The following is a 117,905-nucleotide window of genomic DNA, read 5'->3' on the forward strand; positions in this document are numbered from 1 at the left end:
CTTCGCTATGGTAAATTGTGCTGCAATGAACATAGGGATGTATATATCCTTTCTGATTGGTGTTTCTGGTTTCTTGGGATATATTCCTAGAAGTGGATCACAGGGTCAAATGGGAGTTCCATTTTTAACTTTTTGAGGAAACTCCATACTGTCTTCCATAGTGGCTGCACCAGTCTGCATTCCCACCAGCAGTGCATGAGTGTTCCCTTTTCTCCGCATCCTCTCCAGCACTTGTCGTTTGTTGAATTGTTGATGATAGCCATTCTGACAGGTGTGAGATGGTACTTCATTGTTGTTTTGATAGTGACTTTGAGCATGTTTTCATATGTCTCTTGGCTTTCTGAATGTCCTCTTTTGAAAAGTGTCTATTTAGGTCCCTTGCCCATATTTTGATTGGATTGTTTATCTTCCTTTTACTAAGTTGTATGTACACTTTATTTTTTAATTAAAAAATTTTAGTTACAGTTGACATTCATTCTTATTAGTTTCAAGTGTACAGTATAATGGTTAGACATTTATATAATTTACAAAGTGATCCCCCTAATAAGTCTAGTACCTACCTAGCAGCATACATATTTATTACAATATTAGTAACTATATTCCTTATGCTGTACTGTACTTTGCATCCTGGTGACTATTTTGTAACTGCCAGTTTATACTTCTTTTTTGTTCTTGTTGTTAATTCCCACCAGAGGATATTTTTCCCATTGCTTTTCAGAGAGAGTGGAAGAGAGGGAAGAGGAGGAGAGAGAGAAAAACATCAATATGAGAGAGACACATCAACTGGTTGCCTCCCACACGTGCTCTGAACAGGGGGTGGGGAGCAAACCCAAAACCCAGGGACATACTTGACCAGGAATCGAACCCACGACCCTTCAGCATGTGGGCTGATGCTCGAAACACTGGCAAGGGCCAGTTTGTACTTCTTAATCCTTTCATCTTTTTTGTTTAGCCCCCAAACCCTTCTCCCATCTGGCAGCCATGAGTTTGGTCTTTGTATCTATGAGTCTTGTTTCTGTTTTGTTCATTATTTTGTTCTTTAGATTCCACATATACGTGAAATTATATGGTGTTTGTCTTCCTATGTCTGACTTAAACTATATAGGTAGGTACATTGTTATTAACTTAATTAGGGTACTCCTAAGGCTTAGGAAGAGCCACACTCAAGGGGCCAAAGAGCCGCATCTGGCTCACAAGCCACAGTTTGCTGACCATGGCCCTAGGAGATGTATCTGTAAACATTTTGCTGCATAAGATGTCTGAGATTTTACTGAATATATTTTCTAAGGTTTTTATGGTTTATGCCTTACTTTTCAGTCTTTTATCCACCTTGAGTTTATTCCTGTGTATGATGTAAGTTGGTGGTCTAGTTTCATCTTTTTGCATGTGTCTGTCCAGTTTTCCCAGTACCATTTGTTGAAGAGATTGTCTTTACTCTGCTGTATGTTCTTGCCTCCTTTGTCAAATATTAATTGACCATAATGGTGTGGGTCAATTTCTGGGGTCTCTGTCCTGATCCATTGGTCTATATGCCTGCCTGTTCTTGTGCCAGTACCATGGCTTTTTTGGTTATAATGGCTTTGTAGTATAGTTTGATATTGGTATTGTGATCCCTCCTACTTCGTTCTTCTTTCTCAAGATTGCTGCAGCTATTCAGGATCTTTTATGGTTCCATATAAATTTTTGGAGTATTTATTCTAATTGTGAAGTATGCCATTGGTATTTTAATAGGGATTGTGTTGAATCTGTAGATTGCTTTGGATGGTATAGACATTTTAATGATGTGAAATCTTCCAATCCATGAACATGGTATATGCTTCCATCTCTTTGTATCGTCCTCTATTTCTTTTTCAATGTCCTATAGTTTTTGTTTGTTTGTTTGTTTTTACTTTCTTGGTTAAGTTTTACTTCCTTGGTTAAGTTTATTGCTAGGTATCTTATTTTGTTGTTATTGTTGCAATAGTAAATGGGATTGCTTTTTTTTTCATTTCTCTTTTTGAGAGTTTATTATTGGTATAAAAATGCCATAACAAAAACAGGAAAAAAAACACATAAATATGCCATAGATTTATGGATGTTTATTTTGTATCCTGCTACCTTGCCAAATTCATTTATTAAGTCTAGTATTTTCCTTGTGGAGTCTTTTGGGTTTTCTATGTACAATATCATGTCATCTCGAATAATGACAGTTTTACTTCCTCCTTTCCATTTTGGATGTCTTTTACCTCTTCTTATCTAATTGCTGTGGCTAGGACTTCCAGTACTATGTTGAATAACAGCGGTGAAAGCAGGCATCTTTGTCTTGTTCCTGTTCTTAAGGAAAACACTTTTAGTTTTTTCCCATTGAGTATTATGTTGGCTGTAGGTTTCTAATATATGGCCTTTATTATGTTGAGGTGTGATCCCTCTATTCCTGCTTTACTGAGAGTTTTTATCGAAAAAGGGTGCTGGAGTTTGTCGAATGCTTTTTCTGAATCTATTGATCTGATCATGTGATTTTTATCTTTCAATTTGCTTATGTGATGTATCATTTATTGATTTGTGAACATTGTACCAGCCTGGCATCCCTGGAATAAATCCCACTTGATCATGGTGTATGATCTTTTTAATATATTGCTGGATCCAATTTGCTAATATTGTGTTGAGAGTTTTAGCATTTATATTCATCAGGGATATTGGCCTGTAATTTTCTTTCTTTGTAGTGTATTTATCTGGTTTTGGAATTAGGATAATGCTGGCTTTGTAAAAAGAGCTTGGAAGTGTTCCTTCCTCTTCCATTTTTTTTTTGTAATAGAGTGAGGAGGATAAGTGTTAGTTCTTCTTTGAATGTTTGGTAAAATTCACCTATAAATCCATCTGATCTGATCCAGGGCTTTTGTTTGCTAGTTTTTAAATTACTGCTTCAATTTCATCAGTTGTTATTGATCTCTTTGGGTTTCCTGATTCTTCCTGTTTGAGTTTTGGAAGATTGTATGTTTCTAGGAATTTGTCCATTTCACCCAGGTTGTTCAGTTTGTTGGCATATAATTGCTTACAGTCCTTTGTATTTCTGTGGTGTCCATTGTTATATCACCTCTTTCATCTCTGATTTTATTTATTTGGGTCCTTTCTCTTTGTTTCTTGATGAGTCTGGGTAGGAGTTCATCTATCTTCATTTATCTTTTCAGAGAACCAGCTCTTGGATTTATTGATTTAAAAAAAATAGATATTTTATTGATTTTTTACAGAGAGGAAGGGAGAGGGATAGAGAGTTAGAAACATCGATGAGAGAGAAACATCGATCAGCTGCCTCCTGCACACTCCCTACTGGGGATGTGCCCACAACCAAAGTACATGCCCTTGACCGGAATCGAACCTGGGACCCTTGAGTCCGCAGGCTAATGCTTTATCCATTGAGCCAAACCGGTTAGGGCTATTGATCTTTTGTACTTTTTTTTTTTTTTTTTTTAGTCTCTGTCATTTATTTTCACTCTGATCTTTATTATTTCCTTCCTTCTACTTCCTCTGGGCTTTTCTTGCTGTTCTCTTTCTAATTTATTTAGTTTTAGGGTTAGATAGCTTATTAGTCCTTTTTCTTATTTCTTGAGGTAGGCTATGAATTGTAGTGCTATGAAATTACCTCTCAGGACTGCTTTTGCCGAGTTCCATAGGTTTTTGGTGGTTGTCTGTTCATTTTTATTTGTTTCCAGGAAGTTTTAAATTTCTTCCTTAATCTCATTGGTAAACCATTCATTGTTTAATAACATGCTATTTAGCCTCCATGTATTTGAGTATTTTTGAGGTTTTTAAAATTATTATTGTAGTTGATTTCTAACTTCATGCCATTGTGATCTGAGATGATGTTTGGTATTGTATCAATCTTATTGAATTTGTATAGACTTGTTTTGTGCCCTAACATGTGGTCTGTCTTTGAGAATGTTCCATGTGCACTTGAGAAGAATGTATATTCTGTTGCTTTAGGGTGAAATGTTCTGTAAATATTGGTTAGATCCATCTGATCTAGTGTGTCATTTAAGGCCTCTGTTTCCGTGTTAATTTCTTGTCTGGAAGATCTATCCAATGATGTTGGTGGGGTGTTAAAGTCCCCCACTATGAATATTTTGCTGTCAGTCTCTCCCTTAAGGTCCATCAAGTGTTTTTTAATGTACTTAGGTGCTCCTATATTGGGTGCATATGTGTTTACAAGGGTTATATTTTCTTGTTGAATCATTTCTTTAGTATTATGAAGTGGCCTTCTTTGTCTCTTCTTATGACCTTTGTTTTGAAGTCTATTTTGTCTGATATAAATATTGCTACTCCACCTTTTTTTCCCCTTTCCATTTGCACGGAATATATTTTCCATCCCTTCACTCTTAGTTTGTGTTTATCTTTTGTTTTGAGGTGGGTCTCTTATAGACAGCATATATATGGGCCTTGTTTTCTTATCCATTCAGTCACCCTATCTCTTTTGACTGGAGCATTTAAGTCAATTTACCTTTAAGGTTGTTATTGATAGGTATTTATTGCCATTTTTATTTTCTTTATGCCTATGATCCTCTCTCTCCTTTTCTTCTTCTTAAAGCATTTAACATTTCTTGCATTGCTGGTTTAACCTCATTTTGTTTGGAAAGCTTTTTATTTCACCTTCAGTTTTAAATGATAGCCTCGCTGGATACAGTAGTCTTGGATTTAGTCCCTTGCTTTTCATTACTTCAAGTACTTCATGCCACTCCCTTCTGGCCTGAAGTGTTTCTCTTGAGAAGTAGGTTGACATTCTAATGGGAACTTTTTTGTATGTAATTTTCTCTCTCCCTTGCTAACTTTAAGATTCTTTCTTTGTCTTTAACATTTGCCATTTTAATTTTGAGGTGTCTAGGTATGGTCTCTTTGAGTTAATCTTGATTGGGACTCTCTGTGCCTCCTGAACTTGTGTGGCGTTTTCCTTCACCACATTGGGGAAGTATTCTGTCATTATTTCTTTAAACAGGTTCTCTGTTCCTTGTTCATCTGCTGCACCTTCTGGTATTCCTGTAATGCAGATGTTACGTTTCATGTTGTCCCAGAGCTTTCTTAAGCTATTTTCCTACTTTTTAATTCTTTTTTCTATTTCCTGGTCTAATTGGGTATTTATTTCTACCATGTCTTCCAAATCCTCTGCCTCATCCAGTCTATTGTTAATCTCTTCCAGTATCTTCTTCACGTCAGATATATCATTCTTCATTTCTGTCTGGTTCCTGTTAATGGCCTTTATTTCACTTCTCATGCTGTTGTAATTTGCACAAAGTTCCATAAGCATCTTTTTTTAAAAAAATTAAATCTTTATTGTTCAGATTGTAACAGTTGTTCCTCGTTTTCCCCCCCATAGTACCCCTCCACTCGGTTCCCACCCCACCCTCTACCGTTACCCCCCCGACTGTCCTCATCCATAGGTGTATGATTTTTGTCCAGTCTCTTCCCGCACCCCCACACCCCTTTCCCCCCTGAGAATAATCAGTCTACTCCCTTTCTATGCCCCTGATTCTATTATATTCACCAGTTTATTCTGTTAATCAGATTATTTATTCACTTGATTTTTAGATTCACTTGTTGATAGATGTGTCTTTGTTGTTCATAATTTGTATCTTTATCTTTTTCTTCTTCTTTCTTCCTTCTCTTCCTCCTCCTCCTCCCCCTCCCCCCCCTCCTCCTCCTCCTCCTATTCCTCCCCCCCCCCCTTATTTCTTCTTCTTCTTCAAGGATACCTTTCAGCATTTCATATAATACTGGTTTGGTGGTGATGAACTTCTTTAGCTTTTTCTTATCTGTGAAGCTCTTTATCTGACCTTCAATTCTGAATGATAGCTTTCCTGGATAAAGTAATCTTGGTTGTAGGTTCTTGCTATTCATCACTTTCAATATTTCTTGCCACTCCCTTCTGGCCTGCATACTTTCTGTTGAGAAATTAGCTAACAGTCATATGGGTACTTCCTTGTAGGTAACTGTTTTTCTCTTGCTGCTTTTAAGATTTTCTCTTTGTCTTTTGCTCTGGCATTTTAATTATGATGTGTCTTGGTGTGGTCCTCTTTGGATTCCTTTTGTTTGGGGTCCTCTGCGCTTCCTGGACTTGTAAGTCTATTTCTTTCACCAGGTAGAGGAAGTTTTCTGTCATTATTTCTTCAAATAGGTTTTCAATATCTTACTCTCTTCTTCTGGCACCCCCATAATTCAGATGTTGGTATGCTTGAAGCTGTCCCAGAGGCTCCTTACACTATCTTCATATTTTTGGATTCTTTTTGCTTTTTGTTTTTCCGGTTGGGTGTTTTTTGCTTCTTCGTATTTTAAATCTTTGACTTGATTCTTGTGATCCTCTAGTCTGCTGTTGGAAGTCTGTATAATATTCTTTATTTCAGTCAGTGTATGCTTAATTTTTAGTTGGTCCTTTTTCATAACCTCGAGGGTCTCACTAGATTTCTTGAGGGTCTCACTAAATTTATCAACAGTTTCTAGAAAATTCTTGAAAAACCTTATAAGTGTGGTTTTGAACTCTATATTCAGCAGTTTGCTTTCCTCCATTTCTGTCATTTGTGACCTGTTTCTTTGTCTCCGCATTTTTTATGCTTCCCTGTGTTGATAGAGTGGCTTTGTGTGCTAGGTGTCCTATAGGGCCCAGTAGCTCAGCCTCCCCAATTACCGGAGGTGGACACTCTTGGTGCACCCCTTTGTGGGCTGTGTGCACAGTCTTGTTGTAGTTAAGCCTTGATTGTTGTAGGTATCACTGGGAGGAATTGACCTCCAGGCCAGTTGGCTGTGAGAATCAGCTGTGTCTGCAGTGGGAGATCTTCTGTGCTGAAGACACCCTTCTGGGGCAAGACTTGCTTCAGTGGGGCTTTGGTGCTCACTGAGTCTGCCCCCTGAGTGTGTCCCTTATGGATATGAGGAGTTGTAATCTGGATGGTCCCACTCTGACCACTGGGTACACTGGCTCTTGGATCTCTAAGGAGGTGCTAATTTAGCCTCTGCCTGAGGCTATCCAGCTGGAGCTATGGAGAGCTCTGCAGATTCCTCTTCTTTATTTGGGGTTTGGAGGTGCCCAGATGAGGCCCAGCTTTGAAGCAATGCAAGCTGCTGTGGGGCCTTGGGCATTCTTTTGGTAGTTCTGGGTCTCTCTGACCCAGCTGCAGTTTGTTAGGTAATTTTCAGATTGCAAAGGGCCAGGCCTTTCATATGCAAAAGCCTCTGCACACAGCTTTGGTGGGGTGGGGTCTCAGGGGATCAACAGGGCGGAGCAAGCAGCTATGGCTGCTCCTCAGCCCTACCCTAAGAGGCCCCATGTCTCAGTGTCCCGGTTATCGCTGCAAGCACCTCTGAGAGAAAGCCGCCCTCGAGTTCTGACATGCCAGACAGTCCAGTTTCTCCCCATATGAGTCTGGGTCCCCAGAGACTTGCCCTGAACTGGAGTTCAGAGCCATCAGGAGCTTGAGACTCCCTCCCGATTGAAAAAGACAACTGCGTCCTCAGTTGCCAGCCCTTTCCGAATGAGCCTCCATACCTCTGCACTTTACTTCTGCACCTCCTATGAGTCTCAGTGTGCTTTTCTCTTTCCTTCTAGTTGTAGAATTTCCACTCAGCCAGCCCTCCTGTGGTTCTGGATGATGTCCGTTTTGTCTTTCAGTTGTATTTTTGAAGTGGTTGTGCGGTGTTTACCTATGCCGCCATCTTGGTTTTCCCCCTCCATAAGCATCTTTATAACCATTGCTTTGAACTCTATTTCTGATAGGTGGCTTGCCTCCATCTCATTTAGTTATTTTTTTGGAGATCCCTTCTTTTCTCTCATGTGGGGGCTGTTTCATTTTCTCCCCATTTTAGCTGTCTCTTTATATTTGCTTCTATGTGTTAGAACTGCTATGCTTCCCAGTCTTTGTAGGATGGCCTTATGTAGAAGGTGTCTTGAGGGGTCCAGTGGTGTCGTCTCTTTGTTCACCTGAGCTGGATGCTCTAGGAATGCCCCCTGTGTGCATTGTTTGGGCTCTCATGTTGTAATTGGGACTTATTGTTGATGTCCCATTTATGGGAGGGGTCTCCCCTCTGACTTGCTGCCAGTTAGGTTCAACCCCAATGTCTTTTTGCCAGCTGTCCAGAGGTCGGGGACTCCTTAGCCCACAGGATGGGTCTGCCTTGGGTCTCACACCTTGATTGACCCTCTTCTGGCCTGTACTTCCTTCCTCCATGGAGCTGGTCCAGCAGGTGTCAGGTGCAGGTACTTGGGGTCTTGCTGGCTTTTGCCTCTCTGAGCAGTCTCCCAGATCTTCTTAATCCAGTCATCTATCAATGGATACTTAGGCTGCTTCCATATCTTGATTATTGTATATGAAATGTCCACCATTCTCTTTTATAGCCTTTGTTTTAAAGTCTATTTTGTTTGATGTAAGTATTGCTATTCCAGGTTTTTTAACTTATATTTGCAGGAAATATCTTCTTATATCCCTTTAGTTTCAGTCTTTTGATTGGAAGTGGGACTCTTGTAGGCAGTGTGTATATATATACAGTATATCTTCTTTTCTTCTCTATTCAGCCACCCCATGTTTTTTGATTGATGCATTTAATTCATTTACATTTAAAGTAATTGTTGATAGATACGTAGTTGCTGACATTTTATTATTCATACTTTTTATTGTTTTTGATTCTTCTTAAAGAAGGGCTGCCCTAGCTAGTTTGATTCAGTGGATAGAGCATCAGACTGAGGACTGAAGGGTCCTGGGTCCAGTTCTGGTCAAGGGCACATGCCCGGGTTGTGGGCTCAATCCCCAGTAGTGGGCATGCAGGAGGCAGCCAATCAGTGTTCTCTCTCATCATTAATGTTTCTATTTCTCCCTTTCCCTTACTCTCTGAATCAATAAAATATGTTGGAGAAGGAGAAGGGGAAGGGGATGGGGAAGGGGAAGGGGAAGGAGAAGGGGAAGGGGAAGGGGGAAAAGAAAAGAAGAAAGAAGAAGAAGAAGAAAAGAAGAAAAGAAGAAGAGCCTTTAACAGTTCTTTAATGCTGATTTGTTGGTGATGAATCCCTTTAGGTTCTTCTTGTCTGGCAAACTGTTTACCCTCCTTTGATTCTAAATGATAGCCCTGCTAGGTAGAGTAATCTTGGTTGTAGGTCCAGCTTTTCATCACTTGAATATTTCATGGCAGTCCCTTTTGGCCTGCAAAGTTCCTGTTGAGAAGTCAGCTGACAATTTTATGGGAGCTCTCTTATAGATAACTAATTGCTTTTCTCTTGCTGCTTTTAATTTTCTCTCTGTCTTTAACCTTTGGCATTTTAATTATGATGTGTCTTGATGCAGGCCTCTTTGGGGTTCATCTTGTTTGGGATGCTCTGTGATTCCTGGACTTGTATGTCTATTTCAAGTAGGTTTTCAATCTCTTGCTCTCTCTTCTTTTTGTGGTACCCCTATGATGCAATGTTGTTGTGGTATCCCAGAGGTCCCTTAAACTATCCTCATTTTTAAAAAATTTTTCTTTTTGCTGTTCTGATTGGGTGGTGTTTGTTTTTTTTAATCCTCACCTGATGATATGTTATACTGATTTTAGAGAGAGAGGAAGGAAGAAAGAGAAAGAGAGAAACATCAATGTGTGAGAGAGAAACATTGCCTCTCATACATGCCCTAACTGGGGATTGAATCCACAACCTATATATGTGTCCTGACCAAGAATTGAACCCACAAATTTTGGGATAATGTTCCAACCAACTGAGCCACCCAGCCAGAGCTGATTGGGTGTTTTTCATTAGCTTGCCTTCCAAATTGCTGATTTGATTTTCTTCTTCATCTAATCTATTGAGTTCATCTAATATAGTCTTCATTTCAGTTATTTTAGTATTCATTTCTGACTGGTTCTTTTTAATGGTTTCCCCTTCTTGTGTAAGTTCATTGAGCATCATTATAATCAGTGTTTGGAACTCTGTATTCAGTAGATTCCTTGCCTCCATTTTGTTTAGTTCTTTTTCTGGAGTTTTGTCCTGTTCTTTCATTTGGTACATATTTCTTTGTCTTTTCATTTTGGCTGCCTCCCTGTATCTATTTCTATGTATTAGGTAGATCTATGTTTCCCAGTGTTGGCAAGGTGACCTTATCTAATAGGTGTCCGGTGGGGCCCAGTGGTGAAGACTCCCTGCTCACCTGAGCTGTGTGCTTCAGGGGTGTTCCTGGTATCATTTTGTGTGCTCTCCTGTTCTAGTTGAGCTTTGATTGCCATTGACATGTCAGTGGTGGGCTTGACCCTAAGGTGGACTGGCTGTGAGGACTGGCTGTGACTATAGTGTATGAGCTAGAGTGCGGGGGTTGACTCTGTGGAGAGTTAGTCACTGTACTGAGGCTCTGGTGCATGTTGAGTCTACAGGTTGTTTGTGTCATTTATGGAGCTAATTTGGTGATGCTCTGGTATGATCTGAAGCCAGCCACCAGGTGTGTTGGTTCTGGGGCCTTTTGGGAGGGGCTCCAGTGCAGGCCCAGATCAGCCATTACCTGTGCCTGGTCTGGGGACAAGTGATGTGAGCTACAAAGTGATCCGTTTGATAGTGCCTGTGCTGGACTTGGAAACACTTGGGAGAGGCTCTGGTGCAGACCAAGGACTACCGCCACTAGTCCTGGGCCAGTTAGCCAGAGATAGAGGTCATGCCCAGGCCGACTGCTGTTTGTTTGGAGTTTGTGGACCTTTTAGAGATTTGATGAAAGTCCACAGTGTGGGTCCAGACTGGCAGTTTGTGAGGAACAGCCACTGAAAGAGGTTTGGGTTGGCGTGTGAGTTAAATAGGGTGGGTTTCTGGGAATCAACAGTGTGGGGTGAGTTTGATGGTAACTCAGATTTGGTATCAGCCTGTGTTTGCTGGCTGTGTGCAGGGAGGATTCAACAAAGGAACAATGGTGCTTGCAGCAGTTTAGTCCCAGGGAGAGCTGCTCCTCCAGCCTTCCAAAAGCCAAACAAGTCAGTTTCATCCAGTCTCTTCCTGCAATTTTTTGAGTGCTGTCCCTGAACTGGAGTCAGAGCCAGTGAGTATGTCAGCAAGTAAGTTTGTACACAGGCCCTTGAAAAGGAATACCTGGGACAACAGCAGCCCTCCATGTCACCCAGACAGAATCTCCACTGATTTTCACAGCCAGATGTTTTGGAGAATCCTTTTCCTGGCACCGGTGCTATGGTCTGTGCCCAGTGTAGCGCTGGGACCCCTGGCTCCACAGGGAGGACCTCCATAGCTGAGACCAGGCTGGGACCAGCCTGTTTCATGTCTTTGCCCTCCTACCAATATTGTGAGACTTCTTATTATATCCTCAGTTGTTTGAGTTTTGTTCAGCTAGTCTTCAGACGGTTCTCAAGGGTGGTTGTATAATTTAGTTGTAATTTGATGTGGTTGTGGAAGAAGGCAAGCATGTAGGAATAGGAAGTACTATATACTTTAAAAGAGTGAATTGTGTGATATGTGAATTCTATAACAATAAAAAACCACCAGACACAGGGAAAATTTCATCTTACATATACAAATGTTTAGTATCTAAAATATTTATAAAGAAATACTACAAATAAAAATAGTTAAGTATCTAGATTCTATAAGTAAATAGTCAAAGGAGCTATATAATTTCTATAGAAGGAAACAAAAAGTATAAATTCACTTGGAAAAATTCAGTGCCTCAATAAATAGTAATGATATGAAACACAGGTAAAACCCCATTACATCTCTGTTAAATCAGCAAAAAAAAAAAAAAAAGTCAAACATTGCTTTGGGCAGAAACATTTTTTAATCTTTCTGAAGGATTGTCTGGCCACTGTAGCAAGTGTTATCAAATAGTTTATATTTTAGAACCATTTTAGGAATAACAGGAGAAAAAAATAAGTGTTTGGGGAGGTGGGGGGAAATATATACAAAGCTGGTTGTGAAAAGGTTATTAGTAAGGGATAATTGGGAGTGATAAATGCCCAACCATAGGGATCAGCTAAACAAGTCGGGCACGTGAACTGTGTCGGCATCTAGATTATTCGCTAGAACCAAGCTCCATGAAGACAGCAAAGCATGTGTTTTGTGGTCTGGTCATAACCATGGAGAACTGGAGTCCAATTTGGCTCTAGTGTGCAGATGTGGAAAGAGGAGGTGCGGTAGGAAGAATTTGGAGTTTAATCTTGATTTGATCCCGCCACCCCTTATATCCTTTCTCTTTACATGTCTTTAAATGGGGGATGGTAGCGGGACATCTGTGAACTAAAGCACCTAATATTCCCACAGATTTTCAGACAGAGATTAGGACAGAAAATGTGATACTTAGAATATATGTCAAATGTTTTCCCACCACCATAGCTCCATCTCTTTCATGGTGTTCAGTGGGGAAATGGTATCTCACAGCAATCAATCAAGTGACAGCAAATGGAATTACGATTAAATCTTCTAATCAGTTTATCAGGCACAGCCAATACTCTTAAGAACCATAGTTCATTAATCCAGATACAAAAAAAATTTATAGCAAGCCACTTTGCTTATTTTTCCTCCCTAGACAAGTCCTCAAGACAGGGGAGAATAAAATGAGGGGACATCCTTGCCATGGGTACTGAGGGAACATGAGGGTGGAATCTCTGTCGCCGGAGCACCTTAGGGTGTTAATCCATACAAGGGTTTATTAAGCCATGCACTTTCTACTCTGAAAAAAACATGGCATGTCATCAGCATATGTGTTCTCTTCACCCTTGGTTTACCATTATTTGAGTACCTAGCTTATTTCTACTACTATTCCATAAGCTCCTAGGACACAAGGACTATTCTCTGATTTAGTATATTTCCCAAAGCACCCAGAACCCAATATACGTTCAATAATAACTGGCGAGAGTATAAGTTCAAAGTACAAGGCTGGGAGTTGGAAGAGAGATGCAAAGTGTAGGGCTTTCAGTGAGGCCCCTGGTCACCGACTGGACAGATGGTGAGAGGATCCATGTTCTTCCCTCCATCATGTGTCCCAGGGCTGAAGATCGCTTGAAGGGGCCCAGAGAAAGAGAAGCTGGTGAATGTGTAGATGTGCGATTTGGCTGTCACATTGTAAAAGGAAATGTCTCCAGCCTTGTAATCCAGGAAGATGCCCACACGCCTGGGGGGCTCCCTCATCCGCAGGCGGGTCGGGGGAAAGGTGGATGCCTGGTACTCATTTCGCTTCATCATCATCACCACCCAGTAGCCATTCTCTGGCGACAGAGTCATGTTCCCCTTTCTGCTTGTGGATGCCTTGCAAATACCCAGGACCCACCCTGTCTTGTCTCCCACCTCCACTTCCCAGTAATGACGGCCAGAGCGGAAGCTTGGAGAGCCCAGGGCAAAAATGCAGCTATCAAATCTTTCTGGACTGTCAGGCATATGGATCCACTTGTTTCCAAGTCTAGCACTCTTCAAGTCATCAGAGAGGATGAGGTTGGGGTGGGCAGTTTCTGCATCCAGAATCACATTCACTGCAGAGAGAATTAGAATACCTAGCTGGGAGTCAATGGGCAACATCCCCACAGGTTCACCCCACCTCCAGAAAACATGGACAGGGATCCATCAGGCCAAGACCACTCGCCTTGATCTGGCACTTACCGGCATGTGCCTGAGCATCAATCAGTTCTGGAACTACAGAGAAAAAAGAGATGAGGGGGGAAATCCTGAGCATTCCCACTCAGAGGGCTACATCTACCTGGATCCCCACAACAAGGAAAGACAAGAACCCATATGCTCAGGACCTGATTCCTCTGCTTGGATATAACCCCATTCCTCCCAGGCACCAGGGCCTCTCTGGTCTGGTGAGTTGACCCAGCTAAAGGAGTTTCGCACAGAACCTGTGAGGGCCTGTTACGACCTTCCTCTTGCCTTTGTTACAGGTATTTTTCTCACTCTCTTCTAAATAATGCCCAGAAATCAACAGTACAAGGACATATCATAACTCCTGCTCAGCACATACCACCACCACAGTACTTACCATTGAAGGTTTCCATTTCTGAATGCAGGGTTCCTAAAGGAGAAGGAGAACTAGAGTTAATTTCCCCAGCTAGGGACAGATCAGAAGGAGGCTGAAGGCAGAGTCAGAAGACTGAGAGATGGAGAAGGGATGCTCAGGGGCTCTGGGCTACATGGATCTCTGGGAGGAAGTGAGTGGGCACCTTCTATCTTCCCCCAAGCCCACCTACCTGAGAAATGCTTCATGCTCTTCTCCACAAACTCTGATTTCTGGAGGAGCAGGTGGATCTTCTCTTTCACCTCTAGAGGGGTGGCCCATGGCTCAGGGACAGTCACTGTCTTGACTCTAAAGATAAAAGACTATTGTCCAGAGAGGGCTGGAGCATGGAGTGGCCCAAGCTCCCATAAAATGGAGGGAGGTGCAGCCTCCACAGGGCACACCCAGCCCCGCCTGGGCTTTGCAAAAAATTCCTCCCTGGACTTCAAGTTCTAAACATTGGTCCTCAACTTTGACCATGAATTTGCATCACCTGGGGAGTTTTTATTTTTTTAAATCTATTTTTATGTATTTCAGAGAGGAAGGGAGAGGGAGAGAGAGATGAAAATATCAATGATGAGAGAGAATCATTGATCAGCTGCCCACAACCTGGGCATGTACCCTGACTGGGAATTGAACCATGACCTCCGGGTTCATAGGTCGACACTCAACCACTGAGCCAAGCCAGCCAGGCTCACCTGGGGAGTTTTTAAAAGCACTGATGTTAAAACCACAAGGAATTTTAATAATAGCTTTAAAATGCTTCTGATAGTGAAATGCTCAGCCCAGAATTATCTATGTCAAATTAATTATACTTCCTCATTTTCTTTCTATTGAAATAAAATGATAATAGATGAGGAAAAAACACAATGAAATATTACTTCACACCCATTAGTATGGCTGTTGTTAAGAACAAAAATAGACCTGGCCAGGTAGCTCAGTTGGTTAAAGTGTCATCTCAATATACTAAGGTTGTGGGTTTGATCCTTGGTCAGGGCATGTACAAAAATCAACCAAGGTATAACATAAATAAGTGGAACAACAAATCAGTGTTTCTCTCTCCCCTTTCCTGCCTCTCTAAAATCAATCAATAAAAATAATTTAAAAAGAAAAAGAACACGCTTTAGTAAGGATGTAGAGAAAGTTGAACCCTTGTACATTGCTGGTGGGAATGTAAAATTGTGCAGACACTGTGGGAAATATTATGGTGGTTCCTCAAAAAAACTAAATATAGAATTACTACATGATAGAGAAATTCCATATCTGGGGATATACCCAAAAGAATTGAAAGCAGAGACTCAAAAAATATGTCTATATCAATATTCATAGCATTATACACAATAGCCAAAAGGTGGAAACAATCTAGTGTCCATTGATGGAAGACTGGATAAACAAAATATGGTATAGACATACAATGGAATATTATTCAGCCTTAAAAAAGGAATGAAATTCTGACGCCTGCTATAGCATGTAGACATTATGCTAAAGGAAATAAGCCAAACACAAAAGTACAAATATTTTTTGATTCCACTTACATGAAGTATTTAAAGTAGTCAAATTCACAAAGACAGAAAGTAGAGTGTTGAGTGCCAGGGGCTGGGGTTGGGGGGAATGAGATGTTTAATGGTATGGAATTTCCATTTGGAAAGATGAAAAAGTTCTGGAGATGGATGGTGGTAATGGTTGCATAATAATGTGAATGTACTTAATGCCACTAAACATACATTTAAAAATGATTAAAATGGTAAATTTTATGTTATGTATATTTTACCACAAAAAAAAAAAAGACTTGAAATATTGATTCCTGAGTTAGACTCCTGAAGATTCAGCTTTAAGTCACCAGCTCTAGCCTGGATGTCAGGATTTTGTAAAGCTCAGGGGGTGATTGTAATTTCCGGCCTCCTCCCTTCCATTCCCTCCCCTGCCTGTGGGGCTTTGCAGCTCCACTCCAGGAAAGTGCTTCCCTCCCTGAGGCTACAGGCACTCTGCAGGAACAGTTTTCTTGAGGTGAATTGCATAGGACACAATCTATTAGGGAACTTTCTTAGGGCACCACTAACAGCATGGCAGGCTGTATTCATTCTTTCCGGTCTTCAACCCCATTTTCTTCCTCCCGATCACACTCCAGTTTTTGCTACACAAATCCAGAAAGGCCTTGGGTAGCAGCAGGAAATGGGAGGAGCCCAGGAAGGTGTCCCAGACCCGGGCCTGGGAACATCTCCCTTCTAGGACTGCCTTCCCAAATGCTGCCTGCAGGACACCCAAGGGATCACCAGGGGAGCTCTCGGTACCTGCGCAGGGTTACTCCGATGTCCTAGGAGAAAAAAGAGGGAAGCTCTCCGTTACCAATCTCCTAGGGGCTGCACTAACTACTGGCCTCTCTTCCTGAGTCCCAGTGCATCCGCAAACCTGGGGCACCTCTCCCAATTTTAATTGTAATTCCCCAAGGTGCAGCCCAGCTGTGGCCTGCAACAGAACTGCACCCAAGTCCTGCTGATCTCTTCTGGGAGATGCCAGGAGATCCCCTCATTCTGGGCTCCTAAGAGCTCACAAAAGGGATCTGGGCACAAGAGGCATTGTGGGTCACCAAGACCAAGTCCCACCCTTGGGCCCAAGGACCTCACCCCCTGGCTGGGGCAGAGCAGATGTCTGTGTTAGGAGCCCATGTCTTCCTACTGGGAACAATGGGCAGGGCAAGGGCAGGTCCAGCCATACTCACCTGCATAAGCTCCCATTCCGGCTGGCACTGCTTGGTCTCCAGCTCCTCAATCAGCTCGGTGAGAAGGGCAATGTCCCTGGACACTTTGGTGTCATATGTCTCCCTGACCTGGACAATGGTCTGTGCCAGCTTCTCCAGCCAGGCCACAAAGAGCCGCTCTTGCTGCTCCAGAAACCGGCAGAACTGCTCCATCTGGTACCTGACTCTCTGCTTCTGGATTTCAGTTTGTTTCTGGGAACAGGGGACAGGGAGGTAAAGGGGTCTGTGCAATAAGGTGGGTGTGTGTGCCCAGGGGATCCCCAGAAGCCCACCTCCTGGAGTGGATAAGAGGCAGGCTTTCTTAGAGGCCTGCATTCCAGAGAAGGCGGCCAAATGGACCAGAACCTTTCCACAGCAGACTGAGGGTGGAAGGGACTGGCTCTGGGAAAATGCCCTAAAACCTGCTGTTATGGGTTAAATTGGGTTCCCTCTAAAATTCATGTTAAATTTCTAACCCCCAGTACCTGAGAATATGATCTTCTTTGGAAATAGGGGTTTTGCAGATGCAATTCGTTAAGATGAGGTAATACTGGCGTGGGGTAGGCCACGGGAGTGGGGAAATTTGGACACAGACACGAACATGAGGAGAACATCATGTGAAGAGACAGGGAAAAGATAGACATCTACAACTTGAGAAGAGAAGCCTGGAACATGTCCTTCCCTCATGGCCCTCAAGGAACCAACCCTGCCAAGACCTTGATTTCTGACTTCTAGCTTCCAGAACTGCAAGATAGTAAGTTTCTGTGGTTTAAGCCACCCAGTTGGTGGTATTTTATTACAGCAGCCACAGGACACAGATATCTGATGTCACCTTCTTCCTTGAAACCTAGTGTGAGGATGGCATATACCTGGGGTCATAAATGGACAAGATTCTGACCACCAAGCTCTCCAGAAGGGAAACCTCTCCAATCCCTGCTCCCCTGCCCCAAGTGCGGGCCTGCAGAAGGTTCTCAGTATGGCTCTGAATGGGCTAGTTAGTCTATTTCTTTGAATGTAAGCGAATTTGACTTCCACTACCATTGCACACTGGTCACCCATTAGTTGTCTCACCCTGTTTCTCATCATCACTAGGAAGCTTCTCTGGAGAGGTGCAGTGGCTAGAGCACCTTTTCCTTCCTCCCAGGAGGGTGAGGGCCTCTTAGATCCACTAAGACTGGACTTAAGAAGTCTCATCATGCCGAAACCGGTTTGGCTCAGTGGATAGAGCGTTGGCCTGCGGACTGAAGGGTCCCAGGTTCGATTCCGGTCAAGGGCATGTACCTGGGTTGCGGGCACATCCCCAGTAGGAGGTGTGCAGGAGGCAGCTGATCGATGTTTCTCTCTCATCGATGTTTCTAACTCTCTATCCCTCTCCCTTCCTCTCTGTAAAAAAATCAATAACATTTATTTAAAAAAAAAAAAAAAGAAGTCTCATCATTTTGGGCTCAAAGGACAGGACTAAATTTCCTCACCCAAGGATATTTTTTCCATTGAGAGTGGAGGGGAGGGAGGAAGGCTGGGGGAGAGACAGAGAGAAACATCCATCTGTCACCTCCTGCACGTGCCCCAACTGGGCCTGGGAGTGAGCCTGTAAACAAGGTACGTGCCCTTGACCCTTCAGTGTGTGGGCCACTGTGAATTTCTTAAGTGAAGGCTAGACCCTCTTGTCTCCCTAGTTTCCCTGAGCAGCTCAGATTCCTGACATCCCTGACCTCTGTTCCATCCATAAGTTTGAAGCCTCCTGGGGTTATAGGAAAGGGTTTTTATTTTACTACAATTTAGGAGTTTCCCAAAAGTCAGGCACTGGGCCAATGCCACCTTCCTCCCATTCTTTTTTATCTTTGCCTGTTTCCCATTGCAATGTGATGGGTCCCAAAAGAAATCTGGAACCCAGCGAGGGAGACAGGATCCAACCAGCAAAAGTGCATGAGGTAAGTCGAAGCGCCTTGGGGTAGGTGCCTTCGCTTGCAGGTAAAGTGGAAGCAATGTACACATCCAGGAGGCTGGACACCAGCTCCACAGAGGAAGGCAGTAATCTGTGGCATTGCAAGACTGCGGTTCTAAAGAAAATGTGTACTTTAAGCGCTTGAATTTTAAAAATCAATATGGTTTTTGTAAAAAAAAAAAAATGGAGAACAATGCTGAGAGCAATAAAGAGAAGTATTCAGAGTTGTAAAGTCCTCCCTGTTCCTCAAGCCCATCCCTCAGCCACAGGCACTGGCATTAGTTCCTCTAAACCATTTTGTGGTGAGAATGCGCAAGTGTGACAAGGTCCTCAGAGATGCCCCTCCCTCCGAGCTCTAGGGACCAGCTCATCCTTGGACACCCGTACCCCTCCCCCCACTGCAGCCAAGAGCAGATCATTCTAAACATAGGATCAACTCTGCCTCCCCGTGAACCAGAATGGAACCTTGCAGACCCCTGTTTACTCTCTGTCCCTCCCTCCTGCAGGGGTGAACCTGAGTGAGGACTGGCCATAGAACACCCTTTGCCTTACCAGGAAGTTTGCAGTGTTCTTATCCCCTTCAGATCTCTGCTCTTCTCCAGATGATCTCAGCGCCTTCAGATGCTCCAGCTCCTTCTGAATTTGCTCCTGGACAAAGAGCATTTGTTGAAGCTTAAACTTGGCTCCAGCTATGTTCAGTTGGTGCCAACTCTAGAGGGGAGAATCTGCTTTAGGGCATAACGCTGAGGGTGCTGCAGCCAGAAGCAAAGGGAGGGTGCCCAGGAAAGAGAAAGAAGGGATCCATCACACTAAGGGAAGCAGAGCCAAGAGGAAGAGAAATTCTGACGACCTCCTGTGAGCACCTGCACTTCGCCATACCTGCAGCAAGGCCCCTGGACCTCTCAGCTACCTGCACTGGTAAAGTTTTTCTTTGCTGTCCAGGTTTATATTGTGTTTTTGCCATTTACAGCTCAAGAGTGGCAGCTAATGCACCAACCTCCTAGCGTCATTGGGCACAGGAAGCAGGCCCCCACATGTCCAAGTGCCCAGCAGAGAAGGGCCCCCAGGCAGGAAGCCCTACCTTGTATTCCAGGGCAGCTTCCTCGATGGGGCGCACCCGGTGGCCTCGGTGCTCCTGACTCAGGCTGCAGATGAGGCAAATAGGCTCCCTGTGGTCCTCGCAGAAGAGCAGCTGGACCTGCTTCCTGTGACGCGTACATTGCGGCTGGGGCGTGGGGCTCAGGCTGCCCATCGATGGGCCCTCCTGCGGCTCGATGCCTCCAGAACTCTTCCCTGGGAGCGAGACCTGACACCTGAGGCAGTTGGGCAAGCAACCATCTGAGGCCTTGGGATCCTTAGAAGCAATGGAGCAGCTCCAGGAATCATGCACACAAGTGCTACCAACCAGATCTCCTTCCTGGGCCCGGGAGAGGGGACACACAGCTTCATCCTGCAGCCTCCCTGTGAACACAGCAGTAGAAAAATCCCCTGAGTGACAACCCCCAGATGTGACGAAGGGGTGACGCAAAAGCACAGCGGAGAAAGAGCCCACACCCGGGACTCAGGAGTTCTCCATTGAACTGTGGCCACTTCCTAGCTTGCCCCCCTCCGATTCCTCTCCAGCAAGGCAGCAGACAAGTCCCTTTGACTGAGAGTTAAGGGCTAGATCTCATGACAGCCCTGAGACCTGGAATTCTTGGGGACTTATCCTAAAGAAAGGCCTTTTGCTGTAAATCCTATGCCTTCCTCCCATACACACACTGATCTAGCAGTTGATATAAAGACAGCAAGACATTTTGACTAGTGTTTGCTTTAGCACTTAAAACCACCCAGGCCACTCATGACTTGAGTAGGAAGCGCCCAGGAGACATTGACTGGCTCAGAGCCAGACGCCCCCGCCCCTAGCAAAGTCCCTGGAACCTGGTGAGCCTTTGGGAAAGTGCGTTAAATGAAGGAACAAATGGACCGCCTTTCACACCCAGGTTCATGGAGTATGAAATGAAAGTAAAGAAGGGGATTTTTCTAAGGCTAAAGGGTGTAATCTGCCATGTTATTATGACTAGCTCTGCCCCAAGACCATAGCACAACTTTACAAAGCAGAAATGACAGGTCCTGGCCGGGTAGCTTAGCTGGTACAGCATTGTCCTGATACGCCAAGGTTGCAGGTTTGATCCCAGGTCAGGGCACATACAAGAATCAACCAATGAATGCATAAGTGGAACAGTAGAACAATAAATAAATATATATCTCTTTCCCTCCCTTTCTTCTCCCTCCCCTTTTCTCTCTAAAATAAACTTTAAAAATTAAAAAAAGAAAGGCAGAAATAACAGGAGATCCAAGAAGAAATAGAAACACAATCCATTAGGGCCCTCCCACCTCTTCCTTTCAGAAATTTCTATGTCTGTGAGACTGTAAGAAGTCCCCCAATAATCATTCTCGCCTCCTTCCCTTGTGATAGAATTGTTCGTTGTCCATATGGCTGATTCCTCCGACTCAACACCCCCCAAATAAAACTACATTTCTCAGCCTCCTTTGCAGTTGGTTGTGGCCATTTGACTATATTCTGACTAGAGGGATGTAGATGGAGCTGTCACAACCAGCTTCTAGGAACTCCTGGAAACTTCTAGAAACTTTCCCTAAGTGATACTGTTCTTTGTCTCTCTATCCTGCTTCCTGGAATGAGGATGCCACTATCTGAGACCATGAGTTTAAAAGCAAACTTGATGAGAAGAAAAACAGCAGGAGCCTGGGTTTTGGCCCATAGGGTACCACATCTGCCCTGGACCAACTGTGTATGATTTATGTGAAAGAGGAACGAACTTCTATCTTGTTTAGTTACTGTTACTATAGTGTTTCTGTCATTCAAAACCCAACATAATCCTAATTTCTTCCTCCTCAGTAAGAGACCTAGGGTTTTGGCCAACAGCTCTTCTCTCTGCCCAGAGAGAGGCAAATGGTAGATTCTCAACCCCATGACACACTGCTCTGGGGGTATTGAGAGAAGCGGATATTTTTACCCCGTCTTTCCCAGATACTCAACCTGGGGTTCATAAAGCCCGGGACTCTAAAGCATTTCAGAGTGTGTAAGAACTAACACATTTGAAACAACGATTTGTGAAGATGTGCATTTTTTTTCCTCCAGGATTTACAGCCTCCAACAGATTCTCAAAGGGTTGGGGACCTTAGGGGGCAACCAAAGGTCCAGTAACTACAGAGGGGGATAAAAGGAGGTCTGTGGAGGTCTCCCTTCCTAAGGACACCAGGTCTTCTGGATTCTGGGGTCCTTTCTTACCTGAAGACGGGGGGACTTCTGGATTTGAAAGCTCACTGCCTACTGCCTCCCCCAAGGTCTTAGGGGTCTCTGGACCCTCAATTCTATTTTTCTCCAAAAGTGCTGTGTATTCTGGATGCTCCCAGGTCGTCTCCTTTCCATCCAACAGTACATTGGAAAGTGTGTTCCTGAGTGTTCCCCTATCCATGGTCACAGAATGTTCTGGATTTCTGGAGCCTTTCTCAACAGCCATAGTAGCCCCTACATCCAGAGTGGCCACTTTGCTGGGGGTAGCTGCTGAGTCCAGATTCTCACTTTTCACTTTCTCCTGAGGCAGAAGAGTTTCTAGATTGGAGAGAGCTCTCTCTCTGGAAGAAATGGTAAATTCAAGACTTCTGGGTCGATTCTTTTTTGAAGGTGAACGTGCTTCAGATGCCTTGCTTTCTTTCCTTCCCAGGGACCCAGCATATGACCCACTGGAGAGCCCCTGGAGCCTTCCTGCAGAGCTGGCATTCCTGCGGAGCCCGACACTGGACTCACTGCCCTTCTCCCCTGGCTGCTTGCTGGGGAGTGGGCTTCTCCTGGAACACAGAGTCACACCCCTGGCCCCCGGCTTGCCCTGCACATCCAGGCCCTCTGAGCCCTTCTGATCTCTCCGTTTGCCCTGAGGCTTCTTCTGGGGCCCCTTCCCAGCCTCGGGCTGGCTGGCTGCTCCATCACCACTTTGCTGCTGTCTGTCCCCTTCCAGGCCATTTGGCATCTTCAGGCTCTTGGGCTTATTCTCCCCTGAGGAACAAGACATTGCTGGACAGTCAGTGCCACTTTCTTGTATCGGGTATTCTGAAAAGACAAGGAGATGCAAAGGCATGAAAATGTCAGGTGCTTAGGGCCCAGGGCTGGGGGGAAAGAAGAGAGAATCCCCTCAGAAATTAGAGAAGTTCAGAATATTCTAGACCAGGGGTGGGCAAACTTTTTGACTCGAGGGCCACAATGGGCTCTTAAACTGGACCGGAGGGCCGGAACAAAAGCATGGATGGAGTGTTTGTGTGAACTAATATAAATTCAAAGTAAACATCATTACATAACAGGGTACGGTCTTTTATTTCAATAGTTTTATTCATTTCAAACGGGCAGGATCCGGCCCGGAGGCCATAGTTTGCCCACGGCTGTCTAGACAATAGCAGTAAATTACCATGAAATAAGAACATACTACTTGTTATATATTTTTCAAATAGTGCTTTCAAACTTTTTAGGCAGGAGGATTTGTTTCCAATATCAGAATTCCAAAAACAGAATTCTTCATACATAAATAAAATCCTAGTTTATTGGTATAAATTTGTGTGTGATTATAAAATCAATCAGTAAAGAATCCCCTTATAAGATCAATCAATAAAGAATTAACAGGTGGAAATTAGACTTTTGATGATGAGCACACTCTGTATCAGCGGTTCTCAACCTGTGGGTAGCGACCCCTTTGGGGGTCAAAAGACCCTTTCACAGGGGTTGCCTAAGACCATCGGAAAACATATAATTAGATTTTTGTTTTATTAATCACTATGCTTTCATTATGTTCAATTTGTAACAATGAAAATACATCCTGCATATCAGATATTTACATTACGATTCATAACAGTAGCAACATTACAGTTTTGAAGTAGCAACGAAAATAATTTTATGGTTGGGGGTCACCACAACATGAGGAACTGTATTAAAGGGTCGCAGCATTAGGAAGGTTGAGAACCCCTGCTCTATATAGTGTATACAGTTATCAAATTATAATTATACCAGAAATTTATATGATATTATCAACCAATGTTACTTTAATAAAAAACAAACAAACAAAACTCACCAGGAAAACAAAACTCAATTATCACAGTAAGCAAGGGAAGAATAGAAGTATTCAGAATGGCAAAGTAGTGGTAATCATTGAAGGGTGATGGGTACAAAGAGACTTCATCTTAGTATCCTCTACTCCTGAGTGTTTGAAAATCCATATTTAAAGGTTTTAAAGAAAACCTTCCATACAGAAGGGAACAGCTGGATGTGTACCTGTAGATGTTGACATCAGATAGAGCAGAAAAAGAAAATCTCTCCTGAAGATTTGTAAACACAAGTCCTCTTTCTTATGCTTCAGCCCGAATTCACATTATTCATGCCCGAAAACCCTCAAGAGAGTAATTTCATTTGAAGAGGGTACTAGGTGGCAGTACCCCCAGACAGTTAGGGGTGAGAGGAATTTCCGCATTGCTGCATTTTGTACTGGAAAGTTAAGAGCATAAATCCCGAGTTCTCATTTTACCAGATGAGAAGATGGGTGTTAACCTATTTGGCAATCATTTCACAATATATGTAAATGAAACATTATGCTGCATGCCTTAAACTTATACGTAATATATGTTGGTTATTTCTCAATAGAACTGGAAAACGATAATTAAGTTGTTTGGCCAAAATTTTGAAATTGGGTTATGATTTAGGAAGTAATTTATTTGTTTTTCATTTGGTTTCATGAGGTGAAGAAAATCACAACTCACACAGATAAGTAAGTGTAAATGGTAATGAAAGAAAACAACACACAGCTTGCCTGGAAATGTCAGGATACTGTTTAATAAAACAGAAATGACAGAAAAGGCTTAATTCCAAGATTTACATAAAAAGGAGTTCAGGTACAGCATGAACTATCACACTGGTGGCCTTCAGTATTTTAAAATTTGGTTACTGATACATTTTAACATTAATTTGTTAGTCTTGTTAGTAACAAATTTAATAAAATTTAAATCAAGTATTTGCTAAAATTCAAAGGAATCCCTGAAATATCACCCTCAGATATAATTTGAAAACCACTACTCTAATAAAGAGATGAAGATACCCTGTAATTAGCACCTTAATATTTGGTTTGAGGAAGCTCTTATTGAAATTACTTCAGAGTAGTTTAAAACACTTTGCTGTTGGCTTTGTAGGAAAACAGGAGTTTTCAAAACTGACTTAAGAACTGGTGAGAAATCCTAAAGATGCAGATTTTAGAGCATGAAAGACTAATTTAAAAATTCCATTCATCAAATTATTCTGGATTCAGATTACAGTTGGTTTAGTTCTGTCACTTTTTCAAAGAGCAGATAATTTTTGTTATTTAAACTGTTCTACCACATAGAAACACATGAAAATAATTTCTAATGTATTCTTTTATTTTAAAATATATTTTATTGATTTTTTACAGAGAGGAAGGGAGAGGGATAGAGAGCCAGAAACATCGATGAGAGAGAATCATCGATCAGCTGCCTCCTGCACACCCCCCACTGGGGATGTGCCCGCAACCAAGGTACATGCCCTTGACCAGAATCGAACCCGGGACCCCCCAGTCCGAGGGCTGATGCTCTATCCAGTGAGCCAAACCAGCCAGGGCTCTAATGTATTCTTAAAGTGTAGAAATAGAAGAAAAATTCAAACACCAAAGAATATTTTTTTTTAATGATCATGTGTGAGCCATCCTCCAAAATCTTTAAAAAGTCTTTAAAAGCAGAAATTGAATAGGCCACATTAGCTAATCACAATATAACAAAATTGGAAAGTACAGCAAAAGACAGAAGAAGAAGCAGGAGAAGGAAGGAAAAGAGGAAAGAAAAGATGAAAGGAAGGAAGAGGAGAGAAGAGAGAAAGGAAGAAAAAGAAAGGGAGAAGGAAGGTAGGGAAGGAAGAGAGGAAGGAAAAGAAATGAGGAGAAAGTCCTCGTGAACAATTTTTAAATGCCTTTGTAAAACGTGTTAGCAAAGAACTCAATTGCAGGGGGAAAAGGGTGGGTGGAGGTGAAAGAAGGTATAGTAGGGATAATTGGTGATGGAATTTGTTTGTTTGTTTGTTTAAAAAAAGAAAAACTCAAGTCTTGGCCAGGTAGTTCAGTTGATTAGAGTGTCGTCCCCATATGCCAAGGTTGTGGGCTCGATCCCCAGTCAGGGCACATGCAAGAAACAACCAATGAATGCATAAATAAGTAAGACAACAAATCTGTATTTCTCCCTCTCTCTCTCTAAAATCAATCAATAAAAAATTATTAAAAACTCAAAACTAAAATTATGTGGGTAACAATAAAAAGATTACCTATCAACCCTGTTAATACGATTGGTTAGCAAGCCACTTTTGCTCACCCAGGGACTCGTCTGTGCATACGTGTTAATTATCAATAACATGAGGAATTCTCTGGGAACAGTCATCTAGCTCCTGCCTCTCCTGATCCTTCCCTGAGTCAGAATCTCAGCTGCCTACTCCCGACACCACCCTTTTAAGCCATTGGGAACCTTAGTTCAGCTCCAAAGCAGGGAGTAAGACTTGCTTGGCCAAATCACTAACATCTTGATAGAGTGGGACTCCTAGTCCCCAAGTCAGAGTGCACTGGTCCAAACACATGCTCATTCTTGCACCTTCCACCCCACCTCACGAACAGCCAGCAGAGGAGGGGACATGGGGGTCTGCTCACCTGGGTCAATAGCCCTGTGGAGCTCCTCTGCCAGGAGGTGCTGGTTCATGGCCCTCAGGACCTGCAGGGTCAGCTGCACAGCATACTTCTCCCCGTAGTGGCTGAGCAGAAGACTGGCCAGCTTCACCGGCCTGGCTGACGGGAGCAGGCCTCGGGGTATCCGCTGTTGCTCCTTCTCCAGGCTGGTGTTTTGCAGCTTGAACTTGAATTTCTCAAAGTCATAGGGCACCAGCTCCTCCAGGGAGCGCAACAGATAGTCACTCGGGGTCTTGGCCATGGTGTTGACCAGGAGAGGCCAGAGCCAGCTGTCTGGCTTCTGGGAGGAGAAAAGGCCCTCTGTCCTTGAGCCCAGTGGGTAAGTGAGAAGAGGCAGCTTGTGAAATAACGGAAAAGGGACAGGAAATGCTTTGTGCTTTGGTGGGAATTGAGGTTATGAGAGTCATTGCTGGCTTTGTGTTCCCTTTGTCGCAGATTCAGAGGCTTTTCCAGCTGGGAGGGCTCAATGCCTTGCCACACGTGTGGTCCTCAGTGGCCCAGCTCTTATCTCCAAGGTTGGGTTGTAGAGAGGTGGGTAAGTCTGTGAGGGAGGGTCTGGAATTGGATTCCAGCCTCTTGATCCTTCGGCAGGCACTCAGATGCTTCCCTCTCTCCTACTTCCAAGATTCAGGGCTGGGGTGTGGGAACCAGAGTCCCTGGTCCCACGCTGGAGAGGACCATGATGAGGGTCAACCCCTCTGGCCAACTATTCTCCAGACTCTTGGGGTTTTACTGACCCTCCAAAGCCAGTGGTGAGGAGAATAGGGAGCAGCAAATACAGCCCTGCAAGGTTTATGGTTTCCTGCCCAAGAAGGCAGGCAAGGCAAGAAGGGCACTGCCAGGAGACAAGCCTGGTACCACCCGTTGATTCAGTTCCAGTTGCCTGGTACCACCAGCAACACGAGAGCCTCAGAGTGCCACGCTCAGCAGCACCATCCCGATTTGTTTGTTCCCAGGGCTGACTCTGCCCTGGCTTCCTGGGAGCAAACCCAAGCGAGAGGGCACTCATCCACGCTCGTTTGTGAAACACATATTCTGAACACCGTGTGAGGATGCTGGAGAAACAAGGGAAATAAGACATAGGTGTCCCATTGAGGGGTCCTCAAGGGCGCTCATGGATGTTGTACTTGAGGTGAACTGACTTGTTCCTCAGTTAACTGCTTCTGTCTTTCCGCATACCCTGATCTTTATCCCCAACGTTTTGTTTTAAAAAATTTCAAACCTACAGAAAAGTTGAGAGCATAGTACAATGAACACACACACACACACACACACACACACACATGTATGTGTGTGTGTGTGTGTGTGTGTGTGTGTGTGTGTGTGTGTATATATATATATATATATATATATATATATATATATATATATCTCCCCTTGGATTCACAAACTGTTTATATTTCATAGTATTTGGTGATGATCTCCTCTCTCTCTCTCTCTCTCATATTCATGCACCACTTTTTTTTAACTGTTTGGTAATGAATTTAAGACATTATCAGATATCACTCCAAATACTCTAGATACCCAAAATACTAAGAACAAAGATGCCAGTATGTTATTTCAAATAATCAGAATACAGTCATTACACTCAGGAAATTTAACGTTGTCAAATCAAACTTCCTCAGTTGTCCTGGTAATGTCCTGGGCAGCTTCGTTTTTTTCAGTCCAGGACCAATCAGAGATTATGTGTTGCTTTTAGTAGTTATGTCTCTATAGTCTCCTTCCAGCTAGACCACTTTCACACTTCCATGCTCTTTTTTTCTTTAATTCTTTCAAGATATTAATGTTCTGGAAAGTCTATTCTAAGCAGAAGTTCCTCAACTTAGATTTGTGTGGCTGTTTCCCCATTATTTGACTGGGGGTACATTCAGGAATCCTCGAGACCTTTCCATTGTAAAGGGACATTTTTCTTTGTAATTAATAAGTAACCTATTGTGCAGAAGTGTCTGGTCCTCCCGCAATCTTTCATCCGTGGTTTTAGCATTCATTGATGATCCTTTCCTAAATCAGTTGCTACAGTGGTGGTTGCAAAATGGCGATATTTCTATCACGTAGACTGTCACTTGTCATCCATATCCTGGTTAAAACTTTGTCTTTCTCATGACATTTTTTTGCTGATGTTTTGTTGGTAATGCAGTTACCCTCCAACAGTGCAGGCTCTGTGCCCGGCACAGCTTGCTTTATCCCCATCATCTCCAGCATTTCTGCAGCTCCCCTTCAGGGCAGGATTCATCACCCCATTTACAGACAGGATTCAAACCCACTCTATTAGCCACTTTGCAATATTGTCTCTCTGTATGATAATTTATTATTTGACTATGCATCACTTTATGGATATCACCTTTTCAGCTGACCAATGATGCTCAAAATGTCAGTGACAACATTCTGGTGCCTGGCTGAACAAACAGCTCTGTGTGTGACCAGCCTGAGACCAAGGCTTCAATGAGTTGCGGTTGATTGCATTTATCTTATTGTCCAATTGGCTCACGTGCTGTGTATTTTTCAGAGCATTCCGTGCTTTTGGTTTAACAGCTGATGACATCCAATTCTCTGGATCCTGCTGAGAAAATAACCCCCAACCCAACGTTTTTCCTAAAAAATGGATGAACCCACATGCACATTTCCAGTGTACATGTCAGAGTGTGAAATTCTCAGGTTGGGCCAGAAGGGTGTTGACTGGGGTGTTTCTGGGACCAGGACCAGTAGAAGAAACGCAGCTGCCTCCCACCGCTGACACAAACATGATGAAATTGTGCAATGACTGCAGCGCCCTTCGTGTTTCTTACGTCTCTGACCCCGTCCTGTCTGGCCAGGGAACTCCTCTAAGCTGAGACTAAAGCACCTATGACAGAATTGGATAGGAAGTGGGGCTTTCCAGGCGGCAGCAGGCTCTTTTGCAATTGCAGGGACACCTTCTGCAATGGGCAATTCTGAGGAAAGGACTTCTTGAAAAGTGATGTTTTGATGCCACTGAGAGTCTCACAAAGCTTCCATTTATTTCAGGTTCCAGTTAGTTTTTAAATGAAGAAGTGTGAAAATAGGATTACAGCTCTTGGGATGCATTTTTAACCTTTTTCTTGAGTACATACTCTAATAAATGTACTGTGCCTTGCCAAGTCTTTCTGACATGCTCTTGAATCCTTTCTTGTTCCGGGACAAGAATCTGGTTTGGGTTGAGGCCACCTTTGGCCTTCCCCTTCCTGTGCGCCACCAGGGATCACCATCAAGACTACTTCCTTTTTATAAATGTATTTTTATTGATTTCAGAGAGGAAGGGAGAGGGAGATAGAAACATCGATGATGAGAATCACTGACCGGCTGCCTCATGCATGCCCCACACTGGGGATCAAACCCACAACCCGGGTATGTGCCCTGATGGGGAATCAAACCATGACCTCCTGGTTCATAGGTCGACGTTCAACCACTGAGCCAACGTGGCTGGGCAAGACTACTTTCTAATATCAGGTAAACATAACTAGACTGTATTCACCTGCATGATAGTCTGAGGGCCACCTTTTTACTTAAATCCTTGTCATCCATCTGGAGCATTCTCCTGCCTGCCACACCTGCCAGTTAGCAATTGTAACAACTTAAATGACTGTCACCATGTACTGGCTTAGTAAATTGTGGTGAATCTATTCCATGAATTGTACAGCATCCATTGAAAACAGTGCAGTGTGCCCTAACTGGTTTGGCTCAGTGGGTAAAGCGGCCTGCGGACTGAAGGGTCCCGGGTTTGATTCCGGTCAAGGGCATGTGCCTTGGTTGCGGGCACATCCCCAGTGGGGGGTGTTCAGGAGGCAGCTGGTCGATGTTTCTCTCTCATCGATGTTTCTAACTCTCTACCCCTCTCCTTTCCTCTCTGTAAAAAATCAATAAAATATATTTTTAAAAAAAAACAAAAAAAACCAATGCAGTGGTTTTCCATGTGCTAGTGTGCAAAGATGGTCAATATATAGTAAAAGAGCATGTTTACAATACAATGTGACAGTATAATCCCATGTGTATAAATAATAAGAAAATATTATGAAAATGTAAATATCTCAAGGAAGACTCAAGAAATAACATGGCAACGTCTTGAGAGTAGAATTGGGGGTAGGAGTTGTGCTTTCCCCCCTTATGCCCTCTATATATTTTTGTGTTTTTTAATGAGTATTTAAACATTTTATGGCACATGACACATAATCTGTGAATACATTTTCACTGTAAAATAATAAGGCAAAACAGAAAATACAGCAAGAATGTTAGAGTAAGACTTTCATGTTTTGCTCACTATTATAACAAAAACTTAAATAATACCTAATTGCCTAGCCAGTGTTGCTCAGTGGTTGAGCATCGACCTGCGAACCAGGAGGTCAGGGTTTGATTCCTGGTCAGGGAACATGCTTGAGTTGTGGGCTCTTACGCTATCGCTCAAATTAATGTCTAGATCAGTGGTTCTCAACTTCGGTTGCACGTTAGAAATATCTGAGGATCTTTGGAAAATCCTGATGCCAAGACCAAATATATCAGAATCTCTAGCCCAGCCTGCAAGGCTCAGTGATTGAGCGTTGACCTCTGAACCAGGTCAGGGTTCAATTCCAGGTCAGGGCACATGCCCAGGTTGTGGGCTCGATCCCCAGTAGGGGGCGTGCAGGAGGCAGCCAATCAATAATTCTCATCATTGATGTTTCTATCTCTCCCTCTCCCTTCCTCTTGAAATCAATTTTTAAAAATATATATTTTTTAAAAAGAACCTTTAGGGGGTGGAACTTACATGCTATATTTGTGTCCCCTCAAAATTCATATGTTGAAATACTAATGCCTCATGTGATGCTATTAGGAGGTGGAGCCTTTGGGAATTGCTTTGTCATGAAGGTAGAGCCCTCATTAATGGTATTAATCCTCTTATAAGAGACCCCATAGAGCTCCCTGGCCCCTTCCACTATGTGAGGGAGAACATAGAGACTGGCAGTCTGCATTCTGTAAGAGGGCACTCACCTAACCATACTGGCACTCTGATCTTGGAATTCCAATAACCAATACTGTGAAAAACAAATATCTGCTGTTTATAAGGTACCCAGGCTGTGATATGCTGTTATAGCAACCCTAATAGACTAAGACACTAGTCATCAGAACTGTTTTTTTTTTTTTATTAATCCTCACCGGAGAATATTTTTCCATTGACTTGGGAGGGAGGGAAGGAGAAAAGGATGGAGGGAGAGGCAAAGAGAGAGAGAAATATCGATGTGAAAGAGACACACCATTGGTTGCCTCCTGAATGTGCCCTTATTGGGCCCGGTATTGAACCTGCAACCCTTTGGTGCATGAGCTGATGCTCTGACCACTGAGCAACACCAGCCAGGGCTAAGCATCCAAACTTTTCAAAGCTCCAAAGGTGATTCCAATATGCACAAAGCTGAGAATCAATGGTTCAGGGGTGGGGAATAATCTGGCTCTTGGGCTGTATGAGGTCCTCAAAATCATTTGGTCTGGCCCTGCCAATTAATGTTTGACCAAATATAGCAGGCTACTTTTTAAGTTGTAGAGTTTGTATGCTCCTTGAACGATGTTATAAATATACAAATGGCCGTTGGCAGAAAAAATTTCCCCACCCCTGGAGATTGTGAGTAAACTGTTCTCGCACCAGTTCTCATTTTAGGGAAAAAAATCCTCATCTCAGTAGTTAAAACGCTCAGATTTGGGGGCTGGTTAAACTGACTGTAAGTGCTAAGGAAAGGCCAAGAGGTGAGCTCTCCTCACCCCATTCCACAGCTTTACAGGGGGGACTTGAAGAGAGAGAAAGCAGAGTCAGGCGAGGAGGCTTGAGACTAACTAAGCGTTAGCTGATTCTGAGATTATTCAACCCAGATCACTAGGCTAGAAATAAAGATCCAAGTTTCCTGGAGGGCCCTTAGGATGGTTTTTCAGGAATGTGAAGGTGACTGCAAGTGCAGGAGGGAAAAGCATAAAGTCTCTCAACCCCCTCTATATTGTGAGCTCCTTGGGAGCCGATTCACCAGTCTATTCCCTGATCCCCTTGATTTCAGCCTAGACAACATCCTCATCACACTGTGAAAGAATTCATGGAGATTCTGGAAGGTCACAATTGCAAAAATTTTAATATGACCCCTGCAGGTTCTCTTTGCTTTCAAGAAGACAAACAACTATGGTATCTTAGGGAGGACTATCTTAGCTAGAGAAAGGGATGAGTTCTCTCCTAGATCCTTTAGCCTCCTATTTTTACTGCATTCAGTAGCTAAGCAGCTATTAACAACTGCTTTATAAAATACACAGAATAGTTGTTTTTAAAAACTTTTAACAGATAAGAGGAAGTAAAAACAAAACAAAACAAAAACCCAGGAGGCAGAATGGGAAGCAACGCAAACTTTTCTCACTTCCCCTTCACATAAGCATGAAGGATGCTTCCAAACATAGAAAAGTACTTGAGAGGCCAGGCTACTTTAGATTTGTTGTTTTATAAACAGAGCCCTTGTTTCCTAGAGCCTTTAGAATACTTAGCAAGTTTTATCAAATATAAGTCTACCAGAAAAATCCTAATAGACTTCCAAAGCAGAAATAGAATGAATTTCATTTTCTAACCAATGCAGTTAAAAAGTTTAATAAATTTTCTTGACCAGATTATCCAGTTGATCAACTCTTGGCTCAAAGGTGAAATAAGTTAAAAACAGCAATGACAAACTATTCTGAAATCATCAATAAGGAGAGTATTCTATATAAAAATTATGTGAAGTAACCAAAGCTGTACTTAGAGGGAAGCTCATAAATTTTTTTTATCATTAAACAACAAAGACTAGAAATAAAATACAATTTTATTTATTGAAAGTTTATTTTGTAAAGAGCCTGCATTTAAATATATTTCACTTAATCTTTATAATACTTATAAGGGCAGCAATGTTTTTCACCCCTTTCAAAATACTCAGTATAACTAGGCATATCCATTGCAATGTTGTGTGTTCCTAGTTTCCAAGAGATATTTTCTATTTCTTGACTCAATGCTACAAGCACTTATTAATGTTTAATATGTACAGGGCACTTTACAGGATGAAGATATGAATAGATGTTCTCTACCCTGTAAAATTCCAGTCCTGGGTGATGTTGATGTAGCATAAGGGCAGAGGAAGACACAGGTCATAGTATGACTGCAACTGACCTGCCTAGCTAAGGTAAACTGTGTTAAGTGCTGAAAATGAGGCCTAAACAAAGCACTGGGGACCCAGAAGAAAGTTATTCTGACTTGGGGTGGGGCAGGAATCACATGCAGTGCTTATTGCCACGTTCAGGGCCTGCATCATGAAGATTTTTTGTTGCTGTTTTGTTTTGCTTTGGTTTCTCCTGTCAGCATAGTTTCTCAGACATGGAACTGCTTGATCAAAGAGGAGTAACATTTCAAGATTCTTCAAACACACTGTCAAATTGATTTCCATAAAATGTAGTGAATTCCCAGGATCTCTCCCCTGTGTGGAGGCACTGGTGTCTATAAAGGTCTGAGAAGGAAGCTTTTCCCACAGTCAGGGCACTTATAAGTTTCCTCTTCTAAATTAATCCTCTGCTGCTCAATAAGTTTAACATTGACAGGTTCTTTTAGGTTGAAGTTCTCTGGGCTCTCTTTCTATAGAGTGGTTATGATGATCTATAAGCTTTGCTAAATCTGGGGATTTCCACATTGATTTTGTAAACATTTTTTGTTGTTGTTGTTAATCCTCACCTGAGGATATTTTTCCACTGATTTTTAGAGAGAGTAGAAGGGAGGAAGAGACACAGAGAGAGAAACATCGATGTGGGAGAGCCATATCAATTGGTTGCCTCCCGCATGCACCCTGACCAGGGCCAGGGATTGAGCCTGCAACCGAGGTGTGTGCCCTTGACCAGAATCAAACCAGGACCTTTCAGTCTGAAGGCTGATGCTCTATCCACTGAGCCAAACCTGCTAGGGCTTATAAACATTTTTAGTAAAACAAACTATGGAGATCATTCCCCTCTAAATGAACAATGAATGGATGCAGAGTTTCCAGTTTTTTCTGCTTCTATTTTCTCTCCTAATCTCAAAACTTGAGAAAAGAAATAGAAATGGAACATGTTACCTTGTTCCAAGGGAAAGAGTTAAACCAGTAATGGGATGATACAAACACCTATGTAGATGCAAAAGTTTTTGCTCCAATTAGGCTGATTTTTCTTTTCTTTCTTCCCTCATACCCAATGAACACTCATTTCAAAGTCAAATAATTGTTTCATTTACTCGGAATCCTGTAATCCCTTCACCCATGTGGTGATATCTCTATGCTTCACTGGGAAGCTCAGGCCAGGATGTGGTACTGGAAATCATGGTTGTAAGAAAGACTGGAAGCATAATATTTGGATCACCATCAGTTTTGCCTGAACTCAAGCTGATTTCTGGGGCAGACAGCCTCTATATCTACCTCCTTTTCAGGATTATTTTATCTCTGCCAGGCAGTTTTTCAATATTAAAACAAAACCAAAATGAGGGAAAAACTCCTTTTGTGCTTAATCCAAGGCTATTGTGCTCCCATAGGAGTGAATTAATTCTATGTTATAGTAATGCACTAAATTAGTCTTACATTATGTTTTTTTAAAATTTTTTAAATATTTTTTTATTGCTTTCAGAGAGGAAGGGAGAAGGAGAGAGAGAAACATCAATGATGAGAGAGAATCATTGACCAGCTGCCTCCTGCACATCCGCACCAGGGATTGAGCCTGCAACCAAGACATGTGCTTTGACCAGGAATCAAACCGTGACCTCCTGGTTCATAGGTCAATGCTCAATCACTGAGCCATGCTGGTGGGACAATGATTTTAATATTTTGACAAAAGAATTATCTAAATTAGGTTACTGAGTTCCAAGAGAAGATAAACGCAAAAGTGAGACTTTTGGAATTATGTTCTGGCTAATTTCAGTTAAGAGATTTTAAAATAAAAATTGATATCTGGCCCTAGTTGGTTTGGCCCAATAGATAGAGCATCGGCCTGCAGACTGAAGGGTCCTGGTTTCCATTTTGGTGAAGGGCACATGCCCAGGTTGTGGGCTCAATCCCCAGTGGGGGTCGTGCAGAAGGCAGCTGATCAATGCTTCTCTCTCATTGATGTTTCTCTCTCTCTTGCCCTCTCCCTTTCTCTCTGAAATCAATAAAATTATAAAAAAATAGCGGTAACCGGTTTGGCTCAGTGGATAGAGCGTCGGCCTGCGGACTCAAGGGTCCCAGGTTCAATTCCAGTCAAGGGCATGTACCTTGGTTGTGGGCACATCCCCAGTAGGGGTTGTGCAGGAGGCAGCTGATCCATGTTTCTCTTTCATCGATGTTTCTAATTCTCTGTCCCTCTCCCCTCCTCTTTGTAAAAAATCAATAAAATATATTCAAAAAATAAAATAAAATAAAAAAGACACAAAATAACGTGTTTAAAAAATATATTTTAAAAAATAAGCCGAAACCGGTTTGGCTCAGTGGATAGAGCGTCGGCCTGCCGACTGAAGGGTCCCAGGTTCGATTCTGGTCAAGGGCATGTACCTTGGTTGCGGGCACATCCCTAGTAGGAGATGTGCAGGAGGCAGCTGATCGATGTTTCTCTCTCATCAATGTTTCTAACTCTCTATCTCTCTCCCTTCCTCTCTGTAAAAAATCAATAAAATATATTTTAAAAAAATAAAAATAAAAGTAATTTTGAGTAACTCTGAAAGTCCAACTAGCTTTAAGTACCCATTAATAACCTGAAATCAAAAGGAACTTACATAGCAAATGATTCATCTTTCATCCCAAGCTATGTGTAGTTTTGCAAACATTCCCATACACATTCTACAATAATCATCCAGGAGGTATGATTGATTGATTTCAGAGAGGGAGAGGGAGAGAGAGATAGAAACATCAATGATGAGAATCATTGATCAGCTGCCTCCTGCCCGTTGAGCCTGCAACCCGGGCATGTGACCTTGACTAGAATCAAACCCGGGACACTTCAGTCCACAGGCAGATGCTCTATCCACTGAGCCAAACCGGCTAGGGCACAGCTAATTTTTTAAAATAACAGTTAATATTTATTTTCACACTAAGTGCTAGGTACCATTCTAAGCATCCTATACGTTAGCTTATTTAATCCTTATCCAATGTTATAAAATGGGTATAGAATTATCCCCTCAAAACTGATGAGAGGACTGAGGTTTGGGACTTAACAAGGTTTAATAACTTGTCTGAGATAACATAGTAAGTGCCAGAGAACTGGTTATAAGGTTAGTCTCTACAGTCTCCTGAAATATAAATCTCTAAAACATGAAAATGGTCTTAGAGGACTCTGAGGTCACATGGTTTTTTTGAAATGGACCTAAACCTGCCAGTGCACGGAGGCCTCTGGATCTGCATTTGCCACAACAGTTTGTGGACCTAACTTTTTCCCTGGAGTGAAATAAAAAAATATATATATATATATACTCCGTACTTTTTCTCTGCATCCTCGTATCATCCTTTACCATCATGTCGCTTTACCTTCAGCGACAGACTAGCTGTGCGACCCTGGGCAAGTACCTTATTGACCCGGGTGCCGGGATCTGTAACAGGCGCATAACGGTGTATATATACTTGCTACAGTTTCGCGTGTTGTGAGTCTCCGGCTGCGTGCACGCAGGCGCTCAATCAACGGTCCTGGTTGTCACGATTCACTCCTATTGTGCTTCTACCTCCTGAGCCCACGGGCCCGCACGGGTCTGCCCGCTGCCGGAGGGAATGGAGAAGCCGGGCCACCCTCCTCGCACTGGCACAAAGCACTCTGCTCGGCCAGAAAGACAATCCTACGGGTTTGCTTCCAGTCACCTCTCACCACGAAAGTTCACGGCGGAGCCGGGAGGGAGAGAGGATCCCGCCCCCGCAGGGCTGGACAACTGAACAACACGTTCCAGGCAAGTTTAAAATCCGGTTTAAAACAGGAAGCGGCGGCGCAGGGCCGAGTCCCTAGCGGCCTTTCGGGCCACCCAGCCGCCCCAAACTGGACGCCGGGCGGTCGGGTGGCCACCGCAGGCCACCAGCCCCGAACCCCCATACCGCGGGGGTGGCGCCGTCACCAGCAGCGCCACCGACCGCACCTCCCCGCAGGCCCCGCGGGGCGCCGACCTGGGCGGGGCAGCTCGCTTACGGGCCCCCCGAGAGGCCGAGCGGGCTCGTGGACACCGGCTCGGGAGCCTCCGGTGCCGCTGGGGTAGATGGCTCCCTCTCCGGCAACCCTGAACTGCCGGAGCGGGTGGAGACCGCCTTTAATCCGTCATGACTGGGACAGTGACTCTCAAATAGGCTTATGGGTGAAGAATTTTTCGGGGGAGTGGGGGGCGGTGTTAACAAGTCAGATTTCCGAGCCACCCCGACACTCTGACGCATTGAATCTCGCGTGGCTCGAGGGTTTGTATCTTAGTAAACTTTCCGGGGGATTCGGGCCCACGTGGCCCGCGGGTCACGCCCGCTTTAGGACCAATTTTTATAAATCTATTTAGCGAACCCATCCTCTCCCTTGGAACCTCCAGGGTGTCAGGGCTTGTCGGATGACTCCGCCTCTCGCCTTGAATTGGCCCCTCGCTCGTCCCTTCCCGGCAGATGAATCTCCCTTCCTGGTTGGTCGGCGGTGAATCCGTGGCCAGGTCTGGACCAATGGGCGCTCTAGTTCGCAGAACGTCACCTGGAGGTGGGTCCCCAGCTGGCGCCGTTGGCCGTGGACGCCTAACTCTCGCGCTGAGACTTCCGGCGGGGGAGCGAGCGCGGAGTTCTGCGAGAAGCGCGGCGCCCAGGTCCGTGCCTAGGGAGGCCCCGGGGAGGGCTGGGCCGAGGGCTGGCGCGGCGGCTCCTGGCACCGACTGAGAGGCCAAGGCGCCGCAGGCGGCTGCGGCCCGGCTAGAGCGGGCTCTTCGGCCGCGACCTGAAGCCCAGGGTCCTCGGGCTTCTGCTGACGCCGGCCATCCCTGTGCGAGGCTGGGGGCTCCTTTCCAGGCGGGCACCGCTGGTTTCCCGGGTAGGGCACTCCGGGGGCCTGACGATGGCGTCGGGCCCGGGCTCCCAGGATCGGGAAGGGCTCCTGATAGTGAAACTGGAGGAGGACTGCGCCTGGAGCCAGGAGCTGCTCCCGCCGGACCCGGGGCCCAGCCCGGAGGCCTCCCACCTGCTCTTCAGACGGTTCCGCTTCCAAGAGGCCGCTGGGCCCCGGGAAGCCCTCAGCCGGCTCCAGGAACTTTGCCATGGATGGCTGCGGCCTGAGATGCGCACCAAGGAGCAGATCCTGGAGCTGCTGGTGCTGGAGCAGTTTCTAATCATCCTGCCTCAGGAGATCCAGAGCAGGGTGCAGGAGCTGCACCCGGAGAGCGGCGAGGAAGCAGTGACCCTTGTAGAAGATATGCAGAGAGAGCTTGGGAAACTGAGGCAGCAGGTGAGAAAAAGAGCTGTTGTATCCGCGGTTTGTTTGACCCTAGGACTGGGACAGCGTGCCGGCCCACTTCCCTATTTACTTGGTTTCCCTGAATAGACCTTAAATGGATCAGAGGCCTTGTTGTAGTTCAGTCAGGAATAGTCATCTTCCAGATTTTACCCAATGAACAGTCAGTAGTAAAGTGTCCTGTTTCCATATGGAGGCAGTGTCTCTGCATTAGTGGGAGCCCCAAACTTAGTTTGCAGGGTTTAAATCGTCACTCTTGTTTCCTACTAGCGTTGTGACTTTGGGCAAGTTAGCCTTTATTAGTCTCAGATACGCCACTGGTCAAGTGTGAATGGTAGAATACCTTCCTGGTGTTGCTTTTAGGGTTAGAGGGAGAGCAGTATATAGCGTGTCCCCTCCCCTCCAAATTCTTGCAGCACACCGTTGAAAATCGCTGCTTTAAACAGTCACACTACTTTCTGAATCACACTTTTACCAGTATTTGTTATTTTGCTTGGTGAAAAGCACTCAAGCAAGTTGTTACATTCAGACATACGTTTTTTTCAAAATTGATTTTGGAGAGAGAGAAAGGAAAGAGAGAGAGACATCGATTTGTTGTTCCACTTATTTATGCCTTCATTGGTTGATTCTTGTATGTCCCCTGACTGGGGATGGAACCAGACACCTTGGCATATCGGGATGACACTCCAACCCAGCAGTCGTCAACCTTTCGGACCTCAGCGGACCACCGGTTGGCGACTGCTGCTCCAACCAACTGAGGCATCTGGTCAGGGCCATGTAGTTTTGATCACACTACTGGCTCGTAGTTAGTGCTTAATAGCTGTTAGCTCTTGTTATATTAGGGTCTGCAGTCTGGTCTCCTATACAGAGCTGGGTGGGAGTTAATTGTGGACTTAGAAAACCAGTTTGTGACTGAGACTCTGAGGGCACGTGTGCCCCCAGAGCCACCCAAGTTTAACTTATCCAGTAGTGAGGAAAGGGAGCATCTAGAAAAGGTAGGGGGAATCTAGAGGGAGTAAGGTGTGTCCAGAGGAGCTATGTGGGCAGGTGTGCTCAGGGAGTGGACTCTTCTCCCCACCCCAACCCTCCATCCCCATTTTCTCTCATGCACTTGGGATCAGAAAACCCTGTAGTGGAAACCATCCTTCTCTCTAGCTGGGTCCAAAGGTATGTACCAGTGGTTCCCTGTTGAAGGTTTGCCCTCAGAATTCTGTACTAATTTCCCTTCCTGTGGGGCCCTGTTGTGATGATGAGTAATGTGGGTTGGTTCCCAGGTCACAAACCATGGGCGGGGAACAGAAGTGCTTTTGGAGGAGCCTTTGTCTCTGGAAACAGCACGAAAGTCACCGAGCTTCAAGCTGGAGCCAATGGAGACTGAGCGAAGCCCTGGTCCCAGGCTGCAGGAGCTGCTAGGCCCCAGCCCTAAAAGGGACTCCCAGGCTGTAAAGGAGAGGGGTGAGGAACAGTTATCTGGGTAGGTGGGAGGGAGAAGGGGCTTCGGGTCTGCCTTTGACAGTAGGATGAAGCACCTATGCCAGGGAGAGGGAATTTCTGGTTCAGGGTTCCCAGAATGGACTGAAAGATCTAGAAGTGGTGGTTGGGTTCTTCTGGAAGTGGGAGGAGGAGGGAGATTTCTTTGCTCTTTTGTATGCAGAACAGAGACTTTTAGAGCTAGATGAATGATTGAGGGCTTGAATGCTGCAGACAGACTAGTGATATTCCTTATTCCCACCCCTGCATTTAGGATGTCATTTTGGATGTAGCTTAATTGTGCTTGTCTTGCCTTCTTTTGTTCAGTGTTCAGTCCTCAGAGCAGACTGGGTGATGGGGAATGGATACTGTGTTATAATCCTTGGGTTGCCAAGAATTAGGAATGCCATTCTCATCATGATTTCTGTCACCTTCAGCATTATCTGCTCCCTGGCTTTCTCTCTTTCCTCCCGAAGGAAACATGGAAGACAAGATGACTGGGCCCCAGGTGATGTGGAAGTTCCCAATGTCTTCCCTCAGCACACACACACACACATCCCCATACACACTGTGTTGCTCTTGTGGTGGTGGGGTCCTTTGGTCACTTGGAGAGGAGCCTCACTTCCTCACCAATGTGTCTCCCCGGCTTTCTTTATATGCCTCCATCTCACCTCACTCCTAGGCCTCACCTCACTCCCCATGAAATGTGTTCTGGGCACTCCTGGGTTTTGCCCCTTTAACCCTTGACTTTGCTTGAATTGTTCTTGGTGCCTCAGGGGCTAAAGGAGATCTTGTGCTGTTTCAGTTGCCTGAGAGCTTAGAGGACGTGGCTATGTACATCTCCCAGGAGGAGTGGGGGCATCAGGATCCTAGTAAGAGGGCCCTCTCCAGGGACACGGTGCAGGAGAGTTATGAGAATGTGGACTCACTGGGTAAGGACTTCTTTTCTAGGGATGAAGACTGAGTCATTTCTGACTAGGTTCCTATGTCTTAGTTACTTACCTCCCGGACATAAGTTCCTAATTTTTTCAAAAGGCCTCCCTTATTCTAAAACTAGAGGCCCGGTGCACGAATTCATGCACCAGTGGGTTCCCTCTGCCTGGCCTGCGGGATCAGGCCAAAACTGGCTCTCTGACATCCCCTGAGGGGTCCTGGATTGCAAGAGGGCGCAGGCCAGGCCAAGGGACCCCACCAATGCACGGTTGGGGAAGGGACACGGGAGGTTGACCAGCAGGGGAGGGACTGCGGGAGGGCTCCAGGGCGAGTCCGTCCAGTCTCGCTCTGTCCCAGTTGGGATCGGATGGACCCCAGCAGCGAGCTAGCCTACCAGTTGGAGCATCTGCCCCCTAGTGGTCAGTACATCATAGCAAGCAGTTGAGTGGCCTTAGCATATCATTAGCATATTACGCTTTGATTGGTTGAACGGACGTGGCACATTTGGCACACTTAAAGGCCCCAGCTGCCAGAGCTGAAGGCAAGGAGTCAGAGCTATAATGGTCTTCCCAAGGCAGAACAAATAGAACAAAATCAAATCCAGTGACTGACCCCCTTCCAAGCATGACACATTCTCACTGTCCTAGGATGCTGTGGAACTATAAAGTTCTTGATGACTTGCAATTTTGAAATGCTTACTCTTCTGATCTCGTGTTTTCTATACTTCATTAGTATTTATAGGCCCTTCCCCAAAGACACAAATTTCAGGGGCAGTGGCACCAGCATTCCAGCTTAGCAGCTCTCCCAGCCCTTAAAAATTCAGGAAGTAGGGAGGAACTTATGGAAATTTGGAAATGATATATATTCAAAACTGGAGCTAAATGAATCAAGTGTAAATTAAGGTGCACCTGTGTGTTGACCTATTATGCAAGATTTTAAATGATGCCTATGAAATATGCCCAAAAAAACCCAACAGTTTTTTAGGTGGAGAGTGTACAGAAACTCAGGATTTAGGTGAAGAGTGTACAGGTATTGTTTAATTCCTTCAACTTTTAAGTATGTATGAAAATTCTCATAATAAAAGTTGAGGGAAGTCTTTAGAAACAACCTAAGACAGCAATGTGTCCGTTACAATTATGGCTACATTGACACACACCATAGCAGAGTCACACTGGACTTTGTTTTCATAAGTTACGTTTTTATAAAGAGAAGCACAGCTGTCACTTCACTTGCACTAATTCTGCAAAGGGGTCACTGCTGGGTTTGTTTCCCTTCATTTGGACCTTCTCTAGCTTCCCTATTACTCTGCTGTGGTTTGGTGCCTAAGTTGAGCACAGCTCTTTCAGTGAGTGCTAAATAGGAAGAGATGTTCAGATCATAAGTTCTTAGAACTAAACTGTTTAAAGTCCAAGTTCGCTGGAGTTAGAGTGAGGTTTTTGTTTTTAGCATAGCATAGGAATGGCACGTTTTGATTTCGACCTCGGGGTCGTTTTAGAGCCTCCAGATCCTTTTCTGATTGTCCATCATATTATAGTTTCCTCTTCTGGAGTGGCCCAGTCAGACTAAATTCTATTCTCTATACGTAAGAGTCAAGACTCTTTTACAATATTAAATTGATTACTTAAGGAACTGACCACTCTGACCATTTTGGTTTGGTTGTTTTAATTACAAAAGTGGTACATTGCAGAAAAATCCCAGGTACTACAAAAGTGTAAAAAGAAAAAAGCTATAGTCTTCCCCTAATTTCTTTCTTTAGAGGTAACCACTGGGAACAGTTTAGGAGGTTAATGTATATTTCAGACTTATTTTACCCTCTGTATCTACTCACAGAGGACAGGGAACATGACTGTGCTTCCTCTGCTTGGTGGGGGAATGTGGTGACACAAAAATCGATATCTTTCATTGTGAACAGAATCTCAGGTTCCCAATCAGGAGGCCCTGAGCATCCAGGTGGAACAAGGAAGAAAACCATGGGAGCCCAGTGTCCAGATTTGCAAGGAGGGACTGAGCCCCAGAAACCCAGCTCCAGGTAAGGAACTTGAGGAGCCTGCCCATCTAGTTTCCCCTTGTTGGGAGTGAGGCCTTTGAGGGTTTGGGTGTGGGGCTAGTCCATCACTGCTACCAGGAAGGTCCTGTGTCCCCACTGCCCACTTTAATCCCATTGAGGCAGGCAAGGCACCCAGAGTTCAAAACGTAAGGAAGCATTCACGCCTTGGTTCATTTTCCCATCTTAGTCTCAGCCCTGCTCCATCCCACCCATTTCTGAAGGGCAGAGCTAGAGGCTCAGTTGAAGAGGGATATGGGGGCCCTTACAAGGGAATAAGACTGGTCTGAGCTCTGGTTCCTGACCAATGGCCCCACCTTTTATCCAGATACCTCTCTAGAGTGTTTTCCCTGTATGGGGAAGATAGAAAACAGATATAGCCCGTCTTTCTGGACTTCTTACCTACTGGCAGTAGTGGGCATATGGGATTTTCTTTAGGGTAAAAATAATGTAGGGTTTGGTTTCTCTCACTTTACCAGAAGAGAAATTTGAGAGCCGGGAAGAAAGTGCTCAGTCTATTTCTCCTGAGAACATCCATCTACAGGTGCTTCTGACTGGCCAGGCCAGAGGGGAGGTGCCCTGGAGTCCTGAGCAGGGACGGCCTGGGGACAGGGCAGAAGGGCATTGGGAGCTTCCCCCAGAGGATCAGATGGAGCAGTCCATAGTGGGAGCCACAAGTTGCAGAGAAGCAGGCCGGCCAAAGGAACTACAGCCAAAGAAGCTCCATTTATGTCCCTTGTGTGGCAAAAATTTCTCTAGTAACTCAAATCTAATTAGGCACCAGAGAATACATGCAGCAGAAAGACTGTGTATGGGTGTAGAGTGTGGTGAAATCTTTGGTGGGAGCCCACACTTTTTATCACTACACAGAGCACATTTTGGAGAGGAGGCCCATAAGTGCCTTGAATGTGGAAAAAGCTTCAGTCAGAATACCCACCTGACTCGCCATCAACGCACCCACACAGGCGAGAAGCCCTATCAGTGTAATGTATGTGGAAAAAGCTTCTCTTGCAACTCCAATCTCCACAGACACCAGAGAACACACACCGGTGAAAAGCCCTACAAGTGCCCTGAGTGTGGCGAGATTTTTGCTCACAGTTCCAATCTCCTTAGGCACCAGAGAATTCACACAGGAGAGAGACCCTATAAGTGTGCTGAGTGTGGAAAAAGTTTCTCTCGAAGTTCCCACCTTGTCATACATGAAAGAACTCATGAGAAAGAGAGGCTTTTCCCCTTCTCCGAGTGTGGGGAAGCAATGAGTGACAGCAGCTCCTTTCTTACAAATCATGGAACCCACAAAACAGAGAAGAAACTCTTTGAATGTCTGACCTGTGGGAAAAGCTTCCGGCAGGGCATGCACCTCACCAGACATCAGAGAACGCACACAGGAGAGAAACCATATAAATGTACCCTTTGCGGGGAAAACTTTTCTCATAGATCCAACTTAATCAGGCACCAGAGAATTCACACGGGAGAGAAACCCTATACCTGTCATGAGTGTGGAGACAGTTTTTCTCACAGCTCCAATCGGATTCGTCATCTGAGAACCCATACAGGAGAGAGACCCTATAAATGTTCTGAATGTGGAGAAAGCTTTTCTCGGAGTTCACGCCTTATGAGTCATCAGAAAACTCACACCAGATAGAAACAATGGAGTTTCATTTCACCAGAGATAAGGTGGCATATTCAGAGGGGTCTGCTGTTGAGAGCTGGTATTTCTTGCCCTGCTGACCGAAATCATCTGTGTTGTTTTATTTTTACATTTATTTTATTGATTTCAGAGAGGAAGGGAGAGGAGAGAGAAACATCAATGATTAGAATCATTGATGGGCTGCCTCCTGCATGTCTCCCCCCTCCCCCCACTGGGGATGGAGCCCACAACACGGCATGTGCACTGACCAGGAACCTAACTATAACCTCTGGTCCATAGGTCAACGCTCAACCAGTGAGCCGTAGGGGCTGGGTGAAATCATCTGTTTTTGAGGTAATTATTGTAAAGAGTAACAAGGATGGGTATGTGTGTGTGGGGGGGGGGGGGGAGTTATTGCAGGGGAGAAGCAGAGGCAGCAAAGGACTAGCATCAAACTAAAATGGAATTCTGTCTGAATTAGTAAGGACGAAAAGTCTTTGAGGTGACCTACTCAGGGCAGAATTCTCTATTCACCTTGTCTCATGGTGCCTACCCCCTTAGTATATTTGGCCACATTGTGATTTGGATGCCTTAATTAATCTTGTCTTTCCCAGCAACTTTGGGAATCTATATGACTTTTTGTTATTGCTTCCTTACTTGGGACATTCAGCAGAAGTATTTGAACTCCTGAGGCCCTTGAGACCAAAGAAAAGGGGCTAAATCTCCTGGGAAACCAGCTTGAGGGCAAAGAAAGACTGGTGGTTAGTTGTAGCTCTCCAAAAGGCCTTGACAGGGAAGCCACAGCACACCTCAGTGGCCTCATAGGAAGGCCCATTGGCAGGCCATGAATGTCATTGTCACCTCAGACAAAAAGGACCCAGAGACCTAAGGGAAATAGTAACAAGGAATTTGCAGGTCAGCCTAGGAATTGGCAGAGGGAACTGGAATCTGAATTACTCTAACCTGTACAGAGATCAAGACTTCCCCCACCTCTGCCAGAGAAGGATAAACAGAACTCTGGAGTCTTCAGAGGGTTATGTAAGAAGGGTTCCCTAGACGACTTTGAAAACACAGATTTTAGGGAAATTAGGGATCATGCCTTTCCCTCCTGGAAATATGTTTGGATGGTAATAAATACCTTCAAGAAACATGAAAGTGTGTGACTCTTCATTGAAAGTGTCCTGGCCTCCAGTGTTGATCTGTTTGGAGGACCTGCTTTCTCTTTGTGGTCTTGCTGTGTTGGTCAAGAAGTCCCACAAAGGTGGCAGCAGACAGGTTGAGGTAGGGTGTGGCATGGTAACAAAGGGTCAAACCCAGTGGGTTTGGGGTGATGATGTCATAATGGTCTCTGAGGTTTTCTTCTGTAGTGTACAGCAGTGAAAGTATCTGATTTTTTTGTTTATAATGTTTTATTTCTTGGAAAGTAGCTGAAGGAAGATCAGGCTCTTCAGAGACAGGATATTTTGGTCTTACAAATGATTCCCAGAAAAAGGTGGTCCTGCTATAACTGAATTATTGCCCATTAGTGGAGAAGGCAAAATTATTAGGAGAAAGCATATTTTAGAATGGGTAATCAGGAATAGGAATTTTAGGAGTGTATGCCTGTGGGAAAGAGATAGAAAACAAGGAGGTATTCTAGAAGGACATTCTGATGCCTTGAAAACATCTCAGGAAAATATCTAACTAGCTGCTTGTTTGGGAAACAAAACATTCCGTTGGAAACCAGCTATCAAATTAGCAATTTTAAGTGAGAAAAAGAACCCTATGTGCCCCGCCCATTTTTATTAGTCTGGCCTCAGCCCTGCCTCAGTTTAGAATTGAGTTCTTCCTTGGTTTTCTGAGCCAATTTTTAAAAATCTTTGTTTTGCCCTAACCGGTTTGGCTCAGTGGATAGAGCCTGGGCCTGCAGACTGAAGGGTCCCAGGTTCAATTCCAGTCAGGGGCATGTACCTTGGTTGCGGGCGCATCCCCAGTAGGGGGCGTGCAGGAGGCAGCTGATCGATCTTTCTCATCAGTGTTTCTAACTCTCCCTCTCCCTTCGATGGGATATATTAAAAAAAAAAAATCTTATTTATTTCTCTGCCTTTCTCTTATCCACAAGAGGGCAGTGGTGGTGGTGTGTGTGTGTGTGGGGGGGCGTTTAGGATTTGAGAGATTAGTGTAGGATCCACAGTGGTAGGAGTTGGACAGGGATGATGTGGTTGCTGATGCCATGAAATTGGTGGGTGATATCAAGTTGATGTTAATAAGAATCATCTGGTTAAGATCACAACCTGTATGCATTTAAATTTTATAAGAATAGAAAGTGCCCCTCCCCCTTCACTCTCGCTCCTCCTAATCTTATGATGTGTCCAACTGGTGTTGCTCCTACTTGGAGCATTGCAGCTTGAGGCTTATAGCAACAAGGACTCCCAGGTATTTGCTTTTGGGACTGAAAGGCTTTCCAATAGGAGCCTTTACTCAGTCCCAGTGTTAGCTCCCTTTCTAGCAAATTTCAGATGCATAGTGGTTCTTGGCCTTCTTTCATGAGATAATATCACAAATTATTGCATGTAAAAAACATTTAGCACGGTGCCTAGCACATAGAAAGTACGCACCTGTTTGTGCCATCTGTGGTCAGATAATATTTGCAGGACTGTCTTCTAAGCCCCCTGGTGCTGAGATCAATGTAAGACCACATTGGAAGAACTTCAGGGAGCAGTCTGATACTGCAGGCAGGGTTGATGAGGTCTTCCCTTAGAGGTCCTTCCTTACTGCAGACTCTAACCAGAACAGATTCCGACTGGCTTTTATGCCAAAGGAGAATGATGCAATAAACACCCCTGCCCCCTAAGTTCAAATGGGTACAAAGGAGATGTGGCCTGACCCTGAGCAATAGCTACACATCCATGTAGTAAATGTAGCACAGGAGACCAGCAGAAAGGCTCCTAAGTAGAGAATCAGTAATACATTTAAGCAATGTGAAAATGCCTGGCAGAGGCAGACTAAAAGCAGGCAGACAGCAGTGAGGACAAAGACTAGCGCCAGAGACTAGACATTAAACAAGCATTACATTTTGTTTGGGGGTTTCTTCCCAAGAAAACTCATTAGAAATTTTAAGAGTTTTTATTGTAAGAATGAAAGAATTTACTGGTGTCAACATCATACTCTGAAATGGCTATTGAATCATTACTATTGTTATTTGCTACTGATAATCATAGAATTATCAACTGATACATATTTGAAATAGGCAAAATCACCACTGTTTTAAGACTTGTAATTTTTGTAAATGTTTCACAAGCATTTGAAACAAAGCATGTAAAAAGTCTTGATGTATGTTATAGGAAACCAACTAGCAAATTTATTAGCATTAGGAGACTTCCTAACTAAGTGTTAGGAGCTCAAGAATAGCAAGATGAGTTAAACCAAAAGTACATTTATTAGTCCTAGCCAGTTTAGCTCAGTGGATAGAGCACCAGCCGGGTTTGATTCCGGTCAAGGGCACATAACTTTGGTTGCAGGCTCCCCCCTGGGCAGGGCTCGTGCAGGAGGCAAACAATTGACGTGTTTCTCTGACCAACATTTCTATCTTTCCCTCTCCACTCTATAAAAATCTATAAAAATGGAAAAAATATCCTTGGGTGAGGATTAAATTTTTTTTAAAAAAGTACATTTATTAGAAACATTTTCTTTTAGCCTTCAATCTAGCTTGCAGGCACTTCTGATTACAACTTTATTTCTATTTTAAAAAAATATATATTTTTATTGATTTTTCTGCAGAGAGGAAGGGAAAGCGATAGAGAGTTAGAAACATCAATGAGAGAGAAACATTGATCAGCTGTCTCCTCCACACCCCCCACTGGGGATGTGCCCACAACCAAGGTACATGCCCTTGACTGGAATCGAACCTGGGACCCTTCAGTCCAAGGGCCGATGCTCTATCCACTGAGCCAAACTGGTCAGGACTCATCATCACTTTCTTAAAAAAATTACAAGACTCTCTTCAAGTTGCTTCCACCTATAAGGTTGTTTGCAGCTTAAGATCATACCTTGATTCATCGGTTGAATCAAGGTTGAAGTGTTGTGGGGAAAGAACATGCATTTTATTCGACCATCCGCACTCGTTAGTGATTCAGCAGAAAGGTGAACTGGGAATTGTCCAGAAGTAACAAGCTCTAACATCCTCTTCATGGAATCTTAGAAAGTTAAGTTGAAAATGCTTGACCTCAGGAACAAAATTTTGAAAGAACCATTCTGAAAATAATTCTCTGGTGAACCAAACATTTTTACTAGGTTTATATATAACAGGTAATGTACTTTTGTCCTCTTTCACATTTTTGGGCAGCTTTGATTTTCCAATAATGAGACTTTAACTTATGAGTGCCATCTGCATTTGCACATGAGAGAGCAGATAACCGTTCTCTGTGTATTTTCCTTCCAGGCAGGCAGACATCTTTTCTACTTGTCTGACTGTTCTTTGGCACTGATTTCCAAAAGAGGTCAGTCTCACCCCCTGTATAGTTGAGCTAGACACAATTTCTCCTCTTTGATAAGTATGGACAATTTTTGTTGAAATGAATGGCTCAACAGTTTCTGAAACTGAACTTGGGACTTGCTCCACTCATATTTTTCGGTTCCCAATGGGGGTGGGGGAGTGGGTGGGTAGGGGGTGGGATGGAGGGGTCACTGGGGAGGGGGACAGGGGGGCAGGAAAGGGGGGCATACGTAATACTTTCAACAAAAAATAATAAAAAGCCAACCAGTACTAGCTTTGAAGTCTGTTTGCCCAAAACACTGTGCGAATCTCTGCAGCAGTCTGAAGCTCCACACCTCTAACAGCAACACTAGCTGAGTGTTTCTATTGATACCATATGTAGACAGCATTGTCCACATCACCATATTTGGTTCCTGTTGTCTTCTTTCTCTTCTCAGCCCCAACTAATGGCATGTCCTGCTTCAGTAAAAAGTCCAAAATAAATTTCTTATTCTTTTTAATGTCATAAAATGTTGATTTGCTGATTCCAAATTCATCCTTTTACACTTTTAAGAGATCATCCAGCTTCAATCCTACTTAGAATCTTCATTTTATCCTCCAAATTCAATGCTGTATATTTCCCTCTCTTTTTCATACTGAGTTTGGTTTTAAATAACCAACAGGAGAAAAGGGAAAAACCTTACTGAATTGGAAAAAAAACATTCAAACAAAACAAAAAACCCAAAACTAGCTTAATGCCCTAGAAGGCACAGGCATTTGAATTGAAGGATAATGAGCTAAAGGGATAAGGGCTTATTATTAAAGTGTTAGTCTAGAGGTAAAGGTATTATGAACTCAGAAAGCTGCCACTTATAAAGTCCCCTCTTGCTTTCACTCCTTCAAGACATGGATGATCAGTTTTCAGAACTTCCCTGCTCCTCTTCTCCCTCGACAGATATAGCAGAACCAGTCAGGAGTAACAGGAATACCTGCATACTCTGTAAGTCAACACAGAAAAAGACACAAGGAAGAGAGTAGGCAAATTGTGCTCACAAGTAAAGACCTAGGTGAGATAAGCCTCAATAAAAAGTGGTGCTCATCCTGACTAGTGTGCTCAGTGGTTAGAGCATCAGCTTGCGCACTGAAGGGTCATGGATTCGATTCCTGGCCAAGGGCGTGTACCTGGGTTGCAGCTTCAATCCCCAGTGGTCAGGGTGCATGAAACCAATTGATATGTCTCTCACATATGGATGTTTCTCCCTCTCTCTTTCTTCCCCTTCCTCCTATCCTTCCACTCTCTCTAAAAATCAATGGAAAAAATATCATCGAATCAGGATTAGCAACAACCAAAAAAGTGGTGCTGAGGCGCTGGCCAGGTAGTTCAGCTGGTTAGAGCATTGTCCGAATATGCCAAAGTTGTGGATTCTATATCGTCAGGGCACGTACAAAAATCAACCAATAGCCCTAGTTGGTTTGGCTCAATGGATAGAGTGCCTGCAGACTGAAGGGTTCTGGGTTCCATTCCAGTCAAGGGCACATGCCTGGGTTGCAGGCTCCATCCCCAGTAGGGGGCGTACAGGAGGCAGCCGATCAATGATTCTCTTTCATTGATGTTTCTCTCCCTCTCCCTTCCTCTCTGAAATTAACAAAAAATATATTTAAAAAAAGAGAATCAACCAATAAGTGCATAAGTAAGTGGACAACAAATCGATGTTTCCCTTCCTCTTTATTTAAAATCAATTAATATAAAAAAATAAAGAAATTAAAAAAAATATTAAAAAAAATCTATTAATAAATAAAACTTTTTTTTTTAATGGTGCTTGAGAACATGGGAATGTGGAAGCTTCAAAGGCAAGGACAGAGTAATCTTGTGTAGCAGAGATGCAGTGAGGCTCCTCCTCTCCCAAAATTACCTGATTTTACCTCACTGCCAGAAAAGAAAATGGTGTTCATATTGCTCTGTATGTAGTGTTCACTGGGCAGCAGCCCATCCACCTGAATAGACTCCAAGCTTACCCTGACATTGGGATGTCTAGAGCTAGAATTCAGTAACAGTTATAAATATCTTTAAGTGAAAAAGAAAGTTAGTAGTTTCTGCTGTCCATATGAATGAAATCCAACTTTGATTACATTCAATATAGCATTCTCAAAGACTGATCTTTAACAAAGTCATCTGTAAGAAGGCAAATAATTTGTTACTGGCACCTTTCCACTCTCAGATCTTCCTTGTGTACATCCGGTGTATTCTCAAGTATTATTTTCCAACGAAACTGTTTCATATGTGGGATATTAGCAAGTTTCAGAATCATGGCAATTCTTAGAGGTGAGTGTAATAGTTTTATAAATATTTCACCATAATTAAAAAGTTAAAAAAATTTTAAAGATCCATTTTTTTGTTTGTTTTCCTAAATTTACATTAGGGTTTTAAATAATACACATTTTATATTTGAGACTTTATTTGGTTTCTCTTCAGTGTAGATTTTGTTTAATTTGAACCAAGACTCAATTTTTCCACTGCTTGGAAAATTTAAAAAAGTTTCTCTACTGGTATTTCTGATCAATTGTTTCCCATAAATCCTTCTGCTGGCAAAGTCCTCTGTAGCTCAGCTCACTCAAGTAGTCCATTCAGGCCCTCTTTGTGCTGCTCAATTCCATTTATTCCTTAGAAATGTCTTACTCTATTAATGTCATGGTTCTCATTCCAGATATAGAACTTCCTGGGAAGTAACAAAAACTACCATTTTTTTTTTCCATTCCAGGTGCTATGGGAAAAAAAAGTGTCAGGGAAATGATAAAAATAAATTTCAGTTATTTTTCCACTCCTTTAGGGAAGAGCCTGACTGGCTTTCAGTCATTCCTCAACTAATAGAATTCTCACAAGCTGCTTATCTAGGAGTCCAGAAGAAACTAACCATTAGTTTTCCTCTAACATTGGTTGCAGGAAGTGCCACTGGTTAATGGAGCACTAAGATCATGAAAGAATATCATAGTAAATAGGGTGTGGAGGTAGTTACAGGCTAAGATCAAGCAACCTTGTAAAAGAGGAAGCTATAACTAAGGCAATTCTAAAAAAAAAGTTTTTCAGCCAACAGTAGCACTATTAAGTCCAGTCAATTACCCAGCAAAAATACTCAGCCTGCTATGGCAGTTGGGTGGTGTCTCAAAATAAACTCCATGTATTTGCTTTCATTGCTCCCCACCTGTGCATTCATCATTTTCTCAAACCATGATCAGGCAGGAGAAGGTGAGATCAAAGGAAAGACTCAGGGAACTTTTATGGGCTCCACAGCAAGAAGTAACTATGGCCTCAAACTTCAACCAGTGAAAATCATCAGGGGCCCTTATTCACTCTTCACCATATTGTGCCTTGTTTTCTCTTCTTTCTTTCACAGGGTCTTTTCTCCCACTTCCTTAACCAACTCCCTACCCATGCTATGAATCAGGTCTGCCAATGACATCAAAAGGCACTGCTAGCAGAACTTCATTTATTCAATTCAATAAGTTCCAATCATGTGTTCAGCTTTGGGACAGCTGATGAGAATCTCAATGCTAAAAGCATCACTGTCCACTGGTTCTGAGAGACTGGAAACAATAATGACTCTTGAAGAAACTAAGTCCCAACCTGGTAGATACTAAGGAAATGGAAATGCTTTGAAACATAAGCAAGTGACTTAGGCAGATGCCTATAGTTATCACGTTTAATCTTTTTCTCACTCAAAAAGGATCAAGATCTATACCTCAGAGGAGTGTAACACCATTCTATCTAAAAGCAAAATAGCATAATGGCCTGGTTAGTGGTCTCTCATTTTCATTTCCACCTTAAACTTACCTCCAGATGAACACCCTAGAAAGAAGCTCCCTCAAAAACCTTCAAATGATGCTCTGGTATACGCTCTATTAAACGCATTTCTCTTCACTTCCATTCAAAGTACATAGATCTACATGAACTTATTTTCTAACTTTCTTTCCCTAAATGTAGCACAGTTACATTTAGTAAAAATACTAAAAATTTCACACACTAATCTCTCTAGCTTTTCAAGGCTATGCTTTTATGTTACCCCCCCCCTTATTGTCAACCTTTTTAATCTCACAGCACACATAAGTAATCACTAAATTCCTACAACACACCAAAAAATGTATTACATTTTTTGCTAATCTGACAAAAATATTTCTGTCATGGAGAATGAATTATAATTCATTCACATTGGACAGCTACTGTGTTGGATGCTGTCATTTTTTTTTTTTGACAATGTAAGGGAAAACAGGTCAGTGCCCCTGACTAAACAGTCAGGTATTGAATGTTTTTAAAATTCTTGCAGCACATTGGCTGAAAATCAGTACCTTATAATTTTCCCCAACCAAAATTCAACGTCCATTTCCTTGGAATTTCTGCAACGTTCAGCTAAAGTCCTCCGTTTTCCTACCCTGTGATACTGATATTCATGAAATTGCCTGAGTACTTCTGCCAGATTCCTTGATTAAAATACATTGTTCTATGAAGTTTGTAACACTGACTACACCTGGTAGACTTAAATAATTCCGTGACTGGTAGAGGCTGGTACTGTGAAAACACTAGTACTTAGAACAAAACCAAAACGAAATACTCAGATTCCTTTGAATATGATTTAGTAAATATTTGTGGAATGCATATCTTAATCAGGTAATTCGACCAGGCACTGAAGGAAATACACGATAAAAAGGTTACCATTCTACAGGAAGCACGCTGTCCTGAAAAAGGACAACAGGGAAACTAAATTACAGTCTAGGAGTGGCCAATGGTAAGTTATGTAACCCTCGCCAGTCACCTCTTAGCTCTCAATTTCTCTGTCATGGAGAACTATAAATGTAACCTATTCCACATACCTCACAAGAAAAAACAATTGTGAGATGCACAGCCTCAAACGGGGTAACCTCAGGTCCGCTGATCCTGAACGGAACAAAAAGGCTCCTTCTCGAGGCGGTGCTGTGCTAGGGACGAAAGCTCGGGTGCGGCCAGCTGGGCCAGGAAGGCCGAGGACCCTGCGAGACTAGCGGGCGGCGACCTTTACCCGGCGGAGCTCCCGGTAACTCGGCCGCAGGCCTCCTGAGGGGACTTAGGAACCACCCCGACGCTCACCGCCTCAGAGCCAGGCCGCGAGACCGCGACTCCCACGGGCCGAGGTGCGCGCAGGGTCCTTCTAGGCTCCACAACCTGGAGACTCTGGAGCATTAACTCTTCCGGGCGCAAGGGCTGAACCCTACCGGACTAGGTAGGTTCCTTCCGCGAAGCCTGGAGCCCCTGCGCAGGCCGACTGACTCAGCTGGGCGGCAGAGCCAGTCGGGAAGTGCACCACTTCCGCTTCCGGTAGGAGCGCGGGTTTCAGACAGTTGCGTAGAGAAGGCCCCAGGCGGGTGAAGCGTCCGGTACGTCCGTCGGGCGTGTTAGGCCTGTGACCTTGCATCCGCACATCTCGGTTCTCTGGACCCCCTCTGGGTGTCGAGAAGCCGATAGCTGCGGTCCTGGAGAAGCCGCCGGAAGTGCGGCGACTTGCGGTAGAGTCGGAGGATGAGGGAGCGGCCCTCACGAAACGCAGCGGTCTGAGGTAACTAAGAATCGATTCCCCTTCGGCGTCGGCTGCGGAGCCCCAGAGACCTGCCGGCCTCTGCTCGAGGCCACTGCAAGGTGGTTGGAGGTGAGACGCTATTTCCGGGAGCCCAGCGACGAGAGCCTGTCTCGGGCGAGGCCGGCCGTCAGGCTCCGGAGGTCGCTCTTCCTGCCCTTTGCGCTGATAACTCCGGGGCCCGCGGCGGCGGCACGCTCGTACGCTGCCCGCTGGCGCAGGGCTCACGAATGCCGAATGCCCTCAGAAAGTCTACGTTCCCGCCTCTGCTGGCGTGTTTTGTTTTGTTTTGTTTTAGGCAGGGGTGGGGGGAGGCTTGGGAGGCATTGCTGCTGATGTTAACCGCAAGAGCCGCAGTTCAGCCTAAGAAGATCCTTTCTTCTGAGGCAGAAGTCCCCGGTCCTCCCGAGCCGGGCGCACAGCGAGAAGCCGGCCATTCATTTGTGAGCCGTGGCACCCTGCACAGAAGCTCGGGGCGGGTTTTGCTGCATCACCCAGGGAGACGGAGGCGTGTGAAGCTCCCCCTAGGCTCCTTAGAAGTCTAAAAGACCCTCGAAACGTAAAGTCAGAGGAAGGGTCAGCTTAAGCATTACCAACTGCCCTCCCCCTTTTTACGACTTGGTATTTGGACATACATTTTGTAAAGAAAGGTCGGCTGTGATTTTTCCTAGTGGAAGTAAACATTTTAAAATACAGGTATAAATCTTCTGCGTAGTGCCCTTAATAGGTCTTGCAAAGAAGGTCCAAAAAAGAACGTTGAGCATCTCAGTTACTTAATTGGGGGATGCTTTCTGAGAAGAAAAGGCTACTTTTTCCCTAATTACGTTCCTTCTACTCTGGTCTCACTGTCTGCTGCCAGTATTCATGCAAGTAAAGGAGAGTCTCAAATGTTCCACGAAGTGAAGGCTTCAATCATCACAAGAGGATGGAGGGTCATAGAAGTTGTACCTCTTATTAAAAGCAGAAGGCTAGGAGATATATTAAAATTTAAGAGAAACTCAGAATGTTTTCATAATTTATTTATTTTTTACATGATAGGAAGCACATCAATGAACTCTTTGGATAATCCCCAAATTCTTTGGAGTCATTGGGTGCCAATTTTCTCACCCACCAGTTTTCACTGATTTTTTATTTTCTTGTAAAGGCAAAGTCATCAATTGACATTTGTCTTTAATGAGCTGTCTTATAGATCAACTGAATAATATAAAGAAAAGGAGGGAAACCAAGGGCCTGCCTGGCAGTTGATTTTAAAGAGAAGGCAAACAGGATATTTTCATTTTTCTCTCACAATAAGTAGCAGGTAGTAAAGTTCATGTGATTTTCTTATTGACCTGCTTTTTTTCTGTCCTTGGTGCCTTAGGAAGAAGATCCTTTTATTGATTTTATTCCAGACCAGACTGGGTCTTAGTTGTCAGAGGTGGTACTGGTGGTGTGTGCCCACAGGAACAACTGTTCCAGCAGAATGATGATGGTAGATCTGAAAGTGGCTGAGTACTTGAACCCTCAGATCAGGGCTCTGTGGGAGACCAAGGGACCTGTGACAGAGAGCTCCTCTCAGAGTAAAAAATATACTGCACAAATGGACAGTCTCAGTCCTGAGAGCTTTCGCCAACACTTCCGGAATTTCCACTATCATGAAGCAGCTGGACCCCGTGTGGCTGTTGGCCAACTTCAGGAATTATGCCGTCAATGGCTAAGGCCAGACATACACTCAAAAGAAGAAATCTTGGATCTGCTGGTGCTAGAACAGTTCCTGAACATTCTGCCCAGGGATACTCAGACCCAGATAAAGAAGCACCACCTACAGAGCATTGAAGAGGCTGTGGCCTTGGTAGACCACTTGCAGAGTGAATCTGGTCAAATGAAGACTGGGGTGAGAAGATTCCTGGTTAACTTAACAGTGATATAGAATGAAAATAGATAAATGGGGTTAGGGGCAGTTAACTGAGAAGTAAGATGAATTAGATCAATGATCTGTTGTTGCTTTAGGCCATCTAAGGCAGGACCTGAAACCACTGATCTGCAGCAATAGTCATTCCACAGGTGTTGGAGATTCTGGCAGAGACTTCCTTGGCCATAAGAGAGAGTTGCATTTTCCCCTCTTTGGAGCCAGAATATATTGAGTCTGGCTTGGTGTAGGAGATGGGTCTTAAGTTCTAAGAAACAAAGGGCAACAAGAAATTGGAGAAGAAGGGGCAGATCCAAAAAAGGGAGAACATATAAAGATGAAAGGAAAGGATAGTAAAAAGAAAGAGAAACCAAAAAGTTAGTAGGGAAGACTGCAGAGGAAGAAAGGATAAATTTAAAAAAATGGAAACAAAGATTTGGAAATCCCAACAGAGTGACAGAGAAGAAAGAGGGATAGTGTCCTTCCTACAATAGACAAGAGCCTCCACTGCCCTTCCTTAGTGGTTGGTCCTTGGCTCTGTTGGTGAGTGGGAATCATATAAACTGGCTTCAGGCCTACTGTCAAGAATACAGGGCAGGGCATATGTTTGGTGTCAAGATCATCAGGAGAGAGGTTGCAGTCAGAATCATTCTTTCCCCTTCTCCATTTTATCCACATTCTCTGTAAAACCTTTCCTGACCATGGAGAAAATCTTGGACAGTTAAATTTTTTAATATTTTGAAGAAAGTATTAAGACAAGAAATCCAGCAGGGATCTAAGTGAAGAGAGAGATGCTGTCAAGACAGCATGGGAATAGGCGGCCTGCAAAGCCCTGCTAGTGGTCTGAGCTGGGCTATATAGAGAGGAGTAGGGAGTACTCTTTTGGAGGGCTGGCAGTAGCCACATCTTTTTCCTTTTATCCTGACTTTCCCACATTTGTGGATAGTTTTGTTTTTTTGTGTGTGTTTTTTTTAATCCTCACCCAAGGATATTTTTCCATTGATTTTTTTAAGAGTGGAAAAGAGAGGGAAAGATAGAAATATTGACATGAGAGAAACACATCTATTGGTTGCCTGCGGCACACTCTATGACCAGGGCCGGGGAGGAGCCTGCAACCAAGGTATGTGCTCTTGACTGTAATCAAACCCAAGACCCTTAGGTCTGCAGTCCGATGCTCTATCCACTGAGCAAGACCAGCTAGATAGCTCGTCGTGAAAAATTGGTGGCCCATTATGTCTTTTTTTTTAAAGTTTTTTAAAATACATATTTTTATTGATACCAGAGAGGAAGAGGGAGGGAGAGAGAGAGAAACATCAGTGATGTGAGAGAATCATTGATCAGCTGCCTCCTGCATGCCCCCTACTGGGGATCGAGCCCACAACCTGGGCATGTGCCCTGACAGGGAATCAACTGTGACCTCCTGGTTCATAGGCTGACGCTCAACCACTGAGCCATGCAGCCTAGCCCATTATTTCCTTAAGTCTTTTTGTCATTTCCTTTAGTGTCTCATACTTACCACAATCTGGACTCTGCTTTCTCCTCCCTCTTCCACAAGCCCCAAGCCTCAAGTAAGTTCTGGTAACATGGATGGGAATTATTTCTAGGTTGCAGTCCATGTGCTGGGAAAGGAGGCAGTGCTCTTGGGAGAAACAGCAGAGACCTCAGGCTTCAAACTGAAGCCAGCAGAGTCCCAGCCAGTGGGCAGGTCCCAGGATGAAGAATTTTGGAATGACTATCAGGATCTACAACAGCTGAGCAGGAATACTCATAAAGAAACTGAGCCTATGTGTGAGAGGGGTAAGGAGCTTCATGATAATTTCTTTCTGCTGGGAGCTGTCATAGTAATTTGTCCAGCCAGAACATTGTGAGCACTTTCTGGGTTCCCAGCTTTGTGGATGTGCAAATGTAGTCATGTTAGCAATTATGATTAACCTTACCCTCACCCCTCACAGATGGCCTTAAAATAGACCAGTTGTTGTGAAGGTGGGGATTGGCCAAACCAGAGGACCCTGGTAATAACACCATGAACACTGTTCCTTAGCAAAGTGGAGGACTGGGCCACCCCATCCTCAAATCACAGAAGGAATTGGGATCACAAATGGGCTGTCAGTGGCAGTATGTGAACTAAAATTGTGTACCATGAAAATAAATAAATGATAAATAATATATCTCCTACTGTACACTGGAGTCCATGAGTATTTCATTTTCAAATCTGTTAAAATTTTCTTAACTCGGAACTATTTATGTCATGAGAGGAAGTTAATGGTTTTTGTTGTATTCATTTCACTCATGAAAACTGGGCAGCCTGTTCTGGGGATTGATAGATACCTGGTTCTTACAATGATAAGGCCATTTCACACTTAAAACGGTTTCCCATCTACTGGAAGAATCAAGATTTTCTTTATTTTAGAAATGAGCGCAGGATGTGCATAGAAGTGAGAGAAACTTCTGATGGCTCTTTTCCACCCATAGCTGTGCCTGCTCACCAGATCCTAGACTTTCCTGAGCAGACATACACCAAAGACTGGACAGTGGCACCTGAGCTCATCTTGCCTGAGTCCCAGGTGAGCTGTGCTTTTGAGCTCTTCAGGGCTGCCTTTCCCTGCTCCCCATGACCCATACTGCCCAGCAGGTGCTTAGAGGCATTTAGCCTAGATATTCTCCCTGGGTAATTGGACACCTCCCAGACTGTTTGCTGATTCCTTGCCTCCTTTCTGCCTTTTCACTTTAAAAAAAAAATCATGTATTGTTTATTCCTTCAGTGCCTGGCCTACCATGCAGTTTGTGGGCTGGATGTTAGGGCTGCTTCTGGAGTGGCCAGTACTGAGCTAAAGCCCATTCTCTTCTTTAGAGCTTATTGACATTTGAAGAAGTGGCCGTGTATTTTTCCCAGGAAGAATGGGAATTACTGGATATCAGTCAGAAGACTCTCTACAATGATGTAATGCAGGAAAACTATGAGACTGTCATCTCTCTAGGTAAAGATTCTTTCTGCCCTTTGTGTAGAAGTTGAGTAATCTAATGTTCTTAGCTTACTGGGAATGCACCCTGGTTCCAGTAGCTAGTTGTTTCTCAACTTGATGGTGTGGGCAGGGAAAAGTGTATCCAGATCATCTCAAGCTTTTACAAAGCGCATATGCTCATTCCTTATCCTAAAATTCTCTACTCTCCCTACTCTTCACTCTTGCTTACGAATCTGCTCTTTTATCTTTCCATTTCCATAAATGCCACCACTATTTACCCAATATTTCAGGCCAGAATACTTGGGTCATCCTTTAGTCCAAACCTGTCAAACCGTGGCTGGTGGGCACGTGCCATAAATGAGGAATGCAGCCTATTGGCCGCGAGTTTGACATGCTTGCTTTAATATGAACTTGCCATTCATAATCCACTACTCATGCATCACTAGTCCTCTTGGCTCCACCTTTGCATCATAGCCTGAGTCCAACCATGTCTCATTCTCTTGCCCTGTTAGCATTCTGGTCTAAGCCAGTGGCTTCTCTAACCAGCTTTGTAACTGGTGCCCTGACACCACTCTTACCTTCCCATAGTCTGTTTACCACAAAGCAGTCAGAGTCTTGAAAAAAACTGATGAGCCGAAACCGGTTTGGCTCAGTGGATAGAGCGTCGGCCTGCGGACTGAAAAGTCCCAGGTTCGATTCCGGTCAAGGGCATGTACCTGGGTTGCGGGCACATCCCCAGTAGGAGATATGCAGGAGGCAGCTGCTTGATGTTTCTCTCTCATCGATGTTTCTAACTCTCTATCCCTCTCCCTTCCTCTCTGTAAAAAATCAATAAAATATATTAAAAAAACAAAAACTGATGAGATATGACAGTTCTCTGCTTCAAAACCTTACAATAACTTTTCACATTCAGAATAATATCTAAACTCCTTATAAGGTATGGAGGCCCCTCCAAGATCTAGCTCCTACTCACCTACCTGCCACTTGTATCCTGACTCTGTCCACTTTAGCCACACTAGTCTTCTTGTTGTTTCCTTAACTTGCTATGCTCATTTTTACCTTCCTACTTCCTTTACCTGACACACTGGACTCTCTCCTACTTTTTCAGACACCTCTAATTTTTGTCTAACTCAGAATAATTTAGGTAATGTAGGGAAAAAGTGAGACTTCCTTTTATTGACTTCAGTCATGAAAACTGAAGACAGTCAGTTTGGAAACTGGTTGTAGGGCTGATAGCCACTTCTAGGTACCACATAACACTTGTAAACAAGTCCCATTTCTACTGAAAGAATCAGATCTTGTATATTTTAGAAATGTGCCCAGGATGTTCATAGAAGCAAGAGAAATTTCCTATGGCTCTTTTCCATCCACAGCTGTGCCTACTCACCAGATCCTATACTTTCCTGAGCAGACAAACACCAAAGACTGGACAGTGGCACCTGAGCTCATCTTGCCTGAGTCCCAGGTGAGCTATGCTTTTGAGCTCTTCAGGGCTGCCTTTCCCTGCTGCCCATGACCCACACTGCCCAGCAGGTGCTCAGAGGCATGTTAGCCCAGATGTTCTCCCTAGGGAACTAGACACCTCCCAGACTGCTGATCCCTTGCCTCCTTCCTTTCTGCCTTCTCACTTAAAAAAATTAATTCCTTCAGTGCCTCGCTTACTATTAATTTCATGGGCCAGATATTAGAACTACTTCTCGAGTGGCAGGTACTGAGCTGAAGCCCATTCTCTTCTTTAGAGCTTATTGACATTTGAAGAGGTGGCCGTGTTTTTTTCCCAAGAAGAATGGGAATTACTGGATCCGGGTCAGAAGGCCCTATACAATGATGTAATGCAGGAAAATTATGAGACTGTCATCTCTCTAGGTAAATATTCTTCCCTTCCCTTTGTATAGAAGCTGAGTAATCTGTCATGTTCTCATCTTACTGTGAATACTCCCCTGAGGGACAGTCTGTTCCAGTACTTAGTTGATTCTCAACTTGATGTTTGCAGACGAAAAGTGTATATCCAGATCACCTGGGAACTTTTTCCAAGTACACATTCCTTATCCTACATAGAATTCTGGGTCTCTTTCCCTTAAACCTGCTCTTCTCATATCTTTTTCATCTCAGTAAAGATCAACTCAGTAGCTCAGAGCTACTGACACATAGTCATTCTTTCCCATTATCTTGTCATCACACTCCACTACTAATACATCACTATTCTCTTGGTTCCATCTTCACAGTATAACCTGAGTCCAACTATGTCTCATCCTCTTGCCTTATTAGCGTCCTGGTCTAAATCAGTATCATCTCAAAGCAGGCCCATCTTAGTAGCTTTTTAATTGGTTGATGGTACCAACACTCTTGCCCTCCAATAGTCCGTTTTCTGTCCAGCAGCCAGAGTCTTTAAAACCTAATCAGATTATGATATTTTCCTGTTTCAAAATCTTATGATGACTTCTCACCACATTCAGAATAAAATTAAAACTTTTCCTTATCAAAGTTCTCAGACCCTTCAAAATCTGGTGCCTCTTCTCCTTTCTGCCTTCATCTTCTACAGCTTGTGCCCCTTGTTCAGTTCTGTTTAGCCACACTGGTTTTCTTGGAAGCTGTTTTGTTTTGTTTAGTTTTTTAGTGTATTGATTTTAGAAAGAAAGGAGGGGAGAAAGGGAAAGACCAGTTTGTTGTTCCACTTATTTATGCATTCATTGGTTGATTCTTGTATATTCCCTAACTGGGGATCAAACCTGCAACCTTGGCGTATTGGGATGACTTTCTAACCAAACTGAGCTACCTGGCCAGGGCTTCTTGCTGTTTTTTGAAATAACCATGCTCATTTCTACTTTCCCTTTTCCTCTACTTGACATACTTTTCTGCTGTATGACAAAACTTGCACCTTTTGTTCTGTTCAAATATCACTTTCTCAAAGAAGTCTTCCACATAGCCATATCTCAAATAGCTTCACAGAAACAGGATCTTTTTTTTTGTTGTTTTGTTTTGTTAATCTTCGCCTGAGTATATTTTTCCATTGATTTTTAGGGAGAGTGGAAGAGAGAGGAAAAGACTGAGAGAAACATCGATGTGAGAGAAATATATCGATTGGTTGCCTCCGAATAGGGCCAGGGCCCGAGAAGATGGGAACCAAGGTATATACCCTTGACCGGATTGAACCCTTTGGTTCACAAGCCAACATTCTATCCACTGAGCCAAACCAGCTAGGGTAAAAGAATCTTAAATGCTCTCTTACCCTGCTTCAGTTTTTTAAAAAATATATATCATTTCCTGCCCTGGCTGGTGTTGCTAAGTGGTTAGATCGGGTGGACAAACTTTTTGACTCGAGGGCCACAATGGGTTCTTAAACTGGACCGGAGGGCCGGAACAAAAGCATGGATGGAGTGTTTGTGTGAACTAATATAAATTCAAAGTAAACATCATTACATAAAAGGGTACGGTCTTTTTTTTTTTTAGTTTTATTCATTTCAAACGGGCCGGATCCGGCCCGCGGGCCATAGTTTGCCCACGACTGGGTTAGATAGAGTGTCGGCTCATGCACTAAAAGGTCATGGGTTGTTCCTGGCCTAGTCAGGGCTCATGTGGGAGTCAATGTATCTCTCTCACATCAGTGTTTCTCTCCCTGTCACTCTCTCTTTTTTCCCTTCTATCTAAAAGTGATGGGAAAATATCCTCAGGTGAGGATTAAAAAAAACACACAGAAACCTTTATTACTTCTTGATATTTCCTTTTGTCCGTTTTTTGATGTTTGATTGCCTCAGTTTCCCACTAGAAGATAAGTTCTATGAGATCAGGGGATTTGGGCTTATTCACCACTATATTCCTATTTCATAGAAAGTGTTTGGCATGCCATAGCCAGTTAATACATATTTGTTGAAATATTGAATGATGAATACTTTCTATCCTTGGAAATTTATATGTAGAAAAAGTCCACTAAATGATGCTGATCTGTTTTGTCCAACTGGATATGACCAGTGAGCTGCAGGAGTGATAGAAATATTTCCTAGTTCAGTTTCTGGTGCTCAAGAGCAAAATAAAAGACTACTATAATTATGGCAGAAATCACTTGTGCATATGATTCCTAATCCACTGACCTTCACATTGGCTCTGCTAGACCAGGTCTTATTCAGGTGACTCTTAAAGAGTTAATAAGACTCTAAAATCTCTGGAGTTTTAGTCCAACTTGGTCAAGTGTGCAGTTATTGGTGGCAGAAGAGGGGAACGAACATGCACAAAATTCCCATGACTATGTCCTTTCTATCGACCAGGCTAATCTCCACTTTGCATGTCAACCTACAAATGCAGTGTAGTATAAAACTAATAGCTGATATGAGGGTCTAACCATTTAACCATTTGGGGATAACAAATTGTAAGTGTTCTTTACTCTTACTGAAATATCTTGAATAGTGAACCATTATTAAGTTAGCAATCCTTGACCTCAGTTTTTTCATTTCACAGCCATATTTGTGCTCCCCAAACCTAAAGTCATCTCCTGTCTAGAACAAGGGAAAGAGCCATGGGTTCAAGGATCCACAGAGATCATGGACAGTCCTGGAGAGCTGCCTATAGGTAAATACACTATGGGAAGAGGAGAAATGTGCCTTAATAGGAATCTTTGCAAGGAATTAACATTTTAAGATTCTACTTATCTTATACTACAAATCAGTGATCTTTGATGTTTTTTCCTCTCCATTCCTGTGGTTTTCTTGGCTCTGCCACTCAGTTGGCTGATTGTCATATTAATTCCAACAGGGTTAAAGCTCAAAAATGATACTGAAAATCATCAGCCTATATGTCCTTCTGACTTAGAAATACAAGCTCCTGGAGACATAATATCAAAAAAGGCCAGAGTGAAAGTTCCCCAGAAAACAACAGTCAAAGAAAATCATGGTGATATACATAGGGTGGGGAAATGGCACCAAGACTTTTCAGTGAAGAAAAGAAAGAAACTTTCAACCTGGAAACAAGAGCTGCTAAAACTTATGGATCGTCACAAGAAAGAACGTGCAGGAGAGAAGCCTTTTAAATGCCAGGAATGTGGGAAAAACTTCAGAGTTAGCTCTGACCTTATTAAGCACCAAAGAGTTCACACTGAAGAGAAACCGTATAAATGCCCACAGTGTGATAAGAGGTTTAGATGGAGTTCAGATCTTAATAAGCACTTAACAACACACCAAGGGATAAAACCATATAAATGCTCATGGTGTGGGAAAAGCTTCAGTCAAAATACAAATCTACACACACACCAAAGAATTCACACTGGAGAGAAGCCCTTTACATGTCATGAATGTGGGAAAAAATTCAGTCAGAACTCCCACCTTATTAAACATCGGAGAACCCACACAGGTGAGCAGCCTTATTCCTGTAACATATGCAGAAGAAACTTCAGCAGGCGGTCAAGCCTTCTTAGGCACCAGAAACTCCACCAGTGAAGGGAAAATCGTCCATTGTCCTCAGTCTGAACAAATTCACCAAGAGGAACTTGACACTAAAGTTTATGAAAAAATAGAAAATTATGAAGCATGATTTTTTCATCAGTGGAATATTACACATAAAGGAATCAAGTTCAACTCTGCATGGGATGAATTAAAGTTGTTCTACTTACTGTGTTTACTTATAACCTATAGGGAATTCCATAGCAATATTGGTGTTCTAGGAACATTCTAAAAATGGAAAAAACTGTTTTAGGATTGTACCTGCCAAAATATCAAATTCAGTTTCAGACAGCAGATGAAGCCATAAAATCAATCAGTCTTCTGTGGTCATAGAGGTAAATAGTGTTGGTTTTTCATTGATCTACCCAGCCACTCTTAAACGCATGTGATAGAAACATTTGTAGCATGGTCTTCCAAAACAAAAAGCAATAATAGGCTTGTTTAATTGTATACCATTGTCTTCAAGGAAGCAAGCTTAAAAATTTCATTAGTCTCATGGGATAGAAATGAATTCTAATGTAAAGTTTCCTAAGAACCTAATTGGATTTTCTTCCTCTCTCATCATTGGACTTTGTGTGAGTTTTTTCTTGAACTTTTTAGGAACTTTAGCTCTTGAATTGTATTAGCTCAAATTTTACTTTGATGAAATTATATTTACTTCACCACTAGGGAATCTGCCAGATAACTAATAATGCACTATCTTATGCATCTTATTGGTGGTATTTGAAAAAAGGAAAACATTTCTAATGAGATTATATATAAACTAGAGGCCTGGTGCACGAAATTCATGCACGGTGGGGGGAGGTGGGTGGTACCCTCAGCTTAGCCTGCACCCTCTCCAATCTGGGACCCCTTGGGGGATGTCCAACTGCCGGTTTAGGCCCAATCCAGCAGTCAGACATCCCTCTCACAATCCTGGACTGCTGGCTCCTAATCGCTCACCTGCCTGCCGACCTGATCGTCCCTCACTGCCTCTGTGTGCTGGCCTGATTGCCCCTAACTGCCCTCCTGCCGGCCTGGTCACACCTAACTGCCCCCCACTGCTGGCCAGGTTGCCTCCAACTACCCCCTCCCTGCCGGTATGGTTGCTCCTAACTGCACCCCCCTTCCGCTGGCCTGGTCACCCCTTACTGCCCCCCCAGCCGGCCTGGTCACCCCCAACTGCCCCCCTCTGCCAGACTAGTTGCCCCTAACTGCCCCCCCGCCAGCCTAATTGCCCCCAACTGCGCCCCCACCTGCCGACCTGGTCATGCCTAACTGCTCCCCCCACCCCCGATGGCCTGATCACCTCTTACTGCACCCCTTGCTGGCCTGGTCGCCCCTAACTGACCCCCCCCACCCCCCGCTGGCCTGGTCACCCCTCACAGCCCCCCTGCTGGCCTGGTTGCCCCACACAGCTTGCTTGTTCAGTTGTTTGAACGTCCCTCACTATCCCCCCTGCTGGCCTGGTCATAAGGCAGCCATCTTTGTGAGGATGTGAGGGTTAATTTGCATATCACCTCTTTATTATATAGGATGGGTTGGAATTTTTAGCAATGGAATAATATATTAGATGTAAAGAAATTTTTTCTGCAATAAAAGAAACTAGATTGTTTCCTTTCCTCATAATGTCAATAGGATAACATAGCCATAAAAATTAGTACATTCCCGAGGCCTAAAAGAAATGGGAGTCCTGGATTCACTTCTCAGGATTTTGTTTTCTTTTTCATTTGGCTTTTGTTATTAAGAATCAGGAGAGATTTGTGTGTCTGGGAACTGGAACATGTGCTGTAGGCAGGATCCTGTGTTTTACTGTACATGGTGACCCAGGAATCCATTCAGCAGGCTACCAGGTTTCCAAAAGGATAGTTTTGGGAACTGATGCAGAGTGGTTGGCAAAAGTGAGCTAATCCACATCCATATTGATTGTCTTACACTGTAAACTATTAGGCAGGGTCTATCTGTATCTGTTTTCTTAAGCATTTAATAGTAATCTTGGTTGATGCTTAATAGACTGCTGAAAACCTATAGGCAGTAGATATTATAACTCACGCTTTATCTATTTTTACCTTTAATACAGATGTGTTCTTGTTGGAGCTTTCAGGTTATATCAGGAAAGGGGTTAAATTATCTCTTCCAAATCTATCCTATATAATAAAACCCTAATATGCAAATCAACTGAACAGCAGAATGACCAGCCGCTGTGACACGCATTGACCACCGGGGGCAGATGCTCAATGCAGGAGCTGCTCCCTGGTGGTCAGTGCGCTCCTGCAGGGGAGCGCCGCTCAGCCAGAAGCCAGGCTGATGGCTGGCAAGCACAGTGGCGGTGGCAGAAGCTTCTCCTGCCTCCACTGCAGGCGGGCAGTAAGGAGTGAGGGGTCCCGGACTGTGAGAGGGATGTCTAACTGCGGCTTTGGCCCGATTCCTAAGCCCACAAGCAGACATCCCCCAGGTGTCCCAGAACTGTGAGAGGGTGCAGGCCAGTCTGAGGGACACCCCCCCCCCCAGTGCATGAATTTCATGCACTGGGCCTCTAGTTAATTTATAAATGAGGAAGTTATGGCACAAAGAGATACAGGGACTTGTTCAAGACCCCAAAGCTAGTGGGTCTGTTGGCTGTCACTTGGCTGCTTTAGTCAGACCTGAAGGCAGGATTGTCAGGACTTTGTATGTTATCCCTGTGGAGTCAGCCTAGATAACATTGTATTATATCTGTTTTCAGCTTATGAAACATTTTTGTTTCTTGATTGGTTATTGAAACATTCTTAAGTCTCCATTTTCTCTCTTCTTTTAAAAATTTTTTTTAATGTTGACATAATTGCAGGTGTCCCCCTCTTCCCCACCATTTGCCCACCTCCACCCACCCCTGCCTCCCCCATCCCTTGGCCTTCACTAAACTGTTGTCCGCATCCATGGGGTATGTATATATGTTCTTTAGCTAATCCTATCACCTTTATCCTGTCACCCCCTCCCCCTCCCCTCAGGCACCAGCCAATCTCCATTTTCTCTATGTATAGAAAAACACTCACCTCAGGGTTGATCTGGGGATTACAGGGATTGATGAAAGAAAAGCACCTACCAGCCTGGCCAATAGTAGATGCTTAATCAATGTGCATTTCTTTCCCTTTCTCCTGCTTCCCAGATATATTGGGTGAACTGACTATATTTAAGGAGTAGATGCATTTGTGGTTCTTGCAGCTTCTTTCAGGAGTTGAGCACTGGTTGTGGTGGTTATGCTGAATTGATTTGGTTTGTGGCTTCAGTGGTTTTTTTGTATATATCACCTGAGCTTTGGTCTGGCTTCTTCAGTGGGAATTATTTTCTTCCAGAAGTTGAACTACACCAAGTATTTTTTTTTAATGATCATTTTTTTAAAAAAATACTTTTTAAAATTGATTTCAGAGAGAGGAAGGGAGAGGGAGAGCGAGTTAGAAACATCAATGATGAAAATCATCAATTGGCTCCCTCCTACATGCCCCCTACTGGGGAGTGAGGCTACAACCCAGACCTAACTAGGAATCAAACCATGACCTCCTGGTTCATAGGTCCACACTTATCCACTGAGCTACACTGGCAGGCCACCAAAAATTATTTCTTAAGCATGGCCAGCTCTGAAGCTTTAGTGAGTAGCTCTTACCCAACACCCTCAGCTTTAGATCGCTGGGACTCACTCATCTCTTCTCCAAAGATACATGTGAATTTCTTTTTTTTTTTTAATATATTTTATTGATTTTTTACAGAGAGGAAGAGAGAGGGATAGAGAGTTAGAAACATCGATCAGCTGCCTCCTGCACACTCCCTACTGGGGATGTGCCCGCAACCAAGGTACGTGCCCTTGACCGAAATCGAACCTGGGACCCTTGAGTCCGCAGGCCGACGCTCTATCCGCTGAGCCAAACTGGCCAGGGCATGAATTTCTTATTGGTAGTACATTCATTCATTTACTTAATTTAATGATGGCCTATTATGCACCTAGGCACTGTTCTAGACTAAGGATATAATAGTGAACAAGAAAAAAAAATGGCCCTAACTGGTTTAGTTCAGTGGATAGAGCATCAGCCTGCGGACTGAAGGGTCACAGGTTTGATTCCGGTCAAAGGTATGTACCTTGGTTGCGGGCACATCCCCAGTAGGGGTTTGCAGGGGGTAGCTGATCGATGTTTCTCTCTCATCGATGTTTCTAACTCTCTATTCGTCTCCCTTCCTCTCTATAAAAAATCAATAAAATATATTTTAAAAAAGAAAAAAATGGATACCCACATGGAGCTTGTATTCTAGTGAACAGTAAAAAAAGAGAAAGGTTATGCTTTACTCCTTGTAGTTAGACAAGGTCATCAGGTCATTTTGTTCAGTGGGTTGCTAGCAGAAGCCTCACTTCTGGGCTGAAGCATTTATTTGTTGGTACAAGACTCTCTAGTGCTCTCCTTTCTTGCCTCAATCGTGGAAGCACATATAGAGAGAGGTGTCATGAGATCAAACCAGTCTAGACTGCTGAGTCCCTTACATAGTGGGTTAGCTGTTCTGTGAGTCTCCCAGGCCTGTAATGGGCTTTGTGGGAACAAGAAATAAACATTTGTGTTTAATCACTGAGATGTGTGCTGTGTGTTTCTGCAGTATTACCTGGCCTGTTTTTAATAGAGGTGGCTCTTATATTAGAGCTTTGAAACTTTTTGTTTTCCATTTCACTTGGCCTTTGGCCCTCAGGAAAGATCTAGTTCCCATGGATGCTCCACCAAGCTGATGTAACACTGATGGGAACACTAGGAACTTACAAGACTATAGGTAAAAGTCAAAATATTAAGTAAAACAACAATGGCCCTAGCCAGTTTGGCTCAATGGATAGAGCGTCGACCTGCGAACTGAAAGGTCCCAGGTTCGATTCTGGTCAAGGGCACGTACCCACGTTGTGGGCTCAACCCCCAGTGGGGGGCTTACAGGAGGCAGCCGATCAATGATTCTCATTATTGATGTTTCTATCTCTCCCTCTTCCTTCCTCTCTGAAATCAATAAGAATATATTTAAAAAACAAAACAAAAAACAACAAAAAGGACTATATAAGATATTAAAAAAAGACTCATTCCTTATCAGGGCACATATCCTAGGAGGTCAGTTTAAGTGGACAAGGCAGTCTTCTCCCTCTGGCCTCATTCCTCTTTCCTTGTTCTTTGTTCCCTTATACACCACTGCCCCATGTGCACAAAATGTGTTTCTATTGACCAGTGAGGTAGGGAGAGAGTAGGGGTTGCCTTTCATTCCTCATGTGAGTACAGATTTCAAGGAATGGTTGGTAACTACCCCTGTGGAACCTTCCGTGAGTTGTGCCTCAAAAAACAAAAAAACACACGGGATATATGGCAAATCCTACACCCATATTGGTGTATAAAGGAAGTGGTTGCTCTTCCTGGGCTAAGGGGTGACAGTTGGGAAGAAGCTTGAGTAGGAAAGCATGAGTAGGACACCATTTGGGGAGTGAGAAGTCTCCAGTGGGAATGTCCTAGCTTAGCCAATAGCCAGCAGCACGTCTCAAAACTCCTTATGCTTGGAATTTGGGGTGGACATGTGGAAATTGTTAAAGGAACTTCTATAGCCTTATCACTGGGATAAGAGCAGATAACTAAAAGAACAACCTAAATACAAAATCTATTGCTCTGGCTGGGTAGCTCAGTTGGTTAGAGCATCGTCTTGATATGCCAAAGTTAACGGGTTTGATCCTCAGTCAGGGCACATACAAGAAACAACTAATGGATGTATGAATAAGTAGAACAACAAGTCTCACTTGCTCTCGCTCTCTCCTCCCTCTAAAATCAATAAAATATTGAGGCTTATTTTAAAAATAAAATCTGAGACATGACCCTATATTCAGTTTCCAATATTAGTATTAAAGTTCTCACAATTCTCACAAATATATCCTCCATACCCAGATGATTTCTAAGACAAACCAAAGCTAGCCCCCAAATCCTCAACCCCTCCTCTGCCCTAGTCTAAGTGGCCAAAGTGCTGGGCACATCCCAGACCCAGAGTTCTCCCCACCATTAAGTAGATTCTGGAACTTCAAGCTGATCATAGGAACCTCAGCTATCTTAACGAGGGGAATGAGGACTTGGAATCAAACTAAAACTAAGACTGTTGGGGTTTCAATCGGTTTTTGGAAAAGTGAGAACAGTTTAATTCCCCAAGAGAGCTTGAGAAGAAGGATGCTAAACAGTCTTTCCCATCCAACTGGACAGTTGGGATAACAAAATATTTGAACTCCATAAAATATTTTTAAAACATTCACTGAGTCACTCCACTGACAAGTGCTTACTGAGCACCTGCAGTTTCTACGCTCATGTGTAATGGATCATGGCTACCTGTTAACTACCTTTTCTCTTAGGGCAGTGGTCGGCAAACTGCGGCTCACAAGCCACATGCGGCTCTTTGGCCCCTTGAGTGTGGCTCTTCCACAAAATACCACGTGCGGGCGCGCATGTACAGTGTGATTGAAACTTCATAGCCCATGTGCAGAAGTCTGTATTTTGTGGAAGAGCCACACTCAAGGGGCCAAAGAGCCGCATGTGGCTCACGAGCCACAGTTTGCCAACCACTGTCTTAGGAGCTTTCCCTCTAGTACTAGAGTGGATTATTTGCTGAAGTTCTCACATTCTTTCTGTGGGTTCTCTCTTGTATAGAGTCTCTGAAGTATCCTCAGGTAGGAAATGTTGAAGCTTTACCTATACTCTATAGTTGTGTCCTTTCCAAATGAGTACACAAGCATATTATTACTGAATCTTTTCCACACTTGTCACTTTTTTTTTTAAAATATATTTTATTGATTTCTTACAAAGAGGAAGGGAGAGGGATAGAGAGCCAGAAACATCCATGAGAGAGAAACATGGATCAGCTGCCTCCTGCACGCCCCCCACTGGGGATGTGCCCGCAACCAAGGTACATGCCCTTGACCGGAATCGAACCCGGGACCCCTTGGTCTGCAGGCCGACGCTCTATCCACTGAGCTAAACCGGTTCTGGCCACTTGTCACTTTTATAGTTTCTTTCTTGTGTGGGTTCATTGGGGAGCAAACCCTAAGCACTTTTTGAAGCATTTACTAACCTTGCTTTATTGTAGGGTTTTCTTCTTGTGTGAATTTTGTGAATGGTAACTGGGCCACAATGAACTGCTTTCCTCCAATATGATATACACATATCTGATCATTTCTGTACTTCACTTAAAGCAATTCCCCCATCTACCTGAGAAATTAAGTAAGCAAGCTCTTGCGTTGAGTTTTCAGATTTGGGAAAACTATCAGAATCACTTCTCATTTCTATCACAGAAAGATGATAGATATTGCACCACTCTTAGCACTAACTCAACAGATTAAGCTTTATAGTATTTGGATACACTGCACCTTTACGGAAAAATAATCTTACTGATGAATTTTTTTAAACCAATGGATATACAAGGCACAAAAATGTACATATACTTTAACAGCTGGTAGCTGTTAAATGAAATGTATTTTAATAAATACCACCTTTATCATTCAAAGTGTGCATACTAGTATACATTTTGGGGGACACCCTATATTTCCAACAACATAATTTTCACACTAAGTATTTGTCCATGATTTGTACAAACAACTGCACAGTTTCAAAGCATTGGAGGGGGAAAGTGAATGATCTTTAATGTTCATGAGGAGAAAAGTAAAATTAAGTATTTTTAATTAAAAAAATCTTAAATTAGAAAAGTTAGTAGCTTAAGGAATAAACATTTCTTGCACAGAAGAGTTAGAAAAATGGTTTTTTAAATGTTTCTTCAGCTCTACCCCAGTGGATAGAGTGTCTATCTGTGGTCTGAGAGGTCCCAGGTTCGATTCTGGTCAAGGGCAGGTGCGTGCGGGAAGCAACCAATTGATGTGTCTCTCTCACATCAATGTTTCTCTATATCTCCACCTCCCACTCTCTAAAAATCAATGAAAAAATATTCTCAGGTTAGGATTAACAAAACACACACACACACAAATAATAATTTTTAAAAAGTTTCGTCATCCTGTAACTATCATGAGTAAGCATTACCCAGCATTAAAGCTATTTATCCTCCTAAAAGGAGAAGCTCACATTTCCAAACTATTCTTCTTTGAGTTAAGAGGCACTCTTTTTTTTTAAAAAATATATTTTATTGACTTTTTACAGAGAGGAAGAAGGGGGAGAGATAGAGAGTTAGAAACATCGATGAGAGAGAAATATCGATCAGCTGCCTCCTGCACATCTCCTACTGGGGATATGCCCGCAACCCAGGTACATGCCCCTGACCGGAATTGAACCTGGGACCTTTTAGTCCGCAGGCCGACGCTCTATCCACTGAGCCAAACCGGTTTTGGCAAGAGGCACTCTTATAGCCCTGGCTGGTGTGGTTCAGTTGGTAAAGAGACAGACACATAGATCAATAGAATAAAAACTCCAGAATTAGATGCAAATAAATATGGCAAGTTGATTTTTTATGGGCAACTTTTTAATGAGGTAACATTCACATAAAAATAACCATTTAAAAGTGAACAATTGAGCTTGGTTGGTATGGCTCAGTGGTTGAGCCTTGACCCATGAACCAGGAGGTCACAGTTTGATTCCAATTAGGGCACATGCATGGATTGCAGGCTTGACCCTCAGGAGGGGGCATGCAGGAGGCTTCGGATCAATGATTATCTCTCATCATTGATATTTTTTTCTCTCTCCCTCTCCCTTTGTCTCTGAAATCAATCCTATATAATAAAAGCCTAATATGCTAAGTGTCTGGTCAACTGGTAGGCCATTCAACCAATCAAAGTATAATATGCTAATGATATGCTAAGGCCGCTCAAGCGCTCACTATGACATGCTCTGACCACCAGGGGGCAGACAGTCGGCTGGTCGACCAGTTGCTATGATGTGCACTGACCACCAGGGGACAGATGCTCTGATCAGTAGGTTAGTTTGCTGCTGGGGTACGGCCGACCTGGACTGAGCGAGATGGGCCAGACACACCCTGGAGCCCTCCTGCAGTCCCTCCCCAGCTGGTCAACCTCCCACGCCCGTCCCCAGCCCCGACCGTGCACCAGTGGGGTCCTTCAGCCTGGCCTATGCCCTCTCACAATCCGGGAACCCACGAGGGATGTCAGAGAGGCAGTTTTGGCCTCATCCTGCAGGCCAGGCCAATGGACCCCACTGATACATGAATTTGTGCACCAGACCTCTAGTAAAGATATAGTTTTAAATGAGCAATTGAGTGACATTTAGTACATTCACAATGTTGTGCAACCACCATCTCTAGTTTCAAAACATTTCCATCACTCTCAAAGAAAAGCACATATCCATTAGGTAGTTGTTCCCCATTCCTATCTCCCCAGAGTTTTGGCAACCAGAAATCTTTTTGTGTCAGTAGATTTGTCTATTCTGAATATTTAATATCAATAGAATCAAGCAGTTAAAAAAAAGGGGGGGCGTGTCTGGCCTTTTTTTCCAGTTAGCATGATGTTTTTGAGGTTCATCTACATTGTAGCATGTATCAACACTACATTCCATTTTTGGCTGAATAATATTCCATAATATTAATATACCACAATTTGTTTACCCATTCATCTGTTGATGGACAATTGAATTGTTTCTACATTTTGGCTATTATGAATAGTGCTGCTATAAATATTCATGTACAAGTTTTTGAATACCTGCTTTTAATTCTTTGGGGTATACATCAAGGAGTGGAACTGTGGGGTCATATGGTAATTCTATGATTAATTTTTGAGGGATAGTCAAACTTTTTTATAGTGGCTGAACTATTTTACATTCCCACCAGCCATGTGCAGGTGTTTCACTTGCTCTACATCCTTGCCAACACTAGCTATTTTCCTAGTTTATATTATTACTAGAGGACCGATGCACAAAATTCTGCAAGAGTAGGCCTTCCTTCCACTAGCTGCTGGCACCGGCTTCCCTCTGACACCCGGAGCCAGGCTTCCTTTGCAGCCCCGACCGCATCCAAAAGGAAGCCCGAAGGATATCTGGTCTAATTAGCATATTATGCTTTTATTATTATAGATTATAGACATTTAAATTACTATGATGTGGTCTTTCATTGTGGTTTTGATTTGCGTTTCCCCAGTGACTAATACTATTGAGCACATTTTTATGTGTTTGTTGATCATTTCTCTTCTTTGGAAAAATATCTGCTCAAATCCTTTGGTCATGTTAAAACCGGGTTGTTTGTCTTTTTACTTTTGAGTTATAGGAGTTCCTTATATATTCTGGATATTAACCCTTATCCTAATATGATTTGCACATATTTTATCTCCTTATGTAGGTTTTATTTTCACTTTCTTGATAATGTCTTTTAAACAAAATTTTAAAATTTGGATGAGGTCTAATTTATCTACTTTTTCTTTGTTGCTTTTGCTTTTAGTGTAATATTTAAAATCCCTTGTCAGCCCAGCTGGCGTGGTTCAGTGGTTGAGTATCAAGCTAGGAACCAGGAGGTCATGGTTCGATTCCAGGTCAGGGCATATGCCCAGGTTGCAGGCTCATTCCACAGTGCGGGGCCTGCAGGAGTCAGTGGATCAATGATTCTCTGTCATTGAAGTTTCTATCTCCCCCTCTTCCTCTTCTTTCCTCTCTGAAATCAATAAAAATATATTTTTAAAAAATAAAAATAAAATCCATTGTCAAATATAAGGTCATAAAGATTTACCTTGATGTTTTCTTCTATAGGTTTATAGTTTTATTTGTTATATTTATGTCATAGATCCATTTTTTTATATATATATATTTTATTGATTTTTTACAGAGAGGAAGGGATAGAGATAGAGAGTTAGAAACATCGATCAGCTGCCTCCTGCACATCCCCCACTGAGGATGTGCCTGCAACCCAGGTACATGCCCTCGACCGGAATCGAACCTGGGACCTTTCAGTCCGCAGGCCGACGCTCTATCCACTGAGCCAAACCGGTTTTGGCCATAGATCCATTTTTATTAATCTTTTTGGATAGTGTGAGATAGGGTCCAGCTTGATTCTTTTGCATGTGACTATCTAATTGTCCCAGCACCATTTGTTGAAGAGACTATTTTATCAGTCCATTGAATGATCTTATTGAAAATAAGTTGGCCATAGATGTCTGGGTTTATTTCTGGAGCCCTAATTCGATTTTAGTGGTCTGTATGTCTCTCTATATAATCTTAGTACCACATTATTTTGATTACTATAGATTTGTAGTAGGTTTTGAAATTGGGAAATGTGAATCTTTCAACTTTGTTCTTTTTCAAGACTGTTTCGGCTAATCAGGGTCCCTTGCAATCCTATTTGAATTTGAGGATTAACTTTTCCATTTCTGCAAAAAAAAAAAAAAGACCATTGGAATTTTGATAGAGATTGCATTGCATCTTCAGATTGCTTTGGGAGTACTGCCATATTAACAATGATAAGTCTTCTAATCCATGAACATGAAGTACTTTCCTTTTATATATGTCTTCTTAATTTATTTTAGCAATGTTTTGTAGTTTTTAGTGTACAAGTCTTTCATCTCCTTAGTTAAATTTGTACCTATGTATTTTATTCTTTTGGATACTATTATAAATGGAATTATTTTCTTTCTTTCTTTTAATATATTTGATTTTTTACAGAGAAGAAGGGAGAGCGATAGAGAGTTAGAAACATCGAAGAGCGAGAAACATCGATCAGCCGCCTCCTGCATACCCCCCACTGGGGATGTGCCCACAGCCAAGGTACATGCCATTGACCGGAATCGAACCTGGGACCCTTTAGTCCGCAGGCCGATGCTCTATCGGGGCCACTGAGCCAAACCAGTTAGGGCAATGGAATTATTTTCTTAATTTAGTTTTCACAGTGTTTATCACTGGTGTATAAAAATACAACTGACTTTTTGTTAATCTTGATCCTGCAATTTTGCTGAATTTGTTTATTAGCTTTAGTAGTTTTTATGTGGACTCTGGAATTTTCTATATATAGAATCATGTCATCTATGTTTAGAGAAAGATTTACTTCTTTTTCTCCCAATTTGAATGCCTTTTCTTTCTTTTTCTTGCCTATTTACTCTCTATAAAACGTCCAGTATAATGCTAAATATCAGTGGTGGTATTAGGCATCTTTATTTCATTTCTGATTTTAGGCAGAAAGATTTTAGTCTTTTCCCATTGAGTATGATGCTATCTGTACTTTTTTAAACAAAATCTTTATTGTTCAGATTATTACAGATGTTCCTTTTTTTTCCTCCATAGCTCCCCTCCACCTGGTTCCCACCCCACTCCAGGCTTTCCCCCCCACCCCATCCCACTGACCTCCTCCATAGGTGTAAGCTCTTTGTACAGTCTCTTCCCATATCCCCCTACAACCCCTCCCCCCAGAGAATTGTCAGTCTGCTCCCTTTCCGTGCTCCTGATTCTATTATATTCACCAGTCTGTTCTGTTCATCAGGTTTTTTATTCATTTGATTAGGTTCACATGTTGATAGATATGTATTTGTTGTCACTTAGTTCATTATTTTTTATCTTTACCTTTTTCTTCTTCTTCCTCTTCTTAGAGAATATCCTTCAGCATTTCATGTAATACTGGTTTGGTGGTGATGAACTCCTTTAGCTTTTTCTTGTCTGTGAAGCTCTTTATCTGACCTTCAATTCTAAATGATAGTTTTGCTGGGTAGAGTAATCTTGGTTGTAGGTTCTTGCTGTTCATCACTTTGTATATTTCTTGCCAATCCCTTCTGGCCTGCATAGTTTCTGTTGAAAAATCAGCTGACAGTTGTATGGGTACCCCCTTGTAGGTAACTGTTTTTCTCTTGCTGCTTTTAAGATTCACTCTTTGTTTTTTGCCCTTGACAAAAGTCCTCTTTGGATTCCTCTTGTTTGGGGTTCTCTGCACTTCCTGGACTTGTAAGTCTATTTCTTTCACCAGGTAGGGGAAGTTTTCTGTCATTATTTCTTCAAATAGATTTTCAATATCTTGCTCTCTCTTTTCTTCTGGCACCCCTATAATTCAGATGTTGGTACGCTTGAAGTTGTCCCAGAGGCTCCTTACACTATCTTCATATTTGTGGATTCTTTTTCTTTTTGTTTTTCTAGTTGGGTATTTTTTGCTTCTTTGTACTTCAAATATTTGACTTGATTCTTGGGATCCTCTAGCCTGCTGTTGGATCTCTGTATATTATTCTTTATTTCAGTCAGTGTATGCTTAATTTCTAATTGGTCCTTTTTCATATCCTTGAGGGTCTCTCTAAATTTCTCAGAGGTTTTTAGAAGATTCTTTAGTAACCTTATAACTGTGGTTTTGAACTCTATATCCATTAGTTTGCTTTCATCCATTTCTTTCATTTGTGACTTCTTTGTCTCCGCATTTTGGCTGCTTTCCTGTGTTTGTTTCTATGAATTGGGTGGAGCTGCTAAGTCTCCTTGAGTTGAGAGAGTGGCCTTGTATGGTAGGTATCCTATAGGGCCCAGTGGCTCAGCCTCCCCAGTCACCTGAGGTGGATGCTGTTAGTGCACCCCTTTGTGGGCTGTTTGCTCAGTCTTGTTGTAGTTAAACCTTGATTGTTGTTGGTATCACTGGGAGGAATTGACCTCCAGGCCAATTGGCTGTGATGACCAGCTGTGTCTACACTGGAAGATCTGTTGCACAGGAGACACCCTTATGGGGCAGGACTTGCTTCAGTGAGGCTTTGGTGCTCACTGAGTCTGCCCCTTGAGTCTGTCTCTTATGGATGTGAAGAGTTGTAATCTGGTATGGTCTCACTCTGACTACTGGGTACACTGGCTCTTGGATCTCCAAGGAGGTGCAAGGTCAGCCACTGTCTTAGGCTGCCCAGCAGGAGCTACAGAGACATCTGCAGATTCCTCCTCTTTGTATGGGGTTTGGAAGTGCCCAGACGAGGTCCAGTTGTGACGCAAGGCAGGCTGTTGCTGCCGGACCTTGGGCCTTCTTTTGGAAGCTCTGGGGCTCTCTAACCCAGCTGCAGTTTGACAGGTTTTAGGCAAAGAGAGGACAGGCCATTCATATGCAAAAGCCAATGTGCATAGCTTGGGTGGGGTTGTAAATTGGGTGGGGTGGGGTCTCTGGGAATCTCCAGGGCAGAGCAAACAGCAGTGGCTGCCAGTCAGCCCTGCACTGGAGTGGTCCTCGGATCTCCATGTCCCATGCCCCCATGCAGGAACAATGATCACTGCAAGCATCTCTGAGAGAAAGCCAAGCTCGCATTCCTATCCCGATGTTAGACAGTCCAGTTTCTCCCCGTATGTGTCTGGGTCCCCCAGAGTCTCGCCTGGAACTGGAGTTCAGAGCAGTTGGGAGCTTGTATCTCCCTCCCGATTAAAAGAACAGCACATCCAGGTGCCAGCACTTTCTGCGCTTCTGCACTTCTTACCAGTCTCAATGTGCTTTGGTCACCTCTCTAGTTGTGGAACTTCCACTCAGCCAGCTTTCCTGCGGTTCTGGGTGTAGTTGTTCTGCCTTTTAGTTGTAATTTTGATGTGGTTGTGAGAGGCAACAAGTATAGGTGTTTACCTATGCCACCATCTTGGTTCTCCCTCTGTTATCTGTACTTTTAAAACTAATTACCCTTTATCATCTTGAGAATATTCCATTCTATTCCTAGTGTGTTGAGTCCTTTTATCATGAAAAGGTGTTGAATTTTGTCAGGTGCTTTTACTGCATCATTCAATGGTCATTTGTTCTTTCCCTGCATTTTACAATGTATTGTATTAGTTGATTTTCTTACGTTGAAACCACCCTTGCATTCCTGGAATAAATCTCACTTAGTCATGCTGTAAAATCTTAATATGCCATTAAATTCAGTTTCTTAGTATTTTGTTGAGGATTTTTGTATCTGTATACATAAAGGATATCAGTCTGTAGTTTTTTCCCTTGTGGTATTTTTGACTGTGTCTTATTTATTTATTTTGGTTAATCCTCACCTGACTGGGGAGGCTGAGCCACTGGGCCCTATAGGATACCTACCATACAAGGCCATATTTTTTCCCCATTAATTTTAAATAGAGTGGAAGGGAAGGGGGAAAGGGGAGAGAGAGAAACATTGCTATGAGAGAGCCACATCAATTGGTTGCCTCCCAAGCATGCCCTGAATCTGGGCGGGGAACCTGAATCCTAGGTGTGCTCCCTTGACTTAGATTCAAATGTATGACCCTTCAGTGCATGAGCCAAAGCTCTAACCACTGAGAACACTGGCCAGGGCTGTGGCCAATTTATTTATTTTATTTATTTATTTATTTTAATTAAATCTTTATTGTTCAGATTATTACAGTTGTTCCTCTTTTTCCCCCCATAGCTCCCCTCCAACCAGTTCCCCCCCCACCCGCCGCCCTCACCGCCCCCCCACTGTCCTCATCCATAGGTGCACAATTTTTGTACAGTCTCTTCCCGCATCCCCCATACTGCTTCCCCCCGCCCAAGAATAGTCAGTCCACTCCCTTTCTATGCCCCTGATTCTATTATAATCACCAGTTTATTCTGTTCATCAGATTATTTATTCACTTGATTTTTAGATTCACTTATTGATAGATGTGTATTTGTTGTTCATAATTTGTATCTTTACCTTTTTCTTCTTCCTCCTCTTCTTAAAGGATACCTTTCAGCATTTCATATAATACTGGTTTGGTGGTGATGAACTCCTTTAGCTTTTCCTTATCTGTGAAGCTCTTTATCTGACCTTCAATTCTGAATGATAGCTTTGCTGGATAAAGTAATCTTGGTTCTAGGTTTTTGGCATTCATCACTTTGAATATTTCTTGCCACTCCCTTCTGGCCTGCAAAGTTTCTGTTGAGAAATCAGCTGACAGTCGTATGGGTACTCCCTTGTAGGTAACTGACTTACTTTCTCTTACTGCTTTTAAGATTCTCTCTTTGTCTTTTGCTCTTGGCATTTTAATTATGATGTTTTCTTGGTGTGGTCCTCTTTGGATTCCTTTTGTTTGGGGTTCTCTGCACTTCCTGGACTTCTAAGTCTATTTCTTTCACCAGGTAGGGGAAGTTTTCTGTCATTATTTCTTCAAATAGATTTTCAGTATCTTGCTCTCTCTCTTCTTTTGGCACCCCTATAATTCGGATGTTGGTACGCTTGAAGTTGTCCCAGAGGCTCCTTACACTATCTTCATGTTTTCGAATTCTTTTTTCTTTTTGCTTTTCCGGTTGGGTGTTTTTTGCTTCTTCATATTTCAAATCTTTGACTTGATTCTTGCGATCCTCTAGTCTGCTGTTGGAACTCTGCATAATATCCTTTATTTCAGTCAGTGTATGCTTAATTTCTAATTGGTCCTTTTTCATAACCTCGAAGGTCTCACTAGATTTCTTGAGGATCTCACTACATTTATTGGCGGTCTCACCAGACTTTTTGAGGGTCTTACTAAATTTATTGGTGGTTTCTAGAAAGTTCTTGAAACACCTTAAAAGTGTGGTTTTGAACTCTATATCCAGTTGTTTGCTTTCCTCCATTTCTGTCATTTGTGACCTGTATCTTTGTCTCCGCATTTTTATGCTTCCCTGTGTAGGTAGAGTGGCTTTCTGTGCTAGGTGTCCTATAGGGCCCAGTGGCTCAGCCTCACCAATTACCGGAGGTGGACACTCTTGGTGCACCCCTTTGTGAGCTTTGTGCACAGTCTTGTTGTTGTTCAGCCTTGATTGTTGTAGGTATCACTGGGAGAAATTGACCTCCAGAGGCCAGTTGGCTGTGAGAGTCAGCTGTGTCTACAGTGGGAGAACTTCTGTGCTGAAGACACCCTTATGAGGCAAGACTTGCTTCGTTGGGGCTTTGGTGCTTACTGAGTCTGCCCCCTGAGTGTGTCCCTTATGGATATGAGGAGTTGTAATCTGGATGGTCTCACTCTGACCACTGGGTACACTGGCTCTTGGATCTAAGGAGGTGCTAATTTAGCCTCTTCCTGAGGCTACCCAGCAGGAGCTACGAAGAGATCTGCAGATTTCCCTTCCTTGTTTGGGGTTTGGAGATGCCCAAATGAGGCCCAGCTGTGAAGCAGTGCAAGCTGCTGTGGGGCCTTGGGCCTTCTCTTGGAAGTTCTGGGTCTGTCTGGCCCAGCTGCAGTTTGTTAGGTAATTTTCAGATTGCAAAGGGCCAGGGCATTCATATGCAAATCCTCTGCTGCAGCTTGGGTGGGGCGGGATCTCAGGGTATCAACAGGGCGGAGCAAGCAGCTATGGCTGATCCTCAGTCCTGCCTTAAGGCGCCCCGAGTCTCAGTGTCCCGGTAATTGTTGCAATCACCTTTGAGAGAAAGCTGCCCTCGAGTTCCGAGTTCTGCCCGCTGCCAGACAGTCCAGTTTCTCCCCGTATGAGTCTGGGTCCCCAGAGACTCACCCAGAACTGGAGTTCAGAGCAGTCGGGGGCTTGTGACTCCCTCCCGATTCAAAAAGACAGCCACGTCCTCAGTTGCCAGCCCTTGCCGCGTGCGCCTCCGTACCTCTGCACATCCGCACCTCCTCTGAGTCTCAGTGTGCTTTTCTCTTTCCTTCTAGTTGTAGAGTTTCCACTCAGCCAGCTTTTCTGTGGTTCTGGATGATGTCCGTTTTGTCTTTTAGTTGTATTTTTGAATTTGTTGTGGGAGCCAGCAATTTCCAGTGTTTACCTATGTCACCATCTTGGTTTCTTATGATGGGTTTTTTAAAAACACATTTTTATTGGTTTCAGAGGAAGGGAAAGGGAGAAAGAAACATCAATGATGAGAGAGAACCATTGATCAGCTGCCTCCTATACGCCCCCTACTGGGGATCGAGCCCACAATCCAGGCATGTGCCATTGATTAGAATTGAACCCGGGACTCTTCAGTCCTCGGGCCAACGCTCTATCCATTGAGCCAAACCAGCCAGGGCAATTATGGCGGTTTTAAAAAAATCTATTTTTATTGATTTCAGAGAAAAAGTGAGAGGGAGAGAGACACAGAAACATCTGTTATGAGAGAGAATCATTGACCAGCTGTCTCCTGAATGCCCCACACTGGGGATCGAGCCTACAACCCAGGCAGTGCCCTGACCAGGAATCGAACCATAACCTCTTGGTTCATAGGTTGATGCTAACCCATTGAGCCACACCAGCCAGGCAGGAATTACGGATTTTAGAGCCTTCTCTCCTTCAAAGCAAAATTGAAATCCACAGTGAGACAGGATTGTGAAATTCTGGGCAGAAATAGAAAGAGGGCTGTGCAATCTTAGGCTGATTCCTATTCCTGGACATGGTTCTTGAGATCCAGTTGTCAAGTTTACTGCTAAGCCAGGGATTGGATAGTAAAACTATCCACAGAATAAGGAAGCTCTCAGAAACAAATGTTGACCTAAGGAGTTGATGTCAGGTGTTCTACATATTTGTCACATCTCTTGCTTCCTGAAATGTATCTCTTCTATGTATATCCCAATGGCAGATGAGGGAAGAATTCTTAGTGAAGCTTTTATCACACTGGAAGCACTTATGTGGCTTTTCCCCAGTGTGGGTTTCCTGGTGGGCACTGAAGCAGTAGCTGTTCTTGAAGCTTTTCCCACACTGGGCATGCTGGTACAGGCCCTCCACAATATGGACTTGGCAATGAGGGCTAAATGGGAATTTGTTGACTCTCCTCCCACAGACAGTGCACTGATAAGGCTTCTCCCCAGTGTGGGTTCTTTGGTCGACAATGAGGCTGGAGCTCTGTTTGAAGCTTTTCCCACATTCCACACAGTGGTATGGTCTCTCCCCTGTGTGAGTCCTCAGGTGGGCAGTTAGGTTGGAGTGCTCACTGAAGCCTTTCCCACATTCACTGCACTTTTGAGGCTTCTTTCCTGTGTGGATTCTCTGAAGTCATAAGATAAGAAACCTGGCTAAAGTGTTTGCCCATTTTGTGACATTTGAAGCCTTTTCCAGTTCAGGGGCTGGCTGGTGATGAGAGGAGGGAGAATTCTGAGAGCATTCTCTCCCACACACAAGATGTATCCAGGGCTTCTCCTAAGTCCAAAGTCTCTGGTGACATATAGTTTCCTGGGATGGAGCTGTCTCCTCATTCTCCCCTGGACACTGTCTATGTTGCTTTCCTGACATTGGTTCACCCATCTTGCTTGTGTTTAGCTCAGAGTGCCAAAACACTTTTCTACTAGAATTTCTCTATAAATCCTCGTTCATTTCTACTTCTTGTGAATCATCCCATTTTAGATTCTCTTTTATAATCCCATTCTTCATCTCAGAACCTGAAAGAATAAAATTTCACTGGACTCTGGAGAAGGAAACAATGGAATGAGGAAAGAGTTACAAATAAACTACTATAAAGAAGGAATACCTAATTGGAATTCTTCATGTGACTCAGTCACAGTCAGTCTTCTGCTAATGAAAGGCCTAACTTTTATTTTCCAATTGTAATACTTTTTAGCTCCAAACTTGTGGTCACTGATAAATATACTGTACACACACACACACACACACACACACACACACACACACACACACACACACACACACACCCATTTTTCTCCTATTCTGTATCTTTTGGGATATTCTGACATGATGACAAACTGAAGCAAAGAGGTAAGCTGTCATTCTGTCTGTAGGTGTATTCTCAATTCTTGAATGGCCTAGCTTCTGCGAGCAGAATCATAAAAGGCCACTCTGAGTTTGGGCAGCTGAAACAAGAATAAAGCAAGTTTCTTTGTGTGTGTGTGTTAAATATGTTTTCCTTGATTTTTAGAGAGAGAGGAAGAGAGAGGGATAGAGCGATAGAAACATGGATGAGATTGGCTGCTTCCTGCATGTTCCCTGACCAGGAATTGAACCACTGACTTCTTGGTCCATGGGTTGATGTTCAACCACTGAGCCACACCAACCGGGTTAAAGCAAGTTTTTGAATATCTGGCAAGCACAGACTTAAGTTATGAAAAGAGGGAAGAGGAGAGAGTCTGAGCTGGAGACTTAACTGGCAATCTAAGGAAGGAAAATAAGTGAAACTCCATGAAGAAAAAAAATATGGACTCTGTGAAAGAGACCAGCAAATGCAAAATTTGGGCTCTAAAGTGCAAGGAAATAATACTTAAACTCCATGAAAATTGAAACTCTCTGGCAAGTATATGGTCATTCATCAAGAAGATGACAAGGCCAAGAGCAGAAACAACCCTTTCTAAGTATACTTTCCAATCCTTTGACCATCAGAGCAAAGAGTCTTACCAAGTATGTTTGGGCACAGGACGGGCAGGTCAACTCCCCTAACTTCCTTCCCAGGAACCCTGTAGTCCTTTTCATCTCTGGCTGTATTATCTTTAGTGGTACCTTGTCCAACCTTTGTGGACTCCCTGTTCTGCTGACTCACCTCTCCAAACTTCATGTAATTTCCCTCTTGGCTAGAAACAGCATCATTTGCCACAGGAGGTTCAGAGAAGCTTGAAAGGGCATCCATTTCCTCATAAAAGATATAAGGCAAGGCAAACAATCTCTCCTCACTTTGCAGTAACCTGACTATAGGCTTTTGAATTTGGTGTGACACTGCTATGGGGTCCTCAGAAAACCCTGCTCCTGGAGTTGTTCCTGCACAGCCTGTAGGTCTGGGTGTTCTGCTGATGGGTCTGGAGTTATGAAACAGAATTGCTGGGAGTGGCCCGGAGTATTTTGGTCTCATTTCCCAAGTGTATACCTGCACCAATGGTCAAAGAACACAGGGATCATATCAAAGGACTGGATACCTAAATGCAGAGTTTTAGCAACCCAACATACGAATTTCTCAAACAATGCTACAACTGGCTACCATCATTCCTGGAAGGTATCTCACTCTGGGCATTTTTCCTAAAACAAAAACTTTCAATATCATAGACAAGATATCCTCTCCAACTGAGAAAGATTGTAGTGTATTTACTAAAGCTGCTCTTTGTATTTCTCTTTAATTACCCTGAATCCCACTCATTTTCCCTGAAAGAGCATTCAATAAGGATAGTGCTTGCCTATCTCCACACTGGTGGGAATCCCTGAGGGGATGTGGCTACTTAAGAGGATATGGTGAACAGGCAAGACTTGGAGGCAAGCAAAGATTCAGAGGAAAGAAGAGATGATCATAGGGGACTTCTGCCTAATCCCACTTCTGATGCCTGAGTACCACCTGATCTGCCCATCACCATCTGTTACATCTCCTGTCATCTTTGTAGAAGCAAGAAACTACATCAGTTATTATCCCAAGGTTAGAATAAGCAGTTACTCTAAGGAGAGCAGTCTGAGGAGAGCAGTTCAGGCTGGCTGGTGATGTGAGATCCCTCAGCACACACTCCTGCACCCAGCTGAGGCCCAGCATTCTTTTTAAGGGGTGCCCATCTGGGTCAGTTGATGAGGGCTCATTTGGCTAGAGCACATGCATTCTGATTATATCTGGTTGTGATTCTCTGAAGGGCACACAGCCTCTATCATCACCCCTTCTAGTCCACTCTGTTCTGAGCCACCATCTCGTATAAGAATTACACCATAGCTGCATCTTTGTGTTTTTTAACTTATTTTCAATTACAGTTGACAACCAATATTATATTCATTTCAGATATACAGCATAGTGGTTAGACATTTATATAACATATAAATTGATCCCCCCCCCCCCCCCAAGTATAGTACTCACCTGGCACCATACATGGTCACTATAATATTATTGACTATATTCCCTGTGTTGTACTTTATATCCCTGTTACTATTTTATAACAACCAATCTGTACTTCTTAACCCCTTCATCTTTACTCACCACCTCCCAAACCTCCTCCCATTTGGCAACCATCCATTTGTTCTCTGTGTTTATAAATGTGTTTATTTGTTCATTTATTGTTTTTTAGATTCCACATGTAAGTGAAATCATATGGTATTTGTATTTCTCTGTCTGACGTATTTCACTTAGCATAGGGCCCTCTAGGTCCATCCAAGTCATTGAAAATGGTAAGATTTTCTTTTTTTTTTTTTAATGGCCAAGTAATGTTCTACTTTATATACAGGAGTGGGCAAAAATAGGTTAACATAATACAAATAAATAATATAATAATTAAGAAATAATACAAGAATAAACTGTGTTTTGTGTACTCACAACTGTAAACCTACTGTTACCTCATCCTGTACATTTTGGATATTATCCTCTTATCAGATGTATTATTGATGAATATCTTTACCCATTCAGAAAGTTGTCTTTTCATTTTATTTATGGTTTCCTTTACTGTGAAAAAACTTTTTAGTTTGATGTAGTCCCATTTGTTTATTTACCTTTTTTATTTCTCTTGCCCAAGGAGACATATCCAAAAAAATATTACTTAGAGCAGCGGTCACCAACCTTTTGGACCTCATGGACCACCAGTGGTCCGCAGACCACCGGTTGGCGACCACTGACTTACAGCAATGTTAGAAAGTTTACTCCTTATGTTTTCCTCTAGGAGTTTTACGGTTTTGGGTCTTACATTTAAGCCTTTAATCCATTTTGAGTTTATTCTTGTATATAGTGTTAGAATGTGGTCTAGTTTCATTTTTTGTTGGTATCTGTCCAGTTTTCCGAGCACCATTTATTGAAGAGATGATCTTTACCCCTTTGTATATTCTTACCTCCTTTGTCATATATTAATTGGCCATATAAGTGGGTTTATTCCTAGGCTTTCTATTCTGTTCCATTGATCTATGTGTCTTTTTTATGCAGTACCATGCTGTTTTGATTATACTATAGTTTGTGGTATAGTTTGGTTTCAGGTAGCTTGGTACCTTCAACTTTGTCCTTTCTCAAGATTGCTCTGGATATTAAGGGTATTTTGTGGTTCTATATACATTTTAAGATTATTTGTCCTATTTCTGTGAAAATGTCATTGGTATTTTTATAGGGATTGCATTGAATCTATATATTGTTTTGGGTTTCCCTAGTCTTTTTTTAAAAAAATATATTTTTGTTGATTTCAGACAGAAAAGGAGAGGGAGAGAGAGAGAGAAACATCAATGATGAGAGAGAATCATTGACTGGCTGCCTTCTGCAGGCCCCCTACTGGGGATGTCCCCTCACTGGGGATCCAACCCAGGACCCCCCAGTCCACAGTACCATGCTTTATCCATTGAGCCAAACTAGCTAGGGCTTCCCTGGTCTTCTTGATTCCACTCTTGACCTCCTACCATCTTTTTTCAGCCCAGCAGTCAATATAGCCCCTCTCCTTTTTCATTCAATTCAACTAACATATTGAATGTCCATTATGCTAGTTTCTGAGAAATGCAAATATGAATATGACATGGAATCCGCCTTCAAGGAGGCCACAGTCTGGTAAAAGTTTCTGTAACATGAGACGTAAACAAATGTTTAAGTAGAGTTAAGTACCAAACAAATTGAAATATTCAAGTTATTTTAAAACTATTACTCCCCCTGCAAGGCTACCTCCTTATAACTCAGAAAGTCCAAGTCCTTACAAAATTATTTATGTAGTGACTCAAGGCCCTTTCTTTGTGATTCTCAAATGATCTGTGAAAAAACATTTTTAAAAAATACAACAAAAATTCAGTTGGGTAGTACAGCAATGTCAAACTGCTTTAAAATTTTCTAAATACTTACTCTCAATTTCAGTTCACGTCGCTTCCAAAGGCACTGCCCTACATGATCTGGCTCATGGATCTCATTTATTACCCTTTTTCTCTCTCAGTCCGCAGTAGGTCACAGTGGCCTCCTTGCTCAGGCTCCCCTCCAGCTTCAGAGCCTTTGCACTGGCTATTCTCGCTGTCAGTTACACTCCTTCCCCAGAGAACCACATGGCTCACTCCTTCTCCTCCTAGTCTTTGTTCAAATGTCATTTTTTTCAATGAGGAGTACCCTAACTACCCAAACTAAAAATGAAACCTACACTCTTGACCATTCTTATTCTGTTCCATTACCCTGCAGCTGCAATGGGACCTGATTCCTAGACTAATGACAGCCTTTTGAATTCACATGATGACACCTTCTAGGACATCACCCACCTTCCACAGAGAATGCAGTATTCATTCCCCAGGCCAATGTCACCTTCATTCTTTTTTTTTAAATATATTTTATTGATTTTTTACAGAGAGGAAGGGAGAGGATAGAGAATTAGAAACATTGATGAGAGAGAAAATTGATCAGCTGCCTCCTGCACACCCTCTACTGGGGATGTGCCCGCAACCAAGGTACATGCCCTTGACTGGAATCGAACCTGGGACCCTTCAGTCTGCAGGCCGACACTCTATCCACTGAGCCAAACCGGTTAGGGCTCACCTTCATTCTTTTATGTTCTACTGACAAACTCTAGATATAACATCTACTCAGATAATTCATTACTTTGGTGATAGTAACATACCTGACTTTGGCCTTCCAATTTCACAACTTGAAACAAAATCCGCTAGACTACCCAGCCAACATATGGGTTTAGGTACTACTTTCTCCTATATGTATAATCTGTACATGGCCAACTGAATGGCTTTATGTTGGGTTCCACTATACGTTTTATCTCAGTGTACCCCCAACAGTGAGGGAACAGGAAGCATTCAATTTATAGCTAGAAGACAAGACCTAGCTTGGGGGAGCTGTTTGCTAATAAGTGATCAGTACCAGGATACGTACAGAGAGGTCCTCAAACAAGTGGCTCTGGAGCAGGCTGTAAGTGCCAGACCTCCCAGTTTCCAGGACTGGCTGCTTGCCATCCAATTTTTAGCTGTGTCGGTCCTCCACTGTCCTCGCATCCCTCTTCATTCCACCTCCATGGGCGTTGACTTGTCCCTTTTGCCTCAACAGCTGTGTCTGCCAAGCTCCTAGATCAGTGATGGCGAACCTATGACACGTGTGTCAGAGGTGACACGTGAACTCACTTTTTTGGTTGATTTTTCTTTGTTAAATGGCATTTAAATATATAAAATAAATATCAAAAATATACATCTTTGTTTTACTATGGTTGCAAATATCAAAAAATTTCTATATGTGACACAGCACCAGAGTTAAGTTAGGGTTTTTCAAAATGCTGACATGCCGAGCTCAAAAGGTTCGCCATCACATCACTGCCCTAGAAGAACTGGAGAAGCCTTATGAGGTCAGCAGATCTTCCATCTTCTCTTGAAAGGCACAGGGCTCTTGACAGCCACTGTCCCAGGGACTTCTGAATTATGTTTGGCACTACTCCTGAGTGCAGTGGAAACTTCATTCACAGAACTAATTCCCTCTATAGCTGGCTGCTGTGTTTGTGTACCCGGGGTTTCTCATAAAACTGAGGCTCATTGACAACAGACAGGAAAGTCCTGGTTTCCTAAGATTCCCATGGTGAACCTGCCACTTTCCCAACTGCCCAATACAGCGCTTTTGTGTGACTCCTGATTGGTTCCCCCCTTTGCTAGTTAGTGTCCCATGGTATCTAAATGAAAGAGCCAGACATAACAGGTTACTTATTTTAGGATTCTAATTCTATGAAATGTCCAGACTAGGCAAATCCATACAGAACAAAGAGCAACTGCTTAATGGATACAGGATTTACTTTGGAAGGATTCCAGTGCTTTGGAACAGTGTTATTGTACTTAATGCCATGGAATTGTTCACTTGGAAATGGCTAATTTTATGTTACATGAATTTCACCCAAATTAAGAAAAATTTTAAAGATTTTTCCGAAAACATTGAAACAAGTAAAAACATAAACTAGAGCTTCATAAAAAGCAAAAATACTAGAAATGTATTCTGAAAAAGATTAAGCTGGATGGGCTAGACCAGTGATGGCGAACCTATGACAAGTGTGTCAGAGGTGACACGCGAACTCATTTTTTTGGTTGATTTTTCTTTGTTAAATGGCATTTAAATATATAAAATAAATATCAAAAATATAAGTCTTTGTTTTACTATGGTTGCAAATATCAAAAAATTTCTATATGTGACACGGCACCAGTGTTAAGTTAGGGTTTTTCAAAATGCCGACACACCGAGCTCAAAAGGTTTGCCATCACTGGGCTAGACCGTCTAAAATACCGGCTGTTCCACAAAATACCAACTTCTGCGCATGGGCCACGAAGTTTCAATCACACTGTAGTGCACGCCTGCACGTGGTATTTTGTGGAAGAGCCACACTCAAGGGGCCAAAGAGCCGCATGTGGCTCGCAAGCCACAGTTAGCCGACCATGGGAGGGGCTTAATGTCTTCAAGTACATGAAGAACTGCTATGCAGAAGCTCAGGGTAAACATGTTCACATTATTACAACTGATTCTGAAGTAATAGAACAAACAAAGGATCTTCACTCTATTGATGCGCTATTAACTAATTTGAAATCTTGCTCCACCCGCTGGACTCTCTCCATTCTCATCGACACAGAATCCGGTAGATCTTTTTTTTTTTTTTTGAGTATCAATTTTTTTTTAATTAAATCTTTATTGTTCAGATTATTACATTTGTTCCTCTTTTTTTCCCCCCCATAACTCCCCTCCTCCCAGTTCCCGCCCCACCCTCCGCCCTCACTCCCCACCCACTGTCCTCATCCATAGGTGCACGATTTTTGTCCAGTCTCTTCCCACATCTCCCACACCCCTTTCCCCCCCAAGAATAGTCAGTCCATTCCCTTTCTATGTCCCTGATTCTATTATAATCACCAGTTCATTCTGTTCATCAGATTATTTATTCACTTGATTCTTAGATTCACTTGTTGATAGATGCATATTTGTTGTTCATAATTTGTATCTTTACCTTTTTCTTCCTCTTCCTCTTCTTAAAGGATACCTTTCAGCATTTCATATAATCCTGGTTTGGTGGTGATGAACTCCTTTAGCTTTTCCTTATCTGTGAAGCTCTTTATCTGACCTTCAATTCTGAATGATAGCTTTGCTGGATAAAGTAATCTTGGTTGTAGGTTCTTGGTATTCATCACTTTGAATATTTCTTGCCACTCCCTTCTGGCCTGCAAAGTTTCTGTTGAGAAATCAGCTGACAGTCGTATGGGTATTCCCTTGTAGGTAACTGAGTTTCTTTCTCTTGCTGTTTTTAAGATTCTCTCTTTATCTTTTGCTCTTGGCATTTTAATTATGATGTGTCTTGGTGTGGTCCTCTTTGGATTCCTTTTGTTTGGGGTTCTCCGCGCTTCTTGGACCTGTAAGTCCATTTCTTTCACCAGGTGGGGGAAGTTTTCTGTCATTATTTCTTCAAATAGGTTTTCAATATCTTGGTCTCTCTCATCTTCTGGCACCCCTATAATTCTGATGTTGGTACGCTTGAAGCTGTCCCAGAGGCTCCTTACACTATCCTCGCATTTTTGGATTCTTTTTTCATTTTGCTTTTCCGGTTGGGTGTTTTTTGCTTCCTCGCATTTCAAATCATTGACTTGATTCTTGCGCTCCTCTGGTCTGCTGTCGGGCGTCTGTATAATATTCGTTATTTCAGTCCATGTATGCTTAATTTCTAGTTGGTTCCCCAATATAAGATCGAGGGTCTTATTAGTTTTCGTGTAGATCTCATTAAGTTTATCGGCAGCTTCTAAACAGTTCTTGAGAGACCTTAAAAGTGTGGTTCTGAACTCTATATCTTCCAATGACAATTTTGTCCTGTTTCTTTGTCTCCGCATTTTGTTATGCTTCCTTGGTGCACCCCCTAGTGGTCTTTGTTCGCAGTCTTATAGTTAAATCTTGATTGTTGTAGCTAATTCCAGGGAGGGTTTGACCTCCAGGCCAAGTGGCTATGAGAATCAGCTGTGTCAGCGGTGAGAGAACTTCTGTCCTCTAGGGAGGTGCTAATCTAGCCTTTGCCTGAGGCTATCCGGCAAATGCCTCTGTGCAGGGCTTGGGCAGGATCAACAGGGTGGGCCGGAGAGAGCAGTTATGGCGGCTCTCAGTCCTGTCCCCAGGGGCTCTGCCTCTCTGAGTCCCAGCACCCGCTGCACACCTCGGAGAGAAAGCTGCACTCGCTCTGACCGAAGCCAGACAGTCCTGCCTCTCCCGTTTGAGTCTGGGTCCCCAAAGACTCGCCCGGATCTGGAGCTCAGAGTCTGCGACTCCCTCCCAATTGAAAACAACAACCGCGCCCTCCGCCGCCAGCCCGCTCCGCGCCCTCCGCACCTCAGAATTTGACTTCAGCACTGCGCCTCCTCTGAGTGTCCGTATGCGTTTCTCTTTCCTCCTAGTTGTAGGACTTCCACTCAGCCAGCGTTCCTGTGGTTCTGGGTGATGTCCCTTCCGTTTTTTGGTTTCAGTTTTGAAGTAGTTGTTCAAAGCAGCAAACTCCGGTGTTAACCTATGCCGCCATCTTGGTTCTCCCGGTAGATCTTTTTAAAATGTAAGATCGCGTCCATCCCTGTTAACACTCCGAAGTGGCTTCCCACTGCGCACCGAATGAAATCCAAACTCCTCTTCCCAGCCTGAAAGGCCTCGCATAACGGGGCCCCGCCTTCCTCTCACCTCTCATCCCACCCTTCCCCTTGACCCTGAAGCTCTAGCCACAAACCCTCCGTTCTATTCCAAACATGCAAAGTCCTCTCCCAGCTGAGGCTGTTAGCGTGCGCTGTGCCCCGGGGCTGCAGGCACAGCTCTTGGCACAACCAGCTCTAACGTCTCCTGAGGTGTCCCGGCCCCACTACCGGTCTCCCGAGGTCGTTGTCTATCAGGACCCGTTCCTGACCTCGCAGCACGACGCCGCGGGAGGGCGACACGCGCTGCCAGGCCGCGCGGAGGCGGCTCTGGGCGCGGCGGCTCGGAGACTCGGGGGCATTAATTCGAGGCTGCCACGCTGACTGGGGGGAGCCCGATTCTTCAGCGGGTCCCGGTGTCGCGGGGCTGTCGACTGGGGAGAGCGGCACCGGGCCTGACCGGAAGCGCTCGGCTTTCGCTTCCGGTAGCAGCGCGGCCCGAGGCCAGAAGTCATGGCATCCTGTGGGCGGAGGGGCTTGTCGGCCTGCGTCCGACCCTGAGCGGACCCCCAGCTCGGCCCTCGCTGCTCCCCGAGCGTCGCGCGGCGGGTTTTGCGGTTGAGCCGTAGGAAGAGGGAGGGGCCTCTTAGAGACGGAGCTACCGGTATCCCAGGTAACCAGGAATCGCTTTCCCTTTGGAGTTGGCTGCGGAGCCCCGGAGACCTGCGGCCGCGGCAGGCGGTTGGAGGCGAGACGCCATTTCTCGTGGCCGAGCGGCCAGAGCCAGGCGCCGGCCGTCAGACCCCGGAGGTCCCGCTTTCTGCCTTTTGCGCAGCGACTCCGGGGCCCGCGGCGAGGGCGCGGTCGCACGGCGCTCACGGAGCCCGACTGCCCTCCAGAAAAGCCGCGATCCCGCCCTGCTGGTGTGTTTGGGTTGGTTTGGTTGGTGTGTGCGTGTGTGTGTGTGTGTGTGTGTGTGTGTGTGTGTGTGTGTGTGTGTGGTGTGGTGTGGGTGTGTGTGTGGTGTGTGTGTGTGGTGTGTGTGTGTGTGGTGTGTGTGTGTGTGTTTTCCGGGTGCACAGCGAGGAGCCGGCCATTCATTTGTGAGCCGTGGCACCCTGCACAGAAGCTCGGGGCGGGTTCTGCTGCATCACCCAGGGAGACGGAGGCGTGTGAAGCTCCCCCTAGGCTCCTTAGAAGTCTAAAAGACCCTCGAAACGTAAAGTCAGAGGAAGGGTCAGCTTAAGCATCACCAACTGCCCTTCTCCCCCTTTTTACGACTTGGTATTTGGACATACATTTTGTAAAGAAAGGTCGGCTGTGATTTTTCCTAGTGGAAGTAAACAGACATTTTAAAATACAGGTTTTAAATCTTATGCATAGTTCCCTTCATATGTTTTTCTTTTTTCAATCTTCACCCAAGGATATTTTTCCCCCATTGATTTTTTAGGGAGAGACAGAAAGAGCAACATCGATGTGTGTGTGGGTGGGGATGAGCCTAAAACCAAGGTACGTTGGAATCGAACCCACGACCCTGCTCTAACTACTGAGCCAAACCAGCTAGGACCCACCCCCTTCATATGAGGAATGTTGAGCATCTCATTACTTAATTGGGGGATGCTTTCTGAGAAGAAAAGCTACTTTTTGCCTAATTATTTTCCTTCGACTCTGGTCTCACTGTCTCAACTCTCCTGCCAGTGTTCATGAGAATCTCAGATGTTCCATGAAGTGGAGGCTTCCATTATCTCAAGAGGATATAGGGCAGTGATGGCAAACCTTTTGAGCTCGGCGTATCAGCATTTTGAAAAACCCTAACTTAACTCTGGTGCCGTGTCACATATAGAAATTTTTTGATATTTGCAACCATAGTAAAACAAAGATGTATATTTTTGATTTTTATTTTATATATTTAAATGCCATTTAACAAAGAAAAATAACCAAAAAAATGAGTTCAAGTGGCAGAACCTGTGTCATAGGTTCGCCATCACTGATATAGGGTCATAGAAGTTATACCCTTATACTAAAAGCAGACTAGGGTAATATTTAAAATGTAAGAAAAACTCAGTATGTTCAGATCTTTTGACATTGGGAAGATGAGATAGAAGCCATATCAATGAACTCTTCTGATAATCCCCAAACTCTTTGGAGCCAATGGGTGCCAAATTTAACACCCACCAAACTTAATAAAAAATCCATTGATTTGAGAGGGAAACATTTAATTGTTTGTTGTTCCACTTATTTATGCATTTTTTGATTGATGCTTGTTATGTGCCCTGACCAGGGATTGAACCCACAACCTTGGCTACCCGGCCAGGGCTCGCCCAACAACCTTTTTTGAAGTTTATTTAAAGTACTAGAGGCCCGATGGACGAAAGTTGTGCAAGGGCCTTGGCCCGGGCCCCCGCCTGCCGGCAGCTGGGGGCCTCTGCCGCCTCTGCCTCGCCCCCGCCTGCTGCGGCTTTGTCCAGAAGGAAGGACATCCGGAAGGACGTCTGGTCTAATTAGCATATTATGCTTTTATTATAGATATTTTTATTGATTTGAGAGAGAAAGGGAGAGAGAGATAGATGGAAACTTCAGTGATGAGAGATTGGCTGCCTCCTGCACACCCGCTACTGGGGATTGAGCCCAGAACCCAGGCATGTGCCTTGACTGGGAATCGAACCAGGATTTCCTGGTCCATACGTTGATGCTTAACCACTGAGCCATGCCAGCTGGGCATGAAAATTTTTTTATTTTTTAAAGCAGTCGCGTTTGTCTTCAGTGAGCTGTGCTGTAAATAAAAGGAGAGAAAGGGTCTGGCAGTTGATTGATAAAGACAAGGCAGGATGTTTTTTCTTCATTTTCTCATAATAAGTAGCAAGTAGTAAAGTTCACGTGACCTTCTTATTAACTGTACTTTTTTCTGACCTCAGAGACTTAGGAAGAAGATCCTTTTTTGTTCCAGACCAGACTGGGCCTCTGTTCTCAAAGTTAGTGCTCGTGGTGTGTCCAGCGCAGGAGCAGACTGTTCCGGAGCATAATGACGGTAAGTCTGAAGGGGGCTGAGCATTAGAATCAGGGCTCTGTAGAGACTAAGGGACCTGTGACAGGGAGTGAGAACTATACAGCACAAATGGACAGTCTCAGCTGGAGGGCACTTCCAGAGCTTCCACTATCATGAAGCAAGTGGCTGTTGGCCAACTTCAGGAATTATACTGAGGCCAGAGGTCTACTCAAAAGAGCAGATCTTGGAACTACTAGCTGTTCCTGCCCATCCTGCCCAGGGATACCGAATCCCAGATAAAGACACGCCATCTACAGAGCACTGAGGAAGCTGTGGCCTTGGTATACCACTTGCATAGAGTGAATCTGCTCAATGGGAAATGGATGAGAAGAAAAATTCCTGATAAATACAAAGAAATAGGATGAAGGTAGATATTTGGGGTGTAGAGGCACGTAATTGAGAAATAAAATGAGTTAGGTCAGTGATCTATTGTTCCTTTGGACCATTTTAGGCAGGACCAGAGACCACAGACATATAGCAATAGTTATTCCACAGATTTCAGAGACCCTGGCTGAGACTTCCATGGCCTTACAAAAAGAATTGGTGTTTTTCTCTCTTTAGAGCAGGGTGTATTGAGGGTAATAAACTTAGTTAGTCTGGCTTAACCTATGGGATGGATCTTAAGTTCTTAGAAACAAAGGGCAACAAGGAGTTGGAGAGTAACAGGGAGAACAAAAAATGGATTATACAGTGGGGCCTTGACTTACAAGTGTCCCAACTAAGGAGTTTTTTGAGATACCAGCTGTCTCTCGGCCGATTTTTTGCATTGAGTTGATAGAGTAATTTGAGTTAACGAGCTCCTTAACGAGCTCGGTCTCAGAACGAATTAAACTCGTAAGTCAAGGCCCCACTGTACTTAGAGAAGATAACAAAGAGGAAAAAGAAAAAAGGGAAATCAAGGTTTGAAATCCCAACAGAGTAGCTGAGATAAGAAAGATGTTGTGGGATAGTGTCCTCCATGCCATAGTTAAGACCCTGCACTGCCCTCCCTTAGGGGTTGGTCCTTGGTGCATCTGGGGAGTGGGAATCCAGGGTATGACCTTGGGCAGATGGCAGCATATCAACTGGCTTTGGGTGTACTGTCAGGAATACAGGACAGGCCGGACTGGCATGGCTCAGTGCTTGAGACTCAACCTAGAACCAGGAGGTCACGGTTTGATTCTCACTAAGACCACATGGTGGGTTGTGGGCTTGATTTCCAGTAGGGGTCGTGTAAGAGGAAGCTGATCAATGATTCTCATCATGGATGTTTCTATCCCTGTCTCCCTCTTCCTCTCTCTGAAACCAATTAAAAAAACAATAACACATATGTATATTAAGAAAAAATTTAAAGACTACAGGGCAGGACATATGTTTGGTGTCAAATCATTTGGAAGGATGTTGGAACCAAGCCCATTCCTCCCCCTTCTCCATTTTATCAACATTCTCTGATCATAGAGAAAATATGGTTGATAGGACAGTTAAAATTTTTAATCTTTTGAGAAAAGTATAAGATAAATCACTGCAGTAGGGATCAAAATGAAGAGAGAGAGGCTGTCAAGACAGCATGAACACAGGTGGCCCTCACAATCCTGCTAGTGGTCTGAGCTAGGCTATATGTAGTGGCTACTTTGTTGAAGGGCTGGCAGTAGCCACATCTTTTTCCTTTTATCCTAAATTTCCCAGACTGTGGAAAATTGGTGGGTGTTTTCACACTTCCCACAATCTGGACTATATGCTTTCTCCTCTTCCACAAGCCCCAAGCACCAAGTAATTCTGGTAACATGGATGGGAATTATTTCTAGGTTGCAGTCCAGGTGCTGGGAAAGGAGGCAGTGCTCTTGGGAGAAACAGCAGAGACCTCAGACTTCAAATTGAAGCCAGCAGAGTCCCAGCCAGTGGGCAGGTCCCAGGATGAAGAATTTTGGAATGAATATCAGGATCTACAACAGCTGAGCAGGAATACTCATAAAGAAACTGAGCCTATGTGTGAGAGGGGTAAGGAGCTTCATGATAATTTCTTTCTGCTGGGAGCTGTCATAGTAATTTGTCCAGCCAGAACATTGTGAACACTTTCTGGGTTCCCAGCTTTGTGGATGTGCAAATGTAGTCATGTTTGCAATTATGATTACCCTTACCCTCACCCCTCACAGATGGATGGCCTTAGAATAGACCAGTTGTTGTGAAGGTGGGGATTGGCCTAAGGTACAGAAATATCCAAACCAGAGGACCCTGGTAATAACACCATGAACACTGTTCCTTAGCAAAGTGGAGGACTGGGCCACCCCATCCTCAAATCACAGAAGGAATTGGGATCACAAATGGGCTGTCAGTGGCAGTATGTGAACTAAAATTGTGTACCATGAAAATAAATAAATGATAAATAATACATCTACTGTACACTGGAATCCCTCAGTATTTCATTTTCAAATTCATTAAATTTTTCTTAATTCAGAACTATCTATATATATAAAAGGCCAATATGCTAAGTGTCCCTCTGGTCATCCAACTGGTAGCTATGACACGCACTGACCACCATGGGGCAGATGCTCAACACAGGAGCTGCCATGGTGCGCACTGGCCATTTACAAAGAAACGGCACCACAGATCTGGTGCCGACAAACCAACACTCAGCTTCCCCCAAGTGGGGCACAGGCCTCGTCCCCACCCCAGAGCAACACCCCACCAAATCACAGCCAACGCTTCTGAGACCCCATGGCGCAAAATGCAGTCCACAGCCCAGCCCAGAAACGGTTGCTGTGGGTGCAGGGTAATGATGTCACATAGCAACACCCAGCTTCCTCTCCCTAGTGACTAGCCTCCTTGGAGTTTCTTCAGCCCAGGAACATGACTTGCTTTAGAGCCAGGTGCAAACATTTTACACTTTAACCAAATGTCTATGAAGCGTTTTCCTGTGCCTCATGTCATTTGATCCTCACAGAAATCCTGTAGTAGGTAGATAGGAAACTTGGTGGAATCCTATTTTCTTTTCATTAGCTGGAAAACAGATTTAGAAACTTGACCCGACTAAAAAGAAGTAAGAAATGGTGGACCTTGAAAATGACTTCAGGTTTTCTCACTGTGCAGAATAAAGTCAAACACTGCTGCAGTTAAATATTTTACCGTTCTCCTTGCGTGATCTACAATAATCTGCTTCGTGTTGATATTTGCTGTGTTGCTGACAGTTATCTGAAAGAGAAGTTGGGGTGCTTCACTGCGCTGGAAAAAGATTAGCTACATTTAGAAAGCAGGTCTAATTAAGCAAGTTTATTCTCTATATATAAAAGGCTAAGTTGACTCGCGCATGCGCAACACATATAAAGCTCTTTCTGGCACCAATTGCACACGTGTTTCAATCTGTCATTGTCGATCATGAATTTGATTGACACTTCTATTATAGAGAAAGGGCAAATAGCGATATTAAAATATTTCTTCTAATTAATTTCCTTTCAATGTGCACAAATCCGTGCACCAGGCCTCTAGTTTGTCATAAGAGGAAAATAAGAAGGATTTTTGTTTTAGCTTCATGAAAACTAGGCAACCTGTTCTGGGGTTGATAGATACTTGGTTCTTATTAACAGTGATAAGGCCACTTATGGTCACCACACACACTGTAAGAATCAAGATCTTTATTTTAGAAATGAGCTCAGGATGTGCATAGAAGTGAGAGAAATTTCTGATGGCTCTTTTCCACCCATAGCTATGCCTACTCACCAGATCCTAGAATTTCCTGAGCAGACAAATACCAAAGACTGGACAGTGGCACCTGAGTTCATCTTGCCTGAGTCCCAGGTGAGCCATGCTTTTGAGCTTTTCTCTGTTGCCCATGAGACCCACACTGCCCAGCAGGTGCTCAGAGGCATGTTAGCCCAGATGTTTTTCCTGGGGAACTGGACACCTCATGGACTGTTTGCTGATTCCTTGCCTCCTTCCTTTCTGCCTTATCACTTAAAAAACACACACACAACAAAACATGTACTGGGCCCTGGTGGGGTAGCTCAGTTGTTTAGAGTGTCATCCCAGTATGCCAAGGTTGTAGGTTCGATTCTCCGATTAGGGCACATACAAGAAGCAATCAATGAATGCATAAATAACTGGAACAGCAAATCAATGTTTCCCTCCTCTCACTTTCTTTTTTTTCTCTCCAATCAATCAATAAAAGAATTTAATAACAAAACAAAAAAATCATGTGCTGTTAATGCCTTCAGCCTATCATGCAGTTCATGGGCCAGATGTTAGAGCTACTTCTGGAGTGGCCAGTACTGAGCTGAAGCCCATTCTCTTCTTTAGAGCTTGTTGACATTTGAAGAAGTGGCTGTGTATTTTTCCCCGGAAGAATGGGAGTTACTGGATCCCAGTCAGAAGGCCCTCTACAATGACGTAATGCAGGAAAACTATGAGACTGTCATCTCTCTAGGTAAAGGCTCTCCCCTTTGTGTAGAAGTTGAGTGATATGTCATGTTTTCAACTTACGGGAAATGCACACTCTTGCGAGAGAGTCTGTTCCAGGAGCTGGTTGGTTCTCCACTTGATGGTATGGACAGGAAAAGGTGAGTGCAGGTCACTTTGGAGCTCCTTTCAAGTACACATTCCTTATCCTGCATAGAATTTTTTACCTCTTTTCACTCTTCCCTCACAAACCTGCTCTTCTCATATCTTTCTCTACTCAGTAAAGGGCACCTTCATTCACCCAGTTGCTCAGAGCAAGAAAAATATAGTCATCGTTTACTCTGATTTTGCCATCATATCCCACTACTAATGCATCACTAGTCCTCTTGAGTCCACATTCACAGTATTGTGAGAGTCCAACCATGTCTTATCTTCTTGTGCTGTTAACATCGGGTCTAAACCATCTCTGACCAGATTTACCTCATTCACTTTCTAACTAGCTCTTCCTGCCATCAGCCTTGCCCTCCCATCATCTGTTTTCCATGCAGCAGCCAGAGTCTTTTAAAACCTGATCAGATGATAACATTTTCTTGTTTCAAAATCTTATGATGACTTCTAAAGAGAGTAAAATAAAGCCTCCTTACCAAGGCTTCCGGTACTCTCTCAATCTGGCCTCTATAACCTCCTTGCCCTGAGCTCCTGCTACTAGTGCCCTTGTTCAGTTCTCTTTAGCCACACTATTCTTTTTTTTAATATATTTTATTGATTTTTTACAGAGAGGAAAGGAGAGAGATAGAGAGTCAGAAACATCGATGAGAGAGAAACATCGATCAGCCGCCTCCTGCACATCCCCCACTGGGAATATGCCCGCAACCCAGGCACATGCCCTTGACCAGAATCGAACCGGCGACCTTTCAGTCCGCAGGCTGCCGCTCTATCCACTGAGCCAAACCGGTTTTGGCAGCCACACTATTCTTAATGCTGTTTTTTTGAACTTGCCATGCTCATTTGTACTTTCGGCTTCCCTCTACCCAGCACACTTTTCTGCCACATGGCAAAACTCTCACTTTTAGGTCAATTCAAATATCACTTTCTCAAAGAGGCCTTCCACAGAGCCATATCTCAAATAGCTTAATAGAAGCAGAATCTTTTTTTTTTAATGTGTGTGTTTTTTTTAATAATGTTTTCATTGATTTTAGAGAGAGAGAGGAAGGGAGAGGGATAGAGAGAAACATCAGTGAGAGAGAAACATTGATCATTCCCCACCGGGGATCGATAGATAGGCAAAGATAGATTCCCACAACCTGATCTGGGAATTGAACCAGGGACCTCTTGGTTCATGGGCTGACGCTTAACCACTGAGCCACACTGGCGAGGCGGGAAGTAGAGTCTTAAATGCTCTCTTACTCTGCTTTTGTTTCTCTTAAAACATTTATCATTTCCTGCCATTTTATTTGATTATTCATGTTTGATTGTCTCACTCTCCCACCAGCAGATAAATTCTCTGAGATCAGGGAACTTTGGCTTATGCATCACTATATCTGTTATTCATAGAGAGTGTCTGGCACACCATGGCCATTTGATACACATGTTAAAAGACTGAATGATGACTACATCTCCTATTTGATAATACATAGTTACAAAAAGTCCACTAAGTGATTCTGGTTTGTTTCATTCAATGGGATGTGAACCAATGAGCTATGAGTGGTAGAAATACCAGTTTAGTGTCTGGTGTTCGGCTGCTAAATAAAAAGTATAATTATGACAGCAATCACTTATGCATATGATTCCCACCCCACTGGCCTTTACTTTGACTCCGCTAGACCAGATGTTATTCAGAGTGAGTCCTAAAGAGTTGATAGAACCAGCCTGCATTCCCTGCAGCCTCTGGAGTTTATTCCAACTCAGTCAAGTGTGGGATATTATTGGTGGCAGAAGAGGGGGAATATGCACAAGGTTCCCATGAACTGTGTCCTTTGATCAATCAAGCTAGCTAGGTTTATTTCTTAATCTCCACTTTGCATATCTATTCACAAATGCAGTGTAGTATCAACCTGATACCTGATATGAGAGTCTATTCATTTAACCATTTGGGGTAACAAACTGTAAAAGTGTTCTTTGTTGTTCCTGAAATATTCTATAATTAATGGACATTGTTAAGTTAGCGGTCCTTGACCTCCATTTTTCCATTTCATAGCCATATTTGTGTTCCCCAAACCTACAGTGACCTGTCTTTCTCTAGAGCAAGAGAAAGAGCCATGAGTTTAAGGATCCATGGAGTTCAAGGACAGTCCTGGAATGCTGCATATAGATAAATACACCATGAGAAGAAGGGAAATGTGCCCTCAAAAAAAGTCTTTGCAAAGACTTAACAATTTAAGATTCTACTTATCTATATTTTAAAATTGAGTAATCATTGAATTTTTGTCTCTATTCTTAAGGTTTCTTTCTGCTATTTAGTTGGTTGATTTTTATGTTTATTCCAACAGGGTTAAACCTCAAAAATGACATTGAAAATCATCAATCTATATGCCTTTCTGACTTAGAAATGCCAACACCAGGAGACATAGTTTCAAAAATGGACAGAGTGAAAGTTCCTCAGAAAACAACAATCCAAGAAAATCATGGTGATATACACAGGGTGGGGAAATGGCACCAAGACTTTTCAGTGAAGGAAAGAGAGAAACTTTCAACCTGGAGACAAGAGCTGCTGAAACTTATAGATCGTCACAAGAAAGAACGTGCAGGAGAGAAGTCTTTTAAATGTCAGGAATGTGGGAAAAGCTTTAGAGTTAGCTCTGGCCTTATTAAGCACCAAAGAATTCATACTGAAGAGAAACCGTATAAATGCCCACAGTGTGATAAGAGATTTAGGTGGAGTTCAGATCTTAATAAGCACTTCACATCGCACCAAGGGATAAAACCATATAAATGCTCATGGTGTGGGAAGAGCTTTGGTCAAACTTCAAATCTACACACACACCAAAGAACTCACACCGGAGAGAAGCCCTTCACATGCCATGAATGTGGGAAAAAATTCATTCAGAACTCCCACCTAATTAAACACCAGAGAACCCACCTATAGCATATACATGAAAAACTTCAGCAGGTGGTCAAGCCTTCTCAGGCACCAGAAACCACCAATGCAGGGAAGCTTGTTCAATGTCCTCAGGCTGAAGAATTTTACCAAGTGGAGCTTGACCATAAAGTTTATGAAAATGCAAATTTATGAAGCATGAAAAATTTTTCATCAGTGGAAAATTTGGGGATATAAACTTTCATAGAAAGGAATCAAGCTGGACTCTGCAGGGGACATAGTAGTAGTTGTATTATTACTGTTTTTACTTACCCTTCGAGGAGTTTCTTAGCAAAAGGTGTTTGAAAAACCTTCTGAATGAGGGAAAAATCTGTTTGGGACTGTACCTGGCAATATAGCAAATTCAGCTTCAAATAGTACACAAAACTATGAATCAATCATCAGTGGTCACAGACATAAATATTGTTGGTTTCCCACCTACCCTTAAACATGTGATAGAAACATTTGTAGCATAGTCTTTTGTAACAAAAGCAATAACATCCTTGTTTTATTGCATACTATTACTCCAGGGTAAGAGGATAATCAATTTCAATAGTCTCATATGGTAGAAATGAATTCTATCGTAAAGTTTTCCAAGAACCAAATTGTACTTTCTTCCTCTCATCATTGGACATCATGTGAATCCTTGAACTTTTTAGCTACTTTAGCTCTTGAATCCATTAGCACAATTTTTCTGTGATGGAATCATATTTACTTCATCACTAGGGTATCTGCCAAATAACTAATATCTTATGCCTCTCATTGATGGTATTTGAGAAAAGGAAACATTTCTAGTAGATCATATGGAAACAGTTGAGATTTTTAGCCATGGACTATGTGTTAGATGTAACCTAAGGTGGGGTGATCCTGGCAGTTCTTGATGGCTCAGGACATCTACTGGGCTGGCCACTTCATTCTCCTCTTCACCCCTATGGCTTTCTCTCTAAGAGCTTAACTTATTTTCCAAACAGGCAAGGAAGAGAATGAACATGTTTTGTTACCCCAAGTTCAGACTAACCCAGTCTTGCTCTCCTTAAGTACCTTGAATGATTTTTCTCATTAAATTTTTTTTTTAATCACTAACTTAAATAAATAAATAAATAAATAATTTTCTGCAAAACAAAGTAAATCGTTTCCTTCTCTCACAAGGTTAATAGAATAAAGCAATCATAAAAATTAGCACTTTCCTGAGGTCTAAAATAAAATTAATTGGAGCTTAGGGTCAACTTCTCAGGGTTTTGTTTGTTTACTCATTAATTTGACTTTTGTTTTTAAGAACAAGGAGAGAGTTATGTTTGGGAATAGGACTGTGTGCTGCAGACAGGATTCTGTGGCTCACTGGTCATGGTGGGAATTCAGTCAGCATAAGACCAGGTTTCCAAAAAAATGTTTGAGGACTCATGCTCAGTGGTGGGCAAATTGGACAAATCTACACCCATGTTGGTTGTCTTACACTGCAATCTATTTAACAGGCATGGTCCACCGGTGTCTATTTTCTCCAGCGCAGCAATTAGCAGTTGCTTTGGGAGAGTTTGATAGACTGCTGACCATCTCTCTAGACAGTTTTCTTTTTCTTTTTCTTTCTTTATTTGAAATATATTTTTATTGATTTTAGAGAGAAAGGGAGAGGGAAAGAGAAATATCAATGAGAGAAAATCATCAAGTGGCTGCCTCCTGCACGCTCCCCACTAGGGATGGAGCTCGCAACCCTGGCATGTGCCCTTGACTGGAATTGAACCTGGGACCCTTCATTCCACAGGCTGACACTCTATCCACTAAGCTAGACTGGCTAAGGCTCTTTAATTTGTTTTAGAGAGAAATATTGAGTTGTTGTTCTACTTAGTCATGCATTTATTGGTTTATTCTTGTGTATGCCCCTCCTGGGGATTGAACCCGAAACCTTGGCATATCAGGATAATGTTCTAACCAACTGAGCTACCAGCCATGGCTAGTCTGTAGGTTTTCTAATAGCACCCTTTATCTTTGACTCAGATTTGTTCCTTTAAGAGCTTTTAGGTAGTATTAGGAAAAAGGTTCCAAATGTGTTATTTCACAAATGAGGAAGTTAGGGCTCAAATATTCAGGGACTTGGTCTGTTCAAGACCCCATAGCTAGTGGGTTTGTTGGCTGTCACTTAGCTTTATCAGTCAGACCTGAAGGCAGGATTATCAGGACTTTGTATGTTATCTCCACGGAGCCAGCCTAAATGACATTGTATCTATTTCTATTTCTAGCTTATAAAACAGTCCTGTTTCTTGATTGATTACTGAAACCCTCTCAACTTTCTTTTCTCAATGAAACAGAAAACACCTCATGGTTGATGTGGGGATTTCAGGGGTTGATGAAAGAAGAGTGCCTATCAGCCTGGCTCAATCAATGTGTGTTTTCCCTGCTCCCTAGTAATATGTTGGGTGACTGACTACATTAAAGGAGCAGATGCATTTGTGGCTCTTTTTTTAATTGATTTGAGATAAAGACATCAGTTTGTTGTCCACTTACTCAGGAATTCATTGGTTGATTCTTGTATGTGACGCTCTACTGAACTACCAGGCCAGGGTTCATTGGTGGCTCTTGCAACTCCTTTCAGGAACTGAGCCCTGGTAGTAAGGGATATGCTGTCTTGGTTTGGTCTGTGACTTCAGTGCTTTTCTGTGTAAATCACCTGAACTATCTGGCACTCTCAGTGGGATTTTATTTTGTTCCCAAGGTAAACTACACCAAGTATTTCTAAATCAAGGCCGGCTCTGAATCTCTAGTCTGCATAGCTCTTACCCAGCAGCCTCAGCCTTAGACCCCTGGGACTCTGACTCTTCTCCCAAGATACATGTGGATTTCTTTCTAGCCATACTCATTCACTTAATTCGATGAGGGCCTGTTATGTGCCCAGGCATGGACTGTTGTAGACCAAGGATATAGTAGTGAGCAAAAGAGAAAAAATGCATATCCTCATGCAATTTGTATTTTAGTGAATAGTAAAAAGGAGAATGGTTATGCTTTTCTACTCCTTGCAGTTAGACTCATCAGGTTGTTCATTGGGTTGTGAGCAGAAGCCTCATTTCTAGACTGAAGCATTTATTTGATGGTGGGGAACTCTGCAGTGCTCTCCTTTTCTCGCCTCAATCATGGAAGCACATACAGAGAGAGGAGCCATGAGATCAAACCAGTTTGGAATGCTGTGTCTCCCACATGGCAGGACAGCAGTTCTGGAGAGTCCCCAGACCTATAATGGGCTTTGTGGGAATGAGAAATAAACTCTTGTGCTTAAGCACTGAGACATTAGTGCTGTATGTTTCTACTACATAACCTGGCCTGTTTCAAAAAGTTTAAGGTCTTAGTGACACAGTCATCATCTTCTTGATCTCCATGGGCTTGACCTTGTCACCTGTGGCAGTATTGGCAAAGCTAACCAAGTCTGATTCTTTTCACAATCAGACTCTGCTCTTTCCTGTCAATGCAACCAACGACAGAGAGAAGCAAAGGCTTTGGATCCCGAATTTTCCAGGTGGTGGTGGTGGACTACTCTTTAGCACAGTCACTTGACTAAACCTACCCCCAATAAGAGCTGCTTTCTTAATCAGATCAAGTTCCTTATCTTTATCCTGTTTGTTTTTGCACATGCCTGGGTTGCAGGCTTTTTTTTTTTTTTTTTTTTTACAATATTGTTTTTTTATTTATTTTTAAATTATTTTTTAATTAAATCTTTATTGTTCAGATTATTACATTTTTTCCTCTTTTTTCCCCCCACAACTCCCCTCCTCCCAGTTCCCACCCCACCCTCCGCCCTTACTCCCCACCCACTATCCTCACTCATAGGTGCACGATTTTTGTCCAGTCTCTTCCCGCATCCCCACATCCCTTTCCCCCCCAAGAATAGTCAGTCCATTCCCTTTCTATGCCCCTGATTCTATTATAATCACCAGTTCATTCTGTTCATCAGATTATGTATTCCCTTGATTTTTAGATTCACTTGTTGATAGATGTGTATTTGTTGTTCATAATTTGTATCTTTACCTTTTTCTTCTTCCTCTTCTTAAAGGATACCTTTCAGCATTTCATATAATACTGGTTTGGTGGTGATGAACTCCTTTAGCTTTTTCTTATCTGTGAAGCTCTTTATCTGACCTTCAATTCTGAATGATAGCTTTGCTGGATAATCTTGGTTGTAGGTTCTTGGCATTCATCACTTTGAATATTTCTTGCCACTCTCTTCTGGCCTGCAAAGTTTCTGTTAAGAAATCAGCTGACAGTCGTATGGGTATTCCCTTGTATGTAACTGACTTTCTCTTGCTGCTTTTAAGAGTCTCTCTTTGTCTTTTGCTCTTGGCATTTTAATTATGATGTGTCTTGGTGTGGTCCTCTTTGGATTCCTTTTGTTTGGGGTTCTCTGCGCTTCCTGGACTTGTAAGTCTATTCTTTCACCAGGTAGGGGAAGTTTTCTGTCATTATTTCTTCAAATAGGTTTTCAATATCTTGCCCTCTCTCTTCTTCTGGCACCCCTATAATTCGGATGTTGGTACGCTTGAAGCTGTCCCAGAGGCTACTTACGCTGTCTTCGTATGTTTGGATTCTTTTTTCATTTTGCTTTTCTGGTTGGGCGTTTTTTGCTTCTTCGTATTTCAAATCTTCGACTTGATTCTTGCGATCCTCTGGTCTGCTGTTGGGAGTCTGTATAATATTCTTTATTTCAGTCAGTGTATGCTTAATTTCTAGCTGGTCCTTTATCACAACATCGAGGGTCTCACTAGATTTCTTGAGGATCTCACTACATTTATCGGCGGTCTCACCAGTCTTTTCGAGGGCCTTATTAAATTTATCGGTGGCTTCTAGACAGTTCTTGAAACACCTTAAAAGTGTGGTTTTGAACTCTATATTCAGCAGTTTGCTTTCCTCCATTTCTGTCATTTGTGTCCTGTTTCTTTGTCTCCACATTTTTTATGCTTTCTTGGTGCACCCCCTTGTGGTCTTTGTGCACAGTCTTGTTGTAGTTAAGCCTTGATTGTTGTAGGTAACACTGGGGGGGATTTGACCTCCAGGCCAATTGGCTGTGAGAATCAGCTGTGTCTGCAGTGGGAGAACTTCTGTGCTGATCTCTAGGGAGGTGCTAATCTAGCCTCTGCCTGGGGCTATCCAGAAAATGCAAGGCTTGGGCGGGGCGGGTCCCAGGGGATCAACGGGGGGGGGGGGGGCGGAGCAAGTAGTAATGGCTGCTCTCAGTCCTGCCTTCAGAGGCTTTGCTTCTCAGTGTCCCAGCAATTGCTGCAAACCTCGGAGAGAAAGCTGCCCTCGAGTTCCGACCAATGCCAGACAGCCCCACTTCTCCTGTTTGAGTCTGGGTCCCCAGAGACTTGCCCAGAACTGGAGCTCAGAGCCTGAGACTCCCTCCCGATTGAAAAAGACAACCGCGCCCTCAGCCGCCAGCCCGCTCCGCATGCACCTCCACACCTGAGTATTTTACTTCTACACCGCACCTCCTCTGAGTCTCGGTATGCTTTTCTCTTTCCTTCTAGTTGTAGAATTTCCACTCAGCCAGCCTTCCTGTGGTTCTGGGTGATGTCCGTTCTGTCTTTTAGTTGTATTTTTGAAGTGGTTGTATGAGGCAGCAATCTCAGGTGTTTACCTATGCCGCCATCTTGGTTTCTCCCTATCCTGTTTGTTTTTAATCCTCACTGGGGGATATTTTTTAAATTGATCTTAGAGAAAGTAGAAAAAAAAACACCCATTGATGTGAGAAACATAGATCTGTTGCCTCCCGTACCTGCCCCTGCTGGGAATCAAACCACAACATAGGTATGTGCGCTGCCCAGAAATCGAACCCTCAACCTTTTTTTTTTTTTTGATTGGTGGATGTATGGGATGATGCTCCAATCAACAGCCACATGGCCAGGGCTCCTTATCCTGTTCTTTTAGTTAAACCCATACTCCACTCTCATTTGCAGCCTAAGAAACACACCTTCAAGCCCTAACCGGTTTTGGCTCAGTGGATAGAGCATCTGCCTGCGTATTCAAGGGTTGCAGGTTTGATTCCTGTCAAGGGCATGTACCTTGGTTGCGGGCACATCCCCAGTAGTGAGTGTGCAGGAAGCAGCTGATGGATGTTTCTCTCTCCTCGATGTTTCTAACTCTCTATCCCTATCCCTTTCTCTCTGTAAAAAAATCAATAAAATATATATATATCCTATCTAATAATAGAGAAACATGGTGATTAACCATAACTTCGCTACCCTTCCCATTGTCTAATCAGCGAGATATGCAAATTAACCGCCAACAAAGATGGCGGCCGGCAGCCACGCAGCTGAAGCAAACATGAGACTTGCTTGCTCCAGTAATGGAGGAAGCCAATGTTCCCGGCCTGCCTCGCCCTGCTCTAAGCTACACTCTAAGCAACGAAGTTGCAATTATAGAAGCTAAACAAGCTCCAGATACCTGCTTTCAGCCAGCTTCGGCCTCAGAGCTTAGAGCAGCAGTGATGGCAACAATGTTTCAATTATAGAAGGTAAACAAACCCAGATACCTGCTTTCAGCCAGCCGCAGCCTCAGAGCTGGAGCCACCTCTCAGCTCCAGTGACAGCTATAGAAGGTAAATAAATCCCAGAATAAAAAAAACAAACAAACAAAAAAAACAGAAAAAAAGGAGAGGCTGGGAGCTTCAGTTGCCCGCCAGCCTGAAAATGGCCCTCAGCCCCTCACCCAGACTGGCCAGGCACCACAGGGGGGACCCCCACCCTGAAGGGGGTGTGACCAGCTGCAAACATCCATCATCCCCTCATCCAGCCTGGCTAGGCACCCAAGTGGAACCCCCACCCTGATCCGGGAAACGATTCAGGGCAAACCAGCCGGCCCCCACCCATGCACCAGGCCTCTATCCTATATAGTAAAAGGATAATATGCAAACTGACCCTAACAGCAGAAAGACTGGAAATGACTGGCCACTATGACACACACTGACCACCAGGGGGTAGATGCTCAATGCAGGAGCTGCCCCCTGGTGGTCAGTGAGCTCTCACATGGAGGAGCTCTGCTCAGCCACAAGCCAGGCTGACAGCTGCCAGTACAGCAGTGGTGGGAGCCTCTCCTGCCTCCTCAGCAGTGCTAAGGATGTCTGACTGCAGCTAAGGTCTGCTCCCCGCTGGCACGTGGACATCCCCCGAGGGCTGCCAGGCTGCCAGAGGGATGTCTGATTGCCATCCTGGCCCAATCCCCTGGGGAGCAGGCCTAAGCCAGCAAGTGGTCACCCCTGAGGGGTCCCAAACTGTGAAAGGGCACAGGCCAGGCTGAGGGACCCCTACCCCTCATATATAAAGAGAAACACACCTTCAGGGTGCACTGCAGAAGTTTCTAGGTGGCTGAGGAGAAACATGACTAGGGCTGCGAAGCACTGTTCTCCCCCTGCTTCTCTTCACAGTCAGACTCTGCTCTTTCCTGTCAATGCAGCCATCTAGTTACATTGACCTCTGAATAGGGAGACAACAAGATACCCTAGAAAGTTCATGACACTGCAGCCAAAGGTACTTGAGCATTTTGTTATATTCTGCAATTATGGTAGTCAGTGGATCTAATATTGTTTCACCACCTGTGTAAATATAATAGTTTTCAGATATGTTGCAAGGATCAAAGTAGGTAAGTGTGCTTAGAATAAATTGCTCAGTGTTATGCAATTAATCAAAGATGGGAAATATAACCTAAGGAGGTGTATTTCACCTCTCTCCATTTATATCCTGATGGACTACTCACCTTCATTGTGCAACAAGAGTATTCAGAAATGATTGAGGGATGAAGGGAGACAGAATAAAGGCAGATCATGTAGAAACTGCCATTATTTTTCCCTTACACTAAGCACCCCAATTCATTATCTTCCTCTTGAATATATATCCAGAAAATTGCAATCTAGAATAACACATGAATATTAAGGAAAGTGTCATATCAAAAGGGAAATGATTGAAGATTGAATATGTTGCAGTATATACCTAAATGCAGCAGTTTTGTTTTCTTTTTTAAAGATGAGGTCAATATATTGAAATAAAAATTTGAAAAGATAGTAGATGGGCATAAATACTGATTAAGGTCCAGAAAGATCTATACAGTATTAATCATTTCCTTTGAGGAGTGTAACTTTTGAGGTAAGAAAATGACAAGACTTTATTTTGGGGTGAGAATATTTTGCAGTACCTACATAATATTAATAACAGGATAAAACATTGGGTTAAAAAAGTTTTAGTTCCACTTTTGGCATTAGGCACTAAAAGAATGCTCCGTCTTTCTCTTATCTCTACCCAGAAGTCAAGCCAGGATGAGCAACTGGACTGCAAGGAGCCTAGAGCGAATAACAATGAAAGCAAGGATTCATCTGTGAGCAATGAAATGGGCACTCTAGTTCAGGATACCAGAAGTCCTGGGCTGTTCTTAAACTGACTGGTAGAGAATCCTCTTACAGAAGAAGCATAGAAGACGTAGCAAGAGCAAAGGAAAGTGGGGTAAGGAGGTTTCAGGGGCCTAGCTCTGCTTTGGCTATGACCACCCGTCCACCACCTTAGGGTGAGGAAAAAGGGTGACAATCAATAGGGTTTGCCCTACATTTCTCTGGATTTTAGTGAGAATATCTGATCCAGTCTATGGGAAATGGTTAGAAATTCTTGGAAAAAAAGAAATAGTGTAGCCCTAGCTGGCTTGGCTCAGTGGATAGAGTGTCAGCCTGCGGACTGAAGGGTCCCAGGTTTGATTCTGGCCAAGGGCACATGCCTGGGTTTCGGGCTCAATCCCCAGTAGAGGATGTGCAGGAGGCAGCCGATCAATGATTCTCTCTCATCATTGATGTTTCTGTCTCTCCTCCCTTCCTCTCTGAAATCAATAAAGAAATATATTTTAAAAAAGAAAAAAGATGCCCTAATCAGTTTGGCTTAGTGGATAGAGCGTCGGCCTGTGGACTCAAGGGTCCCAGGACTCAAGGGTCCCAGGTTCGATTCCAGTCAAGGGCATGTATCTTGGTTGCGGGCACATCCCCAGTAGGGGGTGTGTAGGAGGCTACTGATCGATGCTTATCTCTCATCGATGTTTCTAACTCTCTATCCCTCTCCCTTCTTCTCTGTAAAAAGTCAATAAAATATATTTAAATAAATAAGTAAATAAGAAATAGTGTTGCCTTGTGGGGTGTGGCTCAGTGGTTGAACCAGGAGGTCACAGTTTGATTCTGGGTCAGGGCACATGCCCAGGTTGTGGGCTGTATCCCCAGTAGGGGACATGCAGGAGACAGCCAATCTATGTTTCTCTCTCATCAGTGTTTCTCTCTACCCCTCTCCTTTCCTTTAAAATAAATAAAAGTATTTTTTAAGTTAAAAAAAAGAAAAGTATCAATTGAAAAATTTAACCAATTAGTTAAAATGTTTCAGTGATGGAGATACTCAGAAACCATATGAAGAGCCCTAGTAATTAATTTTCAGGGGGAAAATCTGGCTTTTTAATGAACATCTGAAGGGCTGAATCGAAACAAGAGGATAGGTTAATGCAATTATTTTCCTGATTTCAAGATCATATACTGAGACAATTGGTTAAAAAATAAAAATATTTAGAGAAAACAACAACAACAAAAACACACAAGAGGATATTGTTACACATCTGAAGAACTTGGGAGCGTTGCCTTTTATACTCTATAGACTTGGGAGTGTTGCCTTTTGTACAACCTACTTCAAATTCATTCTCAAGCGGGTAGTACACTGAGGCAATGATACATAAACACTAAGGTAATAGAGATCATAACTATAGGAGGCACCATACAGGGGGTTGGGAGAATACAAGAAAAAGTCTGTTTATCAGAAATTGGAAGCTTGGAAGAGACGCCCTGCAGAGCTGTCATTCAGATCTTGGGGGGGTTGGTGTCTAGGTGGTGCTGCTAGACTGGCACTGATATTTCTTTTTAATATATTTTTATTGATTTTAGAAAGGAAGAGAGATTCTCAATAATGAGAATTATCTATAGGCATGCACCCTGACTGGAAATCAAACTGTGACCTCTTGGTTCACAGGTCATCGCTCAACCACTGATCCACACCAACCGGGCATGACATCGGTATTTCTGAGGTGTCCAATGAGGATAGTTCTAGAAGATAGTGTCTTTGTTCACTGCTTTGTATGTACCTCCTACTATAAAACCTGGTACACTATAGATAATAAAATATTTCCTAAATGAATGTATTCTCCAATTCTTACCTGTCTACTCCAGACCATCCAGAATAGCTCACAAGCAAGTGTTACGAGCTCTAGTACCATGTTCCTTTTTCTGCCCAGCACACTCGAGAATAAAGCACGTTGGAGGGTAGAGGCAAATTAAAACTGCAAGGAGGTCAACACTTGCTTCAGTTTTCTCTAGCCACTGCAAACCCATGAGTGGGAGAATCCTGATAGTGAGGCCTCATTAAATAACTCCAATTCCTTAGCTTTTTCATTGACTTTCACTGGCTCTGCTCAGTCATCAAATCTAACTTCTTCAAGCTCATATCCAAAGCCCTTCATTACTATATCCATTCCATGCCAGGCTGTCCCAAACAGGTCACATTCAAGCCTAACTCATTGTCTTTGCCCAGGATTTTGGAAGGTGTTAATTTTTGCCTCTGTGCAGAGTATGTAATTATGTGACTTTGGGAACTAACCTACATAACTTGTTATAAGGGCCATGCTTAAGGGACACTGTATGCAAGGAATCTTAGAGTAAGGTCCAGCTAGGCTCAAATTGAGGAAATACTGAAGTATGTTCTTCTGTCCTGCCTTTGCATCCTCTTCTTCCCCAAAATTTAGAAAAATGAAAATTTTGGGGGGCCTGCTTTGCTCATATTGAAATCCTCAAAAAAACTCAGAGACCATTTTGCTTGCTTTTCAACATACCTTAGCCAAGGTACTAACATCTTGCCTGTAAGGGTCAAGAATTGTATAACATACCCATCTTTTTTTGTTGTTGTTGTTTTTGTTTTTTAAAAAACGTTTATTTTTCAAAAGAAAAATGGCAACAGCCAATTGGAAACCTACTTATTCTTCAACTCCAATTTCGTTTTCTTTAAATTTAGAAATGACTTACTGATTTACTATTTTAAACAAACCCCCCCCCCTTTTCCCCTTTAAGTGTTTACCATCTACTCGTGCTGAATCCTTCCAAGGAGATTGCTCCAGCGTATATCTCCAGGTCCTCGCTTTGCTCCTTTTACCAAAAAATGCAAAACACAATTCCATCGTGCATCTTAAGGGCTCCAATCGTCAAAAATAGGAAGAAAAAAAATCTTTGGAATAGCCAATTAAGTTGAATAAAAAAAAAAAAAATCCACACGAATGCGGTTTGGTTGGGGCAGGAATCCACTCCTATGTTCCTGGTAATCTGATCCCGCTCCATGAATCCTTGTAATTCATCCTCCCTATCCTATCCACATTATGATTTGAATCCAATGATCCAGCTCCAAGGATTGGGATCCAGTGAGCCCTCTCCAATCCAAACCTTTATAACCAGCAAAACCAAAAAAGAGGAGGCAAAATGTTAGATACTGTAATCAAAAAAGGTTTCTGGGGAATGATGAGTTATGTCTGTCATCAGTTTAACAGATGTACATCAATAACTATCAAATTCCCCAAAACAAGTTTCTGAATGGTGTTCAGATAAACTTTAGAAACTTAATCATCATAGAGACTAATTGGAAGAAGCATTTAATATTTACAGTTCAACTGATAATGCCAACACTTGTTACTGTACAGCGTTATTACAGGTTTTGTGGTTGCAAAAAGTTATGTATTTGAAAAGTTTACTGGTATTGTTACCCACCTAAGTCTAAACTAAATCTAATGCTCCCATCTGCAATGTAATTTGTAAATTAAAGTGTTTTAAACATGAGTCAATTATGAATATTAGTTTAAAGGGGAAGATGATACTTAAAAGTATATTCCCAACTAAGATTATCTACACCAATATGTTGGAATTCTATAACTTGCTTTCATTTTGTCTTAAAAAAATGAAATAGCAACGCTATATCAGTCACACAGAGGACATGCAGATTTAGCAGTATTGATATTATACTCTATCTGGTTGGAATTAAAGACACCCTGTACCCACATGTACACCAACAGCAGGTCACACATTAACAGTTGTAACTAAGCACTGTGACAAATTAGCCAGTTCTTCCCACATTAGTCCCTATTAAAACAAAAAAGGGGGGAAGGGAGCAAAATAAACTGTTACAAATGGGCAATATAATTTTTCCACAATTGCCAAGGTTTAAAGAGCAGAGCAATTGTAGGTAAAGATAACTGCATAAGATGTTTGCAAGTGTTTTAAGGTAGATGCATATATATCATTTTTAACGCTTGCCTTTTAGTATAAGGTCAATACTGCCAATTTCATCTGTGACAATAGCACTTGGAGTCATACCATTGCCTCCATTATTGATCTGATCCTCCTCAATCCTCCTTTTGACAATCCTAAAATGATTGAAATGTGCTCCACAATCCTTAATCCAAAGCATTCTTAATCCATCTCTTCAGATATGTCTACAGAAAGACACATGAAAAGCAAGATAAACATAAGAACTTCCCCAGGTAAGATAACCACAAACATCCCCAATATCCCCGTTCACACAAACCAGAGAATAGACATTTGCACAATATCACAGTCTGAAGAGAATGGAGAATTAACTAAATTTAAACAATCCTGTCTACGACATCACTTAAAATACAATTTACCAGACATGAGGGGAATGTAGATGTTAGGAGCAAGGGGATATTACACAAGAATGCAACACTTTAGCCCATTCTGAACAAAACAGTTTGAATTAAAAAAATGAAAAGATTGTACTGAGTAAAGGAAAACTGTATACAACATGGGTTCTACAAAAAAGTGTCACCAATTATCTTATGTACGAGAGCGAGATCTGCTATGACGGGGAGAATAGCGTGGTGATCCTCTGCTTCTCCTTGGGGAGTAACTGCGACTCCTGCTGTTGCTTCTGCTACGGCTTCTGCTACGACTACGGCTTCGAGATCGAGATCTTCCATAACTTGGACTTCTGGGCCCATCAACTTTAACCCGGATGTAGGCAGTTTCTCCCTCATGAGATCTAAACTTAGTGTTATCCAGTTTTCGAACTGCATAGGTCATATCTTCTTTCCGTACAAACTCCACGACACCAGTGCCATCTCGGTAAACATCAGCATAACATACATCACCTGCTTCACGCATGTGATCCTTCAAATCCTGCCAGCTTCCACTTGGAGGCAGTCCAGAGACAACCACTCTGTTCTCAGATCGCCTGGATGGGGGGCCATAGCGGCCTCGGGGTGCTCCGCCACCTCCACCCCCGCCGCCGCCTCGGCCGGTACCGCGGCCGCTTCGAGGAAACTCGACCCGCAGACGGTATCCATCGTAATCGTAGCCGTCGCGACCATACACCGCGTCTTCCGCGTCTCGCGGGTCCTCGAACTCAACGAAGGCGAAGGGTGGTCCTCCGCGGCGATTCTTGAGATCGATGTCGCGGATAGCGCCGTATTTGTAGAACACGTCCTCAATGTCCTTGGTTCGAATGTCTGGAGGTAAGTTACCCACGTAGATGCGACAATCGTTGTTCCCTGCCGGGCCACGAATCACACCACCTCCGGACATGGCGACGACGAAAAGCGCGGACTCGAGAACAGGCCTTCCCACCAAGCCTAGCGCACGGAAGAGCGAACCTGCAGCGACACCTCGGCTCCTACATACCCATCTTTTACCACATTTTATCTATGGAGATTTCACAGAAGCTGGAGTATCTACACCTTGTTCTGTATCCGTAAGTTGTACTAGTAATTTTGGTTCCTAGTGCTCCTCACATTCACTCTTCCTTTCACCTGCAGACACAGCCTCCTGCAGTTCCTATATTTTCCTTATGCCTATGATCTCCCTTCACTGTAACCTCAAATCCTTC

At 43.3% G+C, this 117,905-nt stretch overlaps 5 protein-coding genes across 20 annotated transcripts; 3 read left to right on the top strand and 2 right to left on the bottom strand.

Moving 5' to 3' along the window:
* Positions 1-11,506: 11,506 nt before the first annotated feature.
* On the bottom strand, positions 11,507-54,347 carry MEFV (MEFV innate immunity regulator, pyrin). 2 transcript variants are annotated; one of them, XM_059692897.1, is made up of 10 exons: positions 26,371-27,580; positions 21,924-22,742; positions 19,713-20,092; positions 19,184-19,279; positions 16,669-16,899; positions 16,241-16,263; positions 14,143-14,258; positions 13,935-13,967; positions 13,556-13,588; positions 11,507-13,428 (listed from the first exon to the last, which is right to left on the bottom strand). In XM_059692897.1, exons 1-10 carry the CDS (start codon positions 26,645-26,647, stop codon positions 12,875-12,877), a joined length of 2,562 nt encoding a protein of 853 aa, XP_059548880.1. In that variant the 5' UTR covers positions 26,648-27,580; the 3' UTR covers positions 11,507-12,874. The 2 variants fall into 2 exon arrangements, with proteins under 2 accessions (XP_059548880.1, XP_059548882.1); XM_059692899.1 differs by lacking the exon at positions 26,371-27,580 and adding an exon at positions 54,217-54,347 and having other exon boundaries at positions 11,508-13,428.
* Positions 37,064-56,443, top strand: ZNF263 (zinc finger protein 263). Of its 11 annotated transcripts, none has more exons than XM_059692907.1 (7): positions 37,064-37,802; positions 37,925-38,817; positions 40,098-40,278; positions 40,731-40,801; positions 41,099-41,225; positions 43,139-43,255; positions 49,321-49,522. In XM_059692907.1, exons 2-7 carry the CDS (start codon positions 38,431-38,433, stop codon positions 49,347-49,349), a joined length of 912 nt encoding a protein of 303 aa, XP_059548890.1. In that variant the 5' UTR covers positions 37,064-37,802; positions 37,925-38,430; the 3' UTR covers positions 49,350-49,522. The 11 variants fall into 11 exon arrangements, with proteins under 11 accessions (XP_059548890.1, XP_059548892.1, XP_059548889.1 ...); XM_059692909.1 differs by lacking the exon at positions 49,321-49,522 and adding an exon at positions 45,201-48,206; XM_059692906.1 differs by lacking the exon at positions 49,321-49,522 and adding an exon at positions 43,725-43,913.
* ZNF75A (zinc finger protein 75A) lies at positions 56,416-89,965 on the top strand. 5 transcript variants are annotated; one of them, XM_059692915.1, is made up of 8 exons: positions 56,416-56,826; positions 58,446-58,638; positions 59,314-59,405; positions 59,693-59,819; positions 61,178-61,269; positions 61,544-61,670; positions 64,257-64,367; positions 89,922-89,965. In XM_059692915.1, the coding sequence occupies exons 1-8, from the start codon at positions 56,416-56,418 to the stop codon at positions 89,948-89,950; spliced, it is 1,182 nt and encodes a 393-aa protein (XP_059548898.1). In that variant the 3' UTR covers positions 89,951-89,965. The 5 variants fall into 5 exon arrangements, with proteins under 5 accessions (XP_059548898.1, XP_059548895.1, XP_059548897.1 ...); XM_059692912.1 differs by lacking the exon at positions 89,922-89,965 and adding an exon at positions 64,551-66,881; XM_059692914.1 differs by lacking the exons at positions 61,178-61,269; positions 61,544-61,670; positions 89,922-89,965 and adding an exon at positions 64,551-66,881.
* A 3,812-nt stretch (positions 89,966-93,777) lies between these two features.
* On the top strand, positions 93,778-104,442 carry LOC132233012 (zinc finger protein 75A-like). The gene is given in 7 exon segments (XM_059692932.1): positions 93,778-94,163; positions 96,406-96,518; positions 98,321-98,513; positions 100,216-100,307; positions 100,806-100,932; positions 103,394-103,985; positions 103,987-104,442. Coding segments are annotated over 6 exon segments (1,167 nt in total). The 5' UTR covers positions 93,778-94,163; positions 96,406-96,512; the 3' UTR covers positions 104,144-104,442.
* Positions 104,443-114,925: 10,483 nt separating this feature from the next.
* On the bottom strand, positions 114,926-117,696 carry LOC132233014 (serine/arginine-rich splicing factor 1). The gene is made up of 2 exons (XM_059692942.1): positions 116,378-117,696; positions 114,926-115,453 (listed from the first exon to the last, which is right to left on the bottom strand). Exon 1 carries the CDS (start codon positions 117,602-117,604, stop codon positions 116,858-116,860), a length of 747 nt encoding a protein of 248 aa, XP_059548925.1. The 5' UTR covers positions 117,605-117,696; the 3' UTR covers positions 114,926-115,453; positions 116,378-116,857.
* Between the last annotated feature and the right edge of the window lie 209 nt (positions 117,697-117,905).

The sequence above is a fragment of the Myotis daubentonii genome, chromosome 4 (assembly GCF_963259705.1).
Source record: "Myotis daubentonii chromosome 4, mMyoDau2.1, whole genome shotgun sequence".
Taxonomy (NCBI): domain Eukaryota; kingdom Metazoa; phylum Chordata; class Mammalia; order Chiroptera; family Vespertilionidae; genus Myotis; species Myotis daubentonii.

Coding starts and splice junctions, on each gene's coding strand:
- MEFV (XM_059692897.1), bottom strand. CDS start 26,647: ATGGCCAAGACCCCGAGTGACTATCTGTTGCGCTCCCTGGAGGAGCTG. Junction 14,259..16,240: donor ATCGGAGTAACCCTGCGCAG/GTACCGAGAGCT, acceptor TTTTATCTTTAG/AGTCAAGACAGTGACTGTCC. Junction 13,968..14,142: donor GAGCATGAAGCATTTCTCAG/GTAGGTGGGCTT, acceptor CTTCTCCTTTAG/GAACCCTGCATTCAGAAATG.
- LOC132233014 (XM_059692942.1), bottom strand. CDS start 117,604: ATGTCCGGAGGTGGTGTGATTCGTGGCCCGGCAGGGAACAACGATTGT.
- ZNF75A (XM_059692912.1), top strand. CDS start 56,416: ATGATGATGGTAGATCTGAAAGTGGCTGAGTACTTGAACCCTCAGATC. Junction 58,639..59,313: donor TGAGCCTATGTGTGAGAGGG/GTAAGGAGCTTC, acceptor TTCCACCCATAG/CTGTGCCTGCTCACCAGATC. Junction 59,406..59,692: donor TCATCTTGCCTGAGTCCCAG/GTGAGCTGTGCT, acceptor TCTCTTCTTTAG/AGCTTATTGACATTTGAAGA.
- ZNF263 (XM_059692900.1), top strand. CDS start 38,431: ATGGCGTCGGGCCCGGGCTCCCAGGATCGGGAAGGGCTCCTGATAGTG. Junction 40,802..41,098: donor ACAAGATGACTGGGCCCCAG/GTGATGTGGAAG, acceptor GTGCTGTTTCAG/TTGCCTGAGAGCTTAGAGGA. Junction 41,226..43,138: donor TGAGAATGTGGACTCACTGG/GTAAGGACTTCT, acceptor CATTGTGAACAG/AATCTCAGGTTCCCAATCAG.